This window comes from Chiloscyllium punctatum, chromosome 42 (assembly GCF_047496795.1).
Source record: "Chiloscyllium punctatum isolate Juve2018m chromosome 42, sChiPun1.3, whole genome shotgun sequence".
In the NCBI taxonomy this organism is placed as follows: domain Eukaryota; kingdom Metazoa; phylum Chordata; class Chondrichthyes; order Orectolobiformes; family Hemiscylliidae; genus Chiloscyllium; species Chiloscyllium punctatum.
The window spans coordinates 83,342-220,111 of NC_092780.1; the positions used below are offsets into that span (position 1 = coordinate 83,342).

A 136,770-nucleotide genomic window follows, 5' to 3' on the forward strand; every position below is an offset into this window, starting at 1 on the left:
CAGAGGAAGTGGTGGAGGGTGGTACAAATGCACCATTTAAGAGGCATCTGGATAGGTATATAAATAGGAAGGGTTTGGAGGGATATGGACCAGGTGCTGGTAGGTAGAACTAGATTGGGTTGGGATATCTGGTTGGCATGGACAAGTTGGACAAAGGGTCTGTTTCCGTGCTATACATCTCTATGACTCTATGACAGGAATGCAGAATTCTGGGCTAATGGTAAAATTCTTGGCAGTGGAGATGAACAGAGTGATCTCGGTGTCCAGGTGCATAAATCTCTGAAAATTGCCACCCAGCTTGATAGGGTTGTTAAGGAAACTTATGGTGCGTTGGCATTTACTAGTAGGGGGATTGAGTTTCAGAGCCACAAAGTCATGCTTCAGCTGTACAAGACACTGGTAAGGCTGCACTGGAGTATTATGTACAATTCTGGTCACCACATTATAGGAAGGATGTGGAAGCTTTGGAAAGGGTTCAGAGGAGATTTACTAGGATGTTGCCTGGTATGGAAGGAAGGCCTTATGAGGAAAGGCTGAGGGAATTGAGATTGTTTCTGTTGGAAAGAAGAAGATTGAGAGGTGACTTAATCGAGATGTATAAGATAATCAGAGGGTGAGATAGAGTGGACAGTGAAAGCCTTTTTCCTCAGATGGTGAAGCCTAACACAAGGGGATATAGCTTTAAATTGAGGGGTGATAGATTTAGGACAGATATCGGGGTAGTTTCTTTACTCAGAGAGTATTAGGGGCATGGGATGGCCTGCCTACAACAGTAGTAAACACGTGGACATTAAGGGCATTTAAATGGGCATTGGACATATATATGGATAATAATGGAACGGTGTACATTAGATGGGCATCACATTAATTTCACAGTTCGACACAACATTGAGGTCTGAAGGGCCTCTCCTACATTGTAATGTTCTATGATCTAAGTTCACAGTGAGGAACAACTCTTCAACATCCAATTTATCAATCCCCTTTAGCATTATTGGGCGTAGTGGTATTATTACTAGACTATTAATCCAGAAACACAGCTAATGTTCTGGAGACCCAAGTTTGAATCGCACCATAGCAGGTGAATTCGATAATAATTGGGAATTAAGAATCTACTGATGACTATAAAAGCATTGTCAATTGTCAGGAAAAGCTCATTTGCTTCAATAAAGAAATCTGCCATCCTTACCTGGTCTGGCCTGTATGTGACTCCAGACCCACAGCAATGTGGTTGCTCTCAATTACCCTCAAAATGGTTTAGGGAGCCACTCCATTCAAAGACAACTAAGAATGGCAATAAGTGCTGGCCAGACAGTGATGCCCACAACCCACAATTGAATTTTAAAAATATTATAGATCTCAATTAGATTTCCTCCTCATTCTTCAGAACTTCAGCAAGTTCAACCCCAAGCTATTCAATCTCTCCTTGTGCAACAGCCTTTTCATCCCTGGAATCAACCAGGTGAACCTCCTCTAAACTGCCTCCAGTGCCATTACATTCTTTCTCAAGTGAGGAGATCAAAACTAGACACAGTACTGCAGGTGTTGTCTCACCAATGCATTATATAATTATAACAACACTTCTCTACTTTTATAAGCCAATCCTTTTGCAATAAATACCAAGATTTCTTGTTGTATGTTGCACCTGTACATGCACTTTCTGCAAATCATGCACAAAGACAACAAGATCCTTTTGCACTGATGCACTTTAGATCTGCTTCCCATTTAAATAATGATTTGCCCTTTTATTTGTCCTGCCAAAATGGGTATACTTGCACTTATCCACATTAAACTCCATCTGCCAGATTCTGGCTCATTCTCCTAGTCTATCAATGTTCATTTGTAAACTCTTTATCTCCTCACCATAGCCTGCTTTCCCAGCTATTTTATTATCATCCATCAATTTTGCTATGTTATACTCTGTCCTTGTTTGGAAATCATTATATAGATTGTAAATAGTTGAGGTCCAAGAAATGAACCCTGCAGCATCCTACTACTTACAGTTTGCCATTCAGAGAAGGACCCATTTATCCGAACCTTCTGCTTCCTGTCAGTCAGTCAATCTTCTATCCAAGCCAATACTCTACCCCTAAACCCCTGGAATCTCACCTTCTAGATCGACCTTTAATGAGGCAGTTTGTCAAATGCTTGCTGGAAGTCGATATGTACCATATTCACTGGATCCCTATTATCCACCTTACTGGTTTCATCCTCAAAGAACTCCAGCAAATTTGTCAAACGTGACTTGCTGTTCATGAAACTTTGTTGACACTGGTGAATTGAGCTTTCCAAGTTATCTGCTCCTTTATGGATGACTCCATTAACTCCCCCACTACAGACATCAAATTAACTGGTCTATAGTTCTACACTTTTTACCTCATTTTTTGAATAACGGTGTCACATTAGCATGTTTCCAATCCATTGGTATCTTTTCAGAATCCAGGGAATTTTGAAACATAATAACTAATGCATTCACCATTTCTACTGCCACTTCCTTTAATACTCTAGGATGCAGGCTATCAGGCCCCCAGTGACTTAACTGCCTTAAACACATCTGTTCATTTAATACCTTCTCCTTAGTTATAGTAAGTTCACCAGGTTCCTCTCCAATATCTGCAGTTTTCAGTGAAAAAATTATTATCTTCCACTGTGAAAACAGAGACAAAATACTGGTTTAATGCCTCTACCCTTTCTGAGTTTCCCACTATTAACTTGCCATTTTCATCCTCTAAATGGGCCAATATTTACTTTTAATATTCTCTTCCTTTTTATATGTTTTTAGAAGCTTTTGTTATCAGTGCTTATGTTTTCTGCTAGTTTCCTTTCAACCCTCCAGAGTGCCACTAGCTTTTGCAGTACGATATGCCCTAGTTTTGCCTTTTGTTATCCTTCTTAAGCCATGGATTTTTTTTTTACCTTTTTACAATCCCTCTTCCTGTCAGGAACGTACTTTAATTGAGAGGTATTTCGTATCTCCCCAAACATTTGCCATTGTTCTTCATCTGCCCTGCCTTTAATACTTTGCCAGACAACCATGACCAACTCCTTCCTCTGAATTTTATAATTACCTTTGCTCAACACTAAAAATCTGGTATACACTCTACCTTTACTCTTTTGATTTGAATTTGAAACTCTAGCATGTTGTGATTACCTCTTCCAAGAAAATCCTTAATTACAAGACCATTTATCAATCCTTCCTCGTCGCGTAATAACAAATTTTAAAAATCTAATATAGTCAGTTCTCTGGTTAGCTCCATGACATGTTGCTCTAAGAAACAATCATACATTCTATGAACCTTTCCTTGAGGCCACCCTTGCCAAGTTGATTAATCCAGTCAATACGAATGTCAAAATCACCCATAATTACCCATTTGCCCTTCTCACAAGCCCTCATTATTTCCTGGTTTATACTATGCCCTACTTTGGAAGTATAGTTCAGGGGCTTGTAAGTTACTCCAACAAAGGGGTTTTTTTCCTTACTTTTTATTTCCACCCAGACAGATTTATCACTTTAGTCCCCAGTACCAATATAATTTACTAATACAGCCTTGATGTCACCCTTAACCAATAAAGCAACTCCACCTCCTACTCGTTCTTGTCTATCATTTCGGAATAGAGTACCCATTGACATTTAGCTCCCAGTCCTGATCTCTTGTAACCATGTAATCCCCACCAATTCATACCCATTTGTCTCTATTTGTGCTGTCAGCTCATCAGTTTTATTCTGAATACTAAGCATATTTAAGTACAACATTTTAAAATAAGAATAAAGAAAATTACAGCACAGGAACAGGCCCTTCCGCCCAACAAGCCTGCACCAATCCAGATCCACTATCTAAACCTGTCACCTATTTTCTCAGGATCTGCATTCTCTGCTCCCTGCCCATTCATGTATCTGTCTCGATACATCTTAAATGACGCTATCGTGCCTGCCAGTACCATCTCCGCTGGCAACACGTTCCAAGCACCCACCACCTTCTGCATAAAGAACTTTCTACCCAAATCTCCCTTAAACCTTGCCCCTCTCACTTGAAGTTGTGACCCCTAGTAATAGAATCCCCCACTCTGGGAAAAACTTCTTGCTATCCACCCTGTCTATATCTCTCATGATTTTGTAGACCTCAAATCAAGTCTCCCTTCAACCTCCGTCTTTCTAATAAAAATAATCCTATTCTACACAACCTCTCTTCATAGCTAGTGCCCTCCACACCAGGCAACATCCTGGTGAACCTCCTCTGCACCCTCCCCATCCTTTTGGTAATGTGGCGAGCAGAACTGTACGCAATATTCCAAATGTGGCTGAACCAAAGTCTTATACAACTGTAACATGACCTGCCAACTCTTGTAATCAATACCTCGTCCGATGAAGGAAAGCATGCCACATGACTTCTTGACCACTTTATTGACCTGCGTTGCCACCTTCAGGATACAATGGACCTGAACACCCAGATCCCTCTGTATATCAATTTTCCCCAGGACTTTTCCATTTACTGTAGTTCACTCTTGAACTGGATCTTCCAAAATGCATCACCTCGCATTTCCCGGGTTGAACTCCATCTGCCATTTCTCTGCCAGTTGTCCAATCTATTTACATTTTGCTGTATTCTCTGACAGTCCCCTTCACTATCTGCTTCTCCACCAATCTTAGTGTCATCTGCAAACTTGTTAATCAGACCACCTATACCTTCCTCTAGATCCTTTACGAATATCACAAACAACAGTGGTCCCATCATGGATCCCTGTGGTCACAGTTCTCCATTTTGAGAAATTTGCTTCCACTATTACTGTGTCTCCTATTGCCCAGCCAGTTTTTAATCCATCTAGCTAATACACCCTAGACCCCATGCAACTTCACTTTCTCTATCAGCCTACCATGGCGAAACCTTTCAAATGCCATACTGAAGTCCATGTATATGACACCTACATCCCTTCCCTCATCAATCAACTTTGTCACTTCCTCAAAGAATTCTATTAAATTGGTAAGACATGACCTTCCTTGCACAAAACCATGTCACCTATCACCAATGAGCCCATTGTCTTCCAAATAGGAATAGATCCTATCCCTCAGTATCTTCTCCAGCAGCTACTCTACCACTGATGTCAGGCTCACCAGTCTATAATTACCTGGATTATTCCTGCTACCCTTCTTAAATAAGGGGACAACATTAGCAATTCTCCAGTCTTCCGGGACCTTATCAGTGTTCAAGGATGCTGCAAGGATATGTTAATGCCCCATGTATGTCCTCTCTCACTTCCCTGTGTAACCTGGGATAGATCCAATCCAGACCTGGGAATTTCTCCACCTTTAATGTCTTTAGAATACCTAACACTTCGTCCCTCCTTGTGCTGACTTGACGTAGTGTAATCAAACATGTATCCCTAACCTCAACATCCATCATGTCCCTCTCCTTGGTGAACACTGATGTGAAGTACTCGTTAAGAATCCCACCCAACTCGGCAAGATGGCGGCGATTCTGTAGAACTGCTGTGGACAGCTCTGCCTAACAGCCAAGGCATACTGGTGTTTTTTGCCACCCCTGGCCAACTTATGTTGTGGAATTATTAGTTTAAAACCTTACAGAACACATATTTGTTAATATTTGGGAGTGGGAAGGATGCCAAAAGGAAAAGGAACGAGCAAACAGCAACAGGAAGGACACTCCCCTGCAGCACCAAACATACCAGAGACAGCAGCAACAGTAGCCTCTCCTGAACACCTCTCCCCTCCCCCCCCCCCCCCACCCACCCCGGGGACTTGACACACTCACGGGAATTGGCTGTGGCGGTGGCCTCGGGGAGTGGCTGGAGGAGGTGGAGGGTCGAACTAAGGCCTCAGAAGCTGCGAAGGAGTCCTCATCCAGTCGCATCCAGGTGCTGGAGTGAGAGGTGCGGGCCTTGCGAGACCATATCAACGACCTTGAAAATCGAAGTCGGAGGATAAATCTCCAAATTGTCGGGCTCCTTGAAGGTGAGGAAGATGAGCAGCCAGTCAGCTTCTTTGAAAGCTGGCTGCCAAAGATTTTGGGCCTTCACATCGAGTCCAGCAGGCTGCAGATTTAAAGGTAAAAACAATGACTGCAGATGCTGGAAACCAGATTCTGGATTAGTGGTGCTGGAAGAGCACAGCAGTTCAGGCAGCATCCAAGTAGCTTCGAAATCGACGTTGCCCGAAACGTCGATTTCGAAGCTACTTGGATGCTGCCTGAACTGCTGTGCTCTTCCAGCACCACTAATCCAGAATGCAGATTGAAAGGGTTTATCAGGTTACAGTGCACAGGTCAGGGCCGGTGCAGCGCCCCCGCCCGGTTCTAGTGCACTTCCACTCATATAAGGACAAGCGGAAAGTCATAGAAGCTTCTAGATTACTGGGAAAAGATCTGCAGACACTGCTGTACATGGGGTCAAAAATCATGTTTACCAGGATTTCTTGGCAGCTTTAATTCAAAAGGGGAAATCCTTCGATGAAGTTAAAAAGAGGCTGAGGAACCTGGGCATCCAGTACTCTATGAGATACACCGCAGTGCTCCATTTCAGCCACAAGGACTCTATTTATACATTTGACTCAGCGGATAAAGCTAAAAACTTTGTAGACACTTTAAAATAGATGGACTGGCCTGAAGAATATGGTTAATGTTCGTTCCCTTTTCCTTCTTTCCCCATATTTTCCCTTCCTTTTTTTATTCCTTTCTTTCTCCCTAATAATTTCTTTTTTTGGAAAGGGGACAAAAAATTGGAATAAGTTGTCCCTTTTTTTAATAACTGGATTTTATAATGGAAAATTTTGTGGATGTTCTTTGTTGTCTCCCTTTTTTTTGTTTTGATTTGGAGATGCTGGTATTTGACTGGGGTGTACAAAGTTAAAAATCACACAAACACCATTCTGTTTCTCTTTTAGTCACAAATAGAGGTGACGTAGAGCCAGAGATGGGTGGAGTGCTCATCCTAACTTTGTCTTTTTTCTGTTGATTAAAGGATCATCTCCTTGTTTTTTTTCTGGCCTAAGGCTGGGGCACAGTCTGGGTTTGAAGGAGCTGTGAAGGAGGGGATGGGTAGGGTGAGTACCCCTTATGGGCAGGGGGAAGAATCTTCCATTCAAGGTTTTATTTGTTATTGATTGTATTTTTCAATAATCTTATGTTTGTAAAGTTGTAAAAAAATTGCTAATAAATATATTTACTAAAATAAATCCCACTCATCTTCTCTGACTCCACACATAACTTTCCTCCTTTATCCTTGAGTGGGCCAACCCATTCTCTATTTACTCTCTTGCTCTTTATGTATGAATAAAAGGCTTTGGGATTTTCCTTTAACCCTGTTAGCTAAAGATATTTCATGACCCCTTTTAGCCCTCTCAAGTCTTCGTTTCAGATTGATCCTATATTCCCGATATTCTTCCAAGTCTTTGTCTGTTTTCAGTCATGTAGACCTTATTTATGCTTCCTTCTTCCTCTTAGCTAGTCTCACAATTTCACCTGTCATCCATGGTTCCCTAATCTTGCCATTTCTATCCCTCATTTTCACAGGAACATGTCTTTCCTGTATTCTAATCCATCTCTCTTTAAACGCCTCTCACATGCCAAATGTGTATTTGCCTTCAAACAGCTGCTCCCAATCTACATACCCCAGCTCCTACTGAAGTTTGGTATAGTTGGCCTTCCCCCAACTTAGCAGTGTTCCTTTAGGACCACTTTTTTTCCATGAGTATTCTAAAACTTATATTCCCAAAGTAATCCCCTCCTGAAACTTCAACCACCTGGCTGGGCTCATTCCCCAACACCAGGTCCAGTATGGCCCCTTCTAATGTTGGACTATTTACATACTGCTCTAGAAAACTCTGCTGGATGCGCCTTACAAATTCTGCTCCATCTAGACCTCTAAAAGTAAGTGAATCCCAGTCAATGTTGGGAAAATTAAAATCTCCTATCACCACCTCCCATTGGTCCTATATCTTTCCATAATCTGTTTACATATTTGTACCTCTATCTCATGCTCCCTGTTGGAAAGCCTGTAATACAGCCCCAACATTGTTACCACACCCTTCCTATTTCTGAGCTCTACCCATATTGCCTTACTGCTCAAGTCCTCTATAGTGCCCTCCTTCAGCACAGTTGTGATATCCTCTCTGACCAATAATGCAACTCCTCTGCCCCTTTACCTCCCTCTCTATTCCGCCTGAAGGATCAATATCCTGGGATATTTAGTTGCCAGTCATGCCCTTCCCTTAAGTCTCCGTAATAGCAATAACATCATACTCCCAGGTACTAATCCAAGCCCTAAGTTCATCTGCCTTATCTACTATACTTACATTAAAACAAATGCATCTCAGACCACCAGTCCCTTTGCGTTCTTCATCTGCTCCCTGCCTACTCTTACCATTATCTAGTTCCTTTGAGGTTTTAGTTACTACCTCACTGTTCACTAACCTTCTCATTTGGTTCACATTCCACTGTCACATTAGTTTAAACCTTCCCCAACAGCATTAGCAATAGCACCCCAAGGATATTGGTTCCAGTCCAGCCCAGATGTAGACCGTTCAATTTATAACAGTTCCACCTCCCCCAGAATCAGTCCCAATGTCCCAAAAATCTGAACCCCTCCTTCCTGCACCATCTCTCAAGCCATGTATTAATCCTGCCTATTCTTTCATTTTTACTCTGACAAGCATGTGGCACTGGTAGCAATCCTGAGATTGCTATCTTTGAGGTCCTGCTTTTTAACCTGGCTCCTAACTTCTGAAATTCAGTCGTTGCCCAAATATATCCGTTCACTCACCTTCCCGGAGCGCAGTTCGACCACTGCCACTCAGCTCCTCGCTCTCACCGCTCCAACTACTGCTGAAAATGGAGACTGCTGATGCTTGAGGTAAGTTCTTTTAAGAGGGAAATTTATCTTCCCAGCAAGCCCCTGGTCCTCACTCCCACTGCTTCCGCTGCTGCAGCTGCAGCTGCAAATGAAAGCTATGATTTGACTTCCTGTCTTAATATTTTCTTATAGACTCTGCTTTCCACATTCTCCATCATTATATATTAATCCCTGAAACACTGCACCCCATCTCTATCAATTATTCCAACTTTCAAGACAAATTTTGATCTTTTATGATTCCTTCCCTCACCATGTTGTTAGATTGTCCCTGTCCGTTAGCCTATTAACCTCTACCTTCTGTTCACTTTCTGACCTGCTGCTTTGGTTCCACCCCCTGACTTAATAGTTTAATTTTATCTTAATCAGTTACTAAAACTGCACTCAACTCTGCATTGTCTCTGTTTCAAACTATTCTAACCCCAAGCTCTTAATCTCTTGTTACAATTTACAAGAGTTGCAATGATTCTCCAACCTCTACTCCCAGGGTCACCACAATAGTTAATCAATAATAGAAGCATGCAAAGTCCATGATTGACCTGTCCATTGGAATCAATTTAACCAAAACACTGACCAGATTTCTGTACTTAATGAGAACTACTACTGTACTTATCACAAATAAGTAATTATAATCACAGGTAAACAGCTACAAACTGTCAAACATGACTGTGCAAGTTAAAAATCTAATTACCTTTCAAAACGCCTAAACACACATACAGACAGTCACAGACAAACAAAAGAATATGATTTTATAAGTGAAAATAAAACAAACTGGGAAACACATTTCAATAGCATCAGTCCACAGAATTTCTTGAGATTCTCTGCTTGCCAAGACTTGATGCTCTTTAACCTCCTTTCTCCAACTTGTTTCAATTATTTTCAGGTGGCATATAATTGGTACATTAACTGCAAAGTTTGTTAGTTGCTTGTCTAATACAACAGTTTACAGGAACTGGTGGAAGAAAATAACTGGTTTTCTTCAGGCTTCAGGTATTATTACTGTAAAGAAAGAGAGAGACTGCCTGTCCTTCAGTAGTTTGAAGGCTTCTCCTCGTATCATTCACACGCACAAGATGTTCAACTGCCCAGGACCTAAACACAGAGCTGTCATCAGCACGATGATCTTTGAAATCCACGACTCATCACAACTGCACAGATCAATCAGCGACTTGCTGCTGGCCAATTGTATTATGAACACACGCTAGTGCTGTTCTTTCTACAACAGCTTCTACCAGTGGTGTAAACAATAGAGAGAGTTTCAATCATTTGCTTTTTAAGAAGTGTCACAATTCCTTTACAGTCCTTTGTTTCTAAAACAGTCAGCCTCCCAGTTTAGTCCATAGTCAAAAATGCAGAAAATAAAATGATCCTCTTTGTGCAATGCAACATAGTTTGAACATTAGAACAATGTCTGGGAAAATCCATGACTTGTCCTCTTTCATGTGTTTAGTTGATACTTAGCCAAAGTACCTTAAAGTTAACTTCAGAGTTTTCATTTTTGTTTCTTTCTCCTCAGATCTTTGATTAGTAGTCTTGTTTTTAGAAAAGTGGATATATGTACATTTTTACAATCGAAACCATTTGTCAATAATCTTTGCATCTTTTGCTTTGTAAGTTTTGTTAATAAACCAGTTGTCTGTTGTTGTCTAAAGGAACAAAGCTGAGTTTATCTTAATACTGAACCTGATGTAGTCATAAACACTTCAATTGGTCATATCAACAACCTGGTTAAGATTAAAATTTGACTAGCACAAGAGTGGGACGAGAAAGGAAAGTATACCCTTCTGACCTCAGTTGTTAAAGGTCATTCAGCTCTTTTTAGCACTTCTATAGACCTGTACTGTGGCTTTACCAGGTTGGTTTTCACCTTTCATAAACATAAGAACATTGGATCAGAAATAGACCATTTAGTCCATCCTGCTTGTCATTCAATTAGATCATAACTGATCACTTATCTGAATGCCACTTTCTTGCATCATCTCCATAATTCTATGACATCATTCTTCAGAAACAAGTGATTTCACGAAGTCCTACAGCATGGAGACAGGCCCTTTGGCCCAACCTGGTCCACGCTGACCAAGATGTCCACCCACACTAACACCATTTCCCTGCAGTTGGCCTTTATAGTTCTAAATCTTTCCTATCCATGTATTTGTCATAATGCCTTTTAAATGTTAATGTACCCGCCTCAATGACTTCTGCTGGCAACTCATTCCACATGCATATCACCTTCTGTGTAAAAAGGTTGCCCCTCAGGTTCCCTTTTATTCTTTCCCCTTTTGCCTCAAACTGATGTCCTCTAGTCCTCGATTCCCCAACTCTGGGAAAAAGACTGAGTGCATTGACCCTATCTGTGCCTCTCATGATCTTATACACCTCTGTAAGGTTCCTAACTACAAACCAAACCTACATGTTAACCTTGAGAGAATCCTTATTATAGGAAGGCTGTGATTGCACTATAGAAAGTGCAAAGGAGATTCAGGACGTTGTCTTGATTGGATCATTTCAGTTATGAAAAGAGACTAGATGGGCTGGAGTTTTCATTAGAGCAGAGAAGGCCAAGGGGGACAATTGAGGTGGACTAAATTGTGAGGAACATAGGTGTGGTAAATAAGAAGAAACCTTTCCCTTTTGAAGACAAATTAGTATCCAGAGGGCATAAACATAGGGTGAAGGGCAGGAGGTTAGAGGAAATTTAGGAAGAATGTTTCCACCCAGAAGATGATTCGGCACCTGGAACTCACTCTTTGGAAGGGTGTAAGAGGCAAGAACCATCACAACATTTAAGAAGTACTTAGATGATCACTTGAAGCCCCATATTTTGCAAGGCCGAGGACCAAGTACTGAAAATGGGTCTAGAGTAGATTGTGTATGATGACCAGCATGGACACAGTTAGCCAAAGGGCCACTTTCTGTGCTGTAAAACTCTCAGACTCTGCGATGTAATGTAAATGCATGATCATCAGCTTGCGGTATGGTATCATGACTGTTTAGCTGCTGTAGCCATGATAACTGGACAGGGATCTATAACCTTCGGATATAACTGGCTCTTTTCTGTCCTTTGGCATGGATTTTTAAAATTGTTTCATGAGGGGCATAAATATGGTGAATAGCCAAGGTGTTTTTGCTTAAGGTGAGAGTCTAAACTTGAGGACATGAGTTGAAAGTGAAAGGGGAAAGACTTAAAAGGGATCTGAGGGAATAACTTTTTCATGCAGAGGGTGGTACATGTGTGGAATGAGCTGACAAAGGAAGCGGTGGAGATGGATACAATTACAATAGTTTATGTGTAAATGAATAGGAAGAGTTTAGAAGGATATGGACTGATAGCTGACAAGTGGCACATGGTCAGATTGGGCTGTCTGGTCAGTGCAGACAAGTTGAATCAATGGGTCTGCATCTGTGCTGAATGACTCTATGACCTCAGGAACAGGTGAGACCTGAACCTGGGTCTCCTGGTCCAGAGGTAGGGACACTATCACTGCACCACAAAAGGCATCTCTAGATATTTTTAATCATCCCGTTCAGAGATATTTTTGTAGACCTCGAGAGTAGTTTGGACTTGAACACTGGCTACCCAACTCAGAGATAGGGACACTGTTGTAAGAGCCTTCTTTTTACCAACTATTTTACAAATGTTGATCATGACTTACACAAAACCATTAATATGAATGTTCGTGTTGATATTTTTCTTTATTAACTTGTAGTGAGATGGGGGTGGTTTAAACAGGGGGTGGTTTGCTTGTAGAATGAATTTCCTGAGAAAATGGTGGATGTGGGTAAGTTACAATTTGAAAAGATATTTGGATTGATTCATGAAATTTGGATTGATTTGGATGGATATGGGCCAGGAATAGGCAGGTGGGACGTGTTTAGTTTGGGATTATGTTAGGCATGGACTGGTTGGACCGAAGTGTCTGTAACCAAGTATGACTCTATGACAGTATGATGTCCTCTAGTCCACAATTCCCCAACCCTGGGAAAAGATGGAGTGCATTGACCCTATCCATGCTTCTCATGATCTTATACACTTCTATAACATTCCCCCTCAGTCTCCTATGCGCTAAAGAAAAAAGTCCTAGCTTGTCCAACCTCTCCCTATAATTCAGGCCGTTGAGTCCTGGCAATTGTGGGCGGCACAGTGGTTAGCACTGCTGCCTCACAGCGCCAGAGACCTGGGTTCAATTCCCACCTCAGGTGACTGACTGTGTCGAGTTTGCACATTCTCCCCATGTCTGCGTGGGTTTCCTCTGGGTGCTCCGGTTTCCTCCCACAATCCAAAGATGTGCAGGTCAGGTGAATTGGCCATGCTAAATTGCCCGTAGTGTTAGGTAAGGGGTAAATGTAGGGGTATGGGTGGGTTGCGCTTCAGCGGATCGGTGTGGACTTGTTGGGCCGAAGGGCCTGTTTCCACACTGTAATGTAATCTAATCTAATCGAACATCCTTATAAACTTTTTCTGCACTCTTTTTAGTTTAATAACATCCTTCCTATAGCAAGGTGACCAAAACTGAATACCATACTCCAGGTGTTGCCTCACCAACGTATTGTACAGCTGCAACATAATTTCCCAACTTTAATGCTCAGTGCCCTGACTGATGAAGGCCAGTGTGCCAAAAGCCTTTTTCACTGTCCTGTTTACCTGTGACTCCACTTTCAGAGAACTGTACACTTAAACTCCAAGATTCCTCTGTTCCACAACATACCTTAAGGCCCTACAATTCACCATGAAACTCCTACTTTGATTTGACTTTCCAAAATACAAGACTTATCTATATTAAACTCTATTTGCCATTTTTAGGCCCACTTCTCCAGCTGATCAAGGTGGTGCTGCAATTTTTGATAACCTTCCTCACTGTCCATGATACCACCTATTTTAGTGTCATTTGCAAACTTATTAATCATGCCTTGTACATTCTCATCCAAATCATTGATAGAGATAACAAACAGTAACCGGTCCAGCACTGAACCCTGAGGCATTACACTAGTCACAGGCTCCAGTGTGACAAACATCCGTCCACTATTATCCTCTGCTTCCTACCATCAAGCCAATCGTGTATTCAGTCTGCCAGCGGCTCCTGGATTCCATGCGATTTAACCTTCAATAGCAGCCAACTATGTGGAAGCTTATCAAAAGCCTTACTGAAATCCAAATAGACCACGTCTACCTCCCTGCCCTCGTTTACCTTCCTGGTCATTTTATCAAAGAAGTCAGAAACATTTATGTAGCACAATCTCCCATGCTGACTGCTCATAATCAAACCCTGTCTTTTCAAATGTATGCATGTCTTATCTGTCAGAATTTTCTCAAGTAACTTATCCACCACAGATATTAGGCTTACTGGTCTATAGTTCCCAGGTTTTTTTTGCAGCCCTTCTTGAATAAGGGCACAACATTCGCTGCCCTCCAGTCTTCCGGGACCTCACCCGTGGCTAACGATGATGCAAAAGTATCGGTCAGGGCACCTGCAATTTCTTCTGCAGCCCCTAGCAATGTTCTTGGATATATCTGGTCAGGACCAAGAGATTTATTCACCTTCATATGTTCTAATTTGTCTAACACCTCCTCTACTGTGATATAGATTGTTCCCAAGATATGACCACTAACTTCCCCAAGTTCCCAAGTATTCATGCTTTTCTCCATAGTAAACACAAAGGAGAAATATTTATTGAGGACGTCACCCATCTCCTGCAGTTCTACACATACATGTCCACTTTGGTCCTTGAGGAGTTTTATTCTGTCTCTAGTTATTATTTTGTCTTAACTGAGCTTCTACAGCTCTCTAGGGTAGAGAATTCTGAAGTTTCACCATGCTCTGAATGAAGAAATACCTTCTCCTTTCAATTTTGAAACTATACCAAATGTCATGAGATTATGTATCTGATTTTAAGCTCAGTAGCCATGGGAAAGTTTTTACAACTACTTGTCGAGCCCTGGAAGAATTGTGTCTATTTCAATTCAATCACCTGTCACTTTTCAAAACTCTGGAGAATGCAATCTCTTGACTTTTTCCTCATAATGGTTAATCTGGTGAATTTCCACTGCACTCCCTTTGTTTCCATAGATAAGGAGATCAAAACTGTAAGCAATGCTCCAGGTGAGCTCTTACCAATGGTCTGTATTAGGTTTGTCCAAAGGTGACTGACAAACAAAAATGTAGCCCAAAGGGTCGACCAGCCTACATGCAGTTTGAAGAACATCTGCAAGATTCTGTGAGGAGATGTTCTTCATATTGGAAGATTTGTCTCCCACATTTCCTGCTGATAGGTTTATTAGTGAATTTATCAGCAGCAAGTCTATATAAATGATTTAGCTGAAGATTTAGTGGGTGGCACGGTGGCACAGTGGTTAGCACTGCTGACTCACAGCGCCAGAGACCCGGGTTCAATTCCCACCTCAGGTGACTGACTATGTGGAGTTTGCACATTCTCCCCGTGCCTGCGTGGGTTTCCTCCCACAGTCCAAAAATGTGCAGGTTAGGTGAATTGGCCATGCTTAAATTGCCCATAGTGTTGGGTGAAGGGGTAAATGTAGGGGAATGGGTGGGTTGTGCTTCGGCGGGTCGGTGTGGACATAGAGTCATAGAGACGTACAGAATGGAAATAGACCCTTCAGTCCAACCCATCCATGCCGACCAGATAGCCCAACACAATCTAGTCCCACCTGCCAGCACCCGGCCCATATCCCTCCAAAGCCTTCCTATTCATATACTCATCCAAATGCCTCTTAAATGTTGCAATTGTACCAGCCTCCACCACTTCCTCTGGCAGCGCATTCCATACACGTACCACCCTCTGCGTGAAATAATTGCCCTTTAGGTCTCTTTTATATCTTTCCCCTCTCACCCTAAACCTATGCCCTCTAGTTCTGGACTCCCCGATCCCAGGGAAAAGACTTTGTCCATGCCCCTCATAATTTTGTAAACCTCTCAGGTCACCCCTCAGCCTCTGACGCTCCAGGGAAAACAGCCCCAGCCTGCTCAGCCTCTCCCTGTAACCCAGATCCTCCAACCCTGGCAACATTCTTGTAAATCTTTTCTGAACCCTTTCAAGTTTCACAATATCTTTCCAGTAGGAAGGAGACCAGAATTGCACGCAATATTCCAACAGTGACCTGACCAATGTCCTGTACAGCCACAACATGACCTCCCAATTCCTGTACTCAATACTCTGACCAATAAAGGAAAGCATACCAAACACCCTCTTCACTATGCTATCTACCTGCGACTCCACTTTCAAGGAGCTATGAACCTGCACTCCAAGGTCTCTTTGTTCAGCAACACTCCCTAGGACCTTAGCATTAAGTGTATAAGTCCTGCTAAGATTTCCCAAAATGTAGCACCTCACATTTATCCGAATTAAACTCCATCTGCCACTTCTGAGCCCATTGGCCCAACTGGTCCAGATCCTGTTGTAATCTGAGGTAACCCTCTTCGCTGTCCTCTACACCTCCAATTTTGGTGTCATCTGCAAACTTACCTCTTAAGCTTGTATCCAAATCATTTATGTAAATGACAAAAAGTAGAGGACCCAGTACCGACCCTTGTGGCACTCCACTGGTCACAGGCCTCCAGTCTGAAAAACAACCCTCCACCACCACCCTCCATCTTCTACCTTTGAGCCAATTCTGTATCCAAATGGCTAGTTCTCCCTGTATTCCATGAGATCTAACCTTGTTAATCAGTCTCCCATGGGGAACCTTGTCGAACGCCTTACTGAAGTCCATATAGATCACATCTACTGCTGTGCCCTCATCAATCTTCTTTGTTATTTCTTCAAAAAATTCAATCAAGTTTGTGAGTCATGATTTCCCACGCACAAAGCATGTTAACCATCCCAAATCAATCCTTGCCTTTCCAAATACATGTACATCCTGTCCCTCAGGATTCCCTCCAACAACTTGCCCACCACCGAGGTCAGGCTCACCGGTCTATAGTTCCCTGGCTTGTCTTTACCGCCCTTCTTAAACAGTGGCACCACGTTTGCCAACCTCCAGTCTTCCGGCACCTCACCTGTGACTATCGATGATACAAATATCTCAGCAAGAGGCCCAGCAATCACTTCTCTAGCTTCCCACAGAGTTCTCAGGTACACCTGATAAGGTCCTGGGGATTTATCCACTTTTAACCATTTCAAGACATCCAGCACTTCCTCCTCTGTAATCTGGACATTTTGCAAGATGTCACCATCTATTTCCCCATAGTCTATATCTTCCATATCCTTTTCCACAGTAAATATTCATTTACTGATGCAAAATATTCATTTAGTATCTCCCCCATTTTCTGTGGCTCCACACAAAGGCCGCCTTGCTGATCTTTGAGGGGTCCTATTCTCTCCTGAGTTACCCTTTTGTCCTTAACATATTTGTAAAAACCCTTTGGATTCTCCTTAATTCTATTTGCCAAAGCTATCTCATGTCCCAGTTTTGCCCTCCTGATTTCCTTCTTAAGTATACTCCTACTTTCTTTATACTCTTCTAAGGATTCACTCGATCTATCCTGTCTATACCTGACATATGCTTCCTTCTTTTTCTTAACTAAACCCTCAATTTCTTTAGTCATCCAGCATTCCCTATACCTACCAGCCTTCCCTTTCACCCTGACAGGAATATACTTTCTCTGGATTCTTGCTATCTCATTTCTGAAGGCTGTTGGGCTGAAGGGCCAGTTTCCACACTGTAAGTAATCTAATCTAATCTAAAAACAAAACAAAACTATCTTCAAATTTGCAGATAGCACTAAGCTGGGAGGGAGGGTAAACTATAAGGAGAATGAAGAAATACTTCAGTGTGATTTGGACAAAACAAATTGACAAGTGGGTAATGTGGATGTTCATGAGCCTACCAACTTTAGGAGCATAACAGGAAGGTGAATTATTATCTGAATGGATATAAATTGAGAAGGGGGGATGTGCAATGAGTCCTAGATGCCCTCATACAGCCATCAGTGAAAGTAGGCATGCAGATGCAGCTAATGATCACAAACGTAAATGGTATATTAGCCTTCTTAATAATAAATGCGTACAGGAGCAGGTACATCTTGCTGCAATTACACATGGCATGGTGAGACCACACCAGCAGTATCGTATATTGCTATGGGGGGAATGCAGCAAAGGTTTAACCAGATTGATACCTGGGATGGCAGGTTGAATTTGTTGGAATTAGATTCACTGGAGTTCAGAAGAACGAGGCACACCTATAAAAACCTATAAAATTCTAACAGAATTAGAAATAGATGCAGGGTGTGACAACCAGGGGTCACAGTCTAAGAATACAGGGTAAACCATTTAGGACTGAGATGAGGTGAAATCTCTTCACCCAGTGAATAGTGAGTCTGGGGAATTCACGACCACAGAAAGCAATCAAGGCCAAAACATTGCATGATTTCAAGAAGTTTGATGTTGCATTTGGGGCTAAAGGGATCAACGGATATGATGGAAAAGCAGGAATAGGTAATTCAGTTGTACTATCAGCTACAATCATAACAAATGGCAGGACCGGCCCAGACAGTTCCCTGCTCCTATTTTCTACGTTTCTAAATCTTCCTGATGAAAAGAGCAGAGAGCTGAACAAACATAAGTAAGTTCACTCAGGCAGAGGTTTATATTCACAAGTGATGACAACACAGAGTGTGCTTAGGGATTGAGAGGATGCAAGTGATGGAATATCTGTTATACCAGTGAACGGAAACAGTCTCCAAGATGATGAGTGAGTCGGGCAAAGGTCAAGGCAACTTCCTTCAATTTCAGGCACTAGGCATCAATAGCCTGTGAGCATTTGTGACCATTGCCTTTTGTCCTTGTTTAAGAATTATTTTAAGGCTGGGGAAGGGAAGTAGCCATTACATGAGGCATCAGACTATACAGGAAATAAGCAGAAAAAAACTGTTTAAAGGGAACCCATTTTACAATAATTCTCTCACCATTGAATACCTATTATGAACACATTATTACAGAACAGATCATAGAATCCCTACAGTTTAGATAGAGGCCGTTTGGTCCATCCAGTCTGCACCACTCTTCTGAATAGCATCCCACCCCTACCTATCTCTGTAACCCCATACAGGGTTTTCAACCCCACGGCTAATCCACTTAACCTGCACATCTTTGGACTGTGGGAAGAAACTCACGCAGACACAGGGAGAATGTGCAAACTTCACACAGACAATCGCCCATTGAAGGAGGAGAAAGTGAGGTCTTCAGACACTGGAGATCAGGGTCGAAGAGTGTGTTGCTGGAAAAGCACAGCCGGTCAGGCAGCATCCGAGGAGCGGGAGAGTCGACGTTTCGTGCATAAGCCCTTCATCGGGAGTAAGTCCTTATGTCCGAAACGTCGATTCTCCTGCTCCTCCGGTGCTGTCTGACCTGCTGTGCTTTTCCAGCAACACACTCACTCATTGAACCCGGGTGTCTCTATTCCCCTTTCAGATAGTGAGCTCCATTGGCCCCGAGTCAAGAAAACTTCTCTCAAATCTCCTCTCAACCTACTGCCTTTTACCTTAAAGCTGTGTCCCCTGGTTATTGACATCTCCACGAACAAAATAAGCTTCTCAATATCTATTCCTATCGCAAACTCTCAATTGGATCCACCTCAGGTCACAGCACCGCCTCCTTTCACTTCCAACCAATAAGAGTGGCGGCAACGCTCAGCCAATAGAATTGGAGCTATTGCTCGTCTTAACCAATCGGAGTGGCGGTACCTCTGGGCCCGGCCAATTGGAGTGGCGGTAGCGTTGTGTCTGCTCACCAGGTGAGGGCGGTATCGATCGGCGTGGCCAACAGGAGCGGGTGGTGTTGCGGACTTTGGCCAATGGGAGCTGGCTTTGGGATCCAGGTGGGTGCTGTGCGGTGTCGGCTTTTGTTTCTACGCGGCTCCGATGCTTTGGGCCTAAATCGCTCGTGAGCGGGATGACGATCGTTTCACTCTCGAAAACAGTGCGCGGCATCGACGGGAAGCGGGTTTTTGGCCTCGGGGCTGAAGGAGTCCTGAGTTGGGACACTGTCCGCCTCTGGCCTCCGCCTCCTTCTGAGTCCAGTCCCCTGTCTACTTCATTGGTCCGTACGATAACAAGCACCGTTACAGTCTCTATTGTTTTGACAATAATCTTACGTTTTAATTATTGACTGAGGAGTTTAATATGGCAAGATTTTTGTTGGCAAATTACGCATAGCTTTTCGACCCTTTCTTAAGGATTGTCTGATTGCTGGGACAACTATTATTATTATTGATCATTCAAAGGTGGAGCTGGTCTTTTCCTTGAATCGTCGCGATGTACGAAGGGAGTCTCCGATTTCCTCGTTTTATTCTTCTGCCGAACTATATCCTGTTATCTCTCTAATAAACACAAAGAACTGCGGATGATGGAAATCTAAATGGATGCTGGAGGAATACAGCAAGTCTGGCAGCTGTTATCTCTTTACAGTTGCTGCTAGACATGCTATATGTTTCTAGCTGTCTGTTCCTTTGATCTTTGTTCTGTTTTACTGCCTTCTTCCTGTCTGCTTGCTTATTCACTGTATCTACTTTAATGTTATCTTCATGTTCTGTGACTCAAGTTGGTAATTTATGTCGAGACCTGATCTGGTGCCAACACACGTCACTCTTTACATCTCTATTCTTGTGAAGATCTATTATATTACAACTCCATATTCTGTCGTTGATATATCTTTCTGACAGTTCCTTGGGCCTTGCACCATGCAATAATTTTGAAATTCATAAATGCAGCCTGTGCTGCATTTATTTTGTTGTTATTCCTTTAATTTCCCAAAATACAGATAATCTGGAGAATAAAAGTTCCCATCCTGTTCCAACAATTTGTGAATTTTATTTTGTTTATTAAAAAAATGTGTAGACTAAAAAAGTGCAACTTTTGAATTGAATTGAATTGAACAGTTTGCAGATGTGCCTTTTAGGGAAAGGACCTTGTCCATGTCCAGTCTGGTTTCATCAGGTCAATCTGACTCAAATCACAGAACAATGTGGTAGACAACCCACTTGATTGTTTCATTCAATGATTCAGGAAGGTAGCTCACCACCTTTTTGGGGCATCTTGGGATGGATAATAACTACTGACCTTTTCAATGGTGCCCACAGCCAAGAAGGGGCTAATTATAACTGTTTATCTTTTCCTTTTAGGTAGCAAGCAGAAGTGATGGCCATGTTTCATACCGGTATTCTTGTTTTAACATCTCCAATTTCCCTTATTCCATCACGCATTGCTCCTGTTTTGGCAGCAACTGCAAAAATTGTTAAAGACACTTTATATGTTCATTTACATCCAGGATTGGGATTTACTGGAAATTACGTTCAAACCAAACCAGCATTCATAGCAGCAAACCATGAAGTTTCTCAACTACTAACTAATCTTTACACAAAAAGTTCTCATGTGTGCAGCCACCTGGATGTCAGAGTCGTTCTCTCAAATGTTAAAAATCACACTTCAACACAGCAGCCATTTTCATCAGTCCAAATATTGTCTGAACCACCAGAGGTAGTTTTAACAGACTACAGAATTATAGACGTAAACCAATCCAATTTATATATGCAGTGTTTGGAAAAATACACTCTTGGCTGTTACACATGCAAACCCAATTTGAGAGCCATTTTTTTACCAGCTGGAATAGATTATTTGGACAGCGCTTCCTGTTCTGATATGGATGATTCCAGTTTATGTGAAAGTATTCCAAGTTACAGTGATGTTGTGTTGGGTGGAACCTTTGACAGACTTCATTCCGCTCACAAGATCCTTCTCAGCATGTCATGCCTGCTAACAGGAAAGCGTTTATTAATTGGGGTAGCTGATGGAGATCTGCTTAAAAGTGAGTATCATCTTTAGCTACAGCTCCTCAATGTAATTATCTAGATTTAACATGTGGATAATGTTCAGAAACGTCAATAATGCTTTGTGCAGCTGTCATAAATTTGAGCATGCATTAAAATGGCTGAAAAAGTGCTATAAACAGACCAATCATACCTTATTTGTTATAAAAGTACTAGATTAGTTAGTGCTAAGCAAATAGTTCTGAATGGACTGGTGTTTGATAGATTTCTGACATTCATGCCTCAGACATCTGTTATTTTAAACATACTGGTAAGTTCTTAGCTTAAAAATGTGTTGCTGGAAAAGCGCAGCAGGTCAGGCAGCATCAAAGGAACAGGAGAATCGACTTTTCGGGCATAAGCCCTTCTTCATTCCTGATGATGGACATTTAAGCCCTCACCCAGAGTACATTCTGCACCCTTACCACATCAGTGCTTTTTCTAAGTTCAACACAGGTGTGTCTTGATTCATCAGCTGGTTTTGTGGCAGTGGTTTCTGAGGATACTGGGGTGAGGAAAGGACTGAAAATCAGTTGGAGATTTCCTTGCCCATATTTGAACTCCTGCCATGAGTGTTGTGGACTCTCTAGCAAAAGTACCTCATTATGCTGCCCCTGTACAGGTCAACCCTGCTGATGGAAAAGGATATACTTAAGGATAGTGATAGTGGTGTCTGAAACATTGTCTGCAAGGTATGGTTCCATCAATATGACTATGTCAGATTGTTGTTTGACAAAAGTGAGATTCTCCCAACCAATCCTAGTCGGGAAAGAGAATTTTACAGAAAACATATGGCTGATTTTGCCCATGTTGTTTCTGGTACCCAAGTCAAAGCTGGGTGGTATGCCTAGTTTCATTGCAGAGGACAGTTTAGACTCAACCTCATTTCTCTGAATCTGAAGTCATATGTGGGCCTGACCAGGGAAGGAGGAATCAGTGCCAACTGCTGTGCCGCCTCTGTTTTCAAATTGATAATTTTAGCAAATCCATTAGTAACAGATTTTTATCTATGCACAGAAGAATGTAGTGATATTTTTGCTGCACTAATAATCCAGAATCACAGTAATAATCAAATTCTGGGTTTGAATACCACGATGATAGATGGTTGGATGTGAATTTTCATCACTGAGCTGGTTGAGACCTAGTGGCTGGACTAGGATGATGAAGGAATGGTCAAACCTGGAGCAGAGGAGACAGCGGGGACATGTATTGGGATGTGTAAAGTTATGAGGGATGTAGACAAGAAAGAACTTTTCCCCTTGGTGGTGGGATCAGTGACTAGGGGGCATAAATTTAAGTTAATGGGCAGGAGGAAAACTTTTTCATCTACAAGGTGGTGGGAATCTAGAATTCACTGCCTGTAAGGGTGCTAGAGACAGCAGTTCTTAGATGTACAGTTGCGATGGCAAAGCGTAAAAGGCTATAAACCAAGTGCTGGAAAGGTGATGAGAACATCAATTTGGACCCCATTTACCAACCTCTGAGAGAAAGAACCAGAAATGATATCACCCACCTTAAGAGACCAAGACACACAAATAGAAAGCGGGACAAAACACCAGTGCTTCACCAGAGGCTCAGTGATGATACCTAGCATGGTGACAAAACATGTGAAAACAAACCTGTCAGCTCAGCGAGTAAACTTACGTCCTGAACCTCAACCTGAGCTACACTTCTACTCAAAAATCATGATTAGAACAATTAAGTGCTTACTTTAGACCAGCACAGAGTTTATGGGCCAAAAGGACTTTTTCTGTGCTACAGACCTCTATGAATCAATGTTTTTAAAAGGGGAAAAGTATGTTTGATGTCACCCTCACGAATCTATATGATGCAGAATCATCTGTCCATGACAGTATTAGAAAGAATAATAGTTAAGTAAGTGGCTAATAAGTTGGTAAAAGAAGTATAATGTCTGCTGTGAGGTGGCACGGTGGCTCAGTGGTTAGCACTGCTGCCTCACAGCGTCAGGGACCTGGGTTCGATTCCGGCCTCGGCCAACTGTCTGTATGGGGTTTGCACATTCTCCCTGTGTCTGCATGGGTTTCCTCCGGGTGTTCCAGTTTCCTCCCGTAATCCAAAGATGTGCAGGTCAGGTGAATTGGCCATGCTAAATTACCAGAGTGTAAGGTGCATTATTCAGGGGTCAGTATAGGGTAGGGAATTGGGTCTGAGTGGGTTACTCTTCAGAGAGTCGGTGTGGACTTGCTGGGCTGAAGGACCTGTTTCCATACTGTAGGGAATCTAATCTAAATGTAAAGTTATTCATTTTAGAAGGGAAAACAAAAAAACAGAATATTATTTAGATAGAGAAAAACTGCAGGATTCTGCAACATCAAGTGGCATGAAACACAGAAAGTTAGATGCAGCAGGTACTCTGCAAGGCTAAATGGAATGTTGGCTCTTATTTCAAGCAAGTTGGATTATAAGAGAAGGGAATGCTTCCTGCAACTATACAAGATGCTGGTGCAACCACATCTGGAGTATTGCGAGCAGTTTTGTTGCCCTTATTTAAGGAAAGATATAATTTCACTAAAGGCAGTTCAGAAAATATTCACTAAGATGATCCCTGGTATGGAAGGATTATCTTATAAGAAAAGGATAAACAGGTTTGAACTGTACTCACTGAAATTCAGAAAAATGAGAGATGATCTCATTGAAGCATGTATGATTCTTAAGGGGTTTGACAGGGTAAATGCTGAAAGGATGTTTCCCCTTATGAAAGAGTATCGAACTGTAGGCCTTTGTCTCAGAATGAAGGGGCACCAATTTAAGACTGAGGTGAGGAGGAATTTCCTCTGAGTGTTGACAGTCTTTGGAAGAGCGAGCTGTGGAAGCAGAATCTTGTGTATACTTAAAGATGAGGTAAGTGGATTCCTGATTAAGGGTTACAGGGAAAGAGCAGGAAAGTGAACATAAAAATATCAGATCAGCCATGATCCAATTGAATGATGGAGCATATTCGAGGGCTCAAATGGCTACTCTTATTCCTATTTCTGATGGTCTTATTAAGAATGACCATTACATAATCCTTGTGGAGGTGAAGTCCCATCTTCACATTGAGGATATCCTGTAGCACAGGCTGGATGCTGAGAGAATGTTACTTTGTGGCAGAATCTAGAACTAAAGGGTACAGTTTCAAATGATGGTCTCCTATTTAAGTTGGAGATGAGAAATTTCTGATGTTTGTTAGTCTTTGGAATTCTATTCCACAGTGAGTAGTGGAGTCTGGGTCATTGAGCATATTCAAGGCTGAGTTAAACAGATCTCTTAACTACAGGGGAAGTTGAGCAATATGGGTCAGACAGAAAAGTGGAGTTAAATCTGCAATAAGATCATGCGTTAATTTATTGATTAGCAAAAGTGGGCTCAATGAGTTAGATGGCCTCCTCCTGTTACTTTCCATGATCATATCAAATTGGGTGATGATGTTTAATCTATGATTACTTGAATGAAGAACAAAACAACTCTTCTAAATTATGACTAAATGGTTTATGGAAGGTAATTTGACAATTGCATGCTGTCGAGGCAGGTAATTATCCTTTTAAGGTTTTTTATAACTTGCAATTTTTATTTAAGGTAAGGTGCTGAAGGAGCTGATTGAACCTTATCAACAACGTGTGGAGAAGCTGAGGAAGTTCCTTCTGGATGTGAACCCTGCTATACAATATGATCTTGTTCCTCTGAGAGATCCCTATGGACCAGCTATTACCGATCCAAACATAAATTGCATTGTGGTTAGCGATGAAACCCAAAAGGGTGCAGAAGCAGTGAACAGAAAACGACGAGAAAATGTAATGTATACAATGAAGAAAATGTTAAGAATCTAGTACAGTTACAACAATTTGAATTTGTGTAGTTCCTTTAATTAAAATGTTGCGGGGCAGTAAAGTAAATATTCAATCATTACCTGCCTCAGTGTGTAAGTATATTATAAGGATAATTTCAACATAAGCCACCCTACAATTTAATTTTGAAAATTATAGTTTGTAAGAAACATGGAAAACAGTGTCTTTTTACCTTCTGTATGTATTTCCTTAGTATTCTGGGAAGGAGTGCAGGAAATATCGACATTTAAAAATTTCTGCTTTTTGGAAAGGTTGAAAATAAAAGATTTTTAATTTTAGTCTGCAAATGACATTAACAGTTGTCAATATTTATGGACCAGGGTTACAATTTAAAGGCACAAACCATTTGACAATTCTATACTTGAGGGGAAAAGAGAGACTGAAATATAATGAAAATATTAAAAATATGCAACAGGTCAGTCATCAATGCAAGGAGAATAATGGTGATAGTATGTGTCTATTCTTTGGTGCCTGATATCTGAATAAAAAATAATTAATTAAAAATACATCGTTGTTCCTGTTTGGAACTCGAGACCAAATGTAAATAGTTAAGTGATCAATCGTGATACATTCTTTCTTAAAAAAGAGATGGTCAAACCAGTCAATACTAATTCAGTTAAATGCAAATTAGATCTATTGCTTTTGAGTGTATTCTGCTACTATTTTGCATAGGATGGGAAAAGTTGATAATGGGATTTCTGGTTTGACTGTCATTCAATGGCCTCCTGAAATGTTGAGTGAAGAAATTAGGTGTCTGCTGCATTTGATTTTAGTATTCAGGTTAATGTGATGTGTTCCACAGACCTTGGAGTTATGGTTGTATGATCTCCAATTGTTCCTCATTTACCACTTATGCATATGTGTATATGTGCCCGAGACATTCAGTTAAGTGGACTTGACCATCCCTCACAGTACGCTAGTAGCTGATTGTAGCGACATATTCTTTCTATGATGGCTTCAGAACCATGAAGGAGAGCAATATTCTGAAGCAGAATATCAGATTGAGGCATTGTTGCAGTGTTCTGATTATCCTCCCCCATGACACTTTGCCAAGTTGTGGGACTGAATTCATACTGACCTTTTGGTCAGTATGAATGAGACAAGGCTGCTATCTGAGAATCCTGTCCAAGAAGTTTCCCAAATGTTTCAGATGGGGATCCAAATCACTTTCTGCAAAACGAAACACCCTCAAAGTTATTTTCTAGCAGCAATATTGGTACATTCTGCATTTTTCTGCAGTGTTCAGGTGCACATATAGAATGCTGCACTTGTTTAAGATAATATTATTTGCCAGTAATGAATCAAATTTACCAGAAGCTTTGAATTTTGTTAGTAATCTGCAAGACTGTGGACAATGGCTGACTATCATTGATAAAGAGAGTAACTCCAATGTTGAATCCTGTGAAACATAGAACATAGAAGAATACAGCGCAGAACAGGCCCTTCGGCCCTCGATGTTGCGCCGACCTGTGAACTATTCTCAGCTTGCCCCCCTACACTATCCCAAAATCATTCATGTGATTATCTAAGGATTGTTTAAATCTCCCTAATGTGGCTGAGTTGACTACATTAGCAGGTAGAGCATTCCACACCCTTACCACTCACTGCATAAAGAACCTGCCTCTGACATCTTTCTTCAGTCTGTCACCTTTTATTTGTAGTTATGCCCCCTCGTACAGGCTGATATCATCATCCTAGGAAAAAGACTTTCACTGTCTACCCTATCTAATCCTCTGATCATCTTGTATGTCTCTATCAAATCCCCTCTTAGCCTTCTTCTTACCAATGAGAACAGGTTCAAGTCTCTTAGCCTTTCCTCGTAAAACCTTCCCTCCAGACCAGGCAACATCCTGGTAAATCTTCTCTGCACCTTTTCCAATGCTTCCACATCTTTTCCAAAATATGGGGACCAGAACTGTACACAGTATTCCAAGTGTGGCCGCACCAGCATTTTGTATAGTTGCAGCATGATATTGCGGCTCTGGAACTCAATCCCACTACAAATGAAACCTAACACACCGTATGCCTTCTTAACAGCACTTGCCAACTTTCAGGGATCTATGTACATGAACTCTCTGCATATATCCACAGTCTTTCCATCGACCCAGTACTCTGCCTTCCTGTTATTCTTCCCAAAGTGCATCACCTCACATTTAGTTGCATTGAACTTCATTTGCCACCTCTCAGCCCAATTCTGCAGTTTATCCAAGTCCCCCTGCAACCTGTAATATTCTTCCATTCTGTCCACTACTCCACCGACCTTAGTGTCGTCTGCAAATTTACTAATCCATCCATCTCTGCCTGCGTCTAAGTCATTTATAAAAATGACAAACAGCAGTGGTCCCAAAACAGATCCTGTGGCACACCACTATTAACCGGACTCCAGGCTGAATATTTTCCATCAACCACTACTCACTGCCTTCTTTCAGAAAGCCAGTTTCTAATCCAAACTCCTCTGCATTTTCTCCAATAGCCTAACATGTGGAGCCTTATCACATATACCACGTCAACTTTCCTACCCTAATCTACATGCGTGATCACCTTCTCAAAAAACTCAATGAGGTTTGTGAGACACGACCTGCCCTTAACGAAACCATGTTGACTATCTGAAGTCAAATTGTTGCTTACTAGATGATTATCAATCTTATCTATTATAATCCTTTCCAAAACCTTTCCTACATCAGAAGTAAGGCTCACCGGTCTATAATTACCTGGGTCATCTCTACTGCCCTTCTTGAACAAGGGCGTAGCATTTGCAATCCTCTAGTCCTCTGGTACCAAACCTGTAGACAGTGACGACTCAAATATCAAAGGCGAAGGCTCTGCTATCTCCTCTCTAACTTCCCAGAGAATCCTCGGATAAATCCCATCTGGCCCAGGGGATTTGTCTACTTTCACTCCTTCTAGAATTGATAACACCTGTTCGTAACTAACCTCGATTCTTTCTGGTCTAATATCACGTACCTCATTCTTCTCCTGAACAATAATCTCATTTTCCTGAATGAAAACCGATGAGAAATGTTCGTTCAGCACAGAGTCCACACTCAACTTCTCATTTCTGCCTTTGATTGGCCCTATTCCTACCCTAATCATCCTTTTATTCCTCACATATCAATAGAAAGCTTTAGGGTTCTCCTGTATTCTATTTGCTATAGAATGCTTGTGTCCTCTCTTTGCTCTTCTTAACTCTCTCTTTAAATCCTTCCTAGCTGATCTGTGCCTCTCCATCACCTCACCTGAACCATCTTGCCTCATAACACATAAGCCTCCTTCTTCTTCGTAACAAGAGATGCAATTTCTGTTGTAGACCACAGTTCCCTTACCTTATCACTTCCTCCCTGCCTGACAGGGACATACCTATCAAGGACATGCCCCTTCCATCGCTAAACTAAATGTAGATAAGCTGCAGAGCTGGGCTGAGAGGTGGCAAATGGAGTTTAATGCAGACAAGTGTGAGGTGATTCACTTTGGTCGGAGTAACCGGAATGCAAAGTCTGGGCTAATGGTAAGATTCTTGGTAGTGTAGATGAGCAGAGCGATCTTGGTGTCCATGTACACAGATCCTTGAAAGTTGCCACCCAAGTTGACAGGTTAAGAAGGCATACAGTGTTTTAGCTTTTATTAATAGAGGGATCGAGTTCCAGAACTATGAGGTTATTGTGGTTTTGTTCGCCAAGCTGGGAATTTGTGTTGCAAACGTTTTGTCCCCTGTCTAGGTGACATCCTCAGTGCTTGGGAGCCTCCTGTGAAGTGCTTCTGTGATGTTTCCTCCGGCATTTATAGTGGCCTGTCTCTACTGCTTCCGGTTGTCAGTTCCAGCTGTCCGCTGTAACTGTAATCATCAAAAACACAGAAATAGAGAACACACACCGGATCATCAACACCACACTCACAGGAATCCAATTCACGAGAGAGGAAGAAAAGGATAACAGCGCACAGCTGGAACTGACAACCGGAAGCGGCAGAGACAAGCCACTATAAATGCCGGAGGAAACATCACAGAAGCACTTCACAGGAGGCTCCCAAGCACTGAGGATGTCACCTAGACAAGGGACGAAACGTTTGCAACACAAATTCCCAGCTTGGTGAACGGAACCACAACAACGAGCACCCAAGCTACAAATCTCCTCCCAAACTTTGAACCATGAGGTTATGCTGCAGCTGTATAAAACTCTGGTGCAGCCGCACTTGGAGTATTGTGTACAGTTCTGGTCACCGCATTATAAGAAGGATGTGGAAGCTTTGGAAAGGATGCAGAGGAGATTTACTAGAATGTTGCCTGGTATGGAGGGAAGGTCTTACGAGGAAAGGCTGAGGGACTTGAGGCTGTTTTCGTTAGAGAGAAGAAAGTTGAGAGGTGACTTAATAAGACATATAAGATAATCAGAGGGTTAGATAGGGTGGACAGGGAAAGCCTTTTTCCAAGTATGGTGACAGCGAGCACGAGGGGGCATAGCTTTAAATTGAGGGGTGATAGATATAGGACAGATAAGACCATAAGACCATAAGACATAGGAGTGGAAGTAAGGCCATTCGGCCCATCGAGTCCACTCCGCCATTCAATCATGGCTGATGCGCATTTCAGCTCCACTTGCCAGCGTTCTCCCCGTAGCCCTTAATTCCTCTAGACAACAAGAACCTATCAATCTCGGCCTTGAAGACATTTAGCATCCCGGCCTCCACTGCACTCCGTGGCAATGAATTCCACAGGCCCACCACTCTCTGGCTGAAGAAATGTCTCCGCATTTCCGTTCTGAAATGACCCCCTCTAATTCTAAGGCTGTGTCCACGGGTCCTAGTCTCCTCGCCTAACAGAAACAATTTTCTAGCATCCACCTTTTTAAAGCCATGTATTATTTTGTACGTCTCTATTAGATCTCCCCTTAATCTTCTAAACTCCAACGAATACAATCCCAGTATCCTCAGCCGTTCCTCATATGCTAGACCTGTCATTCCAGGGATCATCCGTGTGAATCTCCGCTGGACACGTTCCAGTGCCAGTATGTCCTTCCTGAGGTGTGGGGACCAAAACTGGACACAGTACTCCAAATGGGGCCTAACCAGAGCTTTATAAAGTCTTAGTAGTACATCTCTGCTTTTATATTCCAACCCTCTTGAGATAAGAGACAACATTGCATTCGCTTTCTTAATCACAGACTCAACCTGCATGTTTACCTTTAGAGAATCCTCGACTAGCACTCCCAGATCCCTTTGTGCTTTGGCTTTATTAAGTTTCTCACCATTTAGAAAGTAGTCCATGCTTTTATTCTTTTTGCCAAAGTGCAAGACCTCGCACTTGCTCACGTTAAATTCCATCAGCCATTTCCTGGACCACTCTCCCAACCTGTCTAGATCCTTCTGTAGCCTCCCCACTTCCTCAGTACTACCTGCCTGTCCACCTAACTTCGTATCATCGACAAACTTCGCTAGAATGCCCCCGGTTCCCTCATCCAAATCATTAATATATAATGCGAACAGCTGTGGCCCCAGCACCGAACCCTGCGGGACACCGCTCGTCACCGGCTGCCATTCTGAAAAAGAACCTTTTATCCCAACTCTCTGCCTTCTGTTAGATAGCCAATCCTCAATCCATCCCAGCAGCTCACCTCGAACACCATGGGCCCTCACCTTGCTCAGCAGCCTCCCGAGTGGCACCTTATCAAAGGCCTTTTGAAAGTCCAGATAGACCACATCCACTGGGTTCCCCTGGTCTAACCTACTTGTTACCTCTTCAAAAAATTCCAACAGGTCAGAGGTAGTTTCTTTACTCAGAGAGTAGTGAGGGTATGGAATGCTTTGCTTGCAACAGGAGTAGATTCGCCAACTTTAGGTACATTTAAGTCGTCATTGGACAAGTATATGGATGTAAATGGAATAGTGTAGATGGGCTTCAGATTGGTATGACAGGTCGGTGCAACATCGAGGGCCGAAGGGCCTGTACTGCGCTGTAATGTTCTATGTAACTGAATTATGGTCACTCCCTCCAAAGTGCTCACCAACAACTAAGTCAAACACATAACTGGTGACTGACCTCCAAGTGCATCGACTTTTGTGTGAACTTCTAGGTAGTTCTCAGACAAATGTTGTGGAATGTTACTGTTAGCAAATGTTTTTGTAAAAATTAGCTTGTGTGCTTCCTCTTAAACAGGTGGAAGTCTGGGAAACTTTCATACTAGGCTTTTTTCGACCAATATCTTGGTGGCTTCTCAAAAAAAGTTACTTTAGTACCTGTACTTTTATTTTGAAGCCATGCCTGCCTTCATCCATGGATTAGTTTACCATTCTTTTCAAAAACAAATGCTTCTTATTTCTGAAACAATGCACTGATAATAGATTGCTTTTGGTGTGAAATAATCTGTTCACATAAATTCAGTGGGCATTTTATCTCTGTGTTTCTTGTAATTCTTCCCTTTGTTTTAACATCCTGAATTTTGAAAAGGTAAGTACTGTTCTAATAGCTGCTAAACGAAAACTCATGCTTTATAGTAAATATTAGAAAAATCCAGTTTTTAAGGAGCTCCCAGATCCAACACAACCCAGCCTCGACAGCTCTCTGTAATAAAAAAATTCTACAGATTCACTAACCTCAAAGTGAAAATATTCGTCCTCGTGTATTTTAAATGGGTGACCCCTAACTTTGAGATTACGCCTCAGCCTAGACTCTGACACAAAAGCAAAGAAGCCCTCCACCTGTACCTGTCAAACTCTGTAAGAGTCTTGTATGTTTCAATAACGTCTATCTCATTCTTACAAACTCAAATCAGCACAGGTCTGACCTCATAAATAAATTTCTTCATATCTGGAAGAATTCTAGTAAACCATCTCTGGACTGCTTCCAATGCCAGCATATCATTCCTTTGATAAGAGGACTAGAACTGGTAACAATATTCAAGGTGTGGTCTGACTAGAGTAAAAAAATGTGGCACTGGAAAAGCACAACCGGTCAGGCAGCATCTGCGGAGCAGGAGAGTCGACGTTTTGAGCATAAGCTCTTCATCAGGAATGTCCAGTGCCATACTTTTTGACTCTGATCCCCAGTATCTGTAGTCCACACTTTCTTGTGGTGTGAAAGAGCCCTCCAACGCATCTCATCTACATCCCGCACCTCTGCCCTCAGACCTCACCCCTTCAACCGTAACAAGGACAGAACGCCCCTGGTGCTCACCTTCCACCCTACTAACCTTCACATAAACCAAATCATCCGCCGTCATTTTCGCCACCTCTAAACAGACCCCACCACCAGGTATATATTTCCCTCCCCACCCCTTTCCGCCTTCCGCAAAGACCGTTCCCTCCGCGACGACCTGGTCAGGTCCACGCCCCCAAACAACCCACCCTCCAATCCTGGCACTTTCCCCTGCCACCGCAGAAACTGTAAAACCTGCACCCACACCTCCTCCCTCACCTCTATCCAAGGCCCTAAAGGAGCCTTTCACATCCATCAAAGTTTTACTTGCACATCCACTAATATCATTTATTGTATCCGTTGCTCCCGATGCGGTCTCCTCTACATTGGGGAGACTGGGCGCCTCCTAGCAGAGCGCTTTAGGGAACATCTCCGGGACACCCGCACCATTCAACCACACCGCCCCGTGGCCCAACATTTCAACTCCCCCTCCCACTCTGCCGAGGACATGGAGGTCCTGGGCCTCCTTCACCGCCGCTCCCTCACCACCAGATGCCTGGAGGAAGAACGCCTCATCTTCCGCCTCGGAACACTTCAACCCCAGGGCATCAGTGTGGACTTCAACAGTTTCCTCATTTCCCCTTCCCCTACCTCACCCTAGTTCTAAACTTCCAGCTCAGTAACTGTCCCCATAACTTGTCCGGACTTGTCCTACCTGCCTATCTTCTTTCCACCTATCCACTCCACCCTCTCCTCCTTGACCTATCACCTTCATCCCCTCCCCCACTCACCCATTGTACTCTATGCTACTTTCTCCCCACCCCCAACCTCCTCTAGCTTATCTCTCCACGCTTCAGGCTCACTGCCTTTATTCCTGATGAAGGGCTTTTGCCCGAAACGTCGATTTCGAAGCTACTTGGATGCCGCCTGAACTGCTGTGCTCTTCCAGCACCACTAATCCAGAATCTGGTTTCCAGCATCTGCAGTCATTGTTTTTACCTATTTAGTTTTAGCAAGACTTAACTACTTTTTTACTCCATTCCTTGAGAAGTAAAAGGCAACATTTCATTTACCTTCCCAATTATCACTGATCTTGGATGCTAGCATTTTGTGATTTAGGCAAGAGCACCTCCAAATCCCTCTGTGCTGCAGCTTTCTGCAGTCTTTCTCAATTTAAGTAATATACGGTTCCTCTTCTTCCAGTCAAAGTGCATAGCCTCACTTTTTTCCCATATTCAATTTCCATCTGTGAAGTTTTTGCCTGCTCACATAACCTACCAATATCCCTCACATCACTTGCTTTTCTACCTACTTTTTGTGTCATCTAAAAACTTAGTGCTCATATAATCATTTCCTTTGTACAATTCATTAATATATTTTGTTAATAATTGTGGCTCCATTACCGATACCTGTGACACGCCAGTAGTTACAGGTTGCCATCCTGAAACTGTTCCTCGATCCAAACCTTTTGACTTCAATTAGTTAGCCTGTCTTCTACTATGCAAATGTACTACCCCCACACCATGCGCTCGTCTTATTAAATAACCTTATAGGTAACACCTTATCAAACTCCTTTTGAAAATCCCAATATATTATATTTACATATTCCTCTTTATCTGTCTTGCTTATTAATCCCTCAATTAATTTTGAATAAAATTATAAAGAACGATTTCCCTTTTAGGAAATCATGCTGATTGACTAGATTACTGCTTGATTAGATTATGCATTTCTAAATGTACTGCTATTACATCCTTTCTAATAAATTCTTGCCATGGTTGTGGATATGTTCGCTGAACTGGGAAATCGATTTGCAGACATTTTGTTCCCTGTCTAGGTGACACTTCCAGTGCTTTGGAGTCTCCTGTGAAGCGCTGCTGTACTGTGTCTTCTGGAATTTATCTGGTTCTGTTCCTGCTGCTTCCGCTTGCTGGTTCTGTTTGTTCGTTATAGTGACTGGTAGATTAGGTCCAGGTCTATGCGTTTGTTGATGGAGTCCATGGATAAGTGGCATGCCTCGATAAATTCTCTGGCTGTTCTCTGTTTAGCTTGTCCCAATCAAACTTGTGGTCCTTGTCAGGGGCAGCTGGTCGTGGCATTTAGTGGATAGTTGGTGTTCATGGATGCAGATTGCTAGTTATCTGCCTGTTTGTTCTGCATAGTGTTTTGTGCAGTCTTTGCATGGAATCTTGTAAATTGCATTGTCTTGCACATCATGTGTATAAGGTCTTTTGTTCTGGTGAGGAGTTGTCTGAGCGTGCCTGTCGGTTTATGGGCTGTCATGAATCCCAGTGGACGGAGAGGTCTGACTGTCAGTTCCAAGACATTTTTTGTATAGAGTGGTTAGTGTTTTGAGTTGTGGCATGTCCTCGGTGCATTGTTTGTCTTTTAGGCATCCGCGGATGAAGTTGCAGGGATATCCATTCTTGATGAAGACTCTTTAGAGGTGTTCTTCTTCTCTTCATAGGTCGGGAGTGCTGTAGTGTGTTGTAGCCCGTTTGAACAGAGTCCTAATGCGGCTTCTCTCGTGTGTGTGTGTGTGTGTGTGTGTGTGTGTGTGTGTATGTGTGGATGGTTGCGGTATAAGTTCAGGATCTGGTCCCTGCATGTGGCTTTTCTGTATACTTTTGTGGTGCAATTTAGCATGGCCAACTCACCTGACCCGCACATCTTTGGACTGTGGGAGGAAACCGGAGCACCCGGAGGAAACCCACACAGACATTGGGAGAATATGCAAACATCACACAGGCAGTCACCCGAGGCTGGAATGAACCTGGGACCCTGGTGCTGTGAGGCAGCAGTGCTAACCACTGAGCCACCGTGCTGTCCAAAGGTGCATTAGTAGGGGGTAAATATAGGGTGGAGGCAGTGGGTCTGGGTGGATTGTTGTTCAGAGGGTCTTTGTGGACTGTTGGGCTGAAGGGATTATTTTTGAAATTAATGATTTTTGGTGCGCAATTTCTTGTCTGTTGTGTGCGTCCGTAATCATAACCTGGATCATTCTGAGACTGTTTTGTCTGACTATTTCTCTGGCTTGTTGATTGGTAGTCTGTGTCTGACACAGGGTAGTAGTATTTGATTCCTTTGGCATCCATGTAGGATTCGGAGTTGTTCATATATAGCGCTTAGGCTTTTGGCACAGGATTCCCATTTCCTTGCTTGTCTTAGCATGTCTCGCTGTTGGGTATTCAAGGTTTGCGTAAAGATTTATAGCTCGGATGCCAGTTGTCATGGTCGTGGGTATGTTCGCCGAGCTAGAAAGTTGATTGGCAATGCAAACCAATGTTCTATTCTTCCTACCAAACATTTGCACCTAGTCTATGTACCTATATCTCCTTTACCACAATTATCACTGCCTTTGTCTTTTGCTCTGGGCATGGTCACAATTTGTTCCACTTGCTTCTACATTGCATCTGTCTACATCATAAAAAACAATCTAATTTGTTTCAGGGGTATGTAATAACAGCTTCGAACAGGTTAGCATCAGCATTTTACAGCATGCAACAGACAAATCGGTCCAACCAGTCTACACCAAACCATGTAACCATCTACCTGCCTGCGCTTGGCCCATGTCCTGCCAAACCTTTCCTATTCATTAACTTATCCAAATGTCTTTATAAAATGTTGTAACTGTACCTGCATTGATTGCTTTCACTGGAAGTTCATTCCACACATGAACCACTGTCCTTTTAAAAATAAAGTTTTCCCTCATTTTAGTCTTTCTTCTCTCACCTTAAAAAGACACCCTCTTAATTTTGAACTCCCTCACCCTTGGGAAAAGACCCTTGTAATTCACCTTATCTATGCCCCTCATCATTTTATAAACCTCAATAAGGTCACCCTTCAACCTCCTACGCTCCAGTGAAAAAAGTTCTAGTCTGTTTTTATATCTCAAACCCTCCATGGTAAATCTTTTCTGAACCCTCTCCAGTTTAATAATATCCTTCCTATAACAGGGCAACCAGAACTGCACTCAGTACTCCAGAAGAGATCTCACCAACATTCTGCACAACCTCAACATGATGATCCAATTCCTATACTCAAAGGGCTGAGCAGTGAATCATGCTAAATGCCTTCTTAACCACCCTGTCAACCTGTAACACAAATTTCAAAGAATTATGTACTAGAACCCCTAGGTGTCTCTGTTCAAAAACATTACCCAGGCCCCTACCATTAATTGTATAAGTCCTATCCATGTTTGTATCCTTACCAAAATACATTTATCCAAATTAAACTCCATCTGCCACTCCCCAGCCCATTGACCCAATTGATCAAGATCTCTTTGCAATCTTGAAGAACTTTCTCCACAGTCCACTATACCACCAATTTTGGTTGATTTAAACAAAAATATAAAAATTCACACTTGCCAGTTCCTTTCTGTTTCAAAGAAGTATCATGCAGGACTCAACATTAAGATGCTTGGTAAAAACAATGACTACAGATGCTGGAAACCAGATTCTGGATTAGTGGTGCTGGAAGAGCACAGCAGTTCAGGCAGCATCTGAGGAGCAGTAAAATCGACGTTTCGGGCAAAAGCCCTTCACAGGAATAAAGGCAGAGAGCCTGAAGCGTGGAGAGATAAGCTAGAGGAGGTTGGGGGTGGGGAGAAAGTAGCATAGAGTACAATAGGTGAGTGGGGGAGGGGACGAAGGTGATAGGTCAGGGAGGAGGGTGGAGTGGATAGGTGGAAAAGAAGATAGGCAGGTAGGACAAGTCCGGACAAGTCATGGGGACAGTGCTGAGCTGGAAGTTTGGAACTAGGGTGAGGTGTGGGTAGGGGAAATGAGGAAACGGTTGAAGAATTAAGATGCTGCCAGACTTACTGGATTTCTTCAGAATCTTGACTTGATTTCAGATTTCCTGTATCCATAGTATTTAGCTTTTACTTTGGAAAATCATTATGGTCAACTTCACCTGAAGGATGAGCAGCCTCTAAGACAAACAATTGAGTAAAGGTAACTATGAAGTCATGAGGGAAGAGCTGACCAGTATTGATTGGAAGGGGAGTCTTGCAGGGAAGATAGTGGAGCAGTAGGCGTTTCTGGGTTAAAATAAGAAGCATAGCTGAAGTTCATCCCAAGAAAGAAGAAACATACTAAGGGGAGAATGAAGGAAGTCAGGGACAGTATAAAAGGAAAAGGTAAAAAAAAAAGCATACAATGTGTTGAAGATTTGTGGGAAGCCAGAAGATTGGGAAGCTTTGAAAAACCAGCAGAGGATAATGTGAAAAAAAGGAGTGGGGGAAGGGGTCTTGGGTGTTGGAGGAGGTATGAGGGTAAGCTAGCTTGTTTAAAAAAAAAGCAAGTTTTTAAAAAAATTGTAATAAGTTAAGAGAGGGGCACAAATGGATATTGGACGCTGGAATATGAGGCTGGGGAACAAAGTAATAGCAGAAGAACTTTAGGTACTTTGCATCATGTTTGTAGTGGAAGATACCAGCAATATACCAGAACTTGAAGAGATGAGTGCAGTGGTTTTCTCTAAGAAAAAGGTATTGGGGAAGCTGAAAGTTCTGAAGGTGGATAAATCACCCAGACCAGATGGACTACATCCTGGAGTTCCAAAGGAAAATTGTACAGGAGATTGTAGAGGCATTAGTACTGCTCTTTCAGGAATCACTGGAGTTGGTGAGGGTCCCAGAAGACTGGAAAATGGCAAATGTAATACCCCTGTTTCAGAAATGAGAGAAGCAGAAATCAGGAAACTGTAAACTGGTTAGCCTGACCTTGGTTATTGGTAAGATTTTAGAGTTTATAGTTAAGGATGAGATTGTGGATTATTTGGAAATACGTTGGGAAAATAGGGCTGAGTCAGGTCAGCTTCTTCAAGGGGAGGTCATGTCTGACAAATCTGTTAGAATTCTTTGAGGAGGTAATAAGCAAGTTAGGTAAAGAAGAGCCAGTCTATATGAACTATTTGGATTTCTAGAAAGCCATGGCATGATGCTGACTAGAGACTAAATAAAACTAAGAGCCCATGGTGTGAGGGGCAAGGTATTGGCTTTGAGAGAGGATTGGCTGAGTGGCAGAAGGCAGAGTTGGGAATAAAGAGATCTTTTTCAGGATGGTAGCCAGTGACTAGTGAAGGTTTGCAGGGGTCAATTTGGTACCAAAACTGTTCACATTGTACATTAGTGATGTGGACAAAGGAACTAAGGTTTTCATTACTAAGTTTGTGGACGACACAAAGGTAGGTGGAGGGGCAGGGAGTTTTGTGGAAGCAAGGAGGCTGCAGAAGGATATGGACATGTTAGACGGGTTGCAAAGAAATGGCAGATGGAATACAATGTGGGAAAATATGAAGTTATGCACTTTGGTTGGAAGAAGGGAGACAAAGAATATTTTCTAAATGGGGAAAAGCTTCAGAAATCTGAATCACAAAGGGACTTAGAAGTCCTAGCTCAGGATTCCCTTAAGATAAACATGCAATTTCAGTTGGCAGTTAGGAAGGCAAATACAAGATAGCATTCATTTCAAAAAGGTTAGAATACAAGAGATCAGGCAGCATCCGAGGAGCAGGAGAATAGATGTTTCGGGCATAAGCCTCATATAAAAGTGAGATGAGGAGGAATTTCTTTAGCCAGAGGGTAGTGCATTTATAGAACATAGAACATAGAACATAGAACAATACAGCGCAGTACAGGCCCTTCGGCCCTCGATGTTGTGCCGATCAAAGCCCACCTAACCTACACTAACCCACTATCCTCCATATACCTATCCAATGCCCGCTTAAATACCCATAAAGAGGGAGAGTCCACTACTGCTACTGGCAGGGCATTCCATGATCTTACGACTCGCTGAGTGAAGAACCTACCCCTAACATCAGTCCTATATCTACCCCCCCTTAATTTAAAGCTATGCCCCCTTGTAATAGCTGACTCCATACGCGGAAAAAGGTTCTCACTGTCAACCCTATCTAACCCCCTAATCATCTTGTACACCTCTATCAAATCACCCCTAAACCTTCTTTTCTCCAAAGAAAACAACCCCAAGTGCCTCAGCCTTTCCTCATAGGATCTTCCTACCATACCAGGCAACATCCTGGTAAACCTCCTCTGCACCCGTTCCAGTGCCTCCACATCCTTCCTATAGTATGGCGACCAAAACTGCACACAATATTCCAGAAGCGGCCGCACCAGAGTCTTATACAACTGCAGCATGACCTCAGGACTCCGGAACTCAATTCCTCTACCAATAAAAGCCAGTACGCCATATGCCTTCTTCACTGCACTATTTACCTGGGTGGCAACTTTCAGAGATCTGTGTACATGGACACCAAGATCCCTCTGCTCTTCCACACTACCAAGTAGTCTACCATTAGCCCAGTAATCCATCTTTTTATTACTCTTACCAAAGTGAATCACTTCACACTTAGCTACATTGAACTCCATTTGCCACCTTTCTGCCCAGCTCTGCAGCTTCTCTATATCCCACTGTAACCTGCCATATCCTTCCTCACTGTCTACAACTCCTCCGACTTTCGTATCATCCGCAAACTTGCTCACCCAACCTTCTAACCCTTCCTCCAGGTCATTTATAAAAATGACAAACAGCAATGGTCCCAAAACAGATCCTTGCGGAACACCACTAGTGACGGCACTCCAAGATGAATCTTTGCCATCAACTACTACCCTCTGTCTTCTTCCAGAGAGCCAATTCCTAATCCAAACCTCCAACTCACCCTCAATGCCATATCTCTGTATTTTCTGCAGTAGCCTACCATGGGGGACCTTATCAAACGCCTTACTAAAATCCATATATACTACATCTACCGCTTTCCCCTCATCTACCTCCTTCGTCACCTTCTCAAAGAATTCAATAAGGTTTGTGAGGCACGACCTGCCCTTCACAAAACCATGCTGACTATCCTTGATCACATCATTCTTATCCAGATGTGCATAAATCCTATCCCTTATAATTCTCTCTAAGACTTTGCCCACAACAGAAGTGAGACTCACTGGCCTATAGTTACTAGGATTATCCCTACTCCCCTTCTTGAACAAGGGAACCACGTTTGCTAGCCTCCAGTCCTCTGGCACTACTCCTGTAGACAAAGAGGACACAAAAATCAAGGCCAATGGCTCTGCAATCTCCTCCCTTGCTTCCCAGAGAATCCTAGGATAAATGCAATCAGGCCCAGGGGACTTATCTATTTTCACCCTTGCCAGAATTTCCAACACCTCTTCTCTACATATCTCAAAGCCATCCATTCTACTTATTCGTGCCTCAGTATTCATATCGACAACAATGTCCTGTTCCTGAGTGAATACTGACGAAAAGTATTCATTCAGCGCCTCCCCAATCTCTTCAGCCTCCACACGCAACTTCCCATTACTATCCTTGATTGGACCTATTCCTTCCCTAGTCATTCTTTTATTCCTAACATACCTATAGAAAGCCTTAGGGTTTTCCCTAATCCTACCAACTAAGGACCTTTCATGTCCCCTCCTTGCTGCTCTTAGCTCTCTCTTCAGGTCCTTCCGGGCTACCTTATAACTCTCAATCGCCCCTATTGAACCTTCACGCCTCATCTTTACAAAGGCCGCCCTCTTCCATTTAACAAGGGATTCCAACTCCTTATTAAACCACGGCTCCTTCACACGACCCTTTCCTCCCTGCCTGATAGGTACGTACTTATCAAGGACACTCAATAGTTGCTCCTTGAACAAGTTCCACATATCAATTACGCTCTTGCCTTGGAATCTACTTTTCCAATCCACACATCCTAAGTCATGCCTCAACGCATCATAATTTCCCTGCCCCCAGCTATAACTCTTGCCCTGTAGTACACACTTATCCCTCTCCATCACTAGAGTAAAAATCACCGAATTGTGGTCACTGTCCCCAAAGTGCTCACCTACCTCTAGTTCTAATACCTGGCCTGGTTCGTTACCCAGAACCAAATCCAGTATGGCCTCACCTCTTGTTGGCTTATCTACATATTGTGTCAGGAAACTCTCCTGCACACATTGCACAAACACTGACCCATCTAACGAACTTGAGCTATAGCTTTCCCAATCAATATCAGGAAAGTTAAAGTCTCCCATAACAATCACCCTATTACTGTCACTCTTCTCCTGAATCATCTTCGCAATCCTTTCTTCAACGATTCTAGGACTATTAGGAGGCCTGTAAAAGACTCCTAACAGGAGCTTATTGCCATTTGTGGAGCTTATTGCCACAGAGGGCTGTGGAAGCCAAATCATTGAGTGTCTTTATGGAACAGGTTCTTGATTTGTAAGGGGATCAAGGGTTATGGGGAGAAAACAATGAGAATGTATCAGGTATGATTGAATGGCACAGCAGACTTGATGGGCTGAATAGACTAATTTTCCCATTGTTTTCAGACGTTCAATCAATAACGTCAGCACCCCTGCCTAGCCCCATAGCTGTAGTCTCTTAGCCATGTAGACTTGAAGTTGGACAAACTTATAGCAGCCGACCACATGGCCCTCTTCAATTCCATTTTACTTTGAATAAATGAGACTGTCCAAAAACAAATCATGTTATAAACTTTACATTCATAATACTGTACCTACACAGCCCAAGATCCAATTCGTATATTCTTTGTCTTTAGTATTGGATATTTTATGTTTTATTTCAACTCGTGTGATTCGGTGATCCCAATTTTTTTTAAACTCCAGGCCTTGCAGGAGTTGGCAATCCATAGGATTTGTATAATTAAAGATGCACACCACACAGAAGATGAAGAAGAAAAGATTAGTTCATCCACTTTGAGGAAGCGACTGTTGGGCTCTTTGCTGGTGCCTCCAAAGGTAAGTGCTCCTGGGCTCTATTAGTATTCTTGCAAGATCAATGCTATTGCAAACATCATGACTTAGTGGTAAACTGATTAAATTTTTGGTGAAAATATTGACTACATTCTTGAAAACAAATACTAATAAAGGGAGGGATTAGTGTTGACCAGGCTACAGACAGATTCACTGTTCTTTGAATAAGTCACATCTGTTCCACATGAGATGGAGGCAAAGCCTCAGTTTAGTTTCTTGGAATACAACCTCCGAACTGCATGAAGTATCAGCCTAGATTGTGTGCAAGTCTCTGAAGAGGCCCTTCCTGACTTCCATGTTAGCTGATATTGCTAATTTTCTCTTCTAATTTGCTTTTCCCCTCCTCAAATCTGGGTAAAAACAATGACTGCAAATGCTGGAAACCAGATTTTGGATTAGTGGTGCTGGAAGGGCACAGCAGTTCAGGCAGCATCCAAGGAGCAGCAAAATCGACATTTCGGGCAAAAGCCCTTCATCAGGAATAAAGGCAGAGAGCCTGAAGAGTGGAGAGATAAGCTCGAGGAGGTTGGGGGTGGGGAGAAAGTAGCATGGAGTACAATAGGTGAATGGGGGAGGGGATGAAGATGATAGGTCAGGGAGGAGGGTGGAGTGGATAGGTGGAAAAGAAGATAGGCAGGTAGGACAAGTCATGGGGACAGTGCTGAGCTGGAAGTTTGGAACTAGGGTGAGGTGGGGGAAGGGGAAATGAGGAAACTGTTGAAGTCCAAATCTGTCATCCTCAACCTTCTCAAAAGAACAAACTCTTAAACTATCTGCTCTTGAATACTACTGTCTTTCACAGTATCAGTCATGAATTGCTTTCTGTGTGACTGACAGAAGCTACCTATCTTCAACATTTTCGACTTGTCTGCAGGCTTTGACACAGTTGACCAGACCATCTTCATGCAATATCTCTACACCATTATTCAGTTAGGTGGGCCTGCACCTGGCTATTTCCATTCTTAGATATTATTATCATAGCCAAAAATCACTTGCTGTAGATTTTCTTACACCTGGATCATTAGTTCTGGTGTCCTTTGAGGCCTTGTACTCCTATTTATCATCAACCTGTTGTCCCTTAACATCATCAAACAAAAATATAATGTCAGTTTTTACATGAATGCTGACATCATCAGGCTCTACCTAATTTCTGTTCTCTTTGCTACCATCATCATCATCAGTCGTCCTGAACTCCACCTGGAATTGCAGTGTGGCTTTTGGCCATGAACGAGCACGACACATGATTTTCATCACATGACAGTTGCAGGAGATAGGCAGGGAAATAACCTACCCCTGTACATGGACTTCATTCAAAGTCTTTGACACCATTTTGGAGCATTCTTCTCCACTTTGGTTGTACCATGAAGTTTGTCACCATCCTTCACCTGCTCCACAACAACATGGAAGTCATGGTAATAACAAATGGTTCCACTACCAACTCATTCCCCATTCGGACTAGTATCAAGCAAGGTTGTGTTATTGCCCCAACACTGTTCCTGATCTATCTTGCTGTTGTGGTTCACCTCACTGCTGCAGCTGCAGCTTAACTTGCAGAGCCTGTGGGAAATAATTATTCCACCACCGCTACCTTCAAGCCAAAACCAAAGTCACCCCAACCAGTGTCATCTACTATCTCTAAATTGTCTCACTGCTTGTCCAACATCCAAGACAAGATGAGCAGAAATTTCACTCATCTACATTGCTAAGAAATCTGCAAGTCCCTGCCACAAACTTTACTTCCTAGCCACTGACAACAAGAAAATAAGCCTTTGCAATTTATTCTCTACCTCTGATTTGTTCATCACCTTGGTATTGTATCTGACATTGAGATGAGATTCTGACCAAACCTGCATCATCTCCAAGATCTTCCCTGACTCTGCCCCGACTCCACTCACCTATTGAAACCTTGCATGGCAATTCCAGTGCACTCATAGAACATAGAACAATACAGCACAGAACAGGCCCATCGGCCCACAGGCCCACAATGTTGTGCCGAACATTTGTCTTAGCTTAAGCACCCATCCATGTACCTATCCAATTGCCGCTTAAAGGTCGGCAATGATTCTGACTCTGCCACTCCCACAGGCAGCGCATTCCATGCCCCCACCACTCTCTGGGTCAGTCACTCCTGACTGACTTCCTATCATTTAGAACTCTAGTGCCTATGCCCTAACTTTCACAAAGTTATATTCATCTATCACCAATGTGTTTGCAGACTTATATTGGCTCCCAGTGAAGCATAGCCTTGATTTTACAAATTTCATCTGTAAGTTTCTTGGCTTCTCTTGCTTCATTCTTAAAGATACACTTTAAATCCTATCACATTGATCAGAACTTCAGTCTTCCTGTATCCCAATAACTCCTGATGTAGCATGATGTAAAATGTTGTTTGATAATACTTATAAGAACTAATGATGTAGCACCAGGCACTCTTTGGCCCTAAAGTCTATGCCATTAAGTAAGATTGTGGTCTCAACTCTACTTTCCCATCTATCTATCAACTCAATAACCCTTTTGCACCCGGAGTATTGTGAACACTTTTTTGGTCCTTTTACTTCAGAAGATATAGCGTTGCATTGGATGCAGTGCAGAGGAGATTCACTAGATTAATTCCAAAGATAGTCAAAGTTTGATTTGGGATATTCAGCATGGATTTGTGTGTAGGAAATCATATCTGACAAATCTTTGAGTTTTTCAAAGAGGCAACCAAGACGTATGTTTGCCTTCATCGGAAGGGGTATTAAATGTAAAAGCTGGCAGGTCATGTTAAAATTGTACGCGACATTGGTTCGGCCACATTTAGAATACTGTGTACAGATCTGGTTGCCACATTACCAAAAGGATGTGGACGTTTTGGAGAGGATGCAGAGAACATTTACGAGGATGTTGCTTGGTATGAAAGGTGCTAACTACGAAAAGAGGTTGAGTAGATTAGGATTGTTTTCATTAGAGAAAAGGAGATTGAGGGTGAACCTGATTGAGGTCTACAAAATCATGAAGTGCATAGGCAGGGTGGATCGAGATAAGCTTTTTCCCAGGGTGAGGGATTCAATGACGAGAGGTCACGCTTTCAAGGTGAGAGGTGGAAAGTTTAAGGGGGATACACGCAGCAAGTATTTCACACAGAGGGTGGTAGGTGTCTGGAGCAGATGCCAGCAGAGGTAGTAGAAGCAGGCACGGTAGATTCATTTAAGATGCATCTGGACAGATGCATGAGTAGGTGGGGAGCAGAGGGATACAGATGCTTAGGAAATGGGCGACAGGTTTAGACAGTGGATTTGGATAGGCTCAGGCTTGGAGGGATGAAGAGCCTGTTCCTGGGCTTTAAATTATCTTTGTTCTCTTTGTAGTTGGGTTAGATGAGGGTAGGGCAGTGGATGTTGTCTTTAATAACTTTAGTAAGGCCTTTGACAAGGTCCCGCACGGCAGGCTAGTCATAAAGATTAGGTCGCATGGAATCCAGGGAGAGCTAGCTAATTGGATTCAAAAGTGGCTCAATGATTGGAAGCAGAGGGTGATGGTTGAAGGTTGTGTCTCGGACTGGGGGCATGTAACTAGTGGTATGCCACAGGGGACAATGTTGGAACCTTTGCTATTATTTAAGGTTCTTGCAAAGATTTGTAACTCGAGTTGCGGATGTGATTGGAGATTAGCTTGCTGAGCTGGTGGATTGTCATGCAAACGTTTCGTCACCATGCTAGGTAACATCATCAGCATAACCCTATCACGGGTCTTCACAAACAAGGGATACCCCAACAGCTTCATCCGTCAATGCCTATCGGATAGCTAACACCAGAAGGACACCGTGCGCCCCAGTACACTGGTCACCCTACCCTATATCAAAAGCATATCAGAAATGACAACCATACTACTAGGAATCATGACAGTACAACAACTACTTACAAGAACAAAAGATCCCATGCCCATAACATGCAGGACCAATGTGATATACGAAATTCCATGTAACAACTGCCACAAACATTACATTGGTCACAGGGAGGAAACTAGCAATCTGGATACACAAACACCAACTAGCATCGAAATGGCACGACCATATCCCCCTCATCTCAGTATGCGCAGTCAAAGAGGGCCACCAGTTTGACTGTCCAAGGATGATTATGTTGTCCCAATCTAAACAGAGGCATGCACGGAATGCTTAGAGGCTTGGTTTCCAATCTGCAATACCATCAATAAGCATGTTGACATAGATCCCATATACAAACCACTGCAGAGGAAAATGGGAAGTGATACCACCCACCTTAACAGACTGGGGCATATAAATATCAAGCAGAATAGAACAACAACGCTTCACAGACATCATGATGTTACCTAGCATGGTGACAAAATGTTTGCTTGCCAACCCACCAACTCAGCAGGCTAATCTACAACCACCTTTATTATTTGTTATTTACATAAACAATCTGGATGTGAATGTACAAGACATGATTAGTAAGTTTCCGGATGAGAATAAAATTAAGTGGTATTGTTGATAGCGAGGAAAGTTATCAAAAATTATAGAAGGATCTTGATCAGATGGGAAAGTGTGCTGAGGATTGGCAAGTGCAGTTCATTACAGATAAGTGTGAGATGTTGCACTGTGGAAAGTCAAACCAAAGTAGGACTTATGCAGTAGGGTCCTGAGGAGTGTTGTGGAACAAAGGCGGCACGGTGGCACAGTGGTTAGCACTGCTGCCTCACAGCGCCAGAGACCTGGGTTCAATTCCCGCCTCAGGCAACTGACTGTGTGGAGTTTGCACATTCCCCCTGTGTCTGCGTGGGTTTCCTCCGGGTGCTCTGGTTTCCTCCCACAGTCCAAAGATGTGCAGGTCAGGTGAATTGGCCATGCTAAATTGCCCATAGTGTTAGGTAAGGGGTAGATGTAGGGGTATGGGTGGGTTGCGCTTCGGCGGGTCGGTGTGGACTTGTTGGGCCGAAGGGCCTGTTTCCACACTGTAAGTAATCTAATCTAATCTAAAAAAAGGGAGCTAGGAGTACAAGTACATAGTTCTTTGAAAGCACCATCACAGGTAGAAAGCGTGGTGAAGAAGGCATTTAGCATGCTGACCTTCATTGGCTCAGGCATTGAGTATAGAAGTTGGGATGTTATGTTACAGTTGTATAAGTCGCTGGTGAGGCCGCACTTGGAATATTGTGTACCATTTTTGTCACCCTGCTATAGGAAAGACATAGTTAAAGTGGAAAGCATGCAAAGAACATTTATGAGGATGTTGCCAGGCCTAGTAGACCTGAGTTATAGGAAGGGGTTGGTTGGATAGGACTTTATTCCTTGGAATGTAGGAGAATGAAGGGTGACCTGATTGAGATGTATAAAATCATGACGGGCATGGATACAATGAGTGCATGTAGACTTTTCCCCAGGGATGGGTAATTGAAAACTAGAGGGCATAGATTTAAGGTGAGAGAGGAAAGATTTAAGAAGGACCTGACGGGCAACTTCTTCACATACACAGTGGTGTATATGTGGAGTGGGCTGCCAGAGAAAGTGGTTGAGGCAGGTACAGGTAGACAGCCCTTCATCCAAAATCCAAAAAGCTCCAAAGTCCTAAGGTTTTTTCTGTGAAGTTTCTTTCTTATTAACAAGGTTGTTTGGCATGCAAACAGTTAACCAAAGTCAACACCCACTCGACATGTGTCACTCAGATGCAACATGCTGGGGCATGGCCCAGCACTGGCAGGCCTCAATTCTATTTCAAGGCCTGTTTTACTCAGTGAGTTTGCTCCTCCAGTAAATGTTTTAAAATTTCACCATCAAACTGTCACTTATTCTGAAATTCGAAAAATTCTGAATTCCAAAATCCAGCTGGTTCAGAGCATTTCGGATAAATGATTGTACACCTATACAATAGCAAGATGTTAAAAACATTGGATAGGTACGTGGCTGGGAAGGGTTTAGAGGGATTTTGACAAAATACGGGCAATTGGAACTAGCTGAGTGGGCACCATGATCATCATGAACCAGTTTGGGCTGAAGGACCTGTTTCCATGCTTTATTACTCTATGACTGAGGGATTTGTCTTATGAAGAGAAATTGAGCAGTTTAGACCTAAACACTCAAGTTTAGAAGAATGAGAGGATATCTAGTTGAGGTATAAAAGATGCTCAAGGGGATTGACTAAGTAGATGTAGAGAGGAATTTCCTCTTGTGGGAAAATGTAGAACATAAGGTCATTCTTTTTAGGCTAAGGGGTAGCAAGTTTAAAACCAAAATGAGAAGAAATTACTTACCTCAAAGTAATCTGTGGAATTCCAGAGGGCAATGGTTGTGGGGACGTTGAATATATTTAAGGAGGGAACAAACAGATTTTTAATTAGTAATCGGTTGAAGGGTAAGGAGTGCAGGCAGGAAGGTGGAGTTGAGGCTGTGATTAAATCAACCATGATCACATTGAATGATGGAGGCTCAATTGCCTATTCCTGCTCCTAGTTCTCATGTTCTTGTGAATGCATATGACACAGACTCCACTCATCTCGACGGAAGAGATTTCCCAAGAATGACGCTCTCCAAGAGAAGAAATTCTTCCTTGAACCTGACTTTAAACGATAGATTGTTTATTTTGAAATGATACCCTCAAGTTCTAGATTTCCCAACTAGGGGAAAGCTGTTCTCAGCATTTACCTGTCAAAGTCAATAAGTGTGGTGCTGGAAAAGCACAACCAGTCAGGCAGCATTCAAGGAAAAAGAGAGTTGACGTTTCAAGTATAAGCTCTTCATTAGATACCTGTCGAACCCTCTCAGAATCTTGTATGTTTTGATAAGATCAATCCTCATTCTTCTAAACTCAAAAGCCCAACCTACTCTACCATTCATTAACCTTCATCGCAGAAATCGATCTTTAGAACATTCTCTGAACTGTCTCCAGTACAAGTATATCTCTGCTTAAATAAGGAAACTAAAACTGTACTGTAGGTACAAACCATAGCTTTATTGTGTTTCATGAAGGTTGACACCCAGATACCTCTGGAGCATAACGTTTTGTAGTCTGTCTCCAATTTATAATGTTTTGTTTTTTCCATTCTTTCTATCAGTGTGGATACCAACTACAATTTCCTGCATTGTATTTCATCTGCAAATTTTTACCCACCTACTTAACTAATCTACATAGCTTTGCAGACTGTGTCCTTACATCGTGTTTTCCCACCTATCTTTGCATCTTCAGAAAATATGGCTACAATACATTGTCTGTTCACCCAGGCATTATTATAGATTGTAAATAGTTGAGGCCTGAGCACTTCTCTATGCACATTCCATTGTGGAAGTATTTGATTCATCCTGACTTGATACACTGAATTCTGATGGAAATTGGCTTCATTGTCAATTTTGGCAAGTTTCATGCAGGGTTTCTCTCCATAGAACCTAGTAGGTTTTCTCATGGAAGCATTAGAAAGGGTGCAGAGAAGGTTTACCAGGATGTTGCCTGGTCTGGAGGAAATGTCTTATGAGGAAAGGCCAAGGGACTTGGGTCTGTTCTCATTGGAGAAAAGTAGGCTAAGAGGGGATTTAATAGAGACATACAAGATAATAAGAGGATTAGATATGGTGGATGATGAGAGACCTTTTCCTCAGATGATGACGTTGGCTTGTATGTGGGAGCATGGCTGCAAATTGAGGGGTGATAGATTTAAGACAGGTGTCAAAGGCAGGTTCTTTAGTGAGTTTTGAGGAGAATTGTAGCTCAGGTTGAGGTTTTGGATGTAGGTTTGCTTGCTGAGCTGGAAGATTCATTCTCAGACGTTTTGTCACCATACTAAGTAACATCTTCAGTGAGCCTCCAGACGAAGGACTGCTGATGTTTCCTGCTTTCTATTTATATGTTTGCGTTTCTTTGGGCTGGTGATGCCATTTCCTGTGGTGACATCATTTCCCATGCTGATGTCATTTCCTATTCTTTTTCTCAGGGGGTGGTAAATGGGGTCCAAGTCAACATGTTTGTTGATGGAGTTCCGGTTGGAATGCCATGCTTCTAGGAATTCTCGTGCATGTCTTCGTTTGGCTGCTGTATTGTTCTATGTACTATGTTCCCAACTAACAAACTGCCAAACCTAGATGTCACAGTAGAGTCAACTGACAATGAGGAGCTTCAAACCAGCGTCTATAGGAAAACAACACATACAGAACAAATACTGAACTACAGAAGCAATCGTCCCAACGTCCACAAGCAAAGCTGCATCAGAATGTTATTTCAACGAGCCACCACACACTGTAACACAGAGGAACTACACAGAGCAGAGAAAAATCACCTATACAGTGTATTCAAAAAGAATGGGTACCCAATGAACACAGTCTGTTGATTTTTCAGTATCAAACTCAAACAAGCAAACAAAACACCTCCAGAGACTCTAGCCATTTTCCCCTACATCAAAGACATCTCGCTAATGCCTGCCAGACCCCTTGGCATCATGGTAGCCCACAAACCCACCAACACACTAAAACAGCAGCTAATGAACTTGAAAGATCATATACAAACAACAAGCAAAACTAGTGTCGTTTACAAAATACCAAGCAAGAACTGTAACAAACGCAACATTGGACAAACAGGCAGAAAACTAGCCAGCAGGATACATGAACATCAACTAGCCACAAAACAACATGACTCTCTCTCACTAGTATCCTTACATACAGATGAGGAAGGACACTACTTTGACTGAGACAACACATACATCCTAGGACAAGCCAAACAGAGAGACGCACGAGAAGTCCTAGAAGCATGGCAGAGAAAAGGAACAGGAAATGGCATCACCAACCTAAAGAAACCCAAACATATAAATAGAAAGCAGGAGCATCAGCAATGCTTCATCCGGAGACTCACCGAAGACGTTACCTAGTATGGTAATGGAAAGTCTGAAAATGAACCTTCCAGCTCAGCGAGCAAACCTACATCCAGCAGGTGCTTTATCAGAGAGTGGTAAGGAGGTAGAATGTCCTGCCTGCCAATGTAGTTACAGTCTTTGGATAAGCATATGGATGATGATGGGATAGTGTAGGGGGATGGGCTTAGATTAGTTCACAGGTCGATGCAACATCAACGGCCGAAGGGCCTGTTCTCTGCTGTATTGTTCTATGTTCCCAAACTGGCATCATGTCCTTATGGTACCATGCTAGTTATATTTTTGCAACTCACCATAGGCAGAAGTAATTGCCAAAGCCTGGGACTCCTGGCACCAGTGCAGTATTTAAAACAGTTGTATACTGGCTCAGGCTGTCAGTCCAGAGCTGTTCAACACAGGTCCTGTCATTTGCACTAGACCTGTTCAACAAAGGAAAGTTGGCACTCTATTTTGCAGAGAGAATCTGGAATTTCTGACAGACAGGATGCTGCAGATGAGGGCCATTCTCAGACTTGTTGAATGACCAATCCCAGACATTATGAATAATCAAGTGTAAGCATTGGTTTATAGCCTAAACAAAAGCTTAAGCAATTTCTTAACAATACAATAATTTTAATAGAGCAAAATTAAACAACAAAATGGTTTAATTGGTCTGTGCTATACACCCAAAAACCTTTGTTTTCCGTCCCATTCACACTAAATACAGTCAAATAAACAAATACAGTAAAGGGATAAATGAAAGAAAATAACAAAACTGGCCAGATTAGTTCAGTGGTTTTCACAATGTGAGGTGCCACAGGCATTTAATTTGGTTTCTTGGTTGATTTTCTGAAGATAGCAATCAGGGTCCCTTAATAGTTCACTCAGATCAAGGCAATAATCTTTACAATTTAGTTTTCTATTTTCTGAGCTTCCTAATCCTGCTCATCAGAGGTTAGGAAAGGAGCTTTCAAATCTGCATGCTGTAGCATCAACAGTTATATCCTTTTCACAGAAACCACCGTCCAAATCCCAGTAGAAACATTGACCACTCCCTGACGGACTGATTGTCTCATCCATGAAGTCCTAGTTACCATTCAACATCAGCCATCTGCTTGAGTAAATGGCCTTTTCGACACTTGCTGGAACTAATTCTCAGGTTCCGACCTTGTTAATAGCCAACTTCTACAACTTGTTTAAACATAATATTCATTCCAGTGATAACATGTCTGAAGATTGTTTAGTCAGGAACCAACCTGCAATCAACTTCTCGGCCTGCCCTCACAAATAGACAAAAGCTTGTTTGCTCTCTTTTCTTTTTTAACACAAGTTGTTACCTATACTCTAAACGTCATCTTTAAATCACAGTTCACAGTTCCAAACCAATTGATAAAAGACTAATTTAAGAATAATTCAGAATCAGGGAGGGCTCTAATAATGGCCATTTGTTTGATGCATTTGAATGAGTTTGACATGTATGCTGCTGGCATGTGATGCAGTTATGAGATTTTCATCATATGGTGCCAAACAGTAACACATCCACCTTCTTGACTGATCACTGCTGATAACTATGAGAAGCAGCCTGAGTTTGTGTCAGCGCTAAAATGCAAATCAAGACTGAAGTCAATGAGCCAGTAAGCCTTGACTGAGGAGTGTAGCACAAAAAGGCAAGGCAAGACAAGACAGGGATGTTGTGAGTGTCCAAGCATGTGCAAAATGAATGAGCGCAAAGAGAACAAACAAGGATCCTTGTGATGCAGCCTGGTATAATCTATGATATGGCTTCCTTTCTTTACTTACAAACATCCTTGCAGCAGCATTGCACTGAGATGTGATAGTGTACTGCAACGTTCATTAACACAATGTTGGTAAGAGGTACTTTGCATGGTTGACAGGACTGTGTTTGTCATTAGTGTTTTCAGTACCCAAGGCGATACCAGGTGGTCCATCCTATTTTGTTCATGTCTTTAGACTTTGTGGGCAAACAGGAGGCTGGAAGAACAAAGCAAGCCAGGCAGCAACAGGAGGTGGAGAAGTCAATGTTTCGGGTATAACCCTTCTTCAGGACTTTGAAACAATTTTCAGCAACTGGGTGGCTTTCAAGGCAATTTCATAGGCAGTTAAGAGTCAAAATGTATACATAATGACTTGATTATGTTTAGAACATAGAACATAGAAAAATACAGCGCAGTACAGGCCCTTCGGCCCTCGATGTTGCGCCGACCGAAGCCTACCTAACCTACACTAGCCCAATAACCTCCATATGCTTATCCAATGCCCGCTTGAATGACCATAAAGAGGGAGAGTCCACCACTGATACTGGCAGGGCATTCCATGAACTCACAACCCGCTGAGTAAAGAATCTACCCCTAACATCTGTCCTATACCAACCTTCCCTTAATTTAAAGCTGTGTCCCCTAGTAACAGCTGACTCCATACGCGGAAAAAGGTTCTCACTGTCAACCCTATCTAAACCCCTAATCATCTTGTACACCTCTATCAAATCTCCCCTAAACCTTCTTTTCTCCAATGAGAACAGCCCCAAATGCCTCAGCCTTACCTCCTACGATCTTCATACCATGCCAGGCAACATCCTGGTAAACCTCCTCTGCACCCGTTCCACTGCCTCCACATCCTTCCTATAGTATGGCGACCAAAACTGTACACAATACTCCAGATATGGCCGCACCAGAGTCTTATACAACTGCAACATGACCTCAGGAATCCGGAACTCAATTCCTCTACCAATAAAGCCCAATATGCCATATGCCTTCTTCACAGCACTATTTACCTGGGTGGCAACCTTCAGAGATCTGTGTACATGGACACCAAGATCCCTCTGCTCATCCACACTACCAAGTAGCCTACCATTAGCCCAGTAATCCATCTTCTTGTTACTCCTACCAAAGTGAATGACTTCAAACTTAGCTACATTGAACTCCATTTGCCACCTTTCTGCCCAGCTCTGCAACTTATCTATATCCCGCTGTAACCTGCCACATCCTTCTTCGCTGTCCACTACTCCACCGACTTTCGTATCATCCGCAAACTTGCTCATCCAGCATTCAAGCCCCTCCTCCAGGTCATTTATAAAAATGACAAACAGCAATGGTCCCAAAACAGATCCTTGTGGAACACCGCTAGTAACTGCACTCCAAGATGAACCTTTACCATCAACTACTACCCTCTGTCTCCTTCCAGCCAGTCAATTCCTAATCCAAACCTCTAATGCACCCTCAATGCCATACCTCCGTAATTTTTGCAGTAGCCTACCATGGGGTACCTTATCGAACGCCTTGCTAAAATCCATATACACCACATCTACTGCTTTACCCTCGTCCACTTCCTTGGTCACCTTCTCAAAGAACTCAATAAGGTTTGTGAGGCACGACCTGCCCTTCACAAAACCATGCTGACTATCCTTGATCACATTATTCCTATCCAGATGTTCATAAATCCTATCCCTTACAATTCTCTCTAAGACTTTGCCCACAACAGAAGTGAGACTCACTGGCCTATAGTTACTAGGGCTGTCCCTACTCCCCTTCTTGAACAAGGGGACCACATTCGCTATCCTCCAGTCTTATGGCACTATTCCTGTAGACAACGACGACATAAAAATCAAGGCCAATGGCTCCACTATCTCCTCCCTAGCTTCCCAGAGGATCCTAGGATAAATGCCATCAGGCCCAGGGGACTTATCTATTTTCACCCTTTCCAGTATTCCCCGGACGTCTTCCCTACATACCTCAAAGCCATCCATTCTAATCACTTGTGACTCAATAGTCACATCAGCAACAATGTCCTGTTCCTGAGTGAATACTGACGAAAAGTATTGATTTAGTGTCTCTCCAATCTCCTCTGCCTCCACGCACAACTTCCCACTACTATCCTTGACTGGACCGATACCTACCCTAGTCATCCTTTTATTCCTGACATACCTATAGAAAGCCTTAGGGTTTTCTCTAATCCTACCAACCAAGGACTTTTCATGTCCCCTTCTCACTGCTCTTAGCTCTCTTTTTAGATCCTTCCTGGCTACCTTATAACTCTCAATCGCCCCAACTGAACCTTCACGCCTCATCTTTACATAGGCCGCCCTCTTCCCTTTTACAAGGGATTCCAATTCCTTATTAAACCACAGCTCCCTCACAAGACCCTTTCCTCCCTGCCTGACTGGTACATACTTATCAAGGACACCCAACAGCTGCTCCTTAAACAAGATCCACATATCATTTGTGTCCTTCCCTTGAAGCCTATTTTTCCAATCCACACATCCTAAGTCATGCCTCACCGCATCATAATTTCCCTGCCCCCAGCTATAACTCCTGCTCTGCAGTGCACACTTATCCCTCTCCATCACTAGAGTAAAAGTCACCGAGTTGTGGTCACTGTCCCCGAAGTGCTCACCTACGTCCAAGTCTAACACCTGGCCTGGTTCATTACCTAGAACCAAATCCAGTATGGCCTCACCTCTTGTTGGCCTGTCTACATATTGTGTCAGGAAACCCTCCTGCACACGTTGGACAAACACCGACTCATCTAACGAACTCGAGCTATAGCTTTCCCAGTCAACATCTGGGAAGTTAAAGTCCCCCATAACAACCACCCTACTACTTTCACTCTTCTCCTGAATCATCCTTGCAATACTTTCCTCTACGTCTCTCGGACTATTAGTAGGCCTGTAGAAAACTCCTAACAGGGTGACCTCACCTTTCCTATTTCTAACCTCAGCCCAAACTACCTCAGATGGCAAGTCTTCCTCCATCGTCTTTTCCACCTCTGTAATACTATCCTTGACAAGCAATGCCACACCTCCCCCTCTTTTACCCCCACCTCTGACCCTACTAAAACATTTAAACCCTGGAACCTGCAATAGTCATTCCTGTCCCTGTTCTACCCACGTCTCTGTAATGGCCACAACATCGAAGTCCCAGGTACCAACCCACGCTGCAAGTTCACCTACCTTATTTCTTATACTTCTGGCATTGAAGTATACATAGTTAGTTTAAACCCTCCCAAAGAGCACGAGCAAACCTCCCCCCAAAGGATGCTGGTGCCCCTCAGGTTCAGGTGGAGACCATCCTGTTTATAGAGGTCCCACCTTCCCTAGAAAGAACCCCAGTTGTCCAGAAACCGGAATCCGTCCCTCCTGCACCATCCCTGTAGCCACGCATTTAACTGTTCTCTCTCCCTATTCCTCGACTCTCTATCACGTGGCACGGGTAACAGACCAGAGACAGCAACTCTGTTCGTTCTAGCTCTAAGCTTCCAACCTAGCTCCCTGAAAGCCTGCCTAACATCCTCACCCCTCTTCCTACCTATGTCGTTTTTGCCAACGTGGACCACGACCTGGGGCTGCTCCCCCTCCCCCTTAAGGACCCGGAAAACACGATCAGAGACATCACGTACCCTTGCACCTGGGAGGCAACATACCAAACGTGAGTCTCTGTCGCCCCCGCAAAACCGCCTATCTGTGCCCCTCACTATTGAGTCCCCAATAACAATTGCTCTACCTTTCTCCGCCCTTCCCTTCTGAGCAATGGGGACAGGCTCCGTGCCAGAGGCCTGAACCTCATTGCTTACCCCTGGTAAGTCGTCCCCCCCACAAGTATCCAAAACGGTATATTTGTTATTGAGGGGAACGACCGCAGGGGGTCCCTGCACTGGCTGCTTCCTCCCAGTCCCCCTCACTGTCACCCATCTGTCTATAACTTTACATAATGACATGATATTATGTATACATAATGACTGCTAACAACCATGATAGTCTTTCTGGCTTTGTAGGTGTGCGAAAAGGAAAATCTGTGAGAGGAAGGATATTATTTATTTGGAGAGGGTTCAGAAAAGATTTACCAGGATGTTGCCATGACTGGAGGGTTTGAGTTATAAGGAGAGGCTGGATAGGCTGGGACTTCTTTCACTCGAGTGTAGAAGGTTGAGGGGTCACCTTAGATGTTTATCAAGTCATGAGGGGCATAAAGAAGGTGAAGAGAAAATGTCTTTCCCTCCGGATGAGGGAGTTCAAAACTAGGGGGCATATTTAAGGTGAGAGGAGAAAAATTTAAAAGGGGCAATGGTTTCACACACACAGTGGTTTGAATGTGGAATGAACTGCCAGAGGAAGTGGTAGATGCAGATACAGTTACAACATTTAAATGACAATTGGACAGCTACATGATTGGGAAAGGTTTGCAGGGTTTAATTTAGTTTGGGAAACTTGATTGTCATGGATGTGTTGGACCGAAGAGTCTGTTTCTGTGCTGTATGACTCCGTGACTCATTACTGTTGGCCTGGAGGCACATAGATGCTAGACCAGGTAAGGATGACAGGTTTTCTTCCCTGAGGACATTAGTGACCCAGATGGGTTTGTACGGTAATAAATAATGATTACATGATTGCTGTTAGTCTAGCTTTTATTTCCAGATTTTTATTGAATTCATGCTAATTAGGAATTAAGACCAGAAGTAGGCCATTTGGCCTCTTAAGCTTGCTCCATCATTCAGTGAGATTATGCCTGATCTGATTGTAACATCAATTTTATGTTCCTGCATACCTGGTATAACCTATGAAATATTCAAATTTCATAATCTTATATGTCCTTAGTCCGGTGATATTGCCATCGCCACCCAGACCTGTGATCCTACAAAAGCAGTAATAAAAATTCAAAACATTGATAGTTATGCCAAAAAAAGGCTGATATAGCAAATGTTGTTGTCTAATTAAAATCATAGAAGTATGGAAACAGGCCATTTTGCCCATCGAGTCCACACTGACTATCTGAAGAGCATCCCACTCAGACCTACTCCGTCCCTGCATTTCCCTTGGCTAACCCACGTTGCCTGCACATTCCTAGACACTGTGGGATAATTTAGACAGCCAATCTGCCTAACCTGCACATCTTTGGACTGTGGGAGGAAACTGGAGCACCTGGAGGAAACCCATGTGCAAACTGACAGCAGCCTGAGGCTGGAATCAAACCCGTGTCCCTGGCACTGTGAGGCAACAGTGCTAATCAATGAGCTACCATGCCTCCCTAATTAGATTGGTTTCTCTAAGGTTGGGATGATTTGGCAAGAGTATTATACCTCACCTGTGCTACGCCAAACATAGGAAAATTTGATAGGAATGTGGAAGAGTCCTGTTTCACAGGAGTGACAACATTATTCTAAATTTATTTTCAAAATATGCATCAAATGGTATATCATTGAATTCTCAAATAAGAGTCCCAGAGTAATGTTCTGGGGATGTGGGTTTGAATTGCACCGTGGCAAATAGTTGTGTTTGGATTCAATGAAAATTTATAATTAAATCTCAGCCTAATGGCAATTTTGTAACCATTGTTGATTGTTATAAGTATTTGTCTGGTTCACTAATGACTTACAGGGAAACGACTCTGCCATCCTTAAATAGTTTGGTCTGAATGTGACTCTAGACCTTTGGAAATGTGAGTGACTTTTAATTACATTAGTTCTAGGACAGTAGGGACTTGCAATAGATGTTGGTCCAGCCAGCAATTCCCAAACCAGAAGAAATAGGACAGGAGCCGACTGTTCAGCCCTTGAGCCTGTTCTGCCTTTCAATAGGATCGTGGCTAATCCGACATTTTCCATGTCCATTTTCATATCCTTTGCCTGTAGTCCTTGATTTCCCTGCTTAAATATACGTAAGGTCTCTGACCCACGCTTTCTGTAATAAGGAGTACCAAAGATTCCCAACCACCCAAGAGAAGAAATTCATAGAGTTATAGAGTCCTGCAGCATGGAGACAATCCATTTGGTCCAAACTGGTCCATACTGACCAAAATGTCCATCCGTGCTAACATCATTTCCCTGCACTTGGCACATATCTGTCTAATTCTTTCCTGTCTATGTATTTGTCCAAATGCCTTTAGATGTTGTTTGTGTATCTGCCTCAATCACTTCCGCTGGCAGCTCATTCTATATGCGGACAACCCTCTGTATAAAAGAAGTTGTACCTCAGATTCCTTTTTTATTCTTTACCCTCTAAACTTAAACTGATACCCTCTAGTCCTTGATTCCCCACTTCTCGGAAAAAGACAGTGCATTGACCGTATCCATGCCTTTCATGATCGAGCCCCCCTCAGACTCCTACGCTCTAAAGAAAAAAGTTTCAGCTTGTCCAAATTCTCTCTATAACTCAGACTATTGGGTCCAGGCAACATCCTTGTAAATTTCTTCTGCACTCTTGCCAGTTTAATAACATCCTTCCTATAATGAGGCGACCAAAATTGAATATAGTACTCCAAGTCCAGCCTTACCAACGTCCTGTACAACTGCAACATAACTTCCCAATTTCTATACTCAGTGCCTTGACTGATGAAGGCCAGTGTGCCAAAAGCTACCTTCGCTGCCCTATCTACCTGTGACTCCACTTTCAGAGAATTGTGAACCTGAACTCCAAGATCACTCTGTTCCACCACACACCTTAATTAAGGCCCTATCATTCACAAGGAAACTTCTACTTTGAATTGACTTTCCAAAATGCGAAACCTAACACTTATCTATATTAAAGTCCATTTTCCACTTCTCAGTTCATCTCCCCAGCTATTCAAGGTGCTGCTGCAATCTCTGATAACCTTCCTCACTGTCCACGATACTATCTATTTTAGTGTCATCGGCAAACTTACTAATCATGCTTTGTACATCCTCATCCAAATCAATTATAGAGATAACAAACAGTAATGGGTCCACCACTGACCCCTGAGGCACTCCACTAATCACAGGCCTCCAATACGACAAGCATCCTTCCACTATTACCCTCTGCCTCCTGCCATCAAGCCAATTTTGTATCTATTTTGCCAGCTCGCTCTGGATTCTATGCGATCTAACCTTCTCGAGCAGCCGACCATGTGGAAACTTATCAAAGGCCTTACTAAAATCCATATAGACTATGTCTACTGCCCTGCTGTCGTAGGTCTTTCTGGTCACTTCATCAAATAACTCTTAACACATTTATGAGACATGATCTCCCACTCCAAGCCATGCTGACTGCTTTTAATCAAATCCTGTCTTTCCAAATGCATGAATGTCTTATCCCTCAGTAAGAGGCATGGTAGCTCAGTGGTTAGCACTGCTGCCTCAGAGGACCAGGGGCCCGTGTTCGATTCCAGTCTCGAGTGATTGTCTGTGTGGAGTTTGCACATTCTCCCCATGTCTGCGTGGATTTCTTCCGGGTGCTCTGGTTTCCTCCCACAGTCCAAAGATGTGCAGGTTTGGTGAATTGGCCATGCTAAATTGCCTATCACGGTCAGGGATGTGTAGGCTTAGTCAGGAGAAATGTAGAGTAACAGGGTAAGGGAATGGATCTTGATGAGATACTCTTCAGAAGGTCATTGTGGATTTGTTGGGTCAAATGACCTGTTTCCACACTGTAGAGATTCTTAAAAAAAAAATTCCAACTTATCCACCAAAGATGTTAAGCTGACTGGCCTGTTGTTCCCAGGCTTTTCTTTGCAGCCCTTGAATAATGGCACAACATTTGCTCCACTCCAGTCTTCTGGGACCTCACCCTTGCCTAATGATGATGCAAAAATATCAGTCAGGGTCCCTGCAATTTCTTCTCTAGCCTCTAGCAGTGTTCTTGGACATATCTGGTCAGGACCAAGATATTTATACACCTTCATGCATTCTAATGCATCCAACATCTCTACTGTGATATGGACTATTCCTAAGATATCACCACTAACTTCCCCAAGTTTCCAAGTATTCTTGTCTTTCTCCATGGTAAACACAGAGGAGAAGTATTCATTGAGAACCTCACCCATCTCCTGCTGTTCTACACATACATCTTCACTTTGAACCTGCAGGGGCTCTATTCGCTCTCTAGTTATTCTTTATCCTTTAATATACTTAAAGTACCTCTTTGGATTCACCCTAATCTTCTGAGCCAAAGCCTCCCTTTCACCCTCCTGATTTCCTCCTTCAGTAAACTCCTGTTATCTCTGTATACCTCCAGGGATTCCCTTGATCCCAGCTGCCTATACCTGAGCCACGCCTGTTTGTTTTCTGGTCAAAGCCTCAATGTCTCTTGTCATCCAGCGTTCCCTATTCCTGCCAACCTTCTCCTTCACCCTCCTCCTTCACCCTCACAGGAGCATGTAGACCTTGAGCTATAGTTACCTCACTTTTAAAGGCCTCCCATTTGCTGGAGGCCCCTTTGCCTGCAAACAAACTACTCCAATCAACTCATCCAAGCTCCTGTCTAATTCCATCAAAATTCATCTTGCTCCAATTTAGAGCTTAAACCTGTGGACTAGTTTTGTCCGTCTCCATAACTGTTTTAAAATTAATAGAACTATGGTCACTAGTCTTAAAGTGCTCTCCCACTGTCACATCCGCCACCTGCTCTACCTTTTTTCCCAAAAGGAGGTCGAGTTTTGCCCCTTCCGGAATAGGGTCTTTTATATACTGCTTGAGAAAACGTTCCTGAATGCAGTTAACAAATTCCACCCCATCTAAGCCCTTAATCCTCTGGCAGTCCCAGTCTCTGTTAGGAAAATTAAAATCCCCTACTATGACAACCCTATTGGTCCTGCAAGTCTCCACAATCTCCCTGCATATTGTTTCCTCTAATTCCCGTTGACTATTTGGGGGTCTATAGTACAATCCCAATAACGTCACCATCCCCTTCTTATTTCTTAGCTCCACCCACAAAGCCTCACTAGGTGATCCTGCAGTTATCTCATCTCTGATTACTGCTGTGATACTTGCTTTAATCAAAAATGAACTCCCCCTCCCCTCCTTCCACTACCTCTGTGCCACCTAAAACACCTGTACCCTGGCATATTAAGCTGCTTGTACTATCCGTCCCTTAGCTATGTTTCTGTAATGACTATAATATCCCAGTCCCACGTACCTATCCACACCCTGAGTTTATTGGCCTTACCTATCAGCCCTCTTGCACTGAAATAAGTACAGTTTAATCCAACAGGCTTTCCTTGCTCCCTGTCGTGTTCCAGCCTGACCTGTCTCTTCAACGTACTATTTCTGATTACTGTAACTCCTTTGAGCCTTGCACATGCCTCCCTGCTATTGAGGATCCCACCCCAACCTGACAATCTATTTTAAACCCTCCCTTGCAGCACTAGCAAGCCTTGTAACCAAGATATTAGTTCCCCCTCCAGTTCAGGTACAACTCATCCTTTTTGAACAGGTCACCTCTACCCCAGAAAAGATCTCAATGATCTAAAAATCTGAATCTCTGCCTTCTGCACCAGTTCTCTGCACCTCTTGTTCTTACCGTCATATGCACATGGCACTGGAGGTAATCTGGAAATTATCACCATCAAGGTCTTGGATTTTAACTTTTTTCCTAGCTCTCTCTAATCATTCTGCAGGACTTCATCCCTATTTTAAACTTTTGTCATTTGAGCCAACGTGCACATTGACTTCTGGCTTCTCACCCTCCCCCTTCCTCTTCATCTCAGTTTTAATTTGGTGCCACTTTATTCCTCTTTTTATTATTTGTTTGTGGGAAGTGGCATCACTGGCCAGCCAGCATTTATTGCCTGTCACTTGTCGCCCTTGAGCAAGTGTTGGTGAACTGCTTTCTTGAAACACTGTAGGTTGCCTCTCAATGCCATTAGGGAAGGAATTCCAGGATTTTGACTAGGCACCACTGAAGGAAAGGAAATCTGTTTCCAAGTCAGGATGGTGAGCAGCATAGGACCTTGCAGGTGCTGGTGTTCCCGTGGATCAGCCGCTGTTTCCTTCTATGTGGAAGTGGGTTGTGGGTTTGGAAGGTGCACTTCTAGTGAACTTTAGCGGTGCGTCCTGTAGGTAGCATGCACGGTAGAGGGAATAAGTATTTGTGGATGTGGTACCAATCAAGCAGGCCTTTTTTTCCTGGATGGTGTTAATCTTCTTGAATGTTGTTGGACCTGCATTCATCCAGGCAAGTGGGGAGTATTCCATCACACTCCTGACTTGTGCCTTGTAGATGTGGACATGCTTTAGGGAGTCAAGAGGTGAGTTACTCTCTGTAGAATTCCCAGCTTCAGATCTGCTCTTGTAGCCACTGTATTTATGTGGTGAGTCCAGTTGAATTTCTGACCACTGGTAACTGCCAGGAGCCTACCAGGGGAAAGGTAATTCTGGATCTGGGGTTGTGCAACAAACTGGATTTGATCAGGGACCTCAAAGTCAAGGAGCCATTAGGAGGTAGTGACCACAATATGATAAGTTTTAATTTGCAATTTGAGAGGGAAAAGGGAGAATCGGAAGTGTCAGTTCCCTTTGTTCAACTGCAATACTATGGAGCTATGAGGGACGAGCGGGCCTAAGTTCAATGGTTCAATACCCTAGCAAGGATGGCAGTGGAACAACAATGGCAGGTATTTCTGGATACAATGCAGAAGGTGCAGGATTAGTTCATTCCAAAGAGGAAGAAAGATCCTAAGGAGAGGCAGGGGCGGCCGTGGCTGACGAGGGAAGTTAAGGACTGTATAAAGATAAAAGAGAAGTATAACATAGCAAAGATGGGCAGGAAGCCAGAGGACTGGGAAACTTTTGAAGAGCAACAGAGGATAACTAAAAAGGCAATAAGCAGAGGAAAAAAATGAGGTACAAAGGCAAACTGGCCAAAAATATAAAAGAGAATAGTAAAAGCCTTTTTTAAGTATGTGAAAAGAAAAAAAAAGATTAAGACTAAAATTGGGCCCTTAAAAACAGAATAGGTACTTTGGATCTGTCTTCATTGGGGAAGACACAAGCAATCTCCCAGATGTAATATTGGCTGAAGGACCTAGGGTAATGCCTGAATTGAATGGAATTTACATTAGGCAGGAAATGGTGTTGGATAGACTGTTAGGTCAGAAGGCTGATAAATTCCCAGGGCCTGATGGTCTGCATCCTAGGTTACTTATGGAGGTGGCTCCAGGAATCTGGACATATTGGTAATCATTTTCCAATGTTCTATAGATTCAGGATCAGTTCCTGCGGATTGGAGGGTGGCAAATCCCACTTTTCAAGAATGGAAGGAGAGAGAAAACAGGGAAGTATAGACCGGTTAGCCTAACGTCAGTGGTGGGAAAGATGCTGGAGTCAATTATAAAAGATGAAATTGCGACTCATTTGGATAGCAGTAACAGGATAGGTCAGAGTCAGCATGGATTTACAAAAGGGAAATCGTGCTTGACTAATCTTCTGGAATCTTTTGAGGATGTTACTATGAATATGGACAAGGGAGACCCAGTAGATGTAGTGTACCTGGACTTTCAGAAAGCCTTTGATAAGGTCCCACATAGGAGATTAGTGACCAAAATTAAGGCACATGGTATTGGAGGCACAATACTGACTTGAATTGAAAATTGTCTGGCTGATAGGGACAAAGAGTAGTGATAACGGGTCCCTTTCGGAATGACAGGCAGAGACCAGTGGGGTACCACAAGGTTTGGTGCTGGGGCTGCAGCTATTTTACAATATACATTAATGATATAGATGAATGTATTAAAAGTAACAGTAGCAAATTTGCTGATTACACAAAGTTGGGTGGCAGGGTGAAATGTGAGGAGGATGTTATGAGAATACAGGGTGACTTGAGCAGGCTAGGTGAGTAGATAGATGCATGGCAGATCCAGTTTAATGTGGATAAATGTGTGGTTATCCACTTTGGTGGCAAGATCAGGAAGGCATGTTGCTATCTAAATGGAGTCAAGTTAGATAAAGGGAAAGTACAACGAGATCTAGGTGTTCTTGTACGTCAGTAAACGAAAGCATGCAGGTACAGCAGGCAGTGAAGACAACTAATGCCATGCTGGCCTTCATAACAAGAGGAATTGAGTATAGGAGCAAAGAGGTCCTTCTGCAGCTGTACAAGGCCCTGGTGAGACCGTACCTGGAGTATTGAGTGCAGTTTTTGGTCTCCAAATTTGAGGACGGACATTCTCACTATTGAGGGAGTGCAGCATAAGTTCACAAGATCAATTCCCGGAATGGCAGGACTATCATTTGTTGAAAGATTGGAGTGATTAGACTTGTATACACTTGAGTTTAGACGGATGAGAGGGGACCTGATTGAAGTGTATAAGATTATTAAAGGATTGGACACTCTAGAGGCACAGGAAGCATGCTTCCACTGACAGTGTGCCCAGAACCAGAGGACACAGTTTAAAAATAAGGGGTAGACCATTTAGAACAGAGTTGAGGAGAAACTTCTTCACCCAGAGAGTGGTGAATATATGGAATGCTCTGCCCCAGAAGGCAGTGGAGGCCAAGTCTCTGGATGCTTTCAAGAAAGAGATGGATAGAGCTCTTAAAGTTAGTGGAATCAAGGGTTATGGTGTCAAGGCAGGAACAGAATTCTGATTATGGATGATCAGCCATGATCATAATGAATGGTGGTGCTGGCTAGAAGGGCCGAATGGCCTACTCCTCCACCTATTGTCTGTTGTCTATTAATGTTGATAGTGGGGGATTCAGTGATGGTAACACCTTTTATATCAAGGCACAGTGACTAGATTGTCTCTCATTGGAGATGGTCATTGCTGGTATTTTTGTGCCACAAATATTACTTGTCAGCCCAAGCTTGGATATTGTCCAGATCTTGTTGCTGGATGTAGGTTTGCTCGCTGAACTAGAAGGTTTGTTTTCAGGTATTTCACACTAGGTAACATCATCAGTAACCCTCCGGATGAAGCACTTTCTAGCCTACTTTCTATTTATGTGTTTAGGGTTCCTAGGGTTGGTGATATAATTTCCTGTGGTGATGTCATTTTCTGTTATTTTTCTCAGAGGATGGTAAATGGGGTCCAAGTCGATGTGTTTGTTGATAGAGTTCCAGTTGGAATGCCATGCTCCTAGGAATTCTTGTGTGTGTCTCTGTTTGGCTTGTCCTAGGATGAATGTATTGTCCCAGTCGTGTGGTGTCCTTCCTCATCTGTATGTAAGGGTACTAAGGAGAGTGGGTCATGTCTTTTTGTAGCTTAAGGAACTCCTGAAAAGATGTCTCAAGAGCTTGAATGACTTACCTCCAACAACTGCTGTTATCTTCCTATATGCCAGGTATGACTCCAACCTATGGAGAGTTTGTCCCCAATACCCATTGATTCCAGTTTTGCTAGGGCTCCTTGATGCAATACTTGTTCGAATGTGGCCTTAATGTCAAGGACTGTCACTCTCACCTTACCTCTGGAATTTAGATCTTTTGTCCATGTTTGACCTCACTACAACCTTAGTTCAGGAGCTGAGTTGCCCTGGAGGAATCCAAACTGGATGTGAGTTGGGAGGTTATTCCTGAACAAGCTGGGTAGTACTGTTGATGACAGTTTGCTGTTGCCGATGATCGAGAATAGACTGATCAGGCAGCAATTTGTTTGAGTTGAATTTGTCATGCCTTTTGTGTACAGGACATACCTGTGCAATTTTCCACATTTTCGGGTAGATTCCAGTTTTGTAATTGTACTGGAAGAGCTTGACTAGGGGAGCAGCAAATTCTGGAGCACAGGTTTTAAGTACAATTGCTGGAATGTTGTCAGGACCCTTAGCCTCGCAGTATCCTGTGCCTCTAACAGTTTCAAAGATTTCTGAAACAATGCCATCTGGTCCTAGACTCTCCCATGAGGGGAAACATCTTCTCAGCATTTAACCCATCAAGCTCCTCAAGCATTCATATAAATAGTTCTGGGATAACGCGCATTTCAGTAGCACAATTTGGCTATAAAGTCACTGAAGAATGAGGGAATGGTATTTTTGAGAATGCTTATTTCCATTGGCAATAGTGCGGTTCCAGCAGGGATCAGTTTGCGTGCATCATTCTGCGCATACACAAGTGTCTGCGCAGTTCTGCGCATGTGTAACGTCATTGCTAGTCATCGTGCTGTTCTACGCATATGCCAATGTCAGCTGCCGACAGAGTGGCTTTCTGTGCAGAGAGAAACTTCCTTAGATTTTTTATTAAAATGTACTGTGTTAAATTTATTTTTGTTTCATTAATAAATATGATTTCAACCTTCGTTCAGGCTGTGCTATACTTTGCATTAGATTTTTGTGTGATAATGAGTGATATTTTTTGCTGGTCTGCTCCTAACCCCATTTTTCCCATTGGCCCCATTATTTATGTTAAGCGATTTTCTATTAAACGGGGTTTTTGCTGGAACACAATTACAGCATGATATGAGGACTACCTGTATATGTTTCAATGAGATCACCTCTCATTCTTCTGAGCTCCAGTCAATGAAGTCCCAAACTGAATTGGTATTTGCTCAATGACAATCCCTCCATACCAGGAATCATACCAGTGAACCTCCTTTGAACTGCCTCCAATTAGATGATATATTTCCTTGAATAAGAGGGCTGTGGAGGGCAGGTCAATGAGTATTTTTAATGCTCAATGAGAGGTAGGTAAATTCTTGATTGCCAAAGGAATCAAAAGTTACAGGGTGAAAGTGGGAAATGGGGTTGTAAAACCTATTAGCCATGATTGAATGGCGAAGCAAATTCAATGGGCCGAATGGCATAATTTCTGCTCTTACATCTTATGGTCTTATGGTGTAAAAACTGCACACAGCACTGCAAATGTGGTCTCACTCCCACCTTGCTATGTGGTAGCTTTCTGTGTTTGCCCACACCCCATGAATGAGTTTTCAAAAATATTAAAATAAATTTTAATTAATTTTATTTGCATGTTTTCAGAAAAATCTCAAAATTGCACCAGCTCCTTATGTGATTGGACTCACTGGGTGCATGGGCAGTGGAAAGACATCAGTTAGGCAGTATTTGCAGAAAATGGGAGCCACTACCATTGATGCTGATCAACTGGGACATGAGACTTACAAACCAGGAGGAGCTGCTTACCACAGGATCATTCAGAATTTTGGACAAGGTATATTGATTTCTTCTAGCAAAGCACCAAACACTACTACTGTAAGCTAAGAAATTTCTCAATATCAGAATCAACTATATATGGGATTGAATCATTATATTTTTCAACAATTATACAGAGCACAACCTTTTATCATTTACCACAGTTGCTAACAACATAGCAGCATTCAGGACTCTTGCATTTTGTAAGATTCATCAATCTGAATGTGTCCCTAAAGATGCCATTACATTTCCTGATGGTGGTTATGACCCATTTATTACAAACCTAAATAGCAGAAGCATCATTTACTCTAATTTTCTTTCCTGCTGCATGGGTCTCCAAGTTCCTTGTGCAACAGCGACTTTCAGAGCAAGTGCAGCCACTCTGCTTAGGGAGAATATTGGGCAGAAGCCATTGTGATAATGGGGTACCTTTTTGTTTGTCTGGTATCTTCCAATTCCCATAAATCAGGAACAGGAATCAGTCACTTGGTCCCTCCAGACTGCTCCACTGTTCAAGAAAATTATAGCAGATCTGATTGTGGCATTAGCTCTACTTTTCTTGTAGCCACCGACCACCCATCATCTCCAGTGCCTTCTGAGGCAGAGAGTTTCCAAGTCTTAGAACCCACTCTGAGAGAAAAAAAAGAGTCCCTTTTGTCTGTTTCCTGAATAGTTAACTGCTAATTTTAAAACCATGTCCCTTTGTTCTGGATTAACCTCCAGGTGACAACATTATTTCCATGGAGAAAGTGAGGACTGCAGATGCTGGAGATGAGAGTCAAAAAGTGTAGTGCTGGAAAAGCACAGCCAGTCAGGCAGCATTCGAGAACCAGGAGAGTCGACGTTTCGAGCATAAGCTTTTCTTTGGGAATGGACATTACCGATGAAGAGCTTCTGCTCAAAATGTCGACTCTCCTGCCCCTCGGATTGTGCCTGATCGGGTGTGCTTTTCCAGCACTACACTTCTTGACATCATTATTTCCATGTCCACTTTGTCAAGACCATTCAGGATAACCTTTAGTCAAGTCACACCTTGTTCTTCTAAACTCTAGTGAAAGCAAGCTCAATGTGTCCAACCTTTTCTCATTCCAGACATAAGACACAAAAACAGATTGGGCCACTTGGTCATCGAGTCTGCTCTGCCATTCAAACATGGCTGATGTGTTTCTTAATCCCATTCTCCTGCCTTTTTCCCATAAGCCTTGATCCCATTACCAATCAATAACCAACCATTATCTCTGTCTTAAATGCATTAGATGACTTGACCTCCATAGCCCTCTGCAGCAATCAGTTCCATAGATTAACCACCCTCTGGCTGAAGATATTACTCCTTATTTCGGTTGTAAAGGGCTGTCTCTTCCCCCAGGAGCTACGTTCTCGAATCCTAGTCTTTCCTACACGTGGAAACATCTTCTCCACGTGCATTCTATCCGGACCTTTCACTATTCTCTAAGTTTCAATCATATCTCCTGTCATCCTTCTAAACTCCATTGAGTACAAACCTAGAATCTTCAACCACTCCTGATATGACAAGCCATTCATCTCCAGGATTGATTTGGAGATGCTGATGTTGGACTGGGGTGTACAAAGTTAAAAATCACACAACACCAGGTTATAGTCCGACAGGTTTAATTGGAAGCACTTGCTTTCGGAGCGCTGCTCCTTCATCAGGTGGTTGTGGAGGACACAATTGTAAGACACAGAATTTATAGCAAAAGTTTACAGTGTGATGTAACTGAAATTATACATTGAAAAATACCTTGATTGTTGTTAAGTCTCTCATCTGTTAGAATGACCATGTTAGTTTCACTTCTTTTTTTATGTAAATCTCAAAACTTTTTTTAAAAGTTACATTCTCAGGTTAACTGTAACAGTTAGTGTCAGCCCAGATAATGTGTTGAAGGTGTTCGCCCCCTGTGTGCTATTGTCTGTGTCATAATGTTTAGACTGATTCTAATCTAAAAAATGAGTGAACAGAGTTTTACTTGGATTCATGCAGTTTCTGAGCACAGTACAATGTAGCTCTGCAAGTACAAATTCACCCCACAAACATATATGTGTATGTGTGCATGTGGGTTTGTGTGTGTGTATGCCTGGCACAGGGGGTTGTGTGTGTTTAGTGCAATGGTGGTCGCCTGTAGTGTGACATGAACCCAAGGTCCCTGTTGAGGCCCTACCTATGGGTACCGATAGCTAAGTTCGGTACCCATAGGCAGGCCCTCAACCGGGACCTTGGGTTCATGTCACACTACAGGTGACCACCATTGCATTATACACACACACACAGTCCTCTACACACAAACACGCACACCTACACAGGCACTCCTACACGCGCGCGCGCACACACACACACACACACCCTCTCACAGACTTAGACCCCTTTACACTCACGCACACGCATATACACTCTCTCACAAACACTCACAACCCCCCACCCCAGACGCACATGTGACGCGCGTACACACACACACAGACACACACACACACACACACACACATGTGCGTGCACCCACATGCACACATACACTTTGTGGGGTGAATTTGTACTTGCAGCGTTTGTATCCCCAGGATCATTCTTGTAAACCTAGTAAACCATTCTAGTGAACCTTTCCTGAACCACCTCCAGTGTATTTGTATCCTCCCTTGAATAAGGAGGCCAAACTGTACAACGTATCAGGATGTAATCTCATCATTGTCCTGGAAACTGAAGCATAGTATCCTTGCTGTTATATTCAATTCCTCTTACAGTAAAGACAAGCATCCTGTTACCATTCCTGCTTACAGTTCTTTACCTGTATTCTAACCTGATGACTCACACACTAGAATTCCAAGATCTTGCTACACCTGGGAATTCTGCACTCATTCTTTTTAATAATACTCTTGATATGACATGGAGACACAAAGCAAACAAAATCAGCCTTTCTACCTCCATATTTGCAACACAGTAACATTAAACTGTCAAAGATGCCAAATAGTCATTCTCGTGGTTTCTAATCAGACTTTTGAATAATTGAGCCCAGACTTTGCAAGTAATTAATTTCCAGACACCAGTTTTGTGTCTTAAACAAAAGACTGAAGAATTTATTAAATATAAAATAACATTTAGCAGAGAGAAACTGAGACCCCATTCACAGAAAAAGCAGAGAGACATAAGGAGTTAAGGAATAAATAAAAGAAAATAACACAACGAGCCAGATTACTCAAATGGTTTTCACGATATATTGTTTCACAGGCAAAAATGTGGATTCCTTGGCTGCTTCTCTGAAATGGAGATCAGGGTTATCATCTCAGTTCACCCAGACAAAGGCAGCAAAACTTCTAACTCAGCTTTTCACTCTTGTGGTTTCTGGAAGATGGTGGAGCAAATTCGGTGGAGAGTTTTCAAATGTTCATGCTGTCTCATTTACATCCTAAAACCTTCACTCAGAAAACATAGTTCAAAAAAAAACTTTAAATCTGATTTTGCCTTGCTGGACTGACTGTCTCTTCCTGGGACTTCCATTGCCATTCATTGTCTGCCCTCTGCTTGAATGTAGGGACTCTTACAGACTTGCTGGAATGAGTTTCCAGGTATTGCTGTTTTTTTTAATAGCCAACTTCTGCTATCTGTTTAAACATAGTGATCTTCCTGGAAGTTGCTGTGTATATTAAAACCTTTTTAACCAAGGTTCAGCCTGCAGTTAGCCCCCAGGCCTGGCTTCTCCAACAAACAGAGCATGTTAGGTCTCTTCTTTTCCTTTTAGCACAAGCTGTCCCAAATGCCACCGGTCATTTCTAGCTCATAATTCAAAATTGATAAAAGAATAAATTAAAATAATGAAATATCACCAGGAGTACTAACCGTCTACTTTTTATTCTCCCTGCTAAAGTTAACAATTTCACATTTTCTCATTACTGTCCATGTCCCACAAGTGTGACTGTTCATTTCATTTATCTGTCTGTATGCTTGTAATGTCAGCTTCATACCATACTTTCCTATATTTGTGTCATCTGCAAATCTAGCCATTAAGCCTTCAATTCCCTCCCAAAAGTCATTCACATAATTTGAAGGACAGCACAGACCCCAGCAGGACTTCACTGATCACATTCTGCCAATCTGAAAAAGATTTTATGTATACTTTGTTTTCTGGCAGCCAGTCAATCTTCTGTCCATGCTAATATGTTCCCCTAATCTATGAGCTCCAACTTTTCTTGATAATTTTTTATGTCGAACCTTGTCAGTGCCTTCTGGAAATCCAAGAGCCGCACATCACCAGGAACTCCATTATCCACAGTTCATGTCATTGGATCAACAAATTCCAATAGATTAGATACACTGAATTTCCCTGTCACAAAACTATGCTGACTCTTCCCAACTACATTGGGTTCATTCCAAGTGCCCAGTTATAACCTTCATAATGACAGATTTTAAAAGTTTCCTAATGACAGATTTCAAGTTGATTGGCCTAGAGTTTCCTTTTTTTTTTCAACCTCTCTACTTTCTTGACCAGAGGGGTTATATTTCTACTTATTAATCGAATGAAACCTATCAGAATTTTAGAATGTTAATACTAATGCAAATACGACATCATTTCCTACCTCTTTTAAGATCCTAGAATGAGGCCCATCAGGACATGATGGACGGTGTCATCAACAGTGCTATCAAGCAGCACCTGCTCAGTGACGCCCAGTTTGGGTTCTGCCAGGGTCACTCAGCTCCTGACCTCATTATAGCCTTGTTTCAAACACGGACAAAAAAAAGCTGAATTCCAGAGGTGACACGAGAGTGACAGCCCCTGACATCAAGGCCACAGTCAACCGAATGTGGCATCAAGGAGTCCTAGTAAATCTGGAATCAATGGATATTTCTACTGGTTAGAATCTTACCTGGTACATAGGAATATGGTCATGGTTGTTGGAGGTCAGTGATCTCAGCTGCATACTTGTCTGCAGGAGTTCCTCAGCATAGTTTCCTGTGTCCAATCATTTTCAGCTGATTCATCAGTGACCTTCCCTCCATAATAAAGTTATGAGTGGAGGATGTACAATCATTGGTGAACAATGTTCCGCACCATTCACAAGTCCTGAAGCAGTCTATGTACAAATGCAGCAAGATCTAGACAGCTTCCCAGGCTTGGGATGACAAGTAGCAATAACATTCGCACCACACAAATACCAGGCAATGACCATCTCCTAAAATAATCTAATTACTATCCCTTTGACATTCAGTGGTGTTACCATCACTGAATTCTCTACGATCAATATCCTCGCGGTTACCATTGGCCAGAAACTCAACTGGACTCATCACATAAACACAATGGCTACCATGAGCAGGTCAGAGGCGAGGAGTACTGTGGCAAGTAACTTAACACCTGACACTCCAAAGCCTGTCCCCCATCTACAAGGCACAAGTTAGGAATGTGATAGAATGCTCCCCACTTGTCTGGATGGGTGCAGCTCCAACAACATTCAAGAAGCTTGACAGTGTCCAGGACAAATTTGATCATCACCACATCATCAGACATTCATTCCCTCTACCACAAAGTAGCAGCAGTATATACTGTCTAGAAGATGCAATGCAGAAATTCACCAAAGATATTTAGCACTTTCCAAACACATCACCATTTCCATGCAGAAGGACAAGGACAGCAGATATATGGGAACACCATTACCTACAGATTCTCCTCCAAGCCACTTACCATTCTGACTTGGAAATATGTCACTGTTCCTTCACTAGCTGGGTCAAAATCCTGGAATCCCTCCTGGTGGTCCCTGAATGTGCTGCTCTTGAAAGCATTCTATGAATTCCTCCTCAAGGCTGCTATTATCAATCTGATATGTAGATTAAAATTACATAATTAATGCTGTCACTGTCATAAGGACCAAATATTCCTTCTTCTTTAGTTGATCCTACATTAAGATTATTGTTTGGGGAGTTTGTACTCAACTCCACCAAAATAGATTCTACATCCTGACCTCCTGAACCTATTACACTAATACCATCTTAGATTAGGAGTTGCTATTCTTTTGCCTTTGTCTAGCTTCCTATTCATAGAATCAGACAGTGCAGAAGTCTGTTCTGCCAAAAATACACAGAAGTCTGTTCTGCCAAAAATACACTAAATCTATACTGATGCCACTTTCCAATACTTGGCCTATACCCTTGAATGTTACATTTTAAATAGTAATTCAAGTAATTTTTAAAGGTTATGAGGTTTCCCACTCAACTACCCTCCCAGACAGTGCATTCTAGATCTGTATCACTGAATGGATGATATAATTTTCCTCAAATTCTCTCTCAACCATCTGCCTTTCACCTTAAAAGTGTACCCCCTGGTTATTGACCCTTCAGCTAAGGGGACTAACTGCTTTACATTAGCCCTGTCCATGCCCACCATCATCTTATACACCTCTATCACTGTAAGACCATTAAAGAAAGTAACTGTAGTAGTCATTTGGCCCCTTGAACTTGCTCCACCAGACAATAGGATCATGGCTGAACTGCCATTTCTCATATCCACTTTCCTGTGTTTTCCTGAGCAAAGTGTCCCAATCTGTTTAGCCCTTGCTCATAAGACAATCCTTCCAAACCAGGGATCATCCTAGTAAATCTTCTCTGAACTGCTTCCAATGAAATTATATCTTTCCTTAAATAAGGGGACCAAACTGCTCACAGTTTTCCAGATGTGGTCTCACCAGCCCTTGTACAGTAGGAATATGACTTCCCTACTCTTATACTCCAATGGTTTCCCCCTCAGCCTTCTCTGCTCCAAAGAAAATAACACAAACATTGGCAGCCTCTCTTCAAAGCTAAGATGCTCCAAGTAGATAACATCCTGGACCCTATTCAATACAATCATATTTTTCTATACTGCAGTGACCATATCTGCACACAGTACTCCATTTGTAGCCTAAACAAAGTACTGTACCGCTCCAACATAACCTCCCTGTTTTCATAGTCTGTGTCTTTCCTGATAAAGACGAGTATCTTGTGTTTCTTCTTATCCATCCTATTAAGCTGCCCTGCTTCTTCAGAGATCTATGGGCAAGAACTACAAGATCCCTCTGTTCCTCTGAGCTTCCTAGTGTACTGCCATTCATTGAGTACCCCCTTGTCTTCTTACCTCGTCCCAAGTGCATCAGTTCACACTTACCAGTATTAATTTCCATCTGCCACTGATCTGCCCATTTGCCCAAATATAAGGAAAATTCTTTATATCTTCCTGTAACCTAGGACCTTCGTCCTCACTGTCAATCATACAGCTAATCTTAATGTCATCCTTAAGTTTACTAACCATCCACTCCCCTCAAATATTTTCATTTGTATCATTTATGTATATTACAAACAAAAAAGGGACACAGCATTGATCCCTGTGCTACATCTCCAAACTCACATTTAGCTTTCTACTGCCTACCTTTATCTCTAGCCACTAAGCTAACTTTGTATCCAACTTATCAAGTTACTTTATGAACATAAAACATAGAGCTGTACAAGCCCATGATATTGTGCCTAACATGATGCCAAGTTGAACTAATCCCTTCTGCCTGCCCTTAATCCATATACCTCCATTCCTTGCATTTTCATGTGCTTATCTAAAAGTCTCTTAAACACCCCTACCTTATGTGCCTCCACCACCACGCTTGACAATGCATTCCAGACTCCTACCACGCTCTGTGCAAAAACTTACACCACACATCTCCTTTGAACTTCACACACAACCACACCCGCCAGCTTAAATGCTTGTCCCCTAGTTTTAGCCATTTCTCTGGGAAAAAGATTCTGACCATCAACCCTATTTATGTGTGTCTAATTTTACAGACTTTATCAAGTCTCCCCTCAGCCTCTGCCACTCCAGAGAAAACAACTCAAGTATTTCTAGCTTCTATTTCCAATTCATACCTTCTAATCCAGGCAGCATCCTGGTAAACCTCATCTGCATCCTCTCCCAGGCCCCCACATCCTTCCTGTAATGTGGCAACCAGAATTGAACGCAGTACTTAAGTGTGGCCTAACCTTCTTGGGCAACCTTCTGCTTTGACTTTTTTCAGAGTTCCGCATTGGACCTTGTTGAAGGCCTGACTGAAACTTATTCTTCTTGAATGTCATAAGCCCTCCAATATTCAGAACTGGATCCTTATCTTCCTGCAGCCATGTCTCCATAATGTCTGTGTGATCAAATTATTAACTTTGCTATGAATGTTACATGCATTCAGATTCAGAGCTTTGATCTTTATTTTTATAACTTCTTGTCTTGACTGATGGTATATTTTTAAGTTCACTTTTTCTGACTTTTCCTGCCATTTTCTGACATTAATTTTCCACATTAGTATTTTGCTCTTCTGCCTTGACCCTAGCAAATACTCCTGCTTAATCCCTCACCTGCCCATGTTTTATTTAGTTTAATAGAGGCTGTGCTGCACCTGCGCTGTTTAATCATTCAGTAGCATGTTTCCTTCTCATCACATTTTCCATACAACTGTTGCCTTAATCAGGGTTTTTCCAGCGCACTGCATTTCTTATACCTCATTCATGAAGGGTTGTTGTGCAACAGTACTAATATAATGGAGAATTATTTTCACCAGGTTACTAAAATCAGTAGAAATTTTATGAACTTTATTAAATATCAATTAGTTTTGTTTCCCTTCTACCTTTTCTTGATTTATCTTTGTTTCACTCCATAGCTCAACCCTCATTCAAGCATCACAATATGACAGGATTGCAGTCTCTTGTAAGGTTGGCAACCTATTATTGTTTCTGTTCTTTCTGGAACAATGAATTTCTTTCTTGTGGCACAATGAATTTGTCCAGCAAATAAGTGAATCATCTCGGCTGAAATGTAATAATTCAGATTCCTCTCCTGTGTTAGCTGATTGTAGGCATAATAGTAGAATAATTGATAGAATTGTGTTCATTGCTTTGGGCTCTCTGCTACAGACTGGATCTTTGTAGGCCAGTGAACCACACAAATTGGTTGAAGACCTCAGATGGAGGCTGAAATGAATCACTCTCTGATTTGTTTCTAACCATTTATCACAGCTGTACCTTTTAGAACTCTTCTCAACTGGGTAAGTAGTAGCGCTGCTGAACCAGTCTTGGTAATTGGCTTTGGAGACCCACATTCAGAGTACATTCTGTGTTCTTGCCATTCTCAGTGTTTCCTCCAGATGTGCTTCAATATAGTTTCAAGATTGCACTGATATGGGCAACTTTTTACAAGCTCTCTACAGCAGATCTTATTCTCATGCACTAACAGGTTCAAGAACAGCTGCTTCCCTGCCATTATTAGACTGCTGAATGGATCACTCTACCTTCAAATAATATTGACCTTGCTTTGTATACTTCTTGTGCAGCCATAACCTTGTACGCCTCGCTCTGTCTAAACATCCTAAGATCTGTATGTCCTTGTTTGTTATGATCTGCCTGTACTGCTTGCAAAAAAAAAGCTTTTCACTGTACTTAGGTACATGTGATTACAATAAATCAAATCAACATGGAAGAGTACTGTTGCATCAGTCATGGGGGGAAAGCAGGAAATTTCCTACCCTTGTTTGACCGGATGCCATGAGATTCCGTGGAGTAGATAATCAATGTTAAGGATTCTGAAGGCAAATCCTTCCTGGGTGTATGCCACTGTGTCACCACATCTGGAGGCTCTGTCCTGCTAGTGAAGCAGAACATACCCAGGGATGATAGTGTTTGGGATATTATCTGTAAGGTGTGATTCTGTGGTGACGACTATGTTCAGGCCTTGGTTTGACTAGTCTGTAGGACAGCTCTCTCACCAGCTCCTAGATATTGGTAAGAAGGATTTTGCAAGGTCGAAAGGGTGTTTTAATTGCTGTCATTTCCAGTGCTCAGGTCAATGCTGTTTGATCCATTTGTTTCATTCTTTGGACTTTTGTAACAATTTACTACAACTGAGAGACTTGCTAGGTCATTTCAGAGGGCAGTTAGGCATTGACCACATTGTTTATAAAACATAAAACATTGAACATAGAAAAGTACAGCACAGAACAGGCCCTTCGGCCCATGATGTTGTGCCGAGGATTATTCCTAATCTAAAATAATATAACTTAACCTACACACCCTTAATTCACTGCTGTCCATGTCCAGCAGTCACTTAAATGTTCCTAATGACTCTGCTTCCACCACTGCCGCTGGCAACGCATTGCATACATTCAAAACTCTCTGTATAAAGAACTTACCTCTGACATCTCCTCTATACCTTTCTCCTAACATCTTAAAACTATGACCCCTAGTGCCAGTCAATTCTGCCCTGGGGATAAGTCTCTGACTATCATGTCTCTATCCATGCCTCTCATTACCTTGTGTACCTCAATCTGTTCACCTCTCTTCCTCCTACTCTCCAGAGAGAAAAGTCCGAGCTTTAGTCAACCTCTCTTCGTAAGACAAGCCCTCCAGTCCAGGCAGCATCCTGGTAAACCTTCTTTACACCCTCTCCAAAGCCTCCTTATCTTTCCTATAATAGGGCGACCAGAACTGGACACAGTATTTCAATTAGGTAAAAATAATGACTGCAGATGCTGGAAACCAGATTCTGGATTAGTGGTGCTGGAAGAGCACAGCAGTTCAGGCAGCATGCAAGGAGCAGTAAAATTGATGTTTCGTCGATTTTACTGCTCCTTGGATGCTGCATGAACTGCTGTGCTCTTCCAGCACCACTAATCCAGAACACAGTATTTCAGTTATGGTCTCACCAGGGTTTTGTAGAGCTGCAGCAAAACCTCGCGGCTCTTAAACTCAATTCCCCTGTTAATGAAAGCCAAAACACCATATGCTTTCTTAGCAACCCTATCCACTTGGATGGCAACTTTGAGGGGTCTGTGCACTTGAACACCAAGATCCTTCTGTCCCTCCATAATGCCAAGAATCCTGTCTTTAATCCTATATTCAGCATTCAAGTTCGATCTTCCAAAATGCATCACTTCACTTTTATCCAGGTTGAACTCCATCTGCCATTTCTCAGCCCAGTTCTGCATCCTGTCTATGTTGCACTTCAGCCTACAATAGCCCTCGATACTATCAATGATACCTTCAACTCTTATGTCATCGGCAAATTTACTAACCCCCCCCTCAACCTCCTCATCCAAATCATTTATAAAAACTACAAAGAGCAGAGACCACTCACCACTGACCTCCAGGCAGAATACTTTCCATCTACAACCACTCTTTGCTTTCTGTCAGCCAACCAATTCTGAATCCAGACAGCCAAATCTCCCTGTATCCCATACCTCCTGACTCAATGAATGAGCCTACTGTGAGGAACCTTATCAAATGCCTTGTTGAAATCCACATACACCACATCCACTGCTCGACCTTCATCGACCTGTCTCGCCACCTCCTCAAAGAACTCAATAAGATTTGTGAGGCACGATCTGCCCTTCACAAAGCCATGCTGACTGCCTTTAATCATGTTATGCTTTTCCAAATAGTCATAAATCCTATCCCTCAGAATTCTTTCCAAAACCTTGCTGACCACAGACATAAGACTGACTGGTCTGTAGTTGCCAGAGATTCCCCTATTACCCTTCTTGAAAAGAGGAACAACATTCGCCTCCCTCCAATTGTCCGGTACGACTCCCGTGGAGAGTGAGGAAGCAAAGATCTTTGCCAGCGGCTTAGCAACCTCCTTTCTCACTTCCTAGAGCAACCTAGGATTAATCTGGTCTGACCCTGGGACTTATCAATCTTAATGTTTGTCAAAATTTCAAGCACATCAACTTCATCAATCTTAAGTGTCTGAATGTGGTCCAGTCTAGTGTGAGATAGCAGATTTCATTCACCGAAGGACATTAGTAAACCAGATGGGTTTTTATAACCATTATATAATTCTACTCTTTAAGTTGACCCCAATTCCCATGCAGTTACACAAGCAGGCCATCCTCTGATAAATATGCAGTAACTCAGTAGATATACACTTACTAAGTATTTTTTTCCTGAATTAACAGGAGTTCTATAGTTACTTCATACGCATTATTCTCATGGTTTCACTCATTACAGATATTTTACTGAAAGATGGAACAATTAACCGAAATGCATTGGGAAAGAACGTTTTTGGGAATAACGTAAGTACACGCTATAGAATTTTCCTAAACTTACGTGATTATTTTCAGCTGATGCTACTTGTTAGAATAGTCCGAGGAATATACTATTGAAATGTTGTCCAGTGTAGCATGGTGTTGGAAGATGTTTTATATCTTTGCTAAAATGACCTTTATTTTGAGGGTGAAATTTTAAAACATTAACCTTAGTTTATTTGTGCATTGTATACTTCATTGCTGTCATTGGTTGACACTGGTTCACTAATGTCCTTACCTGTTCTGGTCTACAGACTACAGTAATCTGGTGACTCTGAGATATCCTGTGGGCATTTATGTCCCAGGCAGTGACACCCACATTCTGCAAATGGATTTAAATAAATTCGAGGCAGATTTCAAACTACATCCAAAATCTAGATTATTTTCCTGGAAACCAGAATCACCTTCCTTCCTCAAGACAAAATATTTCAAATTGCAATCTAACAGAAATCCCTAATTATCTATCTAAAACTGCTAAAACCTAGACCGAAATGTTCTTGACTAACTCAGCACTTTTAGATCAATCTACAATGTAACATGGGGCAAGACCACACTTAAACCTCCCTCATGATATTGGAGTATTCAAAATCATGGTGCTTGGAACCCATATTTTATAATTCCTTTTAGACTGATGCTGTTTTAATTGAAACTTGTTGAAACTCAATTTGTTAGTAATGTGGTATGGTTAACTGAGTTGGTCTTTCCCTTTGGTGTAAATTGCCCTAATGAAAGACAATGAAGCACTTAGACTATCATTCCTTATCTATTAGAATTCCTGTAAAGAAATAACTTTTTTTTAAGTAGGGAGGTTCTCATTTAGTTTTAGGATTTGTTCATGTCCAGCATGTGTAACTTTGAGTTATGTTTGAATTTTTCACTGTAATGTAGGAGGTTGAACGATGATCTTTATAGAGGTTTATAAAATCATGAGGAGCATAGCCATGTTGAATAGCAAAGGTGTTTTCCCTTGGCTAAGGGAGTCCAAAACTAGAGGCATAATTTTAAAGTGAGAGGAGAAAGATTTATAAGGGTTCTGAGGGCAGTGTTTTCACACAGAGGGTAGTGCATGTATGGAATGAATTGCCAGAGGAAGTGGTAACTGCAGGACAGTTAGAACATTTAAGAGATATTTGGATAGGCACATGAATAAGAAAGGTTTAGAGGGATATGTGCGAAGCGTGGGAAATGGGATTAGTTTAGTTTGGGAAACTTGGTCAGAATGAATGAGTTGGACCGAAAGGTCTGTTTCCATGCTGTATGACTCTGACTCTATCACTCTGCGAATTTTAGCTGATATGATTCTGGATGTATCTTGTCTCTTCCATTCCTACAGCACATTTGGAAATTGAGTTATAGAGTCATAGAGTTATGTAGCACGAAACAGACTCTTTGATCCATTGACCATTTGGTCCATGTCGATCAGATGCCCTGATTTACTATTGGCCTATTTGCTAGCATTTGATCCATATCCTTCTAAACCCTTCTTATTCAAGTACCCATCCAGATGCATTTTAGATGTGGTGATTGTATCAGTCTCCACCACTCCCTCTGACAGCTCATACCATACATGCACCACCTTCTACAAACTTTGGCCTTTTAAATCTTTTCCCTCACTTTAAATCTATGTCGTCTAGTTTTGGACCACTCTACCTTGGGAGAAAGACTTTGGCTATTCAACCTAGCCTTACCCCTCATGATTTTATAGATCTCTGTAATCCCTCATTCTCTGACACCCTAGTCTATTAAACCTCTTTAGCTCAAACCCTCCAATCCCAGCAATATCCATGTAAATCCTTTTGAACCTTTTAAATTTAACAACATCCTTCCTATACCAAGAGACTAGAATTGAGTGCAGTATTCCAAAAGTGGCCTAATCAATGTCCTGTACAGCCAAACATGACATCCCAACTCGTGTACTCCGTGCACTGTCCAATAAAGGCAAGCGTACCAAATGCTGCCTTCACTACCCTGTCTACCTGCAACTCCACTTTCAAGGAACTGTATACCTGCACCCAAGGTCTCTTTGTTCAACAACAGTCCCCAGACCTTACCATTCAGTGAATAGGTCCTGCTCCGATTTGCCTTACCAAAACGCAATACCTTACATTTATCTAAATTAAACTCCATCTGTGAGTCATTGGTTCATCTGAACAAGGTCATGTTGTATTCTGAGACAGCCTCTTTCACTATCCACTACACCACCTATTTTGCACCGATATCTGCAAACCTACTAACCATTCCTCCTATATTCACATCCAAATAATTTATACAAATAACAAAAAGTAGTGGACCCAGCACCGATCTTTGTGGCATATTGCTGGTCACAGGCCTCCAGTCGGAAAAACAGGCCTCCAGTCGGAAAAACAGCCCTCCACCACCACCCTCTTTCTCCTATCTTCAAGCCAATTTTGTATTGAAATGGCTGGCTCTTCATGGATTTCATGTGATTTAACTTTGCTAACCAGTCTACCATATGGAATCTTGTCACATGCCTTGCTGAAGACCATATAGACAATGTCCACCACTCTGCCTTTATCAATCTTCTTTGTCACTTCTTCAAAAAAAACTCAAACAAGTTAGTGAGACACAAGTTCCCATACACAAGGCCATGTTAACTATCCCTAATCAGTCTTTACCTTTCCAAATATGTGTAAATCCTGACCCTCCGAATCCCCTCCAATAACTTACCCACCACTGATGTCAGGCTCACCAGGCTGTAGTTCCCTGGCTTTTCCTTAACACCTTTCTTAGAAATGACACCAAATTATTCACCTTCTAATCTTCTGTCACCTCACCCATGGCTATTGATGATCTCAGCAAGGGGCTCAGCAATCGCTTCCCACAAAGTTCTGGAATACACCTGCTCAAGACCTGTAGTAATATCTGCCATTATAAGTTTTAAGATGTCCAGCATGTACTCCTCTGTAATGTGGGCACCTTCCAAGATATCACTATTTAGTTCTCCATGTTCTTTAGCTTCCACATCCTTCTCCATAGTAAATACTGATGCTAAGTACTCAGTTAGCACTTCATCTATCTCCTGTGGTCCCACACATAAATGACATTGTTGATATTTAAGGGGCCCTATTCTCTTCCTTGATACTCTTTTGTCCTTAATGTATTTATAAAATCTCTTTGGATTCTCCTTAATTCTATTTGCTAAAGTTTTAAAGAATTATTAAAAATATAAATTGCAACTTCTATTAATTAATGATTCAATCATAGTGTAATTGAGGTACTTCTAATATAATTGATGGTTGATTTGCTGCTCAATTTAATTTGTGTTCGGAGAAGTCTGATTGTTAATAGGACAAGATGCTTCTTTCAAAGATAGTGCATTAATACAGAAAGTAACTACCTCTTTCCTGTCTTAGACTATCAAAATATGTGTATATTGTCTCTAAAAATAGCAAAATAATTAAATATCTAATTAAAATCTAAGACATAGAATTACTTACAGCTGTTGCTCAAAGCTTAAGACATCCTTCCCTTCCAGGGTAATGTGATGTAGGCTAGACACCTTTTCAGGGCGAAAAATGACAGCCTTTGACCATAACATCCACTGTACCCTGAAGATGGCTGCACAGGTGGATAGAGTGGTCAAGTGGGCATATGGTATGCTTGCCTTCATCAAATGGGGTATTGAGTATAAGAGCTGGCAAGTCATGTTAAAATTGTACAAGGTATTGGTTCAGCCGCATTTAGAACACTGTGTACAGGTTTGGTCACCACATTACCAAAAGGATGTCCGACGCTTTGGAAAGGGTGCAGAAAAGGTTTATGAGGATGTTGCCTGGTATGGAAGGTGCTCGCTATGAAAAGAGATTGTGTAGGTTAGGAATGTTTTCATTAGAAAAAAGGAGATTGAGAGGGGGGGGACCTGTTTGAGATCGACAAAATCATGAAGGGTGAAGACAGGGTGGATAGAGGTAAGCTTTTTCCCAGGGTGAGGGATTCAAAAATGAGAGGTAACGCGTTCAAGGTGAAAGGTGAAAAATTTAAGGGGGATACACACGGAAAGTACTTTACACAGAGGGTGGTAGGTGTCTGGAATGTGTTGCCAGCAGAGGTGGTAGAGGCAGGCACAGTGGATTCATTTAAGGTGCGTCTGGACAGATGCATGAGTGGATGGGGAGCAGAGAGATACAGATGCTTAGGAATTGGGTGACAGGTTTAGACATTGGATTTGGATTGGAGGGCCGAAGGACCTGTTCCTGGGCTGTAAATTTTCTTTGTACTTTGTACTTGGTTCTTTATAAGGACCAGAAATCCCTCACCATCCACTCCATCTCCTTCTCTGACTATTATCTGAGGTTAAATAAGATTACATAGAACCTTTCGCTCTTAATTGAGTTTCTGATCCTGTATACTATCAATAGATGGGCTTTTGTGGTGCAATGGTAGTGTCCCTACCTCTGAACAATGAGGCCTGGGTTCAAGTCCCTCCTGCGGCAGAGGTGTGGAATAACATTTCTAAACATTAATTAGAAAATATGTATATCCTATCCATCAACAAGACCCATTTTCACCTGCCATCATTTAATCTGCTGAAACTCTTATTCATGCCTTTGCTCCCTGCAGGTTTGACTGTTTTACTGCCCTCCTGACTGAACGCCTGCCTTACACCCTTAATAGGCGTCAGCTCACCTAAAACACTACATGCCATATCTAATATTGAGCTAAGTTCCAATTATTTGTCATCCTGTGTTTGCTGACCTTCATTCCTCCTGGCCTTGCAATGTCTTGAATCTCTCCATTTTAAAATTGTCGTCCTTATGTTCAAAGCCCTCCATGGGTTGAACCTGTGTTATGATTGGGGCTTGACTGTCCATATTTCTGCAACTGCCTCCTTACAAACTTCATATTTGTCTGCTCACCTTCAATTATGACCACTTACACATTTTCATATTTAATTTCTGCACTATTGGCAGCTGAGCCTTGAACTGCCTGTTGAAAGCAGAGTCTTTGAATAATTTTAAGGCAGAGATGGATTATTCATAAACAAGGAGATGAAAAATAATTGGAGCTGAGGGAAATATGAAGTAATCACATCAGCTATGCTCCTATTGAATAGTACAGCAGGCTTGTGGTGTTGCGTGGTTCCTCCTCTTCATTTGTCTGTATGTCTTGACCCAAAGCTCTGGAATTCCCTCCATAAACCAGTCTCCTACTTTAAGAAACTCATTACAGACTACCTCTTTGAGTAGACCTTTGGTCACCCACCCTATTATCTCCTTATATAGCTCACTGTCTTTTTTTTACTGCATGAAAGGAACTTTGTACATTGTTCTTCTCTTTACCTGAACTCATCTAGACAAGTGGAGAGTATTCCATCATACTCCTGGTTTGTGTCTTGTAAGACAGTGAACAGCTTTCCACAGGTTAGATGAATTAGAATCATATAATATTTATAGCACAGAAAGGGGCCACTTAACCTAATCTTTCTGTGCCAGTCGAAAAAAATCTACCAAGCTATATCACACTTTTCACAGTCCTGCAGCGTATGGAGTACTGCATGCAGCTTTGGTCTTCTTACTTGAGAAAGGATATACTGGCACAAGAAAGGCTGCAGAGGAGTTTCACTAGGTTGATTCCAGAGTTGAGGGGATTAGCTTATGTGGAGAGACTGAGTAGACTGCAATTATATTAATTGGAATTTAGAAGAATGAGGGTTGATCTTCCAGAACCACATAAAATCATGAAGGGAATAGACAGGATAGAAGAAGAGATTTCCACTGGCAGGTGTAACTAGGACAAGAGCGCATAACCTCAAAATTTGGGGTAACAGATTTAGAAATGAATTGAGAAGGAATTTATTCACCCAGAGGGTTATGAACCTTTGGAATTCCCTTCCAACTGAAGTAGTTGAGGCTTTCTCAGTAAATGTTTATAAAACTAAGATAAATTTTTGAACAGTAAAGGAATTAAGGATTATGGTGAGAGGGTGGGTAAGTGGACCTGAGGCCACGAGAAGATCAGCCATGATCTTATTGAATGGTGGAGCAAGCTGAAGGGGCCAGATGGCCTACTCCTACTCCTTGTTCATATCGTACTCAAGGTCATAAGACATAGGAGTAGAAGTAAGGCCACTCGACCCATCGAGTGCACTCTGCCATTTAATTATGGCTGATGGGCATTTTAATTCCATGTACCTGCACTCTCCCCATAGTCCTTAATTCCTTGCGAGGTCAAGAATTTATCAATCTCTGCTTTGAAGACATTTAACATCCCAGCCTCCACTGAGCTCCCTGGCACTGAATTTCACAGGCCTAACACACTCTAGCTAAAGAAATGTCTCCTCAATTCCATTCTAAATTGACCCCCTGTAATTCTAAGGCTGTGGCGACGGGTCCTAGTCTCCCAGCCTAATGGAAATAAATTCCCAGCATCCACCCTTTCTGAATCATGCTTTATGCTGTAAGTTTCAATTAGATCTCTTCTAAACTGTAATGAATACAATCCCAGGATCCTCAGCCACTCATTGTATGTTAGGCCCATCATTCCAGGGTTCATCCGTGTGAATCTCCACTGGACACACTGCAGTGCCAGTATAACCTTCCTGAGGTGTGGGGCCCAATATTGAACACAGTATTCTAAGTGGGGCCTAACCAGAGCTTTATAAAGTCTCAGAAGCACATCCCACTTTTTATATTCCAACCCTCTTAAGATAAATGACAACATTACATTTGCTTTCTTAACCACAGACTCAACCTACAAGTCAACCTTTAGAGAATCCTGGACTAGCACTCCCAGATCCCTTTGTACTTTAGCTTTGTGAATTTTCTCACCATTTAGAAAATAGTACATGTATTCTTTTTTCCAAAGTGCAGGACCTCGCATATGTTCATGTTGAATTTCATCAGCCATTTCCTGGGCCACTCTTCTAAACTGTCTAAATCTTTCTGCAGCCTCTCCACCTCCTCAGTACTACCTGCCTGGCCGCCTAACTTCGTATCGTCGGCGAACTTTGCTAGAATGCCCCCAGTCCCTACACCCAGATCATTAATATATAAAATGAACAGCTGCGGCCCCAACTCTGAACCCTGCGGGACACCACTTGTCACTAGCTGCCATTCTGAAAAAGAACATTTTATCCCAACTCTCTCTGCCTTCTGTCAGACAGCCAATCCTCAATCCATGCCTGTAGCTCACCGCGAACACCATGGGCCCTCACCTTACTCAGCAGCCTCCCATGAGGCACTTTATCAAAGGCCCTTTGGAAATCTAGGTAGATAACATCCACTGGATTTCCCTGATCTAACCTACTTGTTACCTATTCAAAGAATTCTAATAGGTTTGTCAGGTATGACCTCCCCTTACTAAATCCATGCTGACTTGTTCTAATCCGACCCTGCACTTCCAAGAATTTAGAATTCTTATCCTTAACGATGGATTCTAGAATCTTACCTACAACTGAGGTTAGGCTAATCGGCCTATAATTTTCCATCTTTTGTCTTGATCCTTTCTTGAACAAGGGGGTTACAACAGCGATTTTCCCATCATCCAGGACTTTGCCTGACTCCAGTGATTTTTGAAAGTTTAAAACCAACGCCTCTGTTATTTCTTCAGCCACCTCCCTCAGATCTCTAGGATGTAGCCCATCAGGGCCAGGAAATTTATCAAGTTCTAGACCTTTTAGCCTTTCCAGCACTTTCTCTTTTGTAATGACTAGCATACTTAACTCTGCTCCTTGACTCTCCTTAATTGTTGGGATATTGCTCATATTTTCCACTGTGAAGACTGACACACAGTAATTATTAAGTTATTCAGCTGTTTCCTTATCTCCTATTACTAGCCTTCCTGCATGAATTTGGAGATGCCCAATTTCTACTTTTGCCTCTCATTTGTTTTTTATTTATTGAAAGAAACTTTTACTATCATTTCTAATATTACTGACGAGCATTTGATCCTCTCCTTCCTTATTTCTCTTTTTGTTTTCCACTGTTTGTTTTTGTAGTCTTCCCAATCTTCTGATTTCGCAGTGCTCTTGGCCACTTTATAGGCTCTCTCTTTTTCTATGAAACATTTCCTGACTTCCTTTGTCAGCCATGGCTATTTAATCCCACCTCCGATAATCTTTCTTTTCTCTGGGATGAACCTCTGTACTGTGTCCTCAATTACACCCAGAAACTCCTGCCATTGTTGCTCTACTGTCTTCCCCACTAGGCTCTGTTTCCAGTCGATTTTCGTCAGTTTCTCTCTCATGGCCCTGTAATTACCTTTCTTTAACTGTAACACCATTACATCCGATTTTGCCTTCTCTCTTTCAAACTGTAGACTGAACTCTACCATATTATGATCGCTGCTTTCTAAGTGTTCCCTTACTTTAAGATCTTTTATAAACTCTGGCTCATTACATAGCACCCAAGTCCAGAATAACCTGCTCCCTTGTGGGCTCCATCACAAGCTGTTCCAAAAAGCTATTCTGTAAGCATTCCATAAATTCCCTTTCTTTGGATCCACCGGCAACATTGTTCACCCAGTCCATTTGCATATTGAAGTTCCCCATGATCACTGTAACCTTGCCTTTCTGACATGCCATACCTATTTCCTGGTACATCTTGCACCCCACTCCTGGCCACAGCTGGAAGGTCTGTACATAACTCCCATTATGGTTTAGATTAGATTAAATTAGATTAGATTACTTACAGTGTGGAAACAGGCCCTTCGGCCCAACAAGTCCACACCGCCCCGCCGAAGCGTAACCCACCCATACCCCTACATCTAGATCTAGATCTACCCCTTACCTAACACTACGGGCAATTTAGCATAGCCAATTCACCTGACCTGCGCATCTTTGGACTGTGGGAGGAAACCGGAGCACCTGGAGGAAACCCACCCAGACACGGGGAGAACGTGCAAACTCCACACAGTCAGTCGCCTGAGGCGGGAATTGAACCCGGGTCTCTGGCGCTGTGAGGCAGCAGCGCTAACCACTGTGCCACCGTGCCTTTGTGGTTCTTCAACTCCACCTATACAGACTCCACATCATCTGACCCTATATCATTCAGCGCCATAGATTTAATTTCATTCTTAACTAACAAGGCAACCCTGCCCCCCTACCCACCTCCCTGTCTTTTCGATAAGTTGTAAACCCTTGCCAGTCCCGAACCTCCTGCAGCCACATCTCTGATGCCTACCACAACATAACCATTCACGATGATTTGTACCGTTAATTCATCTACTTTGTTACGAATACTATGGGCATTCAGGTAAAGTGCCTTAATGCTAATTTTCTTAAAGTCATGATTTCCAAAGTACACATCCAGACATCTTTTAAATGAGTTGAGGTTTTCTGCCTCGACAATCCTTTCAAGCAATGAGTTCCAGACCATAACCATCCTTTGAGTGCAAATATTTTTGGTCATTTCCCCTTTAATTTTTCTGCCAACTATTGGAATTCCCAGCTTCTGACTTGCCTTTATTGCAAGAGTACTTATGTGACTGGCAGTTTATGGTTAGGTTTCTAGTCAGTGGTAACCCCAAGACGTCAACGGTGGGGCTTCAGTGCTGATAATGCATGTCAAGGGGATATCATTAGGTTCTGACTTATTGGAGATGGTCATTACCTGACATTTTGTATAGTGTGAATTAAACTTGCCATGTAACAAGGCTGAATATTGTCTAGGTCTTGCTGCATATAGACAAAGACTGTTTCTGAGCAGTTGTATATGGTATTGTCAGTGAACTAACCCTTATTCTGTCTTTGTGATAGAGAAAAGGTCATTACTGGAGGTGGTTGAAGTAGAACACTACATTTTGAAATTCCTGTAATAATGTCTGTGGCTGAGATGATTGACCACCAACAATCTGTCTTCCCTTTTACAGAGAATTTTTCCCTTGATTCCCATTGACTTCAGTTTTGTTAAGACTCCTTGATGACTTGCTTTGTCCTTCACATGGAGGCACCATTTGACTTCTTGAGTGCAACTCTTTTTGTTTAGTACAGACCAAGACTGAAATGACAAAACTGTTCCTGACAGAACGCAAACTGAGCATCAGTGATCATTTAATGTTTGTTAGTGTTGCCTATTGATACTGTTAACATCCCATCCATCACATTCTGTACTATTGATGGTGATGACCTTTCAATTACTTGAAACACAGAATTTTTATTATTACCAAATAAGAGAAATTTTGAGTACCAAGAATATGCTTTCATAGTATATATTTTATGTTTAAGGCAATGCTCAAACGTCTAACAGATATTGTCTGGCCAGAAACTGCCATTCTTGTGAAGCAGAAAATTGATGATGCTGGTGTAGAAGGTAAGTGCCAAGGATCCAACATTGCACTGCCAAATGAACATTATTTTTGATGAAAATGACCGCAACCCAAGATCTGTCAAATTGTTTAAATTTTAACTTGAATTTCTCACTCTTCAAGAAGTCTTTTGTGGTAGGAATTTACCTCTGGAAACCAATTTGTAATTTAAGTATTCAGTGAGATCCAAGTCGTGACTTTCTACTCCCCTACAAAGGATGGCTGATTGATCATCCTTCCTGTAAACTTGTTTTTTTTTTCAGTTTTGCTGGATATTCAGGGATGAGATTTTCTTTCTGTGTACAGTGTTTGATGGCAGCTTTGCATTAACATAGAAGTTGGACCGAAGGGTCTGTTTCAGTGCTGTACATCTCTATGACTCTATAAAAGATGCACATATGATGTGGGTCAGACACCAACTGAAACCTTGTGCCTGGAAATCAGGCAAGGTGTACTGTGGTTCAGTGTCAGAAAGTTGGGTGTGTTTTCAAAATGTCAATTCTGGCAATTACATACCCCGCTTAAGGCCCTTTTGCACAAACTAATCATAGAACTGCTGACAGCTTCTGAAAACTCTATTTAATTCATTATTCAAATATTAACTACTATAAAAGTGTTACCTTAATATTGCTGTATTTATGTCAAATTGTTTGCTGGCCTGCAAGAGGTGGATTGATGGTGTTATGGGGAAAAATCACCAGGCTCAGAGTCAGGGTCAGGGTTCAACGACAAAGTTTATTGTACAATGAAATACCGAAGCTCCAGGGAGAGAAAGATACCAACAGCACAGTGGTCAGCTGCGATTCTTCTCTTGACCTCGAGCACATGTCAAGATACTCTTATACATCTTGTGATACAATAGGTCAGTGATGAGATTATTTTCTTTGTAACATGATTTGATTATGGCAATCATTGCAGAATCATTGATAGTTTGGATACAGTCATTGTCAGTTCCAGCGCAGCCTTTGTTAATTTCAGCGCAGTCGTTGTTAGTTTTAAATGCAGACATTGTCAGTTTCAATGTCTGTGTGGAAGTCCATTGCTGTAGTAATGGGCACTAATCTCTCTTCCTGAGAAGGACGATTACTGCAGTACTGGCTATTACCACTTTTGTATTGAGTTCGAATCAAGCTGTTAACATTTCTGTCAAATGTGTTGGCTGGACCCAGACACTTCGGTGGGCACAGTACGTTACTCATGTGTATTTTCTCCCTCACCCACCTTAAACTAATCAACTAAGTTGTGAGTTCATTGTTGTGGCCCTAGGCAGTGTATGTATTTGCTCTGCTGTCTCTCTCCATATTGTGGTCTGGCAGCCAACTTATGTGTCAAGTGGCTGACTGATGAATTGTCTGCCCATGGTCACATTCAAGCATGCCTGCTTGCTGCAGGTAAACTGTCCCATGGTGACTGTACAGCGCTGATGAGTGCACTGGACACATGAGGCATTTTTGGGAATCAGGGCATAAAAGCATCCTCATCCCTGTCCTGTGAAACAGAATGGGTAATTACCATGTTTTAAGTGGGTCTTCCCTTCCCTAGGTTCGGGTGCTCGGCCCCATGGGCCGGTTGTCCTGTTCAACTGCATACTTCTACCCTGGAGTATTTTCCTATCTGCCCTTTACACGGCGCTCCCGAGATGTCCACTGTATAGAGGTCACGAGGGGTCCACACTGGAGTGGCCACAAATAGAGATTCCACTGATCGCGCCAGTGGGTAGCAGACAGTTTGGTTCTCGTGCAGGCTTAGGTGGGTTTTATAGAAGAGGTTATCCTCAAATCATGACATGCTCCCGACAGTTGTGACACTTAAACACAGTGAAATACATATAGATATATACATTTTGCAGTCAAAATAAAGTTATCAGTCAAAGTCTTTGCTTGTGTCAGGAGGTGCAGTCGTGCTTCGGTATGGTTTGTTCTGTTGTGTTTTCAGTACTCCCCCTGGGATGACCGTCTTGTCCACTGTTCCTGTTTGCACCTGGGGAATAGTCAATGACTGGAAGTGAGCAGAGAAGGTGGTAGCACCAGCGTGTATACAGAACACTTTGATCGAACTGCACCATGGGCACAGGAGTCTTTAAATGATCTTAGTTGGGGTCCAGTCCTTCCATGTGCCTTTTCTTTTAATATCTATACAGGCACAGGTGTCTCCGCTTATTACCACCTCGTATGGCCCATACCATTTTGGGGCAAAGCCTGGTTTGTCACGCAATGCTCGCACTAGGAAACAGCTTCCTGTTGCTGGGACCTCAGGGAAGATTTCAAGTTCCCCTGCCTTGTCCTTTTTGTTTTGTTTAACAATTACAGATTTCTGCTTCCCTTTCAATTGGGCGCTCAATTCTATCACATATCACTGAATTTTGTCTTTTAGTGGACCCACATCATTGCCACCTGTGATTATTGTCTCTGGCAAGTGCATTGCTTGCCCGGTCATTAATTCATATGGTGTTAGCCCAGTTGCCTGACTCGAGATGGCTCTTAACTTCATTAGTATGACTGGCAGCACTTCTGCCTGAGGTTTGTATAGCCTTAGTTAAAGTATTTTTGAGCATTCTATTCATTCTCTCTACCATCCCTGAGTTCTGGCGGTGATAGGGGATTAGGGAATGTGAAATTATTGTCTAATGCTGAGTAATTGGCAGGCAGTCTTCATGACCTTGCCTGTAAAATGTGTCCCTTGGTTGAAGTCAATCTGGAGGAGGTACCCCACCCCCTCCCACACCTAGGGATACCTCCTCCGCTAATATTCTGGCTACAGTGGTTGCAGTGCAGATTTTGGTAGGGAGTGCTTCTACCCACCGCGTGAATTGGTCTATGATGACCAGGCAGTACGTTTCCCCATGGGAGGGTGGTAGTGGCCCTGTAAAATCCACCTGAAGGTGTTCCCAGGATCCCCTACATCTGGGCTGGTGTCCACTCTTAACTTTTATGGGTCTCCCTGGGTTATGTTGTGCAGTACTTGGATCTGCGGCAGTACTTGATCATGTCTCTTCCCATTCCCTTCCACCACCACTTGCAAAGAAGCCTCTCTACCTGTATGGGAGAGCCCATGGTGCAGTTCGATCAAAGTGTTCTGTATACACGCTGGTGCTACCACCTTCTCTGCTCACTTCCAGATACCATCCTCCCCTTTGAATGCCCCCTGCAGTTCCCATTGCTCTCTCTCTACCTGTGGAATGACCTCCTGTACCTGCTGAATTTGGATAGCTTCTTTCGCTAGTTCAATAGTGGCTATTGCAGGCTCGTTAATGGCTTCTTGCTCTAGGGCTTTCTGAACTGCTCGGTCTGCTGCCTGGTTTCCTATGAATTTTAGCCAGTTTGGGCTCTCTTTTGCTGGCTCCCTTTGGGCTTTTATTTTTATTACTGCAGCCTCTTTTGGCTGTTCACTGGCACACAATAGTGCCTGAATTCTTAATTGGTGTCTGACAGGGGATCTCCTCCCACAATGGTGAACTCTATTCTACCCCCTGCCACGAAGTAGTCATGGACTACACCAAAGGCATATTGACTGTCGGTATATATATTCACAGTTTTTCCTTTTGCTAGTTCAAGTGCTTTGGTGAGTGCTACCAGTTCTGCTACCTGTGTGGACTGACTTCCATCAATCCTTCTGGACATAACTGTTTCTAACCTATCATTTATCACAGCCCATCCTGTTTGGGGTGACTCTGCTACATATTTTCGTGACTCGTCCACAAAGAGGGTCTCCTCGGCTGAGTCTGGGGGGTATCTTTTACTTGCCTCCTATCCTTATCCCTATCTATATCCCCACAGTTGTGTGGTTCCCCTGCGTCTAGAATTCCTTCAGCTGGGTTTTCTCCCGTATCCCTAACAATTACCACGGACCGAATTGGGGGTGAAAGAACTGCATCCCACCTTGCCCTTCTCATACTGGAGACGGCCCTCAGTTTCCCTGTATTTAGCATCTCTACTAGAGTGTGTTTAGTGTGGAGGATGATATTCCCTGTCATTACTCGCTAACTCTAAGCAGCGCAGTCTAAGGCTGCTATGCACATGGGCAAACTGGTGACTAATGGCCCTTCTGTAGTTGAGTAGTACCCTCTGAGCCTTCTCCAACTTCCGTGGTCTTGGGTGACCACTGCAGAATAAAACCCTCCCTCATTATTACAGTAGATGTGAAAATCCTTGCTGAGATTTGGCAACCCTAGCCCGAGGCCGAAATGAGTCGAGTTTTAAGCTGACTGTATGCCTCCTCCTGTTCTGGCCCCCAGATTACATGTTCCAAGGCGGGCTTGCCTCCTTTAATTAATCTCTGGATCGGTTCAGCCAATTCTACGAACTCCAGTATAAAGCTCCGACTGTAGTTGAATAGCCCCAAGACCTTTCTGTTGGATTGCCTTCTTGTGGTCGTTGAGTATTTCTCTGAGTCCCTGGGGTATAAGATGTCCCAGGTATAAAATGCGTTTTGCCAATCTGTGCCTTTGTGGGGCTGACTTTTAACCCCGTGATTGCCAATTCATGCAATACTAGACATAAAGCTTCCTGGTGTCCTGGCCCGGACTCTGAGGCAATTAGGATATCATCTACATATTGGAGGGCAGTGCTACCCTCTGGTAAATCTACTCTCTTGAGAATGTCACTCATCACTCTGTGAAAAACAGTGGGGCTGTTGTAGAACCCTTGTGGCAGGCGAGTCCATTGTACTGTCTATTCCTTACTGTAAAGGTGAATTTATTCTGGGACTCAGGGTGTAACAGGATAGGCCAGAAACCATTGGCTATGTCTAAAACAGTAAAATTCTTGTGCTCAGGGGCCAAGCCATTTAAGATGGTGGAGGGGTCTGCTACAATGGGGTGTAATTTGGGAGTGACCTTATTTAGTCCTGTATAACCAATGGTGAGCCTGTAGCTCCCATCAGGCTTTAGTACTGGCTGCATTGGGGAATTAGTTGTACTTGTGGTTTCTTTCAGGATTCCCTGTTTCACTAGTTCTCGCACTATCTCCACACTGCTTTTTCTGCTTCAAGTTCTTTTGGATATTGCCAGTGAGGCTTATGCTCCGGTCTGGGAACCCTAATCGGGTCTGTGTTAACTAGACCTGTATCTAACTTTGTTTCTGCCCATGCTCCGGGGACGTAAGCGCAGATGGTTCCGAATCCCTCCTTTTCAAGCTTCCAGTCCCTACTGGTGACTGTAGCCAGTTTAATAGTTTCAAGGTGACTTGTAGGTTTCCCAATCTCAGTCTTCCAACTGTCCTGTCTGGGCCAAATCAATTTCCCTTTTTTGCACAGTTGATTAGAACATTATAATCTTTCATGAGATTGTTGCCCATTATGTTATCCTCATTATTTTGGCATACATAGAATTTCATAGAGATATATATATTGTTTATTTCTACAAGGGTAGTTTCGCTTAGGTAAACTGGTGTTTTATCCCCTCCCTACCCCAGTTAAGTGAATCATTTTATTTGTGCAGGATAAGGGTAGGTTTGTGATAGATACGGCCGTTGCTGTGTCGACCAATATTTCACGTTTCCTCCTCCCTCCTATAACTGTGGGCACGTAGATTCTCCCTTGCCCTCATGAATGGGGGCAGCTGGTTGTCAGCTTTGCTGATCTTCGGACTCCCACAGTTCCGCGGTGTTCCAGATGGTGTTTGGTGTGTTCCATGCTTTTCCCAGCATACTGCTTCTTGTGCAGTGGCTGCAGTATTTTACATTGTTCCCTGAAATATCCCCAGCTCATGGAACCCTACACTCTCTAGTAAAGTGTCCCTGCCAGCCACAGTGATGGCAGGATTTTTTCATTCTATTCTCGCCTCCATTCTGGTAGGCTGCTTTGTCAGGTAAAGCCTTTATTGCAGGAGCTTCTGCATCCTGCACCACACTAGCCCATTCAACTAGGGCATCATAATCCTGGGTCATTATTACTCCCATTTTCAGGGTGGCTTGGTGGGCGCTGGAGATCCCACCTTTTAAGAGCTTGGATGAATGCCGGTCTCCCTGATCTGGGTTTGCTTGACCTGAGCATTCCTGATAGACCCTAAATAATCATTCCTCATATTCAGGAGCTCCTTCTCCTTTGAGTTACTTGGGGTGGTCATGATCTTGCTCCAGTCCATGGGAGCATTTCCTAGCCCCCTCTGGATTTTTTTCTTTAAAATCGGTGAATAGGGCCTGCTGGGCATCTATCTCAGCTGTGAGGGTGATGGCATGTGTCCACTATCGCCCCCTAAAGTCTCGGACTGCTGTGGCATTGGGTCCACCAGCTACCTGCCTCCACTTGTCTGCTGGGCAAGTTGCCTGGAACAGCTGGTGTATGTCCTTCAGGTGTAGTTAGTGCCCTACCATACAGTATCCAGTTCTTCCCAGAACTGGGCATTTGCGCTCCAGAGCTGTGATTTGCTCAGGGATCCATAATCTGTTGCCTCTCCCCCGGGTGAATGGTTTATACTTTGCTTTGGTTTGTGATTCTGTCCCTTCTCTGTAATGGGCGCAAAGTTATACTCTTACATGGTTTGTCCAACAGGGGGAGCGGTTGGTCCCTGCTGGACAGTTTCATAGGAGGGAAGAGTGTCAATTTCTCTCTCCTCCAGTGTTCTTTCTAATGTGAATTCTAGATCCTTTTATCCTGTTCTCCAGCTCTTTAACTTGTTCCTGGTCTACTCATGGAGGCACTCACTTGTTCGATTAGGCTGGCTAATTGGTATACTAACATAACCCCGATCAATTTAGGTTTATTCCATTTTTGCTTATCTATCCACTGTCTGTTATGCTAATGTTTGGAATGGGTCCTAGCCACATTTTTTCATTTGCTCTGTCAATCCTTGTATTTCTCAATAAGGGAACCTTGCAGTGCCCCCTTTAAAACTTTGATCTGCCATTTAGCAGATTGTGTACATCTGGATACCACCAACAGTAAAGTGTTCCTAATCAGTGGGGACTTTTCTACCCCCTAGCCAATAATACTGTCCATACAGCCATAGCAGCCTCCTAGCAAGGTGTGCTGTCTACCGTTGGGACTTTTCTACTCTCCTGGCCTCCTCTACTGACCCAACACCTCCCAATAGGCCCAGAAACCAACCTCTAGCCTGGTATGCTCTCTACCGGTGGGATTCTTTACCCTCCCGGACACTGCCACTGTTCAAGCTCTATCATTCTACCATGGACCAACAGATATTACAGTTACTCACAATGTGCACGCTTCCCACCTTGGTAACGTGCGCTCCACTGAGGTTTGGCTCTTGGTCCTCACCACATTGGAACTTACAAGTACAAACAGCACCCAACTTTTAACTTAAACTCCAACTGGAGTCTGTTTTGTTCGCCCCTACACAGTCCAATGTTACCTGACCACAACTCCCTAGTGCCCTCGGTGCCTCAATTCCCACTTTAAATCCTACCTTCATGAGGCAGGGGGGCTAACCCTCTTAACAACCAGTTTAGGGCAGAGCTTTTGAGACAGGTATGACATTGTCCTCCGGCTGTTTCAGTACAAGCAGCAGGTTCTTACAACAGTTAGTACAGTTAAATGCTTATTCTCCACAGAAGTGCACTTAAATATTTTTAACTCCGTAAATCAGACAATACAATCAGTATACCTTTTAAACCATGTCCTTGGCCTGGTCTGACTCTTTCTGTTTGTAGATACAAATTGTCATAGAGTCACAGAGATGTACAGCATGGAAACAGACTCTTCGGTCCAACCCGTCCACGCTGACCAGATATCCCAACCAAATCTAGTCCCACCTGCCAGCACCTGGCCCATATTCCTCCAAACCTTTCCTATTCATATACCCATCCAAATGTCTTTTAAATGTTGCAATTGTACCAGCCTCCTCTGGCAGCTCTTTTCATACACTTACCACCCTCTGTGTGAAAAAGTTGCCCCTTCGGCCCCTTCGGCCAGGGTACCAGTAATAAGATCCCTGCTCGCAGAACCAATTATTATGGGAAGAATCACCAGTCTCACAGTCAGAGTCGGGTTCAATGACAGAGTGTATTGTGCAATGAAATACCAGAGCTCTGGGGAGGCAAAGACACCAACAGCACAGTGGTCAGCTGCGATTCTTCTCTTGATCCAGAGCACATGTCAAGATACTCTTATACATTTTGTGATACAATAGGTCAGTGATGAGATGATTGTCTTTGTAACATGCTTTGTTTATAGCAATCATTGCAGAATCGTTGATAGTTTTGATACAGTCATTATCAGTTCCAGCACAGCCTTTGTTAATTTCAGCGCGGTTGTTATTAGTTTCAACTGCAAACATTGTCAGTTTCAGTGTCTGTGTGGAAGTCCATTGCTGTAGTAATGGGCACTAATCTCTCTTCCTGAGAAGGACGATTACTGCAGCCCTGGCTATTAGCACTTTGTATTGAGTCCGTATCAAGTTGTTAGCATTTCTGTCAAATGTGTTGGCTGGATCCAGACACTTTGATGGGCAGTGCATGTTACTCATTCTCTTCCCCACCCGCATAAAACTAATCAACTAGATTGTACAGTTGTACCTAAACAGGTGGTTGTGATGAAGGAGCGGTGCTCCAAAAGCTAGTGCTTCCAATTAAACCTGTTCGACTATAACCTGATGATGTGTGGTTTTTAACTTTGTACACCCCAGTCCAACACCAGCACCGCCAAATCATAACAACTAGGTTGTGAGTGCATTGTGCTGGCATTCTGGTGGTTTCAGGCAGTGTCTGTATTTACTCTGCTGTCTCTCTCCATATTGTGGTTCGGCGGCCAACTGATGGCTCAGTGGCCATCTTGTGTGTCCATGTGCCTAGTGTCACCCTGCCTCGTACCATCTCCCACTTCAATGGTAAGTATTGAGATTTGGCAATTTTAGGTTTCAGCAACAAGGAGCAGTGAAAAGGGAAATTTAAGATAGTGATATGTGGTAATATCCTAACTTGACCAGCAGTCAGAATAGAAGCTACAGATCAACACAAGAACAGTTCTTTTCAAATAAACAAATTCTGGTGATCTTTCAGTGAAGCATATTTTAAGACCAAAGTCTATAATCGAATAACATCCCTAATCAAATGTTTATCTTTAGATAGTAATAATTTTATTCCTCAATTGTTTTTGATATAAATATAATTATTGTCACTAAATAGACGCTAAATTGATTGCAAGTGATTGTTAAAACATTACTGGTCCTCACCCTTAACAATTTCTCCTTCGAGTCCTCCCACTTCCTCCAGACCAAAGGGATAGCCATGGGCAACTGTATGGGCCCCAGTTATGCTTGTCTCTTTGGCTACATAGAACAGTCCATCCTCCGTAGTTACACTGGCACCACTCCCCACCTCTTCCTTCGCTACATTGATGACTGCATTGGCGCCACCTCGTGCTCCCGCAAGGAGGTTGAGCAATTCATCAACTTCAACACATTCCACCCTGATCTTAAATTTACCTGGACCATCTCTGACACCTCCCTCCCCTTCCTGGACCTCTCCATCTCCATTAATGACGACCGACTTGACACTGACATTTTTTACAAACCCACCGACTCCCACAGCTACCTGGATTACACCTCTTCCCACCCTACCTCCTGCAAAATCGCCATCCTGTATTCCCAATTCCTCCGCCTCCGCCGTATCTGCTCCAAGGAGGACCAGTTCCACCACAGAACACACCAGCTGGCCTCCTTCTTTAGTGACCTCAATTTCCCTTCCCACGTGTTTGAAGATGCCCTCGTCCACATCCCGCACCTCCGCCCTCAAACTCCACCCCTCCAACCATAACAATGACAGAACCCCCCTGGTGCTCCACCCTACCAACCTTCGCATAAACCGCATCATCTGCCAATATTTCCGCCACCTCCAAACGGATCCCACCATCAGAGATATATTTCCCTCCTCGCCTCTTTCCACTTTCCACAAAGACCATTCCCTTAGTGCCCACCTGCTCAGGTCCACCCTCCCTAACAACCCACCCTCCAGTCCTGGCACCTTCCCCTGCCACCACAGGAATTGCAAATCCTGCGACCTCACCTCCTCCCTCACCTCCATCCAAGGCCTCAAAAGAGCCTTCCACATCCATCAAAGTTTAACCTGCACATTCGTTGCTCCCGATGCGATCTCCTCTACACTGGGGAGACTGGACGCCTCCTCGCAGAGCCCTTTAGGGAACATCTCCATGTCACCCGCACCAATCAACCTCACCGCCCTGTGGCCCATCATTTCAACTCCCCCTCCCACTCTGCCGAGGACATTCAAGTCCTGAGCTTCCTCCACCGCCGCTCCCTCACCACCTGATGCCTGGAGTAAGAACGCCTCAACTTCCGCCTCGGAACACTTCAACCCCAGGGCATCAATGTGGACTTCACGAGTTTCCTCATTTCCCCTCCCCCCACCTCACCCTAGTTCCAAACTTCCAGGTCAGCACCGTCCCCATGACCTGTCCTACCTGCCTATCTTCCTTTCCACCTATCCACTCCACCCTCCTCTCTGACCTATCACCTCCATTCCCACCCCTATTCACCTATTGTACTCTATGCTACTTTCTCCCCACCCCCACCCCCCCTCTCATTTATCTCTCCACCCTGCAGGCTACCTGCCTCTATTCCTGATGAAGGGATTTTGCCCAAAACGTCGATTTTCCTGCTTGGATGCTGCCTGACCTGCTGTGCTTTTCCAGCACCACTCTAATCCAGACTTTGTTAAAACATTGTCTATCCCTTTATTTGTGTTTCTTTTGTTCACTTATGGAACATGGGCATCATTGGCTGAGCCAGCAATTATCGCCCAGCCCTAGCTGCCTTTGAGAATTTGATTGTGAGTTGCCTTCTTGAATGGCTGCAGTCCCTATGCTATAGGTACACCCACAATGGCATCAGGGAGAGTATTCCGCAATTTTGACCCAACAAGACTGAAGGAATATTTACAAGTCAAGATGGTGAATGGTTTGGAGGGAACTTACAGGGCTAGTGTTCCCATATATTTGTTGCACTTATCCTTTTAGATGGTGGTGGTCATGGATTTAGAAGGTGCTGTCTAACAAGCTTTGGTGAATTTCTGCATTGCATCTTTTAGATGGTATATACTGCTGCTACTAAGCATCAGTGGGCAAGAAGTCTATGTTTGTGAATGTGGCCCAATAAAGCAGGCTGCTTTGTCCTGGATGGTGTCAGGCTTCTTGAGTATTGTTGGAGTTGCCATCCAGGCAAGGGAGGAAAATGCCATCACACTCCTGACTTATACCTTGTAGATAGTGGACAGGCTTTGAGGAGTCTGAAGGTGAATTACTCGCTGCAAAGCTCCTAGCTTCTGACCTACTTTTGTAGCCACACATTCATTGGTAGGTCTAATTCAGTTTCTGATCAATAGTAACCCCAGGATATTGAAAGTGGGAGATTCAGTCATGGTATTACCATTGAATATCAAGGGACAATAGTTAGATTATCTGTTATTGGAGATGGTCATTGCCTGGCATTTTTGTGGCTAAAATGTGACAACACTTTTCAACCCAAGCCTGGATATTGTCCCAGTCTTTTTGCATTTTAACATGGACAGCTTCACTATCTGAGAAGTACTGAATGATGCTGAACATTGTGTAATTATTGGCGAATATCCCCAGTTCTGATCTGATGATGGAGGGAAGATCATTGATCAATGAGCTGATGGTGATTTGGTCTAGGATACTACCCTCATGAACTCCTGCAAGATTGCATCAATGGGGATTGAACTAGGTTGATTTGTGCACCATACTGGATTAGTGGTGCTGGAAGAGCACAGCAGTTCAGGCAGCATCCAACGAGCAGCGAAATCGACATTTCGGGCAAAAGCCCTTCATCAGGAATAAAGGCAGTGAGCCTGAAGCATGGAGAGATAAGCTAGAGGAGGGTGGGGGTGGGGAGAGAGTAGCATAGAGTACAATGGGTGAGTGGGGGAGGAGATGAAGGTGATAGGTCAAGGACGAGAGGGTAGAGTGGATAGGTGGAAAAGGAGATAGGCAGGTCGGATAAGTCCGGACAAGTCAAGGAGACAGTGCTGAGCTGGAAGTTTGAAACTAGGATGAGGTGGGGGAAGGGGAAATGAGGAAGCTGTTGAAGTCCACATTGATGCCCTGGGGTTGAAGTGTTCCGAGGCGGAAGATGAGGCGTTCTTCCTCCAGGCGTCTGGTGGTGAGGGAGCGGCGGTGAAGGAGGCCCAGGATCTCCATGTCCTCGGCCGAGTGGGAGGGCCGATTTGTGCACCATCTAAGTCTGAATTTCTTAATGTTACTTTGTCTTTCTTTTCAGGTAAAGCTATCTGTGTGGTGGATGCCGCAGTCTTGCTGGAAGCTGGATGGATTGATATGGTTCATGAGGTTTGGCTGCTTCTAATGCCTGAGGAGGAGGTGGGTTCTGTACATCTATTAGTGAATATAAAGCATTTCTCAAGATAACTGATAACTCAAGTGTCTAACATAGTTTAATATTCCTACCGTTTTACACTGGATAAGTTCAATAACTTTATTAAGTGTACACAGACTTGATTTGATGGTCTTTGTAATTTGTTAGCAATGTAGTCTTGATTTGACTGATTTTTGCTGGTTTCTGTTTGTGCCACATTTAGGGTGAAAGCTGAACGGTGAGCTACTGAGAGAGTATAAAGTATTGCTCTGCTTGACATTTGTTATTTTTGCAATTCTGTCCTGATAAATATAGATTTATGGTGAGATAGGAAAGGTTTAAAAAGGACCTGAGGGGTAACTTTTTATTGCAGAGGGTGATGCATACATGGAACATGCTGCCAGAGGAAGTGGTGGTGGTGGGTACAATTATAACATTTAAAAGGCATCTGGATGGGTATATGACTAGGAAGGGTTTAGAAAGAAATGGGCCAAATGCTGGCAAATGAGACTAGATCAGTTTGGGATGTTCAGTTGGACTGAAGGGTCTGTTTCTGTGCTGAGTGACTATAACTGCAAGAGAGCAAAACATTCGACTTCTTGAAAGCAACATCTCAGTTGCAAAGTGATGGAGAAACTTAGGTCTAGCAGCATTCGTGGAGATAGAAGCAGAGTTAACATTTCAAGTCTAAAATGACTTGCCTTTGGAACTTCATCAAGTTTCTGCAGCAGTTTTGTTCTCATGAAACAATAATCAAATGCTTTTTACCAGTCAGAAAAAAAACTACGAAATAAGTGGTGTCATATTATTGGTATGGATCATGATGTCTCTTGTTAGTATTATGCAACATGAGTAACATTGCTCCTTATAAACTTTGGAATAGTGGAAACTATGAGAATGATATATTGTTTTAAGACTATAGAGGAGCTTTTCAGGCTGTGTTAATTATGACTCTAGTTGTTGAGAAACGATGCAACCTAACACTCTTTGAGCTGCACTTGCTAAATGTATTTTTTGTTGTCCAGAGCTGTGATTATGGTAATCCTAAAAATGAAATCCTCTTTTCCAATATGCTAGGCGCTCAAAAGGATAGTATCAAGAGATAAGCTGAGTGAAAACGAGGCAAAAAAGCGACTTGCAAGCCAGTGGTCAGATGCTCAACGGTTACGATATGCCAATGTAGTCCTGTGTACACTATGGGAGCCTGACATTACAGAAAAACAGGTTGGATTAGTTAATATTTGACAGCTATCCACTTTGTATCATTGTTTTAATCATCTTTTTGTAAATACTGAACAGGAGCTGGCACAACAATTGTGACTCAGAATATGTGGAAATCTGAAATATGAAAACAGCAGCTCAACTCTGAGTGCTCTTGACTCAGGATTACTTTTAATTCATTGATAGTAAGTGAGAATCACTAACTGGGTCAGCATTTATGGCCTATCCCTAATAATTATCCAGAGGGAAATTAAGAATCAACCACTTTGCTGTTGTCTGGAGTCATATGTAGGTCAGACGAGGTAAGAATAGCAGATTTCCTATCCTAAAGGGCATCAACGAAGCAAATGGTTTTTACAACAATTGGCAGTGATTACATGGTTGCCATTAAAAGCTTGTTTTTAATTACAGTTTTTTTCATCAAATTCAAATTTCACCATCTACCACGGTTGGTTTCAAACCCACATCACCAGAACAATTTAACCTTCAGTTGTGGGTTACTAATCCAATGGCATTTACTAATAAGTCTCTGCTCCTTGCTGGAGGTGGTGGTGGTGAACTACCTTCTTGAACCGTTGCAGCCTTGGGGTTTAGGAACATTTACAGTATCGAACAAAAGGAGTTCTTGGATTTTAACCCAGCTGTAGTGAAGGAATGTTGATATACTTTCACGCAGGATTGTGTGTTTTGGAGGGGATCTTGCAAGTGTTGGTGTTCGAATGAGACTGCTGCCCTTGCAGGTTTAGAAGCTGCTGTTGGAGGAGCCTTGATGAGTTACTGCAGTGAATTTTGTAATTGGTACAAACTGCTGCCACTGTGCAATACTGATGAATAGAGTGGATGGGTTTTTAATCAAGTGGGTTCCTCTTCCTGGATAGTTTTGAATTTTTTGAGTTTTACTGGAGTTACACTCATCCAGACAGGTGGATGGTATTTCATTCCACACCTAACCAGTGCTTTATAGATGGTGAACAGGCTTTCGGGAGTTCAGAGGTGAATTACTTGGCACGGAATTCCAAGCCTCAGCCTTCCTTTTGTTAGATATTGCTCAGCATTTGCGTGATGCAAATGTTACCTGCTGTTCATTAGCCCAAGTGTAAATATTGTCCAGATTTTGTTGTGGATGGACACTGTCTGCTTCAGTATATGAGAGTCACAACTGGTGCTTAAACATCCTGCAATCTTCAACAAAGATCTCACTTCTGACCTCACAGTGGTCATTGATGAAGCAGCTGAAGGTGCTTAGGCCCAGGACACTATCCTGAGGAACTTCTGGAATTGCGATGACTGACCTCCAACAACCACATCAATCTTTTGTGCTATGCTAAGTATGATTTCAACCAGCAATGAATTTTCCTATGATTCCCGTGCACTGCAGTTTTAAAAGGGCTCCTAAAGCAAACAGGACTTCTGCACACCCCGCAGAATTATATTTGCTTATATTATCTCTCCTTACTACCAAAATGCTAATTGATGGGCTTAAGAATAATGCTATATGTTCAGCTATTGTGATAGAGTAAGAGTTTCCTGAAAGACATAATCTGATCAAATCCTCCTAACATTCAGAAGCATTATACAACTGCATTTCCCATTATCAACGTCTGGGGGGCTACTGGGGGGTAACTGAAGCGGACTCACTACAGAAATACAGTGGTTAACAAGGGGCTAAAAATACTGCACTGAGTAACTCATCTCCTGACTCCCCAAACCATATCCATCATTTACAAGGCATAAGTCAGGAGTGTGATGCAACACTCCCCACTTACCTGGAAAAATGCAGCTCCAACAACACTCAAAAAGCTTGATGCCATCCAAGGCAAACCAGAAACAAATTCAGAAATTACTGGAAAAACTTACCAGGTCTGGTGGCATCTGTGGAGAGAAATTAGAGTTAATGTTTCGGGCCAATGTTCCTTCTCTGAACCACAAGGAAGCAGTTCCACAATCCACTTGGTTGGCACCATATCCACAAACACTAGCTCGAACACTCAGCAGCAACAGCATGTACCATCCACAAGATACACTGCAGAAATTCAGCAAGGATCCTTAAATACCACCTTCCAAAGCCATGGTCACTACTATGGGCGGCACGGTGGCACAGTGGTTGGCATTGCAGCCTCACAGCGCCAGAGACCCGGGTTCAATTCCCGCCTCTGTTTGCACATTCTCCCCATGTCTGTGTGGGTTTCCTCCAGGTGCTCCGGTTTCCTCCCACAATCCAAAAATGTGCAGGTTAGGTGAATTGGCCATGCTAAATTGCCCATAGTGTTAGGTGAAGGGGTAAATGTGGGGGAATGGGTCTGGGTGGGTTGAGCTTTGGTGGGTCGGTGTGGACTTGTTGGGCCGAAGGGCCTGTTTCCACACTGTAATCTAATCTAATCTAATCTACTATCTAGAAGAACATCAGATATATATGAACACCACCACCTGCAGGTTCCACTCCAAGCCACCCACCATTCTGACTTGGAAATATATCACTGTTCTTCCATTGTCACTGGGTCAAAATCCTGGAATTCCCTTCCTAACAGCATTGTTGGTCTATCTACAGTACATGAACTGCAGCGGTTCTAGAAATCAGCTCACCACCTTCTCAGGGCACGTAAGGATGGTTAATAACAGGAAGGCAGATTACTACCTCAATGGAATCAATTTAGGTAAAGGGGCAGTACAGAGAGATCTGGGTGTTCTTGTACACCAGTCAATGAAGGCAAGCATGCAGGTACAGCAGGTAGTGAAGAAGGCTAATAGCATGCTGGCCTTCATAACAAGAGGAATTGAGTATAGAAGCAAAGAGGTGCTTCTGCAGCTGTACAGGGCCCTGGTGAGACCACACCTGGAGTACTGTGTGCAGTTCTGGTCTCCAAATTTGAGGAAAGACATTCTGGCTATTGAGGGAGTGCAGCGTAGGTTCACGAGGTCAATTCCTGGAATGGCGAGATTACCTTACACTGAAAGACTGAAGCGACTGAGCTTGTATTCCCTTGAGTTTAGAAGACTGAGAGGGGATCTGATTGAGACATATAAGATTATGAAAGGATTGGACATTCTGGCAGCAGGAAACATGTTTCCGCTGATGGGTGAGTGCCGAACCAGAGGACACAGCTTAAAAATACGAGGTAGACCATTTAGGACAGAGATGAGGAGAAACTTCTTCACCCAGAGAGTGGTGGCTGTGTGGAATGCTCTGCCCCAGAGGGCAGTGGCCCAGTCACTGGATTCATTTAAGAAAGAGTTGGATAGAGCTCTCAAAGATAGTGGAATCAAGGGTTATGGAGATAAGGCAGGAAGAGGATACTGATTAGGAATGATCAGCCATGATCATATTGAATGGCGGTGCAGGCTCGAAGGGCTGAATGGCCTACTCCTGCACCTATTGTCTCGTGTCTATAAATTCTGGCCAGCCAACATCCACATATCACTAGTGAATTTTTAAAAATATTTTTGTCCAATAACATGTTTGTTTTCCAAATATTTTCAGCTAAATGTGTTATAATAATGACCTGTAAACAAGTAATACTGAGCAAATAATAAAATAGCACCTATGGGGAGAGAAGCAGAGTCAATGTTTCAGATCAATTGCTTTTTATCAGGACTAGAAAATGTCAATACAGAGGTCGAGAGGAAAGAATAAAAGGTGGATCGGGTGAATACAATCTGAAATGGTTGAACTCTGCGTTGAATTATAAATGTTATAAAATGCTTAATTAATAGATTAGACTGAGTTCTTTGAGCTTCCACTTCATTAGAATAGTGTCAGAGAGTTGGCAAGAGGTGGAGAATTGAAATAAGAAAGAACTAGAAACAAAGGCACACTTGTGGATTGAGAAGATGTTTCACAAAACAGTCATCCATTCTGTACTTGGTACTTTTTGCTTAGAGTAGCCCATGTAGTGAGTAGTAAATAGAGCACAGGAGAAACTGAGGACTGGAGAGCAGAGTCGAAAAGTGTGGTGCTGGAAAAGCACCGCCGATCAGACAGCATCTGAGGAGCAGGAGAGTCAACGTTTCAAGCATGAGCTCTTCATCAGGAGCTTATGCTCGAAATGTCAACTCTCCTGCTCCTCAGATGCAGCCTGAATGACTGTGCTTTTCCAGCACCACACTTTTTGACAATAACCAGAGTATGTCAAATTCAAAAATGTACAGGTGTCCTTCACAATAAAGGAGTGTTTAGAATCTTGGACAGTGGAAAGGAAGAGGTTTAAAGACCAAGTGTAACATTTTCTGCACTTGCACAGGAAGGTACTGTGGACAGGGAGGGAGTAATTGAAGAGTCAGTCAGTATGTAATGGGGGAGCAATCCTTTTGGAATGCTAAAAGGAGAGAAAATATGCTTGGTGCCAGTCAACAGTAGTTGGTAGAAATGGCAATAAATGATCAGCTGTTAGGTGAGGCTGGCAGGGTGGAACCCAAGGACAAGGAAAATCCTTTTATGGTTATTGAATGGAGGAGAAAGGTGAGAAATGCTGAAAATGATCTCTGGTACATTCAAGGGCAGTGTCACTGGAGAGAGAATCCTTGGTCAAGAAGAAAGAAAAACCTTTTGAAAAAAAATGACATACCATGTGGTAATATCAGAACTGATGCGACAGAGATTGAGAAACTGGGAAAATGGATTAGACTCCATTCAGGAAGTAGGATGGCAATAGTAATCAAAATAGCTGCAAATCAGTGGAGTTGCAATGAATCTTGGTTGACAGCAAAGTTCCCTTTAATTTTTGTTGCTGCACAGACCATACATTTTTAGAAGTTAATAAAATAATGAGGGGTATAGATGGAATTAATGGTAGTTGTCTTTTCCTTCGGATGGGGGAGTTTCAAGACTGGGGGCATATTGTAAAGTGAGAGGAGAGAGATTTAAGAAAGAATGAAGGGCAATTTTTTTTACTTCCTCAGGAAGTGGTGAATGTGGATACAATTACAATTTTTAAAAGAAATTTGGATAAGTACATGAATAGGAAAGGTTTGGAGGGATTTGACTAGGGATAGGCAGATGGGACTAGTTTAGTTTGGGATTATGTTCAGCATGAACTATTTGGTCCGGAAGATCTGTTTCCGTGCTGTATGACTCTGAGAACCAAAGCAGAGTGGTTGACGTGTGCAGAACTTCCCAGTAGCTGTGCAGCTTAGAGAGAATGTTGGTTGACAGCCTATTCCCTAAAGTAGTGATAAAGAGGTTGAGGCAGATAGGGAAGAAACAAAATGCGTTTGAACGTTGATCTTACCATTTGTTTTCTGTTGTGTATTTTTAGGTCCAAAAGGCTTGGCAACTCCTTCAAAAGCGTAGACCTTTCTTAGCATCTTAATGAGTCCAAAGATCTGAATCTTTTGTTTTTGTAATAATTTAGAATGTGTATTGAAAAAAATGTTAATTAGACTGACCCACTTCTAAATATTTTTGTACTTGTGTATGTGATGTAACAATGGCACTTCAGATCATTAGCAATAGATCACTCTGAAGATACTTTGTAATTTCAAAAATCTGTTTCCATTCTCATAACACAATGAATATGCACATAAGTAGGCAATTTGGCCCTTTCAGCTTGTTCACCATTCAATAAGATCAGAGGTGACTGACTGCAATTTTACTGTCCCTTGATTTCCTTGGTATCCAAAAATATATCCATCTCTGTCTTTAATATACTCACAACTGAATATCTGCAATTCCACTGGAATGCTAAACTCTAAAGATGCACAATGCTTTGAGTGAATTGTTGTGGTTCTGTTCGCCGAGCTGGGCATTTGTGTTGCAGATGTTTCGTCCCCTGTCTAGGTGACACCCTCAGTGCTTGGGAACCTCATGTGAAGCACTTCTGTGATGTTTCCTCCATCATTTATAGTGATTTGTATCTGCCGCTTCCGGTTGTCAGTTCCAGCTGTCCGCTGCAGTGGCCGGTATATTGGGTTCAGGTCGATGTGCTTATTGATTGAATCTGTGACTGAGTGCCATGCCACTAGGAATTCCCTGGCTGTTCTCTGTTTGGCTTGTCCTATAATAGTAATGCTGTCCCAGTCGAACTCATGTTGCTTGTCATCTGAGTATGTGGCTACTAAGGATAGCTGGTCATGTCGTTTTGTGGCTAGTTGGTGTTCATGGATGCGGATCATTAGCTGTCTTCCTGTTTGTCCTATGTAGTGTTTTGTGCAGTCCTTTCGTGGGATTTTGTACACTACGTTGGTTTTGCTCATGCTGGGTATCGGGTCCTTCGTCCTGGTGAGTTGTTGTTGGAGAGTGGCTGTTGATTTGTGTGCTGTTATGAGTTCTAGTGGTCGCAGTAGTCTGGCTGTTAGTTCAGAAATGTTTTTGATGTATGGTAGTGTGGCTAGTCCTTTGGGTTGTGGCATGTCCTCATTCTGTTGTCTTTCCCTTAGGCATCTGTTGATGAAATTGCCTGGGTATCTGTTTTTGGCGAATACATTGTATAGGTGTTCTTCTTCCTCTTTTTGCAGTTCTGGTGTACTGCAGTGTGTTGTGGCCCTTTTGAACAGTGTCTTGATGCAACTTCTTTTGTGTGTGTTAGGGTGGTTGCTTTCGTAGTTTAGGAAAGCCACACACACAGACCAAGTCCTAAACTACGAAAGCACCCACCCTAACACACACAAAAGAAGTTGCATCAAGACACTGTTCAAAAGGGCCACAACACACTGCAGTACACCAGAACTGCAAAAAGAGGAAGAAGAACACCTATACAATGTATTCGCCAAAAACGGATACCCATGCAATTTCATCAACAGATGCCTAAGGGAAAGACAACAGAATGAGGACATGCCGCAACCCAAAGGACTAGCCACATTACCATACATCAAAAACATTTCTGAACTGACAGCCAGACTACTGCGACCACTAGGACTCATAACAGCACACAAACCAACAGCCACTCTCAGACAACAACTCACCAGGACGAAGGACCCTATACCCAGCATGAGCAAAACCAACGTAGTGTACAAAATCCCATGCAAGGATTGCACAAAGCACTACATAGGACAAACAGGAAGACAGCTAACGATCCGCATCCATGAACACCAACTAGCCACGAAATGACATGACCAGCTATCCTTAGTAGCCACACACTCAGATGACAAGCAACATGAGTTTGACTGGGACAACACTACTATTATTGGACAAGCCAAACAGAGAACAGCCAGGGAATTCCTAGTGGCATGGCACTCATCCACAGATTCAATCAATAAGCACATCGACCTGGACCCAAAATACCGGCCACTGCAGTGGACAGCTAGAACTGACAACCTGAAGCGGCAGATACAAATCACTATAAATGCCGGAGGAAACATCACAGAAGCGCTTCACACGAGGCTCCCAAGCACTGAAGATGTCACCTAGACAGGGGACGAAACATCTGCAACACAAATGCCCAGCTCGGCGAACAGAACCACAACAACGAGCACCTGAGCTACAAATCTTCACCCAAACTTTGAGCTTTGAGTGAATATCTCATCACAGCACTAAATAGTAAACTCCACAGTGAGCTCAAATCTCTTCCCAGCATCTACCTTATCAAGCCATAAGATCGTAAGAAATAGGAACAGAAGTAGGTCATTCAGCCCCTTGAGCCTGCTCAACAGGATCATGACTGATCCAACATTTCCCATGTCCACTTTCCTGCATTTTGTCCATAATCCATGATTCCCCTATTGATAAAACGCTTACCTCAGCCTTAAATATACACACTGACTCTGCCCCAGAGCTTCTGGTGGGCAAGGAGTTCGAAAGGCTCTCAACCCTCTGAGAGAAGAAATTCCTTCTCATCTCAGTCTTGAATTGATTTCCCTTTGTTCCAAGATGATGCCCTCTGGTCCTAGACTCTCCCATGAGGGAAGGCATCCTCTCAGCATTTACCTTGTCAAGCCCTTTAATAATCCTAAATGTTTTAATGAGATTGTCTTTTATTCTTCTTTACTGTAGTGAGTAGAGTCCCAACCTGCTTAACCTTTGCTCCTTAGACAATCCTTCCATACTAAAGATCATCCTAATGAACCTTCTCTGAACTGCCTGTGTTGAAGTTGTATCTTTCCTTACATATGGGAACCAAAATGATACTTAAAATGAGGGTTGATGTTCCATTATCCTTCCTGATTAGTGGTTGCATCTATATTAGCTTTCTGTGTTTTCTACCCCAGGTTCTCCCAAGTGCTTTTGTATGCAGCTCTCTATAGTTTTTCTTCGTTTAAATAATAATCTATTCATTTGCTGTCCTTTCCAAAATGAGCAACTACACATTTTTCAATATTATATTTCAAAACTCTTTTGAGAAATTTCTACATTTCAGTGTGATCTCCTCTCATTTACTAAACTTTGGGATCATAGGTCTAGTCTCCTCAATCTCCTTATAGGATAATTCCAGGAATCAGTCTGGTGAACCTTTGTGGAACTCCTTTTAAGACAGATGTACCTTCTATGTACAATCAGGAGTCTATACAATACTGCATTTCATCAAGGTCCATTACAAGATTAATCTTAGTAATTTCTAATCAACCTGTTGAAAGATGTTAATTTCACACCTCTGGAGCAGGTGGGACTTGAACCTTCCCCTGAATTTAAGTCCCCTCAAAGCTACTTGGCCACACGCCATCAGGTGTTCATCAGGTGCTGTGCACTTGATCATTAATGCCTCTTCCATGGCACAGGTCCCTGTGTCAGCTGCTCACCACTTTTATTATGAGCCCTTTTGTCACTGACTCTTGCTTTGCCATTTAACTTTCTCACTCAAAGCTACTCTTCTGCTCAGTACCTCTTCCCCCCCCTCTCTGCCCTTGCTGTATATCCCTATCTACTTTATCACCATGCATTGCCTCTAACCCTAGTAGCCTCTCTCCCTTGCTATCTCTCTCTCTCTCTCTCTCTCACGTGGCGCCTTTTCCCTTGCTGTTTCCCATTCATCACCTCTGTCTCGTTTTCCTCCCCCCAATATTACCACTTCCTTTCCATCTGACACCTTTCTCCTTTGTCACATTCCCCCAGACACCACCACCTTACTTGATGCCTCTCTCCTTCACCACTTCTGTCTTGCTCACCATCCCTTCCCCTCACCAATTCACTCCAGCTCAGCAGCTTTGTTAACTCCTTGTTTCTCTAATCAACCCTCCTGCCATAGAAAATGAATGATTTGGATGCAAGGTGGCTAGCAGGTCAATTCAGGTTGGCAGGTGGGGGATACAGGTGGCAGCAAGGATGGTTTGAGAGGAAGTGTTGAGGCAAGAGAAGAAGCAAGCAGAAGAGCTTGGGTGAGAAGTAGAACATTCAGATGGAGTGAGCAGGCAGTAACTTATTAATGTTTGCTAAATTAGAATATCTTGGTAATTTTAAGCGTGAAGTTTGAAAATGATTATATTTCATGCTTAATAAAAATAAAATAATCTTTCTATATTAAGAAGGTTGATAATTTTGTTTTATGACTTAATAGATGCATGCAAGATTTTGAAGGTTACTGAAAATGTTGCTATCTTAATTTTCTTCTTCTCTGAATTTGTACCAAATTAACATCTTAAACAGTGTCCTTTTTCCCCCCCCATTTATGGGATATGGATATTGCTGGCTGGGCCAGCACAGATTGCATGGATCGGTTAGAGCGGCAGTTAGAGACCATGTGGAATTTACAGGAGCTAGGGGATGTGATGGATAGCAGTTATAGGAAGGGAGAAAAATCACCAGTTCAGTCAAGTAACTGAAATCACTAGAATCAGGGAAGGTCCCAGAGGACTGGAAAATCGTTAACGTGACACCCCTGTTTAAAAAGGGTGTATGGCAAAACATGGAAGATTATAGACCAATTAGCCTAACCTCGGTCATAGGTAAGATCCTGGAATGTATTGTGAAGGATGAGATTTCTGAATATGTGGAAATGTATAGTAAACTAGGACAAGATGAGTATAATTTCATCAAGGAGAGGTCAAGCCTGACACATCTGATAGAATTCTTTTGAGGAAGTAATGAGCAGGTTAGACTAAGGAGAGCCAATGGATGTTATCTACCTGGACTTCAGGAAGGCCTTTTATAAGATCCTGCACAGGAGGCTACTGAGTAAGATAGGGTGGCAGCCAATGACAAGTGGTGTACTGCAAAGCTCAGTGTTGGGACCAAAATGTTTTACTTTATGCATTAGTGATCTAGATGAAGGAACCGAGGACATTCTGGCTACATTTGCAGGTGATACAAAGATAGGTAGAGGGACAGGTAGCACTCAGGAGACAGGGAGACTGCAGAAGGATTTAGACAGGTTAGGAGAGTGAGCAAAGAAGTGGCAGATGGAGTACAATGTGCGCAAGTGTGAGGTCATACACTTTGGTAGGAAGGATAAAGACATGGACTATTTTCTAAATGGGGAGAAAATTCAGAAATCTGAAGTGCGAAGAGACTTGGGTTCTTGTCCAGCATTCTCTCATGATAAACTTGCAGGTTGAGTCAGTAGTTAGGAAAGCAAATGCAATGATGACATTTATTTTGAGAGGACTTGAATATAAAAGCAAGGATGTACTTCTGTTATGCAGAGGTTTGGGCCCCATATCTCAGGAAGGATGTACTGGCCCTTGAGTGTTTTCAGAGGAGGTTCACGAGAATGGACCCAAGAATGAAAAGCTTAACATTTGACGACTCTGGGTCTATACTCGATGGAGTTTAGGAGGATGAGGGGGAATCTAGTTGAAACAGTCAGAATACTGAATGGCCTGGACACAGTAGATGTTGGGAAGATGTTTCCATTGGTAGGAGAGACTGGACCCAAGGGCACACCCTTAGAGTAAAGGGAAGACTTTTTAGAACCGAGATAAGGAGAAACCTCTTCAGCCAGAGTGTGGTGAATCTATGGAATTCATTGTCACAGAAGGAGGCCAGGTCATTGAGTATATTTACAACTGAGATAGATAACCCTTGATAGTCAAGAACCTATGTGGAGAAAGCGAGAGAATTGGGTTGAGAAACTTATCAGCCAAGATTGAATGGCAGAGCAGACTTAATGGGTTGAATGGTCTAATTTCTACTCCTATGTCTTATGGGTTATCTCCGAGGGAGGCAGGTAATGTAGGAGTCTTCTGTGGCTATTCCCATTTCAAACAAGTATGCCGTTTTGGAAAATGTAGGGGGTGACGTACTCTTGGGGGAATGTTGCACAAATATCCAAGTTTCTGCTACTGAGACTGTCTCTAATGTGACAAGGGGAACATCAGGTTCCAAGCAATCGTGATAGGGGACTCTCTAGTCAGAGGCACAGACAGACATTTCTGCAGCTGATAGTGAGAAATCGGAATGGCATGTTGCCTCCTTGGTGCCAGGATCAAGGATATCTCTGAGAGAGTGCAGAATATTCTCCAAGGGGAGAGGGACCAGCAGGAGGTCATTGTACACGTTGGAACTAATGACATAGGAAGGGAAAAGGATGAGATTCTGAAGGGAGAATATAGGAAGTTAGGCAGGAATTTAAAAAGGACATCCTCAAAGGTAGTAATATCTTGAGCTACCAGCTAGCAAGGGTAGAAATCGGAGGATAGAGGAGATGGTGCAGGGGAGAACGGTTCAAGTTTTTGGATCATTGGAATCTTTTCTGAGGTAGAAGTGACCTGTATAAGAACAGATTTTACCTGAATTCTCCCCATAACCCTTGATACTCAAGAACCTATTTAAATCAGTTGTAAGTATACTCAATAACCTGGCCTCCACAGCCTTCTGTGACAATGAATTCTGTAAATTCACCACTCTCTGGCTGAAGCAGTTTCTCCTTATCTCTGTTCTAAAAGGTCTTCCCTTTACTCTAAGGGTGTGCCCTTGGGTCCAAAACCCTCCTACTAATGGAAACATCTTCCCCACAGTGAGATTTGCTAGAGCTGCTTGGGAGGATTGAAACTGGTACGGTTGCGGGACAGGGGGAGATGGACTCAGGGAGATGGTGAGTAAAGAGATCACTCTGAGACTGAGTGCAGTTGGAAAAAGGAACAAATCAAACAGTCAGGATAGGCAGGTACAAAGCAGAGAACGAGGTAGCACTGATAAATTATACTGCATTTATTTCAATGCAAGTGGCCTAACAGGAAAGCAGATGAACTCAGGGCATGGTTAGGAACATGAGACTGGGATATCATAGCAATTACAGAGATTATATAGCAATTATGGTCGGTGGCCCCAAAATGCACCCCACTGACACCTCAGTCATCTGTCCTGCCTTATTTCCCAAGAGTTGGTCAAGTTTTGCACCTTCACTAGTAGCTATATCCACATGCTGAATCAGAAAATTTTCTTGAACACACTTAACAAATTCCTCTCCATCTAAACCCTTAGCGCTACAGTAATTCCAGTTTGTTTGGAAAGTTAAAATCCCCTACCATAACCACCCTATTATTCTTACAGATAACTGAGATCTCCTTACAAATTTGTTTCTCAATTTCCTTGACTAATGTACAATCCCAATAATGTGATCATCCCTTTCTTATTTCTCAGTTCCTCCCAAATAACCACCTTGGATATATTCCCAGGAATATCCTCCCTAAATGCAGCGGTAATGTTATCCCTTATCAAAAAAAACACTCCCCTCCTCTCTTGCCCCTCTTTCTATCCTTTGTATAGCATGTGTATCCTGGGACATTAAGCTGCCCTGAGCAACTCAGAAATTGACAGGACTGGCAGCTTAGATAAATGTGATGTGCAGCATTTTGGAAAGTCAAATCGGGACAGAATTTATACACTTAATGATTAGATTCGCTACAGTGTAGAAATAGGCCCTTTGGCCTAACAAGTCTACTCCGAGCCGCCGAAGAATAACCCACCCAGACCCATTTTCCTCTGACTAATTCACCTAACAGTACAGGCAATTTAGCATGGCCAATTCACCTGGCCCCAGCATCTTTGGCTGTGGGAGGAACCTAGACCACCCGGAGAGGAAACCCATGCAGACACCGGGAGAGTGTGCAAACTCCACACAGACAGTCGCCCGAGGCTGGAATCGAGCCTGGGACCCTGCTTCCACTGAGCCACCGTGCTGCCCCAATGGTAAGGTCCTGGGGAGTGTTCCTAAACAAAGACGCCTTGGAGTGCAGATTCACGCTTCCTTGAAAGTGGAGTTGCAGGTAGATAGGATAATGAAGAAGCCATTTCGTATGCTTTCCTTTATTGGTCAAAGCATTGAGTTCAGGACATTGGTTAGGTCACTTTTGGAATATTGTGTGCAATTCTGGTCTCCCTCCTATAGGAATGATGTTGTGAAACTTGGAAGGGTTCAGAAAAGATTTACAAGGATGTTGCCAGGGTTGGAGGGTTTGACCTACAGGGAGAGGCTGAATAGGCTGGGACTGTTTTCGCTGGAGCATTGGAGGCTGAGGAGTGATCTTATAAATGTGTTTAAAATCATGAGGGACATAGAGAGGGTAAATAGACAAGGTCTTTTCCCTAGGGTGAGTCCAGATCTAGAGAACATAGGTTTAAGGTGAAAGGGGAAAGATATAAAAGCGATCTAAAGGGCAACTTTTTCATGCAGAAGGTGATGCATATATGGAATGAGCCACCAGAGGAAGTGGCAGAGGCTGGTACAATTACAACATTTAAAAGGCATCTAGATGGGTATATGAATAGGAATGGTTTAGAGGAATATGGGCCAAGTGCTGGGAAATTAATTCAGGATACCTAGTCAGCATGGACAAGTTGGACCGAAGGGTCTGTTTCCATGCTGTACATCTCTATAACTGTATGATCTTATAGATAGTACACACTGCTGCTCCTGAGTATTGAACATAGAACATTACAGTGCAGTACAGATTCATCAGCACTTGATGTTGCGCTGACCTGTGGAACCAATTTGAAACCTATCTAACTCACACTATTCCATTCTCGTCCATATGCCTATCCAATGACCATTTAAATGCCCTTAAAGTTGGTGAGTTTACTACTGTTGCAGCAGTAAAGAAACTACCTCTATTATCTGTCCTATATCTATGTCCCTCACGTTAAAGCTATTTCACTTGATGCTAGCCATCGCCATCGTAGGAAAAAATGCTCTCATTGTCCAACTGATCTAACCCTCTCATTATCTTAGTTAAAAATCACACCAGGCTATAGTCCAACAGGTTTAATTGGAAGCACTAGCCCAAGGACTACTCTTATCCTTATCCATTAGTAGCTTAAAACTGACAGAATTATGGTCACTGTTCCCGAGATAATCCCCCATTGAAACTTTGATCACACGGCCAGGGTCATTCCCCATTACAAAGTATAGTATGACTCTATCCCTTATTGCACTATTTACATATTCTATTTTTAAAAACTGTGCTGGTCACACATAATAAAGTTGTTTCCCCCCTCCATCCAAGCCCCTGGCACTAAGCAAGTCCCAGTCAATATAGGGGAAGTTAAAATCACCCACAATAACAAACTTGTTATTTTTACATTTTTCTATTACATGTCCACATATCTGTTCCTCTACCTCCAGATGACTGTTGGGAAGCCTGAAGTACAATCCCATCAAAATGATTGCACCCTTTCTATTCCTGAGCTCTATCCATATGGCCTCCAAGGTGTCCTCCCTCAGTACAGCTGTGATACTTACCCCTATCAGTAAGCCAGTTCCCTCATCTCTTTTACATCCCTCTCTCGTTCACCTAAACATTTAAATCCAAGAACGTTATTCTATCAGTCTTGTCCCTATTTTAACCATGTATCTGTAATAGTTCCAACTTAACAGTTATATGTATTAATCCAAGCTCTAAGCTCACCTGCCCTACCTCTAATACTCCTCGCATTAGAACAAATACACCCGAGACAGCCAGTCCTGCCATGTTCAATAACCTCTCCCTTTCTGATCTTCCTCTTACCCTTACTGGCCTTAGCCTCTGATTCCTCCTTGGTCAGTTTGATTGCTGTCTCTAGTGATTAGAACAAGGTCAACCAGGTGAACCTCATAGAATGTGAGTTCCCTGATTGGGGCTGTTAACCTGGTCTAATCAGGGAGTCCTGGCTGACAGATATAAACAGGAGTGTCAGGATGCTGTTCATTCTCTGACCTGGCTCTGAGCTCGCTGGGTCAGAGTCATGTACTGTGCAACTGTAAATAAAGGGTGACTTGGTAATGAGATATTGGCCTTCGTGGAGTTATTTTAACCATGACAAGAGAAAAACATGCTCCTGAAGATATTCACTCTCAACAGTTGTCTTTGAGTTGGGGTAAGCATTTGTTTTTTTTTGTAAATATATTTATTAGCAAATTTTTTTAACTTTACAAACCAATAAAATTATTGAAAAATACAATCAATCACAAATATCAGTATAATAAAAAGAAAAAAAAACACAAATTACAATATAACTACTGTCTACTAACCTGAAGAAGGGCTCATGCCTGAAATGTCAATTCTCCTGCTCCTTGGATGCTGCCTGACCTGCTGCAACACATTTCCAGCGCTGTCTACTAACCTACCCTATAATACAAAACAAACCCTAACCCTGTGCACAGCAACACCAATAAATAAGTAAATAACTAATAGATCACAAAAAAGAAAAAAATAGCAAAAAAAAACACAGAATACAGAACAGCTATGCTTGGCGCAAAGCTCCCAAACGAAGGAACAGGACATTGTGTGTGTGTGTGTGTGTGTGTATATACCGTATTAACTTAGGAGATCCCCTCCAGGGATCAGGGCTTAACAAACCTAACCATCCTGGTTAAACAAATGCCCTAGTTAAGATAACTGATCAATCTATGTCCAAAAGCTCAGGTAGCGCTGCCATGTCATATAAAAACGGTCTGTTACTGTTTTGATCACAGCATTGCCCTTTGGTTTGAAGGGCAGTGCTTGTCACTGGCCACTCGGGTGCTTTCCTATTTTCCTGGTGGTGGCAATTGAATAAAGATTCGTGCACTTTGTGTCTTTCACAGTGTCTCACACCTGCACACACACACCATGGGTGCTGGGGAAAAATAAGCACTACCGCAGTTAGGCGGTAGTGTGGGGGTTAAGAAAGGAAAAAACAACAGGAGATTTCCGGGGGAAAAAAAATTTTTTAAAAATAAAAACGGTCTGTTGTATGGTGCACCATTTTTGTAAAAAAGTCCAAGGGAATGTTCTCCATAATTAATTTCTGCTATACCAGCAAGCCCGGCAGCTTCTCAGACACCCAGTTCACCAGAATATTCCTTTCGTGCACAGTATGCAAGAATATTAAATAGTTTCTTCCCATGCCCGTCTAAAGATGGTAGATTCAGGAGACCTAAGAGGAGAGATATCGGGTCTACTTTGACTTCAGTCCTCAATACCCTCCCTATCTCCCCCATCACAGCGCTCCAAAAAACATGGAGCCTGTAGCATGTCCAGAAGCAATGGTTAACACACAATACAGCACAGAAGAGGCCCTTCGGCCCACGATGTTGTGCCGAACATTTGTCCTAGCTTAAGCACCCATCCATGTACCTATCCAATTGCCGCTTAAAGGTCGCCAATGATTCTGACTCTGGCACTCCCACAGGCAGCGCATTCCATGCCCTCACCACTCTCTGGGTGAAGAACCTACCCCTGACATCTCCCCTATACCTTCCACCCTTCACCTTAAATTTATGTCCCCTTCTAACACTCTGTTGTACCCGGGGAACAAGTTTCTGACTGTCTACTCTATCTATTCCTCTGATCATCTTATAAACCTCTATCAAGTCACCCCTCATCCTTCGCCGTTCCAATGAGAAAAGGCCTAGCACTCTCAACCTATCCTCGTATGACCTATTCTCCATTCCAGGCAACATCCTGGTAAATCTTTTCTGCACCCTCTCCAAAGCTTCCACATCTTTCCTAAAGTGAGGCGGCCAGAACTGCACACAGTACTCCAAATGTGGCCGAACCAAAGTCCTGTACAGCTGCAACATCACTTCACAACTCTTGAATTCAATCCCTCTGCTAATGATCGCTAAGACACCATAGGCCTTCTTACAAGCTCTATCCACCTGAGTGGCAACTTTCAAAGATCTATGAACATAGACCCCGAGATCCCTGTGCTCCTCCACCTTACTAAGAACCCTATCATTAACACTGTATTCCGCATTCTTATTTGCCCTTCTGAAATGGACAACCTCACACTTGACAGGGTTGAACTCCATCTGCCACTCCTCAGCCCAGCTCTGCATCATATCTAAGTCTCTTTGCAGCTAACAACAGCCCTCCTCACTATCCACAACTCCACCAATCTTTGTATCATCTGCAAATTTACTGACACACCCTTGGACTCCCTCTTCCAAGTCATTAATAAAAATTACAAACAGCAGAGGACCCAGAACTGATCCCTGCGGAACTCCACTTATAACTGGGCTCCAGGCTGAATATTTACCATCTACCACCACTCTCTGACTTCGACCGGTTAGCCAGTTTTCCATCCAACTGGCCAAATTTCCCTCTATCCCATGCCTCCTGACTTTCTGCATAAGCCTACCATGGGGAACCTTATCAAATGCCTTACTGAAATCCATGTATACTACATCCACTGCTCTACCCTCATCCACATGCTTGGTCACCTCCTCAAAGAATTCAATAAGACTTGTAAGGCAAGACCTACCCCTCTCAAATCCGTGCTGGCTGTCCCTAATCAAGCAGTGTCTTTCCAGATACTCATAAATCCTATCCCTCAGTACCCTTTTCATTACTTTGCCTACCACCGAAGTAAGACTAACTGGCCTGTAATTCCTGGGTTTATCCCTATTCCCTTTTTTGAACAGGGGCACAACATTCGCCACTCTCCAGTCCCCTGGTACCACCCCCGTTGACAGTGAAGACGAAAAGATCATTGCCAACGGTTCTGCAATTTCCTCTCTTGCTTCCCACATAATCCTAGGATATATCCCGTCAGGCCCGGGGGACTTGTCTATCCTCAAGTTGTTCAAAATGTCCAACACATCTTCCTTCCTAACAAGTATCTCCTCTAGCTTACCAGTCCGTTTCACACTCTCCTCTTCAACAATACAGTCCCTCTCATTTGTAAATACTGAAGAAAAGTACTCACTCATTCAAGACCTCTCCTATCTCTTCCGACTCAATACACAGTCTCCCACTACTGTCCTTGATTGGACCTACCCTCATTCTCGTCATTCTCATGTTTCTCACATACGCATAAAATGCCTTGGGGTTATCCTTGATCCTATCCGCTAAAGATTTTTCATGCCCTCTCTTAGCTCTCCTAATCCCTTTCTTCAGCTCCCTTCTGGCTATCCTGTATCCCTCCAACTCTCTGTCTGAATCTTGTTTCCTCAACCTTATGTAAGCCTCCTTCTTCCTCTTTACTAGACATTCAACCTCCCTCGTCAACCAAGGCTCCCTCACAGGACCATTTCTTTCCTGCCTGATAGGTACATACATATCAAGGACACGTCATATCTGTTCCTTGAAAAAGTTCCACATTTCCACGACATCCTTCCCTGACAGCCTATGCTCCCAACTTATGCTCCTCAGATCCTGTCTTACAGCATCGTATTTACCCTTCCCCCAATTGTAAAAGCTCCCCTGTTGCACGCACCTATCTCTCTCCATAACCAAGGTGAAAGTCACAGAATTGTGGTCACCGTCACCAAAATGTTCACCCACTAACAAGCCCATCACTTGTCCCAGTTCGTTACCAAGTACCAAAGTCAATATGACCTCCCCTCTGGTCGGACAATCTACAAACTGAGTTACAAAAGCTTCCTGGACACACTGCACAAACACCGCCCCATCTAATCTACTTGATCTAAAGAGCTTCTAATCAATACTTGGGAAGTTGAAATCGCCCATGACTACTACCCTGTGGCTTCTGCACCTTTCCAAAATCTGTTTCCCAATCTGTTTCTCCACATCTCTGCTGCTATTGGGGGGCCTATAGTAAACACCCAACAAGGTGACTGCTCCTTTCCTATTTCTGACTTCAGCCCATACTACCTCCAAAGGCAGATCCCCCTCGAACTGCCTTTCTGCAGCCGTTATACCCTTTCTAATTAGCAACGCCACCCCCCCCTCTTTTTTTACCACCCTCCCTAATCTTACTGAAACATCTGTAACCAGGAACCTCCAACAACCATTCCTGTCCCTCTTCTATCCACGTTTCCGTGATGGCCACAACATCGTAGTCCCAGGTGCCGATCTACGCCTTAAGTTCACCCACCTTATTTCTGATACTCCTTGCGTTAAAGTATACACACTTGAACCCATTTCTGTGTCCACAAGTATTCCCTGTCAGTGCTACCTTCTCCACAGCCTCCCTACATTCTTGGACATCCTGACAAACAGCTAACCTACTTGCTGGACTACAAGTCCGGATCCCATCCCCCTGCCAAATTAGTTTAAATCCCCCCGAAGAGTGCTAGCAAACCTACCTCCCAGGATATTGGTGCCCTTCTGGTTCAGGTGCAACCCATCCTGCTTGTACAGGTCCCACCTTCCCCAGAATGCTGTCCAATTGTCCAAATACCTGAAGCCCTCCCTCCTACACCATCCTTGCAGCCACGTGTTCAACTGCACTCTCTCCTTATTCCTTGCCTACACTTATTTTACATTTGGGGCACACTGAAGGTGCCTCTTTTTTTAAACTTCGCCAGACGGTTTGGTGCCAGATGAACCCTGGGCACAAGTTTGAACTGTGTTACACATGTCCTATTACAGATTGAGATTTTTCAAGCATTCTCCCATATGTTCTCTCATGTTTCAGGAGAGATCTCCACTCCTAGCTCTTGCTCCCAGACCTCACATCGCTGGTTAATATCCTGCCAAGCCCTGTCACCAGCAGGCAGTAGAGGTCACTAACGGTGCTTGTGGAGCGTAGCAACAACCTCTCTGTATCGGGCTTATAGGGTTTAGTGAGAAGCGTAGTCTTCTTCTGGATGAAATCACTAACCTGAAAAAAAAACAAATAGATCTCTGCTGGGTAACCCGTATTTGCAGCTCAGTTGCTCAAAAGACATCATGACCTCCCCCTCAAACAAGTCTCCCAAATTAGAAACTCCTCTCTCTGCCCATAGTTTGAACCCTGAGTCCATCATCCCTGGCATGCCAACTATGGCGTAAGTGACAAAGTCTTGGATAAGAAACCCTCACTCTGACGCATCACCCTCCACGCCTTGACTGTACAAATGACAATGGGGTTCTGGCAGTGGTCCATAACTGTCCTCATCTTATCCATGAAGAACAGGTTAATAAGAGGGCACTTTACCTGGGAGGCCTCAATATCCAGCCATATTGAGTTTGGATCGTTACCTACCCAATCGCAGCCAAAGGACAGCAGGGAACTCAATTGATACCTCCTAATGTCTGGGAGATCAACTCCTCCCCCTCCTTGAGGCAACTGCAATTTAGTAAGTTTGATGAGAGGCCGCCCACAATGCCAGACAAAGGAACCAAATCATTCCAAATCATCATCATTGACCTGGGAAACATTATAGGGAGCATACGCATGGGATAAATCAAACGAGGAAGAACATTCATCTTAATAAGAGATATTCAGCCCAGCCATGAAACTGGAAGAGCCTCTCATCTCTGGAGATCTCGCCTAATATTGTTGAGCAAGTCCGAAATAACAGATCAAACTTGGGGGTAATAAAAATGCCTAGGTATCGGAACCCTGCCCGTGAACTCTTAAAAGGGAACTTAGGGCCACCTTCAACTTCTGGCACATCCTTAAGGTTCCACAAAGGCATTGCCTCCGATTTTGCAAAGTTAATCTTATATCCTGAAATAGCCCCAAATGAATTGATAGATTGTTTCAAATAGGGTACGGAGGTCATCGGGTTAGATAAAAACAAAAGGACATCATTCGCATACAGTGTACTCTTGTGTGCCCTCGATCTCACTTCCGGAGCGGTTATGTGGATGTTCTGACGAATGGCCTCTGCCAGCGGCTCCATGACCAACTTAAACAACAGTGAGAGGGGGCAGCCTTGCCGACTACCCCTACCAATCTTAAGATTCCCAGACTTCACCCCGTTGGTGATGACAGAGGGTGGCGATATAAAACCTCCACCCACCTCGCCAAGACCCCACCCAACCCAAACTGTTCTAAGACATAAAAAAGATACGGCCATTCCACCCAATCAAATGCTTTCTCTGCATCTAAGGAAATCATCAAACCCTGAATTGATCGTTGCTGACAAACTTGGACCACATTCAGCAACCTTCTAATATTATTAGAGGACCTACAGCCCCTTATAAAGCCTGTCTGGTCCTCTTTAACAATATGGAGCAACATCTTTTCCAATCTCAGTGCCAGGATCTTGGACAGAATCTTGAAATCTGAATTTAATAGAGAGATGGGCCTGTATGAGGCACAATCCTCAAGAACCTTCCCCTTCTTAAGAATTAAGGAAATATTAGCTTCTCTCAAAGATGGTGGTAGGCATTCATGCACATAGCAGTGATTGTACATCTCCAACATGGGCCCTGACAGAATCCCTATAATCTCCTGATAAAACTCACCTGGGAGACCAGCAAGGCCAGGCGCTTTCCCACTGTGAAGTTGCCTAGCTGCCTCCTGTATTTCCTGAACTGTCAAGGGAGCATTAAGGAGAGAGGCCTGTTCAAAGGTTACCCCTGGGAGGTCCAGATTCTTAAAAAAGGCATCCATTTTAGCCCTCCTGTCCTCGCAACCTTCAGACCGATACAATTCAGAGTAAAACCTCTGAAAAGCCTCATTAATCTTTTTAGCATCATATGTAAGGACCCCGGCACTGTCTCTGATTGCAGTAATGGATTGGGGAGCACACTTTCTCCTAGTTGGGTACGCTAAATACTTCCCTGGCCTATCCCCATTTTCGAATAGCCTTTGTCTAACAAAAGCAAGCTCTTCCTTTGCGTTTTCTGTCAGTATTGAATTCAAGGCAGCCTGGAGGACTGTGATCTGCTGTAGCTTAGTCACCAAAGGCCATGCAAGATGTGCCACCTTAGTGGCTTTCAACCACCTCTCAAGTAGACGCTGCTGTTCCTCCTGTCGTTTCCAGCGAGCCAAATAGGAAATAGCTAATCCCCTAGCAAGGCCTTACCAATCTCCCATAGCATAGACGGACTACTAGCTGTGCCTGAGTTGATTGTCAAGAATTCCTGAAACTCCTTTGAAAAGTATCCCACAAATTTGGAATCCTTAAGGAGAAAAGTGTTCAAATGCCAGTGCCGCAAACCTAGCCCCTCCCTCTTAGCCTTAACTTCCAAATATACCGCCTCCTGATCAGAGATAGCTATATTCCCAATTTTTCAATCCATAATCAAATCCAGAAGGGCCAAGGGAGCCAGAAAAAAAGATCAATCCTCGTGTGACATTTATGTGGGTTTGAAAAAAAGGTGAAGTCCTTGCTGGTAGGATGAAAACAATAGACAATAGGTGCAGGAGTAGGCCATTCTGCCCTTCGAGCCTGCACCACCATTCAATATGATCATGGCTGATCATCCTTAATCAGTATCCTGTTCCTGCCTTATCTCCATAACCCTTGATTCCACAATACTTGAGAGCTCTATCCAACTCTTTCTTAAATGAATCCAGAGACTGGGCCTCCACTGCCCTCTGGGGCAGAGCATTCCACACAGCCACCACCCTCTGGGTGAAGAAGTTTCTCCTCATCTCTGTCCTAAATGGTCCACCCCGTATTTTTAAGCTGTGTCCTCTGGCTCGGCACTCACCCATCAGCGGAAACGTGTTTCCTGCTGCCAGAGTGTCCAATCCTTTCATAATCTTATATGTCTCAATCAGATCCCCTCTCAGTCTTCTAAACTCAAGGGTATACAAGCCCAGTCGCTCCAGTCTTTCAGTGTAAGGTAGTCCCGCCATTCCAGGAATTGACCTCGTGAACCTACGCCACACTCCCTCAATAGCCAGAATGTCTTTCCTCAAATTTGGAGACCAGAACTGCACACAGTACTCCAGGTGTGGTCTCACCAGGGTCCTGTACAGCTGCAGAAGAACCTCTTTGCTTCTATACTCAATCCCTCTTGTTATGAAGGCCAGCATGCTATTAGCCTTCTTCACTACCTGCTGTACCTGCATGTTACCTTCATTGACGGGTGTACAAGAACACCCAGATCTCTTTGCACTGCCCCTTTACCTAAATTGATTCCATTGAGGTAGTAATCTGCCTTCCTGTTCTTGCCACCAAAGTGGATAGCCATATATTTATCCACATTAAACTCCTTCTGCCATGCATCTGACCACTCACCAAACTTGTCCAGGTCACCCTGTAATCTCCTAACATCCTCATCACATTTCACCCTGCCACCCAGCTTAGTATCATCAGCAAATTTGCTAATGTTATTACTAATACCATCTTCTATATCATTAACATATATTGTAAAAAGCTGCGGTCCCACTACTGATCCGTACATTACCCCACTGGTCACTGCTTGCCATTCCGAAATGGAGCCATTTATCACTACTCTTTGTTTCCTATCAGCCAACCAACTTTCAATCCAGGTTAGTACTTTGCCCCCAATACCATGCACCCTAATTTTGCTCACTAACCTCCTATGTGGAATTTTATCAAAAGCTTTCTAAAAGTCCAGGTACACTACATCTACTGGATCTCCCTCGTTCATCTTCTGTGTTACATCCTCAAAAAATTCCAGAAGATTAGTCAAGCATGATTTCCCCTTCATAAATCCATGCTGACTCTGACCAATCCTGTTACTACTATCCAGATGTGTCGTAATTTCATCCTTTATAATAGACTCCAGCATCTTTCCCACCACTGACATCAGACTAACTGCTCTATAATTTCCTGCTTTCTCTCTCCCACCTTTCTTAAAAGGTGGCACAACATTAGCCACCCTCCAATCCGCAGGAACTGATCCCGAATCTATCGAACTCTGGAAAATAATCACCAACGCATCCACAATTTCTCAAGCCACCTCCTTCAGTACCCTGGGATGTAGACCATCAGGCCCCGGGGACTTATCATCCTTCAGACCTAACAGTCTCTCCTGGCAAATATAAATTCCCTTAAGTTCAGGTCCTTCAGCCACTGTTACCTCAGGGAGATTGCTTGTGTCTTCCCCAGTGAACACAGTTCAATTCTTCTGCCATTTCTTTGTTCCCCGTAATATATTCCCCTGTTTCTGTCTTCAAGGGCCCAATTTTAGTCTTAACCATTTTTTTGCCTTTCACATACCTAAAAAAACTTCTACTATCCTCCTTTATATTATTGACCAGTTTACCTTCGTACCTCATTTTTTCTCCGCATATTTCCTTCTTAGTAATCCTCTGTTGTTCTTTAAAAGCTTCCCAGTCCTCCGTTTTCCCACTTATCTTTGCTATTGTTGTGGTTCTGTTCGCTGAGCTGGGAATTTGTGTTGCAAACATTTCGTCCCCCCCCTACTTAGTTTAAACGTAGCTGTGTTGCAGTAGCAAACCTGCCTGCCAGAATGCTGGTCCCTAACCTATTAAGGTGCAAACCATCTCTCTTGTAGAATTTATGCTTACCACAAAATATACCCCAGTGATCCAAGAATTTAAATCCTTGCTTCCTGCACCAGTTCCCCAGCCGCACGTTCAAGTCCATTATCTCCCTGTTTCTGGCTTCACCAGCCCGAGGAACTGGAAGCAAACCGGAGATAAGCACCTTGGACGTCCTGCTTTTCAGCCTTCTTCCTAGTTCTCCAAAGTCCCGCTGTAGTATGTTCCTCCTCTTTTGCCCGGCATCATTTGTGCCGACATGTACCACCATCTCTGGCTCTTCACCTTCGTCCTTGAGGATTTCCTGCACTCTGTCTGTGATGTCTTTAACCCTGGCATCAGGAAGGCAACACACCATCCCTAAGTCCCGTCTGCTGCCACAAAAACCCCGGTTAGTTCCTTTCACTATGGAGTCCCCTATTACTACGGCTCTGTGCGATGTCCGACTCTTCTGCTCTGTCTCCACCCCCACATTTGATTGACAGACCTGGCCGCCTCTTGGACTGGCAGTGTCATCTGCCTCTACTGTTTTCAAAAGATTCAACTTGTTCCTGACAGGTACTTCCCCCGGGGTCTCTTGCACCTGCCTCCTCTCTGCCTTCCTCATCGTCTGCTCTCTTCTGCTCTCTTCACGTATGGTCGGTGTAATAACCTCGCTGAAGGTCTTGTCCAGAAAGATCTCGTTCTCTCGGATGAGCCTAAGGTCCTCGAGTTCTTTCATCAGCGCTGCAATATGTCTGTCAATAGCTGAACGTGCACACACTTTCCACACTTATACAAGCCAAACACATCAGAGTCATTGACCTCCCACATCAAGCATGTAGCACACTGAACCAGCTTGGCAGTCATGTCTTCACCCTCTTCAACTGTGGTGCAATCACTTCACTCAACCTCCTTGTCAAAGACTCCTAAGCTAAAGCCTGACTCTTCAATCCACAGGACCCTCTTTTTGGGGCAAGTCTGTGGACTTTTAATTTAGGTGAGAGGAGGGAGGGAGGGAGGCCCTACATTGTAGGACCTGGGGTCTGGAACACACCCACTCAAATAACAATCACTTACCTTCCCGACCGGCTTTGCACTTTGCCTTCACTTCCACCCAGCTCCCGCCGCTCTCTGATGCGAAAGACATCTCCAAATGTCCACCAGCCCCAACTCCTTGCATAAGTCAACCACCTGCTTGGCCTGCGAAGAAATAGTTGGGGCCCACAAGGCATCCTGCCCACTGTCGGATCCAGAAGACAATTAAAATCCCCCCTATAATAATGTGCCGTGTTCCAAAAGCACTCAGCTTGGAGAAAGCACTAATTAAAAATTTGAGGGAATGCGGCGAAGGACAGTAGACATCTAAAATGCTATATTCCTCCCCATGTATCAGGACTTTAAGTATCACAAAACATCCCTGCTCATCTTTCACCTGCTCTAATAATGTGAATGGAAGATTTTTCTGGATAAGTACCGCCAGTCCCCTACTTTTAATATTAAGGATGAAAAGAATACCCGGTCATAACCCCCCTGTTGTAATTTCAGGTGTTCCCCATCATCAAGATGGATTTCCTGCTACAAAGTGATATCAACACATTCCCTCTTAAGGCTAGAAAGCACTTTTTCCTTTTAACAGGTGAATGACTTCCCTTGATGATCCAGGTGCATCATTTAATAAGACACTCAGCCATATCCCCTTTCACAGACCCTTGAATCCCTGGGAGGGAGAACCCTGCTTACAAAGCACTGAGCACAAGTAAATAAAGACTCATAGAGTCGAAGAATTATATGTACAAAAACTACTCTATCATAACTATAAATAACTTTGATTTGGAGATGCCGGTGTTGGACTGGGGTGTACAAAGTTAAAAATCACAAAACACCAGGTTATAGTCCAACAGGTTTAATTGGAAGCACACTAGCTTTCGGAGCGACGCTCCTTCACTATCACCTGATAGTGCTTCCAATTAAACCTGTTGGACTATAACCTGGTGTTGTGTGATTTTTAAATAAGTAACTATTACTGCCAAAAAAACTACAAAGAAAATCAACTATAAAACCTTGAATGGAAGATTCTTCCCCCTGCCCATAGGGGGCACTCACCCTATCCATCCCCTCCTTCACAGCCCCTTCAAACTCAGACTGTGCCCCAGCCTTAGGCCAGTAAAAAAATGAGATGATCCTTAAATCAACAGAAAAGGAAAGACAAAGTCAGGATGAGCACTCCACCCATCCCTGGCTTCATGTCATCCTACTCGTGACTAAAAGAGAAACAGAACAAACAAAAAAAAGGGGAGACAACAAAGAACATGTACAAAATTTCCCATCGGAAAATTCAGTTATTAAAAAAAGGAGCAACTTATTCCAAGTCTTTTTTCCCCCTTTCCAAAAAAGAAATTATTAGGGAGAAAGAAAGGAATTAAAAAAGGAAATGAAAACATGTGGAAAGAAGGAAAAAAAGAACAAACATTAACTGTATTCTTCAGGCCTTTCCATCAATTTTAAAGTGTCTACAAAGTTTTTAGCTTTATCCACTGAGTCAAATGCATAAACTGAGTCCGCGTGGCTGAAATGGAGTACTGGATGCCCAGGTTTCTCATCCTATTTTTAACTTCATCGAAGGATTTTCTCTTTCAAATTAAAGCTGCCAAGAAATCCTAGAAAAACATGATTTTTGACCCCTTGTACAGCAGTGCCTGTGGGCTGCTCACCTTCCTCACCTTCAGGGAGCCCGACAATTTGGAGACTTATCCTCTGACCTCGATTTTCAAGGTCATCGATATGGTCTCACAAGACCCGCGCCTTTCGCTCCAGCACCTCGATCCAACTGGATGAGGACTCCATCACAGCCTCTGAGGCTTTAGTTCAACACTTCACCTCCAGCCGCTCCCTGAGGCCCTGGATCTCCTGCTCATGCTCCTGCAGTGTAGACGCCATAGGTTGGACCTGGGCCCGACTCTCCCCACAGATCTCCTCAATCACAGCCCCAACTTTCAAGGTAAGTCTCTCCATTGCTGCAGCCAATTCCACCACATAAGTTGGCCAGGGACGGCAAAAAACACCAGAATGCCTTGGCTGTTAGGCAGAGCTGTCCACAGCAGTTCTACAGAATCGCCGCCATATTGCCGAGTCAGGATAAGCATTTCTGCTATCATGCCACTATTTGGGAATCTTGACTTGTTCAATCCTGCTGTTGAAGACTGGGCCCAGTATGTGGAAATGATGCATTATTATTTCTGGGTAAATGACATTGGGAAAGAAGAAAAGCATTGAGTAATTCTGCTGACAGTTTGTGGATCTGCAGTGTTTTTGTTTACTAGGAGCCTAACTTTCCCAGAGGCACCAGATACTAAACCTTTTCAAGAGTTGACGGATTTAGCTATGGAATATTACAACCCCCAAGACTCCTCTAATTTTGAGTTGCTATCAGTTTTACTTGGCAGTTTGAGAACATGAGGAATCTGTGTTGAGATTTTTGATGTGGTTAAGATGACCGGCAGAGCCTTATGATGTTGGTTTAACCCTTAATGAGATACTGAGAGACCATTTGATATGTGGGGTCAATGATGTAACTATGCAAAAGTGCCTAGTTGCTAAAGCCCAACTGGAATTCAAACACTACAACTGGCTTTGTCATTAGAAAATGCGGCAAGTGGAGCTTATGAGTGACAGTGTATTTGATGGAGGTGGACACCCTTGCCAACACAACTGAGCTTGAAGATCACCTCTTGAGAAAAGACAATTGCATTGCCTTACTCAGGACATATCCTGAATACAGGCTCTCTAAGTTGGCCCACAGCAAAACCCCAAAAGAAAGCCAAGTCTCAGCCAAACAATTAAAATTTTCTCAAAGATCTGGACCGGCAAGCGATTGTAGTTGCTGCTGGTGTGCGGACTCGCAACAGCAGAAGAGTCCCACTAGGTCTAAATTGATTAAATGAACTTATAGGATCACATCCAAGAGACTGTACACCCTGGAAAATCCACACACAGCTGGTTTAGAACAGTTAACTTGCTCAGCAATATACAAAGCAGAACCAGTCAAAATAAACGTCCAGGTCAATGGTCACCTGATTCTAATAGAGGTTCATACCAGCACGACTATATCAATGATTGCAGAACCAGTCTTTAATAAAATTTGCTGTGTACTCCAACCCTTAAGTTTGATGAAGACCTTGGCCAAGCTGAGAACCTATATCGGGGAACCCTTATAAATTAAGGGTGCAACTTGGTTTCTGGTCTCTTCTGAGAAGCAGATGGTTCAGTTACAACTGATTGTAGTAAAAGGCTCAGGGCCCATGCTTGATGGGGTGAAATTAGTTGAGAAAGATTCAACTGGACACATTGGTTTTTGATTGGAAAATGCCTGAGTGAAGTCCTAATTAAATACCCAGAAGTTTTTGAAAAAGATCTAGAGACTATCAAAGGGGACAAGGCCACCTTACATGTTGACCGAGAAGCAATTTGATGATTCACCTAGTGCCATTTGCTGTACAGGCAAAGGTAGAAGCAGAAATCAGGAGGTTGAAAAGCGAAAAAATCATCAAACTAGTACAATTTGTGGAAGGGGCAGCTCTGGTCATGCTGATTGTGAAACCTGGTGGATCAGTTTGCCTTTGTTGGGATTTCAAACAAATGGGAAATGGCTTTTCGCAGCTAGATAAATACCCAATCCCTTGCATAGAGGATTTATATGCAAAATTGGCATGAAGCTGAACATGAACCATGCCTACCTGCAATTGTGATGAGATGAGGAATCTCAGAAGTATGCTACAATTAATACCCAGAAGAGTTTGTACCAATATACAAAACTGTTTTTTAAGGTACCATCACCCTGTACCATTTTTCAGCAAACAATGGAGAACATTTTACAAGATCTACCCCAGGTCGCCAGTTATCACCCAGGCTCTCACGTCTTTACTTAAGTTTAGGTCTTTCCTTGAGTTGGTGAATTATTACAAAAAATTCATATGTAACCTGCCTTCCATCCTGACACCCTTATATCTGCTATTGAAAAAGGTTAGCCTTGAAAATAAATGGTCTTGTAGCCAAGATGTAGCCTTCAGGGAAGTGAAGAAGCAGCTATTGTCATTTAAGATGTTGGGTTGGCACACTATGATCCCGAGTGAGATGTAGCGCTTACCTGCTATGCCTCCCCATACAGTATTGTGGTAGCGTTGGCTTACAGGTGGCCCAACAGAGAGGAATGCATTATGCTTCCCAGACTTTAGCTGCTGCCAAACTAAAATACTCCCAGAAAAAAAAGAAAGGTTTGGTGGTCACCTTTGCTGTGTGAAAGTTCCACCAATACCTTTATGGATGTAAATTTGTAATAGTAATGGACCACAAACCCCTGCTATGGCGACTTAAAGAGGACAGGACTTCACCACTCATAACTTCAGGTTGCATTCATTCTGAGTCAGTACACTTACAAGTTGGAACACCATAAATGAGGCCAAGTGGCAAATGCAGATGCCTTGGGCTGCCTCCCACTTGCAGATACACCACTTGTGGTGCTGCCACTAGAAGAGACCATTCTGTTTTTAAACTTTCTAGACACCCTTCTAGTCACTGCCAACAATATCAGACACTGGACAAAATGAAAACAGCTGATGGTGATAGGTGAAACAAAGGAACTGTCACAACCAGAACTGAACCCTTTCTGGATCTGGCAAGACCAGATCACCATTGGGGATGGCATATTACAATGGAGAGCAAGAGTGATTTTCCTAAGTAAAGGTCGCCATCAGATACTGGCTGAACTCCATCACGGTCATCCAGGGGTTTCCAAAATTAAGATGTTAGCGAGAAGTTATGTCTGGTGGCCAAAACTGGATGCCGACATAGCCACGTTGATGGGGTAGTGCCCAGAGTGTCAACAAGGACAGAAACTACCGGCTGCAGCTCCCCCACATTCATGGGAATGGTCAGGTAAACCCTGAATTTGGTTACACATCAAAATATGCCAGTCCTTCCATGGGCAATAGATACAAAAGGGTTCAGAGTGGCAAATTTTTCATACTGTGGTGAGTATCTGGAATGAGCTTAAAATGTGTTGCTGGAGAAGCGCAGCCGGTCAGGCAGCATCCAAGGAGCAGGAGAATCGACGTTTCGGGCATGAACCCTTCTTCAGGAAGGGCTCATGCCTGAAACGTCGATTCTCCTGCTCCTTGGATGCTGCCTGACCTGCTGCGCTTCTCCAGCAACACATTTTCAGCTCTGATCTCCAGTATCCACAGTCCTCACTTTCTCCTGAGTAGCTGGGATGGGCTGCCAGAGGTAGTGGTGGAAGTGAGTACAGTTTCATCATTCAAGAAGCATTTAGAAAGGTACATGGATGGGATAGGTATAGAGGGATATGCACAAACACAGGCAAATGGGATTAGTTTAAATTGTGAAAACTAGGCAGCATGGGCAAGTTGGGCCAAAGGGCCTGTTTTCATGCTGTAGAACTCTATGACTGATTGAACATGCATAAAGTTCATTCATCAAACACTGGGACAATGATTGAAAAATTGTAATCATCCGATGCAACACACAGACTCCCAGTGGTATTGTTCACAGACACTGGGCCATCATATAGCAGCAGGGAATTTGAGTAATTTCTGAAAGTCCAATGGCATTCAACATGTAAGGACAGCTCTATACTATCCAACATCCAATGGTCTGATGGAAAGTGCTGTCCAAACTTTGAAGGCAGACTTAAAGAAACAGCCTGCAGCTTCATCTGATACCAAACCGTTCCAGTTCCTATTTGATTATAGGATCACCCTTCACCCAACTATAGGGACCTGCAAGGTTACTAATAGAGAGAAGAGTCCATACAAAGTTAATGATTACAAAGTTTGCGTTGGAGAGGCAGTCCTGAATAAGCACATGGACCACATGAAAGCTGCAACCTTGCAAACGGGCAGGTGCAAAATATACCGGGCCCCTCAAATCATCTGCCAAGGCTATCAGAACCCATGGATTCTCCCCCTCCACTTAGCATTCAAGAAACCTCTGAGGATAAGATGGACAGAGCAGATGTTGCAGCCTCAACATCATTACCTCCGAAAGAGACGAGCTATGGTCTTGAACATACTACTGGTATTCAAGGCAAAAGCAGAGGAAACGGACTTGAAGCTATAAGAACAGGTCTACATCCCAGGACTTAAAGGAGGAGGGATGTGGTGATTGGAACAATGTCAGCCAGGTGAACCTCATATAATATGAGTTCCCTGACAGGGGCTGTTAGCCTGGTCGAATCACAGAGTGTCAGAGTGTCAGAGGTGGGCACCGCAGGGGGTGAAGTGCTTTATTTTCCTGTCCAATTCTACTTTGATTTGAATCCTTACCCTCCCTCCTTCACATATGCATTGTTCCTACCAGGCTTTGCTTGTTGGTGGTTCATGCCCACATGCGTGTTTTTCCTGGTGGTGGAAATGTTGAATAAAATTATTTTGCACATGGTTTTTTTACTGAGTGCCTGCACTTAGACATACACAACATGGGTGCTGTGAGGAAAAACAAGTACTACTGCTGTTGCGGAGCGTTGGGGGGGGGCGCGGGGAAGTTGGGGAAGAAAAAACATATAACCAAAAGATTAGAATCTCCTGACTGAGCTGAATGGCCAAAAGTAAACTGAAATGTCAAAGGTGGGTACCATTGGGGTGGGGTGCTTTATCCCCCCCCCCCCCTCCAATTCTATTTTAATTTAATCCCTACCCTCCCCCTTCACTTCCTTCACTTAAGCATTGCCCTTAATGGGCTTTTCTTGTCACTGGTTCCCTGACCACATGGGTGTTTTCCTGTTTGTGGAAATATAGAATAAGGTCTTCACATGATACATTTTTACTTAGTCACAGCACTTACATACAACATGGGTGCTGTGGGGAAAAAGATAAGCTGCAAAGAAAAGAAAACAATAAGGAAAAGATAAACAGGAATGTTGGGGTACTGTTCACTCTAGGAGCTGACTTTGAGCTAGCTGGGTCAGTATCATGTACGATGCACATGTAAATAAAGGGTGACTTGGTGATGAGACACTGGCCTTCCTGGAGTTATTTCACTGCCCTACTGTTTGGTTCCTGTTCTCTTGCCTCATGCGTTTAAATCTTTCTGAGTGGCACTAGCAACTTCCGTTTTCAGCACATCGATGCCTCATCAGTTTAGGTGCAACCCATCCTTCTTGTACAGGTCCCACCTGCCCCAGATACTTCCCAATTTTCCACATAACTGAAGCTGCCCATCCTCCACCAGCTCTTTAGCTACATACAGAGGAACCGTGATGATCCAGTATCGATTATCTGAATGTCGGATTATCCCGAAGAGGATTTCAAGGTCCCACAAAAACGTTACACCAAAGAGACAAGTGTATTCGGTTTACCTGGACTGAAGAAGCTGTGAAAACGCTGGCAAAAACAAAGAAACACAAGCAGCTCAAGCGTCAGCGACTGGATTTTTTTAAGTAAGTGTTGTTATACAGCCTTTGCAAAAGT

General features: G+C 43.0%; 1 protein-coding gene across 3 annotated transcripts; it reads left to right on the forward strand.

Moving 5' to 3' along the window:
- Positions 1-19,592: 19,592 nt before the first annotated feature.
- coasy (CoA synthase) lies at positions 19,593-109,741 on the forward strand. Of its 3 annotated transcripts, none has more exons than XM_072561138.1 (10): positions 19,593-19,687; positions 20,990-21,672; positions 25,250-25,464; positions 42,285-42,416; positions 67,911-68,100; positions 80,083-80,147; positions 90,343-90,427; positions 102,631-102,728; positions 103,801-103,947; positions 109,197-109,741. In XM_072561138.1, exons 2-10 carry the CDS (start codon positions 21,006-21,008, stop codon positions 109,248-109,250), a joined length of 1,653 nt encoding a protein of 550 aa, XP_072417239.1. In that variant the 5' UTR covers positions 19,593-19,687; positions 20,990-21,005; the 3' UTR covers positions 109,251-109,741. The 3 variants fall into 3 exon arrangements, with proteins under 3 accessions (XP_072417239.1, XP_072417241.1, XP_072417240.1); XM_072561140.1 differs by lacking the exon at positions 19,593-19,687 and adding an exon at positions 19,699-20,092; XM_072561139.1 differs by lacking the exon at positions 19,593-19,687 and adding an exon at positions 19,699-19,908.
- The last annotated feature ends 27,029 nt before the right edge of the window (positions 109,742-136,770 follow it).

Excerpts from the sequence above, each read along its gene's own strand:
- coasy (XM_072561138.1), top strand. The coding sequence starts at position 21,006 with ATGGCCATGTTTCATACCGGTATTCTTGTTTTAACATCTCCAATTTCC. Across the intron at positions 25,465-42,284 it reads ACAGAAAACGACGAGAAAAT|GCCTTGCAGGAGTTGGCAAT; the intron begins GTAATGTATACA and ends TTTAAACTCCAG. Across the intron at positions 68,101-80,082 it reads CATTCAGAATTTTGGACAAG|ATATTTTACTGAAAGATGGA; the intron begins GTATATTGATTT and ends CACTCATTACAG.